Here is a 144,179-nt window from a genome sequence, read left to right as displayed (position 1 = left end):
CATAATATCCATGAACATCTGGCCAAAATACATATTTGTTAATTCTAAGCAAATGATTCAACTTAGGATGAAAATAACCTACTATTTATATATCTGAAAATGTACATTTATTTTCAGTTATTCCAAATTTAGTAATCTTTGAATTCTGATGTTAAATATTATTTTATTGAAGTCAGAACGATGACTTTGAGGGGGGAAGATGGATAGCTGTCAGTGTGTGATATTTTTCCTTAATTCTGGCTCATATAAAGCTTACTGTTTCACTCTTTTTAATGCTGTGACATTGACAGATTTAAACTAGTTTACTGGAACATGGGCACATTTTTAGATCCCTGAACCACTAGTCCATGGCCAGGATGGACTGCAATGGAATTGTAAAGGGGCCTGAATTATAAGAAGGTATGTGGTGATTGTTGAGAGCTTAGAAGCAACAGACCATCCTAGATACTTCATTGTTAGGAAAGGGGATGTGTGGGATGTTCCCCGTTCACTCTCTCAATCTCTCTCTCTCTCTGTCTTTCTCTGTGTGTTTCTAAACTAAGGCCTTTGTAGAGGACATTTTCCTCATCTTATTTTACCTATGATGCTGGGAACCCTAGGTGTGTGGGAATCTCCATGCTAACTGATTTTGCCATTTGATAGTTGAGTAAAAAGGAACTTACCTTGTATTTTATTAAAGATTTTTAAAAAATTTCTCTTTCCAATCAGAACCTCCAGGCTAATTATATGCATGAAAGAAGATTCTCCCTCTGTTGGTGGTTAAATAAACCTTCGTTTTTGTTTCTAGTAAATTATGTTTCTTCGCATCCCTTTAATTCATTCTAACCACCCACCTTTATAACATATTTTTTTCTTCTCAATAAATGACACTTCTATTTTTTTTATATATCAAGCTTCTTTAAAAAGATTTATTTCCACCTATCCTCCCATTTTTATTATCATTCTCTGTTTTATTTCAATCATTGGGTTTGTTCTTTTTTCTAGGATGGGACCTGGCTGTGATACATATTAGCAAGTTAAGTAAATGTAGTTAAAGGTGTGAAACTGAGATGAGCTCTTCCACAAGTGTCTAAAATCCTATTTTATTTATTACATTTTCTAAAGTTAGATTAAAATGTTTTCCTTTTGAAAATGTTATCAATAGACTCATCCAAGGTTGATAGTTATACAGTTATCAATTTGAGAACTCAATCGTAAGACCTTAAATGTTTAGATACATATGTTAAGATATGTTATGCTGTCTCTGGAAGGAATAAGAGAGATGTACAAATTGTATTTCTGTTCTTTTCGTAATTATGAATTTCTTAATTATGAGTTAAGATACCAAAACAATAATTTCTAAAATCTTTTCTAGCTCTAAAAGAAAAGATAGTTGGATTAATGCTTATCTTATTTTTCAGTTTCTACTGAAGATAATTTTTGTGATGAAGAATTAAATAATTATTTTTTAATGAAATGTAAGTGTAATTTTACTCTTACTTCTGTATATAATACAGATGTAATGCCTAATGCTAATTAATAATCAAAGCATGTGAGATGTGTGAAGATAAACGAAATCATTGTGCTGATCAAAATGGCAAATTTTTGAAAATAATTATTTAGGGTGTTATTTTTTTCATCACAATTACAGTCGCATGGGAGATTTGGCTGAAACTTGGCTTGAAGGACAAGAAGAATAATGGTGGTCAATATTTAATACATGAGATATTTTAATTTGCCACTGGCTACTCATGCATTTAATTGATTTTCTAACTAATGAAGAGGATGAAATCTATTTTGAAATATCTTTTGTGCTTTGGTTTACAAATAACATTTTAGTCTTGATCACTGCATATATGTTTGTAGCATGCTTTATTCTGGGTTTTTGCTTATTTGACAGCATAATATAAAAGGCGGGTTGACACATCACTAGGAATTAAGATTCTGCCAGCCATGTGCTATGTAACCTTGAGAAAGTCATTAGACTTTTCTGAGCTCCAGTTTATTTGTAAAATGAAAGAATTAGATGGCTGTAATTTCTACACTAGGCATGTAGTGGGTTTATTTCTGTTTAATGTTACCATTTGATATTTTATATTATGTATTCACTTTTGTCTCTACATGAATGTTTGTTCCATGATAACTTATTTTTATTTTTGTTTTTTTGAGTTGGGGGTCTCATTCTGTCACCTAGACTGGAATACAGTGGCACATTCAGGGCTCACCGCAGACTAGACCTTCTGGGCTCAGGTAATCCTTCCTCCTCAGTCTCCCAAGTAGCTGGAAGTCCAGGCATATACCACTAACTTGGATAATTTTGTGATGTTTTGTAGATATGGTGTTTTGCTATGTTGCTGAGGTTAGTCTTGAACTCCTGGGCTCAAGAAACCCTCCCCAAAGTGCTGGGATTACAGGAGTGAGCCACCACGTGTAGTTGTTCCATGATAACTTTTGAAGAAGATGACTTAGTAGACATCAAAGTATTCCTTAAGAATTCCAAGAAGCTGGGCTCGGTGGCTCAGCCTGTAATCCCGAGCCTTTGGGAGGCTGAGATGAGTGGATTGCCTGAGCCCGTGGGTTCGAGACCTGCCTGGGCAGGGAGACCTCATCTCTACAATAAATCAAAAATCAGCCGGGTGTGGTAGCGCATGCCTGTAATTCCGGCTACTTGGAAGGCTGAGGCGGAAAGCTCACCGGAGCCCAGCAGGTCGAGGCTGCGGTGGCCGGGAGCGGCCACTGCACTCCAGTCTGGGCGACAGAGTGAGACCCCCAACTCAAAACAACAACAAAAAAAAGAATGCCAAGAAATTCTCTAAATTCCATTGACTGAATAAGAAAATGTTTACCTGTGATAGTTGCATTCTGTATTGTGCTCTAAAAATAATAAAGCTTGTGAGAAAGCTTACAAAAGCAATAAAAATATTTGCACAAATATTCACAGAAATTTCTATCCTGCACCTTGGTCCTTCTTGGAGATGTAGGTCTTTGAATTTATTTGCTTCAAATAGAAACTTATTTGACTTAAAGTAAATATCAGTCTCAGGATGGAGCTTTTTTTGCTTCTTTCTCTCTAATTCCCTCTCTCTCTCTCCTCCCTCCCCTCTATCCTCTCCCTTTTTCCTTCTCCTCTCTCTTTTAATGGAAATATCTCCCAAGTTTCTTCATCTGCACTCACTGCAGCTTTATCAAACAGCTTAATATTGGGGAAACCTTGGTGATTTGGAAACTACAAAATATCCACTACCTCTGCATATTGCTAAAATTTTCTCTTTAACTGTATAAAGACTGTTTCTACATCCTTCAAAACACATTGCTATGCTAGGCAAAGTCACTTATGAACCAACTCCATTTGCCCACTTTTATACTAGCATCTCATCACCTATAACCTCATCACCTAAAACCTAGTTTATTTTATAGAAACACAGTTTAAATCACTCCATCTATTCTATTAGCTTCTTTATCTCAACATGCTATGCTATAATGCATTGTGGCTTCATGGTTCCTTTTGCAGACTTCGTACAAGTTTCTTAAGTCTCTCCATTTGTAAATTCAGAAAAGTTTTAGAACTTGCCTAATAAGATTCCTAAAAGAACTAAATTAGTACATATATTTATAAAATTTCATATAATAAAATATTTATCATCATCATCATTAACTTCTATAGTGGAAAAATATATTCCTAGGCAAACCAAACCCATTAAAGCGAGCTAGCTATTTTAAACACTATCATGTTGCCTATGGAAACATGATGGAAAACACTGTATCATGAATTTACACTTTGGTTACCAATATTGTTAACTTGCCTTTACCAGAAATAAAATATTTAACCCCAATTCATTTTTTTCAGTATTTGGAAGAAGTTAACTTTTGAGGGGAATGTGTTGACTCTAAACTAATATTAACATTAGTGCTTATTTATTAATGCCTGACACAAAGTTATCATTCAAAAATTATTAAAATGAGCTAAAAACTAGTTTGAAAATACAAATACTTAGAAAATATTGATCAATTCCAATTTAGAGTCAAGAATATAATCTATTTTAGGGCTTCACACCATTGTAAGGCTGTAGTCCTTACTTCAAATTAGGAGAGGAAAAAAAAAGAATATCAGTGAATTAGAGCAAATTACTAATCATTAATAGAAAAAAACTTCAAATAATTAGAACCTACTTTGTAAGAAAACACTTAGATCACTATTAAAACAAATGTAGCAGCAACATTAATTTTTTTTTAAGTCATCAATATTGTCCCCACCATAACAAAACTATTTTTATTTTGAGCTATTACATCCAGACTTTGTTGTCTCACTCATTCATAAATATAAACTTAAAATAGTTAAAATTATAGCATATGTGTAATATTGACATCTGTGTTTTTACTTGTTTAATCATTTAAATTTTTGACTTACAGGGAGCTTTATAATGTATCAGCAACATGATTGATAAAACCTCTCCTACTGTTTTGTATTTGAGTTGCTTGCACTGTTTTCTAAATAATGAAGCAAACATCTCAACCCAGTTAAAAATCATTTTCTTAAAACATATGATAAAAGCAAGTTTATTGAAAAAAAAACATTAAATTATTTATGACAGTATGTATGCGACACATTTAAAAATTATTGTATATTGCCATAATAAAATAAGTCCTAAAATAACTTTGTTGAGTTCTTGGACATTATGATTTTTAAGTAAAATGACATATGGCATGTCCTAAAATAATATCTTTTTGCTCAATGTTCTTTCTTACAACATTGATGAGAAAAAATTAGTTTTGTTATGCATCATTTTGCATAAAGTTACAATTTTCAAGAACCTATCAATAACAAATATTATCGTATGGTAAAAAGTTTACAATTCCACCAGCGTTTTGTAAATATACCAATTTCACCACAACTTTGTTAGCACTGATGTTGTTTATTTTAGAAATTAGTGGCAATAAAAAATTTCATGCAGGAAGTAAATAACAAGATGATAAGCATTGAAAGCAGAATTAATATAGCTGAAGAAATAATCTCAGAACTTGAAGACCAGAAAATGAAATTAACTAGATCTGTAAAAAACATAGAAAGAAGACTTATCAAGAGTCATCAAGAGTGCGATTATATCAAGAGGCCAACCCTATGCCTGATTGGTATCCCAGAAGAAGAAAGGGAAATGGAGAACAACTTGGAGTAAGTCTTCCAGGAGGTAATCCAAGAAAACTTTTTCCATCTCACCAGAGATGTGACCAGCCAAGCAAAAGAGATACAGAGAACCCCCACAACACATCAAATGAGAAGACCAACCCCTAGACACATAATAATTTGCCTGCACAAAGAAGGCACAAAAGAAAAAAATTCTAAAGGCAATAAGAGAGAAAGGTCAGACTACTTATTGGGGAAAACCAATCAGAATAGCAGCAGACCTACTGGCAGAAACACTACAAGCAAGAAAGGACTGGAGCCCTATATTTGTAAAGTCCTCAAAGATAAAGAATTTCAACCAAGAATTTCCTATCCAGCCAAGCTCAGCTTCATCAGTGATGGAGAATTGAAATTCTTCCCAGACATCCAATCCCTAACAGATTATGCAACTTCCAGACCAACTCTACAGGAGACATTTAAAAAGGTATTAAGCACAGAAGAAAGAAAAAAAAAGAATGATCACACACTTCCCAACAGAACAGCAGAGCACAGAATCAACAGAGAATACAGTGCAACAAGAAACTTGAAAACACACAATACATCAACTCAAAGCCAAAAGAAAACAAGCAACAAAGAAAAAATTTTATAAGAACCTCATAATAGTGATAATCACATTTCAAATAATCAGTCTGAATGTGAATGGACTAAATGCACCATCGAAAAGACACAGAATGGCAAACTGGATATGAAACCATGACCCAATTATTTGCTGAATCTGGGAGACTCATCACACTACAAGGGACACACACAGACTCAAAATTGAAGGATGGAAAACAAGTTTCCAGGCAAATGAATCACAAAAGAAGGCAGGAGTTGTGATCTTAATATCAGACAAAACAACCTTTAAGCTATCAAAAATTTAAAAAGATGCAAAAGGACACTACATAATGATAAAAGTTTCAACCCATCAACAAAAAATATCTATCCTAAACTTATGCACCTAACACAGGGACACCTGTGCATTAATAAAGCAACTACTAAGAAAGCTCAAAAAGGAGATATTGACTCTAACACTATTATAGCAGGGGACTTAAATATCCCACTAACAGCCCTAGATAGAACATCAAGGCAAAAAGTCAATAAGGAGATCCAGAACCTAAACTTGACACTCGACCAAATGGACTTAATAGCTACAGATGAGTCCATCCAACAACCACAGAATATACATTCCACATATCACCACATGGAAAGTACTCTAAGATCGATCACATTCTTGGCCTTAAATCAAGCATAAACAAATTCCATAAGGTTGAAATCTTGTCATGCACATTCTCAGACCACAGTGGAATAAAAATAAATATCGACACCAATAGCATTTCCCCAATGCCCACAAAGACATGGACACTAAACAGCATGATGCTGAACAATTACTGGGTCAACACTGAAAGCAGAAATTAAAAGATTCCTGGAAACAAATGAAAATGAAGAAACATCTTACCAAAACCTCTGGGATGCCATGAAAACAGTTCTAAGAGGGGAATTTATATCTCTATGAGCACACATCAAGAAAACAGAAAGATCACAAGATGAGAGCCTAACATCACCTAAGGGATCTGGAAGGAGACTGCCAAATCTCAACTTTTGAAGAGGAACCCAAATCACAAAAATAAAAGCCCAAATACAGAACATAGAAGACAAAAATGTCATAGAAAACATCAACAAAACAAAAAGCTGGTTCACTGAAAGAATTAATAAGATTGATGGATCCCTAGCCAGAATGGCCAAGAAAAAGAGAGAAAAAACCAAAATAAACACAATCAGAAATACAAAAGATCAAATCACACTAACCCTGAAGAAATACAAAAGATTAACAGAGATTACTATGTGCATCTATATGGAAACAAACTTGATAACCTAAATGAAGTGGAGGACTTTCTGATATCACACAACCTCCATAGGTTGAAATAAAAAGACACTGAGACACTAAATAGAGTAATAACAACCCAGGAAATTGACTCTCTCATATGAAAACTACTACTACTACTACAAGAAAAAGCACCCTGGACTGGATGGCTTTCCAGCAGAATACTACAAAATGTACAAGAAGGAGCTGATACCAATCCTGTTGAAAGTATTCTAGGCAATTGAGAAAGATGGAATTCTCCCCAAATCATTTTACGAAGCTAACATCACACTGATACCCAAACCAGGTAAAGAGCTAACAAAAAAGAGACCTAGGCCAATATCCCTTATGAATATAGATGCAAAAATCCTCAACAAGATTCTAGCAAATCAGGTCCAAAAACACATCTCAAAAATCATCCACCATGAGTAAGTGGGCCTCATTCACAGGATGCAGGGCTGGTTCAACATTTGCAAGACCATAAATGTAATTAAATACATCAACAGTTGTAAAAATAGAACCACATGATTATCTCATGAGATGCAGACAAAGCTTTTGATAAAATCCAGTATCCTTCTTGATAAAAACCGTCAAACTCCTAGGTATAGAAGAAACATACTTCAAAATAGTAAGTAGTGGCCAATAAATAGTAAATAGTGGCCATCTACGATAAACCCACAGCTAACATATTGCTAAATGGACAGAAACTGGAAACATTTCCCGTGAAAACTGGACCAAGACAAGGCTGCCCACTCTCACCCCTCTTGTTCAACAGTGTGTTGGAAGTCCTAGCTAGGGCAATTAGACAAGAGAAGGAAATCAAGGGTATCCAAATAGGAAAACAGGAATTCAAAATATCCCTCTTTGCTGATGATATGGTCCTATACCTTGAAAATCCAAGAAAATCTGTCAAAAACCTGCTTGCACTGATAAAGGGCTTTGGCAGAGTCTCAGGGTACAAAACAAACATGCAAAAGAAAGTTGCATTCCTATACACCAACAACAAGCAGGCAGAGACCCAAATTAAAAGCACAATCCCATTCACAACAGCCACAAAAAAAAAAAGAAAAAAAGAAAAAGAAAAAGAAAAAAGAAATACCTTGATATCTTCCTAACCAGATATGTGATAGACCTTTACAATGAGAACTATAAAACACTACTCAAGGAAGTCAAAGAAGACACAAACAAATGGAAAAATATTCCATGCTCATGGATAGGAAGAATCAACATTGTTAAGATTTCCATCCTACCAAAGGCAATCTACAGATTCAACACAATACCCATTCAGTTACCAACATCATTCTTCTGAGACCTGGAAATGACAATACAGAAATTCATATGGAAAAATAAATGACCACGAATAGCCAAAACAATCCTTAGCAAAAGAATCAAAGCAGGAGGTATCAAACTTCCAGACTTCAAACTTTACTACAAGGCTACAGTAATCAAAACAGTCAGGTACTGGTACAAGAACAGGCTATAGACCAGTGGAATAGGATAGAGATTTCAGAAGCAAAACCTCAATTCCTCAACCAACTCATCCTTGACAAAGCCTCCAACAACAACCACTGGGGAGAGGAGAACCTATTCAGTAAATGGTGCTGGGAAAACTGGCTGACCACATGCAGAAGATTGAAACAGGACCCCTGCCACCAAAAATTAACTCTAAATGATCAAAGACCTAAATGTAAAACCTCAAACTATAAGAATCTTAGAAAATGCAGGAGACTTTTATGGAAATTGGTACTGGCAATCAATTCCTATTCAGAACCCTAAAGGCTAACACCTTAAGAAATAAGATAGATAAGTCAGACCTCATCAAACTAGAGCTAAAGAGAGCAGGGAGACAGCTTACACAATAGGAAAAAAATATTTGCCAACTGTATATCTGACAAAGGCCTAACACCTAGGATCTACAAGGAATTCAAATGTGCTGAAAGGAAAAAAAACAAACAGCCCCATTAAAAAGTGGGGTGGCTCAGCCTGTAATCCCGTGCCTTTGGGAGGCTGAGGTGAGTGGATTGCCTGAGCCCGCGGGTTCGAGACCCGCCTGGGCAGCGAGACCTCATCTCTACAATAAATCAAAAAATCAGCCGGGCGTGGTAGTGCATGCCTGTAATTCTGGTTACTTGGAAGGCTGAGGCGGAAGGATCGCCGGAGCCCGGCAGGTCGAGGCGGCGGTGGCCGGGAGTGGCCATTGCACTCTAGTCTGGGCAACAGAGTGAGACTCCAACTCAGAAAAAAAAAAAAAGTGGGCAAAAGACATGAATAGACATTTCTTAAAGAAGATATATGGGCAGCCAACAGACATATGAAAAAGTGCTCAGTCTCACTCATCAACAGAGAAATGCAAATCAAACACATTAAGATACCAATTAATCCCAGTATGAATGGCCATCATTAATAAAACGACAACAGATGCTGGCAAGGACGTGGAGAAAAAGGAACACTTTTACACTGCTGGTGGGAAGGCAAACTAGTGCAACCTCTTTGGAAGACAGTGTGGTGGTTTCTGAAAGAACTAGAAATTGACCTTCCACATGACCCAGCAATTCCCCTATTGGGAATGTACCCAGAGGAACTCAAATCATTTTACAAAAAAAGATACCTGTGCATGTATGTTTGTTGCAGCACTATTCATAATAGCAAAAATATGGAACCAACCATGTTGCCCATCGAAGCTGGAGTGGATTAAAAAAATGTGGTACATATACACAATGGAATATTATGCAGCCATATAGAAGGACAAACATATGGACTTTGCAGCAACTTGGATGGATTTAGAGTTGATCATACTCAGTGATCTATCATGGAAACAAAGAACAGAGTACCATCTGTTCTCACTCATAAGTGGAACTTGAACAACTATCATAATACTATAAGAAAGTGATTGCAGTAGTGGGAAACTGTCAGAGGAGAGGTGCTGGGATTGGCAGTTGAGGGAAAATGCTAGGGGAGGGAGGGGCATACCTCATCAACATGGGCACTTGCATAATCAATGTTTGTACACCTAACCCTAATATATACCCCACATCATTATAATAATAATAATAAAAGGAAATTAGTGAGAGGTGAAGTAATATTTTAATACTGTTGTTTATTTACATTTGCATTATTAAATGTTGGGCATATTCCAATGGAAATTGTCCATTGCCTATTTACTAAGGATATCATCTTAGATTTTTTTAACAGATTATTGATGTGTAATAGACATATTTTCAGTGTACCATTTCAAAATTTAGACAGGCATATATACTTGTGAAACCAACACTCTAGTCAAGATGATGGATATGTCCTCTTGAATTTCCGAAAGAGTTTGTGCACAGTTTGCCAGTAAGCACCTAGGTCTGAAATTTTCTTTTTGGGATGGTTTGTAACTATAAATTCAATTTTTGAAAATAGATATTGAATTATTCAGATTTTTTTTCTCTTTGAATTAGCTTTGGTAGTTTTTGCCTCAAGAATGTATTGGAATAGAATTGTTCATAATATTCCCTCATTAGCCTTTTAGTAACTCTAGGATTTTTAGTCCTGTAACTTCTCTTATTTCTGATGCTGGTAATTTTTTTATTTATTTATTTTCCAGAGATTTATCAGTTTTAGCTATCACGTCTAAAAATAGGTTTTCCATTTAACTGATTTTGTCTATACACTTTTTTATTTTTTGTTTCTTTGATATCTGTTAAATAGTCTTGAGTTTTGGTTTGGGCACAGTTAAATTACTTGGACATGGTTCAATTAAGACTTGCTTTTAAGTTTTCTCAGGCAGAATCAGAGCAGTCTGTCCTCTGCAACTGTTTCCTCCTACTGAGGCAATACATTCTGAGCAACTATCAGGGTCTTTATTTTCTCACAGGTAGGAACACAAACTAGTCTCAGCCTTGCATTACTTCCAACAATTATACCCAATAATTCTTTCTGGTTTTTTTTTTCTTTTTTTTCCCCTGACCTCAAAAAATTTCCTCACATACGTGTTTTGATCAGTACTCATCTGAACACTCAGTTGAATATACGTGACTCTCTGAAGATCTTCAGAACTAACACCCCACCACCCCCGTCCCCAACCTCTCTTTCTCCTTTTCTCTTTCTCTCCTACTATTTAGTAAAGTGTTTTGTAAGTATGGCTGGCTGCCTTTAGCTCTCCAGACTATTTGCTCTGTTTCTTCAACTCAGGAATCTTTTGTATCTGTTTTTGTTGACTTTTCAGAAGCAGCTTTGCTTGCTTTTCATCCGTGAGTAGTGTCTTCCTTTGTCTAGTTATTTTTGTGTAATAGACATTGTATCAGAAAGATAATTTATAGAAATAGTTGGTAGCTCAGGGTGATTTGTCTTCCTTTAAAGAACATTTTTATTGCTTCTGCTAGGTATCTGAAGTCACTATTGGGCTGCATAACTTGTCACTGTGCTTTGGGTATAAAATTTTCTGGTGTGCTCAGGTGATCTGCCTGCACTCTTTGCAAGGGCAGCTCCTCCTTTTCTCTGAGTACTGCCATGTGGCTCTTTGGATCCCAACTCAAAGCAGACAGTGACATTTGGTATGATTATACTGTTCATCAGTTCTGGATGCTGGCTTTTGTCACTGAAGACTTGTGATGATGTTAAAAATGTAAAAACAAAAATCAGCTCAGCTTTTGGTGATGACCAGTTTATGCTCAGATAATGCCCCAGAGCAAAAATTTTCCAACTGTGTTGTTAAAATCACTGAATTCACATCCTTTTCAGTGCCTCGACCTTTTAATTATTTATCATTCAGCTACTTGATGATTTTCAGAAGATGATTTTTACAGTTCATACTGCTTCTTAGTTATGCTCAACAGAAGAGTTTTCCTGAAACATTTAGTTCATTGATTTCAGAAATGAGAGCCATGATATTTTTCCCTTTAAATGTCAATAAGCAGCGTGTTGTAGCTCTAATGTCATTGTTTTACATGTTAAATGTAGTGTTATCTTGGATCTTTTCAATTATTACTATATTAAATATTAAACCATACATTAAAATAACTATGACAACTAAAAATGTCTTCCAAATTTACCAAATGTCCTTTGGGGAACACAATTACTGCTAGTGAGAACCATCATCGCTAGAAAAAGGACATTTTCCTGACTTGGCAGCCAGTGCTCATTCCCATGGCTCTGCACTGTCTGCTTCGTATGGTCTACCTGAGGGAACATGCTTATTTCCACTAGCCTTCTACATCTCACTACTCATTCCTCAGATACAAGGCTACAACAAAAATGAATTTCTTGGCTGGGTATGGTGGTTCACACCTGTAATTCCAGTATTTTGGACGTTGAAGCGGGAGGATCACCTGAGCCCAGGAGTTCCAGGCACCACTGCACTACATCCTGGGTGACAGAGTGAGACTTTGTCAGGAAAGAGAGAAAGAGAAAGAAAGGAAGAAAGAAGGAAAGAAAGAAAGAGAAAGAAAGAAAGGAGGGAGGAGGGAGGGAGGGAGGGAGGGAGGGAGAAGATGGAGTGGGGAGGAAGAAGCAGCAGGGAGGGAGGGAAAAAAGGAAGGAAGGAAGGGGGAAGAAAAAAGAAACAAGGAACTCCTTTTCTTCTTTGTACTTGCTTCTTTCTACACTTAAGTCATCAATCACTTCTTTTGGCTAGGCAGCATGGCTAATGCCTGTAATTCCACCACTTCTGGAGGTCGAGGCAGGAAGACTACTTGAGCTCAGGAGTTTGAGACCAGCTTGGGCAACACAGCAAGACCTCCAGTCTCTACAAAATAAAAACAAAAAAATTAACTGGGTGTGATGGCACATGCCTGTAGTCCCAGCTACTCGGGGGACTGAGACAGGGAGAGCCCTTGTGTCCAGAGGTCAAGGCTACAGTGAGTTAGGATGGTGCCCTGCATTCCAGCCCGGGTGTCAGAGTGAGATGTCTACTCAAAAGAAAAAAAAATTCATTTCTTTCTTGTGCTGTCCAGTTTTATGCCGTGTCCTTTCTGTCATCTCTCCTCATCTTCTCAGGTGTGTTATTTCCTCCTCTGAATGTGGTCTTTCCCCAAGTATATGAGTTTTCTTTTAATATATGAGGGTATATCATGAAAAGTGGAAGGACAGAAATTACTTCTTGTTCATCTATTGTCTTCTAAACATAGAGAACGATTCCTACATTCAGTAGACACTAAGTAAATGTTAAGTGAGTAAATTGCTGTTTTATGAGAGGAGAGACTGATTGTCTTTTATAAACTACTTCTAGAAAGGAACTGCTTCTTTAGATTCTATTTTGCATTGATTATAAATTGATCATACAATAATTGAACTAAATTATACACTTCCTAAGTTACTATTTCTTTCAACTACAAATTCTTCAAGAATTATGTCCCATACATGGACTAGTTAACATTTTGCTGTCAGTCATTTGTCTGAAAATGAGCTGCTTTCTTTCTTGACTGTTGATTTTTTGCATAATTTAAGGAGCTGAGTTATTTGCACAAAATTTGATTTTTGTCTACCCATGTTGACGCATTCATTAACTTTAGAGTCTATATGAAGAGAATTCTATAACTAATTAAAATTAAACCTGAAAATAAGCATACTTAATCTTGTTCACTTTTTTAATGAATCATTGTTTTTATGTGCTATTTTATTAACTCAGCAAGAAAAGTAAGTTATAACAATATTTCCCAAAGTATGTTCTACCAGTGTCTTTAGGTAGTTCATAAAAATAAGAATGATTTATTAATGATTACAGAAGTTTTGAAAACTTTATGGTATATTTTTCTTGAGAAAGTTGTAATTCACAGTAATATATTAAAAACAGTAAGGAATCCTACTATGAACATTTATCAGTCAGTCAATCAATCAATCAATCAATCAATCATTCAGCCAATCAGTTTTTGGTTCAACCTCATTTAACCCAGTGTTTCTAAGTTGAGTTTAGTGACTGAGCATTGAGGACCTGGAGGCAGATGACCTATCTTCAAATTCCAGCTCTCCTTCTTTGTAGCTGTGTAAGCTTGGATGAATTTCCCATCTTTTAGGAAAAATAATGATATGCTAGAACTGTAGTATTGTGAGGATTAAAAGAAATAATACATACATTATTTATTTTAATACATGAATACTGCCTGGTTCACTAAAAATCTCAGTATATATACTATGATAATCACTTGTTTATGACCAGGTTTTATTCATTTATTTTGGAGTAAGAACGATTGGGATCACTGTGAGATATAAACCAAGATTTTGATGCAGGAGCCATTAGTGGGAAGTCTGCCCAGATCAATAACTTACCGACTTAGAAGAAGGGTAACTGACATGAGCAGGAAGCAGTTAAAGTCTGTATGTGACTGGATCTGAGTTGGAAACTCAGGACTGAAGAGTTGTTGTCTCCCACCATATACACCGAGAAGCACAACAATTGTGTATCTTATATGACCAGAAAGAAGAATAAAGTGTGAAGCCAAGAAAAGAAAAGGAATATAATATCCACCCACCCCACCTACACACAACACAAATACAAACACATACACATGAGTACACATATGCAAAAAAATAAAAAGAGACTCACACATGAAAAAACATGTACAGACATCCACACTCACATAAGTTGCACTCACTCCCATAGAGCACTGCTGAGATTCCTGCAGGCTTTCCTTCTCCTAGTCCAGATCTCTCAAAAGGCCTGACACGTTCTGTTCTCTAAGCTGCTTAAGAATACATCCATTAAGTTCCCTCTTTGGTTTATTTTAGCTCTTGGTGAGTTTTTTTTCCCAGAAATACCTCCATCACAAATTTACTTGCAGCAAGAGAACTTGATAAACCTCAAATTCTTCTCAAATTTCAAAAATATAGATCAATCAATAAATATGCACTTGACGTAAATTAACTGGATTAGACAAATGGTTTTTAATTTGAAAAAAATTACCCTTTATTTAGAGGCTTAGGAAACATGGTACACTTATGCATCATATTTAAAAGTCATAGCTAGGCATGGTGGCTAATGCCTGTTAATCCCAGCACCAAAGGAAGGAGGCTGAGGCAGCAGGATGGCTTGAGGTAGGAGTTCAAGACCAGCCTAGGCGACATAGCCAGACCTATTTCTACAAAAAATCAAAAATATTAGTCTGATGTGGTGGTGCATGCCAGTAGTCCCACTTACTCTAGAGGCTGAGGAGGTAGGATCACTTGAGCCCAGGAGGTAGAGACTGAGGTGAACCGTGATGGTGCCACCACACTCCAGCCTGGGTGTCAGAGTGAGACTTTGACTCCGAAAAATAAATAAATAAATGTTGGCTATCAGAGAATAGCTTTAACAACAAAACTAAAGATAGTGTCAATGGAGATTATTACCATGCTTGCTTAACCTTAATGAAATGGTGAATATTTACTTTGCTTAAAAATTTAATTAATAAACACATTAATAGTTTGGCTCATAAAATTTGATTTTAACTGACTGAAACAAATTGAATATAGGCATCTGAAGGTGAATTTTGTGAGTTAAGAAAATCACATGAATTGCATGCAAACTGGGATGACTTTGCCATCAAATTGAGGGACTGTAAAGAGAATATCCCTTCAGAAATTTCTAGTATTTATGAATCCATAGATGACCCATTGTGAAAAGATGTATAAAGTTTGCTGAATAACGCAGGTGAAATAAAATACTGTAACAAAATTAATGTCTGTTATTTTTAGATAGAATAAAGGCTTTTATCTGCATATTTTCCATTATTAAGTAACTATTGAGGATCTAGGATGCCAAAATTAAGGAATTTTAAAATTCAGACTTGTTGGAAGTTATTTTATTGTGGTTTTCTTCACTGGAAACAATTTTCTAAAATACCGGATGAGAAGTATATAAATATTTTCATTTCTAGATCTGATTGAAGATATGTTTGTTGATTGACCATTTTAGAAAGTAGATTTGGATGAAGTCAGACACAGTGGCACATGCCATTAGTCCAGCTATTCAGGAGGCTGAGGCATAAGGATCCCTTCAGCCCAGCAGTTTGAGATCAGCCTGAGTGACACAGAGAAATACAACCTCTAAAAACTAACTAACTAGCTAGGTAGCTAGCTAACTAACTAACTAAATAAACATAGATCTGGCTGACTACCTTATAAGCTGTAAAAATCATTGCAATTTAAATGTGGAAATGCAACTTTTAAAGGCTGAATTAAGAAATTAGCAGTATTTTGTATTAAGTTTCTAAACTGACTTATGCATTCACACGTACACGTCGACATACACACAGAAAAGACGTAGCTCTTTTTATTGAAAGATATGGTCAGCATGGAGAAGGTCCAGTCAGACGCAAATATTTTATGGCATTGAATCCAGGTTATATTAGAACAAAAAGTCACTGGCCTTAAAGCAGGTGTTTTTTAAAAAGTTAAAATGTTATTTGAAAGTCAAACATGGTAGCTCATGCCTACAGTTCCAGCTACTTGGGAGGCTGAGGCAGGAGGATCACCTGGGCTCAGGAGGTTGAAGCTGCAGTGAGCTATGATTGTACCCCTGTCCTCTAGTCTGCACAACAGATGAGACTCCCAACTCTAAAAAAATATTAATGAAGTGTTATTTGCTCCACTACTTGTTTGGGATGTAAGTTAGCATTACAGAAAACTAGAGTTTCCATGATAGATTTGAGAAATTCTGGGTTAAATAAATGTAAACAAACTCTATTTCGTAGGTACAGTGGATTTTACATTCAAATGATCAAGATTATTTTGATGCTGTTTACTTTTCATTACTCATGAAGTGAGAAAAACAATTATCTTCTTAATTTATTTTTCTTGCTTAATTTGAAGAAAAAGATCTTTTTAAGATTGGTATTGTGAAGTTTATTTAGTGCAGAGCATAAAAATCATATGTCCGTAGGCTCCACATCTGCTCTTGGTGCACCATCTCGCCGGTGAATGGGATTTCAGCCTCTCCCTCCTCCCTCCCTCTCTTCTTCCAGACATCTGCTCCTGCCTCCTATGCCATGTCCCGCCTCCTTGTGTTTCTTCTCCATTTCACATATCTGGATGCGTTTCTTTCTCCCTTCTGCCCAGTGATTACCACTTGCCTATCCCTGGAATCTCATTTGTTATCTGTTGCCCTATCTCGTGGAAATCACATCATGCTTTCCTTCCTAAAATAACTTTTCTTTTGGCATCTAAAACTTGGACTTCCCTCGCTAGAAACAACCCTGCTTCAGGTGGCAGAACTAATTCTAGGCATCATGTTTTTCTAGTTTTCTTTGCTTTACTGCAGAGAATCAGGTAGCATTTGAAAGACACTAGAGGCTGAAGATGATTAGCGTGGGATGGGGAGAAAGAAATAGAATCTAGAACTTTGTTCAGTAGAACTCGTTGTACAGTATATTTTGTACTGAATTCAAGCTGAATGGGTGAGTTTTTTTTTTCTCTTAACATTCACAAATATCAAGTGTAAGACAGGCTTTTAATTTTCTTAGTCATTTTATGTAATTTACTAGGGGAGCAGTTTGTTAGGCAGTCTAATGAGAGAATTAGATGGTCTCAAGTATTTTGATGAATAAGTAATGGAATCATTATTAAGACTTTTGGTTAATCCTAATTGAGAGTCTAGATTAAAAATACTGATGTAGAGCAGATGTCCTGACTTTACAGCCTGCTAAAGTTTCCTCTCCAGAGAATGTTGTATTCCAAGATGGGTATGCAATGTGAGTCTGGAGTCACTCCAGTTTTTTGGGTTCAGGCCAGACTCGGGTGTGTCATAATCCAATAGCAAGCATGGAGAAGGACTGGTCAGACACAAGTGTTTTATGGTATTGAAGCCAGGTTATATTAGAACAAAAAGTCGCTGGCCTTAAAGCAGGTGTTTTCAAAACTTGTTAGAGTGTTACTTGGAAGCCAAGCATGGTAGCTTGTGCTTATCGTTCCAGCTACTCAGGAGGCTGAGGCAGGAGGATCACCTGGGCTAAGGAGGTTGAGGCTGCAGTGAGTTATGACAATAGCCTGCACAACAGATGAGACTCCTGTCTCTGAAAAAAAAATAAATAAAGTGTTACTTGGTTCACTACTTGTTGGGGATGTAAATTAACATTACAGAAAACTAGAGTTTCCACTATAGATTTGAGAAATTCTGGGTTATTTAAAAATAAACAAACATACTCTTTTATTGAAGGACATCTCAGGGATTTTAATATATGAAGATGTGTTGTGAGTCTCCATAAAAAGGATTATTTTGTGAAGCATTTTCCAAATGTTTTTTGACCTGTGACCCAATTTCTATTCAATGAGCACCACAGAGAGTGTATTTGGCACTGGTATAATTTGGAACATAGATTTAAGGGATGCCATTTAATGCGGCATTCAAGCTGAGTGATCATTTGCTAACATGGTCATTTACCAAAATAAATTACATGTGTCAATGAATTTAATAAATGGCCAAATGTTTTCTTATTATTCTAAACCTAAGCAATTAGGCTGTGGATAATTTAAACCTTGAGTTTTAGTATGTTTATAGCTTTTAGGATTAATATTTAACATTATGGCAGAATCTGGCAAACCCAGAGGGGCACATATTCAAGAACGATCTATTGGGTCTCTTTTACTAGATTCCATGTTGTAGGTATCTTTGTCCTGCTAGCTTCTTGTAATTGGGCTTATTGTCCTCCTGACTGTGGCAACATATTGATTGTTAAAAGTTTATTTCAATTTTTTGAAGTCTTTTTTACAGTGTAAGACGGGAAATAAAAAGCAAGGGCAAAACTCCATCACTTATATGGAAAGGCATTTTCAATTTTTCTAAGCCATTTCTATGCTCAAAAAAGGATCTATACTTGAATATGACAAATTCTGTTACTGCTAACACCAGTTTTTTTCAAATATAATAATTCCCAAAGCAGAGTATGCTTTTTATGGAATTCTTTATTTCAGAGTGCCTGACCACTGAGTGCATAGATTACCAAAAATTTGTATTTTTTCTGTTTCTTGGATGCATCTGGTCATGTTCTTGGATTTGTTTCAGTAATGAAAACCACCATCTCTGTCTATCCAGAGTAGAGCAGTAATTTGAAGATCTGTTTTTAATAAAACAATACATGTCTTGAAGAAGATGGTTAATAGTGACTGGAGGAACTGAAGAAAAGATGTATTGTGAAAATGTTTGTGTTGCTTTTAAAATCATAGCTAAGTTATTGAGTGCTTGCTTTGTCAGATACTGTTGTAAATCATTTATGTGTATGAACGTGTTTAATCTTTACAATTTTACAGGAAGGTGCTATTATTCCTGCCTTTCATACAAGAAAACTGAGGGGAAGAGAGGTGAAATAACTTTTCCAAGGCTGAATAATAGGAAGTGCAAGAGCCGAGAGTTGACTGTGAGCACTCCAGCATCAAAACCCAGACACTATGAGCCATATCACATTGTTTCTCTCAGCAAAAGAGAGACATGTTCATTAAAACTCACTGGAGTTGGCCATGAGGGTGGGTAATAAGTTATGACATTAGTTTACATTTTTTAATGATTTAGAGTGTTGAAAAGATGCGTTTTGTGGCTTTACACATGCTGTACATCTGCTCATAAATTTTCAGTGACTCTGCATCATGCTGCAGTTTAAATCAAATCAGACTAACTTCTAAGCAACTCACCTCATCTACATTTATCAGTTTGGGTGTCAGGCTCTCCATATTCTGACCTTTTTATTTTTAACTCACTAATGCCTTATTCAACATTTTTCTGCTTCATGAATGTATCACTAAAATCAGCCAGATTCATTCCATGGATCCTGTTGCCAAGACTTTGTTCATATTCCCATGGGAAGGTCTATCCGCATTTCTTCTCTGCTTGTCTAACTAAATTCTTCCTTCAAGGACTATTTCACAATCCACTTCTCCCACGAAAATGCTAATCACCTTAACTGCTCTCTTGACCTTTGAACACCTCTGAAATATGCTTTACATTTGGAATATATTTTGTATTACAGTGAATATGACCCTTGAGTATAATCTTAAGGATGCTGAGAGGTCATTGGACAGAAAAATCTTCTGCCTGAGCTCTGGATCATGTGGGAGGTATTACAGATGAGGAGACATAATAGGGTGATATAAGGGAGGAACAAAGAGCTTAGAAAATTTAATAGAAGTCAAATGTTAAAGGGCAGCATATAACCTGCTACCAGATAAAGAAGTTGTCTTAAAAACACTGAGAAACCAATGAAAAATCCTATTAAGTGTGTGACTTTGGGGGATAAATTACTGGTTAATCAACTCTATAGCTGAATTTTTTTCTCCCTACCGTCTTTTCTCTGTTTTTCTCACTGGTGGCAGTTTTGAGTGTCAATTTTGGAGACTTTGAGAAGTTACTACTTTGGTTCAGGTAAGAAATGTTGACGGTCCCACTGATTAAATGGAGCAATGGAAGTAGATTAGAAGGAAAGGGATATTTTAAAGAGATATCTCATAGTCAGTTTTATACAGAGAAAAGGAAAAGAAATAATCAAGGATGGTTTCTAAGGTTTTGACTTAGGCAACATAACGTAAAATAGCGCCATTAAGTGAATGAAAGAATAGGGGGAAGCAGGTATGGAGATTCTCTCACAGTGGGCACTCCCAGTTAGTGAATCAGCAGGAATTTAGATGACCATACATAATAGGAAGATAGAGGCTTATGGCTGAAAGGATAGGTCTACAATGGGGACACTTGGGATATTAGCTTATTGGTCATTGTTGAGTCTATAGGTCTGAATAAAAGCAATCAGTAGAGTATGTAAACTAGCAGAGGATGGAGAATGCAATGTGAGACATTTTCAAAGCTAGAGTAAAAACAGAATAAAGAGGATTGGCTAGATTCTCACATTCCCCCCACACATTAGCCCAAATAATTAATGTATCTAAAGGCAGCCCTGAATCTATTAAAACAATTTAAGAGTAAGGGAACAAACTAGTATAGAACAGTGTATACATGTGTGCTGACTATCCTTTCTGATTTGGTATTTGTAATGATTGTATAATCTGGAAAATATGTTTATTTGGTTTTAAATTTTTAGTTCAGCATTCAGAGAATCTAGATTTGCACATGAGTAAAAATGAGTCTTCTCAAGTGAGTAATTTTGAGTGTAAACATTAGAAATAACCAGCACTAACTCATATACATTTAAATTGAATTCTTTTATTTTAAATATTCACATTACAGGAATTCTTTAGGTCTGAATAGAGCATCATTATTTACACATCCAAGGAATAACTCCAGTGCTAAATCAGTGAGGTAAGTACCCCTGAATATAGGAAATATGACTGAAAAAAGTGTTTCTTCTAACACATATAGGCTCAAATCCTTTATACATTTATTTCCATCTTGGAATCTTAGCACAGATTGCTGAAATCACTATCAATTGCTGAACAAAATTTCACAAAATTATAGCAATCACAACATATATTTATAAGCCCAGAACAACATCTACGAGCAGGAATCCACATTGTGATAACATTTTTAAGGGAAGAAAATTTCAAATGACACCTCCAGTTTAATTTGTGGAAAACACAAGTTCTCCAAGTAACTGAATATACAGATTTTTTTTTTTCTGGCATCTTGCCTTTCATGGCTTATTAAAATATTTGCGTAGCTGCCATAAAGTGTTATGTTAATTACAGTTGGAATCGATGAAGCGAACACTGTGGTAGCAAACTAAGAGCCCAAATCAATGTTAGCTGAATGTCACGCACATACAATATCTTAGTTTGAAGTTGCCTTGACACTGCTAGGACAGCTACTCATCTTTTGAATTAGTGCTTTACTTTCAGAATGCAGCTGCTTGACTTTCACTTGGAGCAGTAGCTGGAGTCAACTTTTCTTATAGTTATACTAACTTCACTGAAGCTGTTAAAATTGAACCGGAAGAAACCAATCTCCTGTAAATAAATAAATAAATAAATACATGTATAAATAGGATTCCCGCCATTTTAATAACATAGCAATGGAATTACCTTCAAACACCGTAAATGCGTATATTAGTGTTTTTAATTCACCAACAGCATGTTTTAGCCTTAAGATATTATGATGAATGGCTCATCTCATTGAGGGAGGGGCTGTTGGTCTACACATATTACCTGTTTGGATTTAAGCCCTTTCAAAACACAAGTATGTTTTCTGAAGAAAAAAAAAGTAAAAGAAGCTAAACTAAACAAATCCTTCACTGAATGGAGTAATTTTTGTTATTTGCAAAGACTGTTGTAAATTATTAACATGTTAAGACTCCTCTGCAGCCCAAATTAATATTTTTATACACTTTTAAAAGTTACTTAAGTTATTAAGTAAAAAAAAAGGCTAGATTCACCTTTTCCCTCTACTAATTACACTGATTGACTCTCTGTACTGCCTAGATGTTCTACATTATTGCCCAATTTAGTGCCATGTAGACCTGACCTCAAGTGTTTTCCCCGTCCCTGGCAGTAGTACTGATTTTGGCAGTGTACAAAAAGATATACCATTCTTAGCTATAGAAAAAGCTGCCAGGATATTGTGTTCACAGATTGGATCTGGTAAAGATGACTTTTTTCCACATCTTCATGCTTTGTAATATTAACTTGTTGTATAGTAAATTGTATCACTTGCCAACAAATGATTTGTTATATTTTATTGCCAACAATAAACTCCAAGAAGAAAAGTTTTGGAAAAAATTTACCACAGTATGCTGCAAAGTTAGAAAAGAAGCAAAGCAGTATTGTCTATTGGCTCATTATCACTAAGAACAAAGTTTTCACTTTACCAAATATTTAAAAAGGACTTTTGAAAGGACGTAAATCATGCACACGGATTGAGACAAAGTCTATGTGTGAGTTGGCAGTGTACATCTCCCCAAAGCTGCATGATTCACCAACTGCATGCATTTTTTTCACCTAATATAAACACAATCATAATATTATCATATAATTTCTAACACATCTTATTTCAAACATGCATTAGCTGCTAAAATAAGATTTTAAAGAAAAGCTGATGTTTGATATAAAATAATCATGTTTTTTCAAGTGTGGAAAAATACTCTACAAAAAAATAAGTAGAAAAGTGATTTCTGATCAATGTGTGATTTTTATCTATAAAAATCGAAATGACTAATTAGTGTGCTTAAAACAACCCTGTCGGGTCTGCATCTCAATAATACACACACAGAAAGTTAACAGCAGTAAACAACTATTAGCACAATGCAATTAAATCCTTACCAGAAATAACATGAAACTATAAACTGTACATTTGGCATTAGGTTTCAGGGTATTTTTTAAGAGTTTGCTTAAATATGACAATACAATAGTGCAAAATTACATTACATTAATAAAACATACAATTACTATCCAAATAGTTTATGGATTATTGACCCTTACAATTCACATATGGCTAAAATTGGCACATTTTGTTTCAGTGTGATAGTTTTGCCCTTTCTTGAGTGTGAGTCAACTTATTCAAAGTTACACTTAAACTACACAAAAATGATATTGACATATGTGTATCTATATGTACCTTCTTGAGGGAATGAGATCAACAGGAAACATGTAAAGTCCCAATTCTATTAGTAGAGCTTCACTGCAGCTTTCTTCTTCGGCAAGCCTTTAATCCAAGCTCCTAAATCAATGACCTGTTAATTTCTCTCCCCTCTTTGTCATGGCTCGTAGAACAGTGGCATGGCCACATGGAAGGGAGCAAGCATAAAAGAAGAAAAGTTCTAGAAGACTATATATGGCAGCTCGTGCTGGATACCAAATTAAATTAGAATTTCTAAACAATAAATCAAGACACACTGAGTTTCTCATGTAGTTCTAATGTACAGTCCATCACACTCCCTTTACAGATGTGAAATCTGTGGCCCAGAAATGCTAGTGAATTACACGGTAGATTGTGAAATTAGAACTTGGACTCAAATCCTCATTTTACCACTCCTTTTCTTGTTTCTTGTTGACACGTTTCTCCTTTTTACAGTTTTTTGAAGTGGAATCTAGATACAGACTTGTTAGTTCTTTACTTTTTCCATTTTAAAACCTCTCCCATACATACATACTGCTTTAGAATCAGAATAAGCCACGTTGTAGTGAAGATACAAAAATCTCAGTAATTTTGACCAGTTGCATTTCTATAAGAAAGGTTACCTCTTCCTTTGTTCATACATAATTTAATTCCTAGGGATTCTATAACAATGCTATTTTTCATATTGCCACAATGACTTCATTAACTGTGACTCCTACTAAACCCAATCTTAAAGAAAAAGAAAATACACATGAATATATATTGTTTTGAAGGCTGCCATCATGTTGATAGCTCTAAAGATTTGCATTTTTGTTTAAGTGTAAAAAGGCATCATTATTTCAACTATGTTCTTCCCTACTTCCATTTCCAATGACATGCAGCTTGTTAATCTTCCAGAGCAAGAGCTCTTATGGACTTGAATGTAGAGCAAGCTGAAAGTTCTTTTTTTTTTCCATCTAGGCAAAATCCTGGTATCAAGTATGACCCTCTTTGCTCTTTGACTAATTATTTTAAAAGAACATTCAAAATACTCAAGATAGACCATCTTTTATCTGAAACATAATCTGCTTCCAGTTTTACATAGATAATTCAATAATCTCCATTTGCTCAAGGTCTCTTGAAGAAGAAAACCAGTATATGAAAGTCCTGATCTCATTTCAGTCTCTGGAGTCATGTATTCTACTCTTGATGAGTGCATCTCCTTTAGCAGTCTCATCTTGGATGAGGAAGGCATCTTCAGGATTATCTCATCCGAGGAACTGAACCTGGCTAATGAGGCCAATCTGAGACTGGAGGTTGCACTGCTGTAACTCTGGTACATATTTCTCCCATAATGAGTAGTCCTGGGTTGTTAATTTAGTCTTTGGATACTGTTTCTGCAGAGCCTGCTTTTCTATCTCTTGCACCCTCATTAATCAAAATGTAATGCAGCCATGTGTAGAAAGTCACCACAATTACATACCTTTCTGTAGAAATGGCTCTTTAACATTTTCAGATAAAACCTACATTCGTTTTTCACAATAAAATTCCAGCAAGCTCTAATGTAACATACTTTACATACATAACTAATTCAGAAAATTATTTGGTTGCCAGAGAACTCGGAAAAATAACTTAATTCAATTTTTGAAGTTTTGTAATGTTACTGAAATAATAAAAATGTCTAATGTTCTTTGAAGGAACATAATTAAGAACTATGCAAAAATACTGTCTTAAATATCATTCATTTTCACCCATAAAAATATAAATTTTCCCTTAAGTCTAATTTTTTTGTTCTAACACAGTACAGCTTAAAAATTGTGTACATGAACAGTTGAAATTATTCATGTCAAAACTCTATTTATTATTCAATTAGCAATTAGAGTGGTCTTAATCACAGTCTGGCTAAGAATTATTTTATTTCTGCACTACTAAACAAATACATTCTTGTTTATTGAACTTATACCCTAACATTTTTAAAAGTAACTTTTAGCAGTATTTTTTTTTTTTTTCTTTTTTTTAGCCTTAGGAAAAGTAGATGAAAACTTGATTCTTTTTCCTAACAAACAATTAGCTAGTTCTGTAACTAAACTACTAGGCCAGCGAAAGTGCTGGATTAAGTCAAACTGGTATTTCTAGACCTCCTTCTTTACCAGAGAATGATCTCTGTGAATCTTCCAGCTATTCCATTCTGTGACAGAAGCTATATCAATTGGCAATAAGCTAAAGTGGCTATTAATTTGCTGATTGCTCATAATTGGGAGAGAAAATTAAGACTGTTTGGGTTCCAATTATTTTAAGAAATGGCGTATGTGTTTAGTAACGCAAACAATGCCTGTTCACCATCACTGCCAGCTCCCAACACACCTCCATTACTTATTTTTATTTCCCTTCTGCTGAAGACTTATTCCTTTAGCTTTTTATAATTTTCAATGATTCTTACAACATCTTCAATACTTAACATCTTCAGTGTTTTTGAACTGAAATTGTAAAAATAGTTCTAGATTTCTCATTTGAACACGTATCATCTAGTCACTTTAATATAATTTCATTTTTCCTCACAAAAGGATTCATGCTATCTCCACTTAAAAGCTGCAGAGTCTGAGGCTAAGAGAGGTCATGTGACTTGCATACAGCTAGTGAATGGCAGAGCTTGGATTCAATCCTAAATTTGTGACCCTTTCTACCTATCAGGCTAGGACTTTAGAACCCAAGAAAGTGATCTCTTAAACATAACAATAGATAAACAACTCAATCTTTCATGTTGCAAAACATAAACATAAAGTTAGAAACCCCAAAAGAGAATGAGAGATAGTCTTCAAGCTATATACTCTTAATTTTCCTAATAATTGCTTCAGGTCCAAAACCGTTCATGTCTTTGTACAGATTGGTGGTTTCCAGGGGTGGATCCACATTAATGTAACCTGTGGAAACTTAACAACCGTTAGCCTTCTGGGTTCTTCCTCAAACAAAAAAGCTCAGATTTCTGAAGGTGGAGCTTGGACATTCACAATTTTCAAGACTCTTTAGAAGATTCTAATGTGCATTCAGATCTGAGAACTACCTCTCTAAGCTATTCACAACTGGACAGAATAGCTAGAGACTGTAAATAACCTGACCCAGATCACAAGACTGGTTAGTGAGTTCCACACTCATGAATGAAATAATCAGGCATAGAAAATGTCTTGAACCTTACAGTGGAGGAATTCTTTACTGATGTATTTAAGAAGATTCCAAGTGAGCTATAGAAAGCTAATACTTCATATCAATTGAGTAATAGAATACTTTCCATTTAACAGGTGGGCTGCAAGTCTCAAAACTGGCAGGGCATCAGAACTATCTAGAGAGATTTTAAAAGTAAAGATTCCAGGACCTATCTTAGACCCAGAGACTCAGAAGCTGTGTTTTATTGGCAGTCTTTCCAATGATTTTTATTTACCTAATCTATGAAATCCCAAAGATATATGTGTTTGAGAACTACTGCTTTAGGATACAATGGTTCACCAACTACAGCAGAAACTGAATAATTTAGGAAATATATTAAAAGCATGCTCTTTTGGGGGAATGGGGGAGCTTATTTGGAGAGATTCGAATTGCATAGGTCAGAGCCCAGGAAGCAGCATTTTTAATAAACACCTCTGGTGATTCGAGATCAGGTGACCCAGGAACTATGCTTTGAGTAACACTGACAAAAGGCTACTGGTGTTGGAGATGTACTTTTTAAATTACAAATTTTCAAAGTAAATCAAGTACATGAACTCATTAATCATGAGTTAAAAGTAACAAAATTTTCTAAATGTTCTCATGTGAGCTTATTTAAACTATGTTATTTTATTGTCAGCTGGGGAATGACTTATGTGTTTTCATTGCCTTCCAATGTTTCCAGTATGAGTTAGCTTATTGTAATAAGAATTTGGATAGTACAGAAAAATGTAAAATATTTCAAAATAACGTCCAATCTATGGTTAGTTTTCTGCTGGCAATTAAGGTCTCAGTGAGTTGTAAGTACAAAAGACACAGGATGACAACTAAGGGGAAAGAGGAAATACAGGCTAGTTAATTGAGCACATGCTATATTCCCAACTCTGGATTAGGTTCTTCCCACATATACATTGAAATAAACAGTTTTATACTTTAAAGGTCTATACAGAGAAATGAGAAGGAAATCTGTTTGGAAAACTGACTTCAAAAAATTGTTTTGAGATGGTCATTTAAATTTCATTTGCAAATTCATGCATATGACAATTTAGATCTTAGATACAAGAGTAATAGTGCTAGAAGGAAACTTACAAATGAGGTCCAGAGAGGTTAAGTGGCTTTATCAAAATTAGTTTGTTGAACTCGTACTTCAGGGTAGCACTTGTACTTCTGGTTTAGCAGGCTATCTCTCATTTAGGTTCTGTTAACTGTTTTTATAAAATGCTTGTGAATATGGATGCATTCAATATGAATTACTGAAAGGGAGAATACTTTGGGTAGCAGTGATGCACACTCATTTGCAAAATGCTACAAGATCTCTAGATGAGAGTTGTCCAGAAAAAAAAAAATCTTAATTGACTGATGTTTGCAATACAATGGAATAAAGCTAGGGAGGACACTATATTTCTCTCCATGCATAGTTTAGTGGTAAATAACTGCTCTTCACAGTGCATGCACCTTATGTTCTCCTTAAATACTAATTTTCTTTCCTATTAGAAACAGTTGATATGTTATTGATATTTGAATAGGATGTTAACATGTTCCAAATCCTTCTTAATCTATCTTGCAATGTTAACTTCTTTGGGGCTTTAGAATGTGGTAAGACGGAAGAATTTAAAATGCCTTCCTTCAGCATTCAGGCAGAAAACTAACCAAGAAAATAGATATAAAATACCATCTCCAACTGATACCAATAAACTGGTACTGACACTACATTTTAAAAAAATGGTTTTTTGCTTGACCACTAATGACATTCATTTATTTGTTTATTCAAGTATTGGTGGAGACTCTCCTTTGTATCAGGCACTGTGCTTATTCTTTAGATTCTGAAATTTGTTACATTTAACAGCTTGGTTGTAATTTGTGAATAGGTTTTCCTAAATGAGATCAGAGCTCCGGGGAATTAAAAAATATGATCAAGCACAAAGTCATAATGTAAGGAACTAAAATCTGTTTTGGTAACATTAATTCATGCAAAAAACATTTCTGGGTGATTATCTTAAGACTCATGGAATCTATTTTGAAAAAAGACAGGCAAAAAAAATCAGTAGCATAGTTTCCTATTCTTTTAATAGTTAACCTCCAATTGGAGGTAAGAATTTAAAGACTCAGCAAGTAATTTCTAAATATTCTGACACTTTACACATCAAATGTTCTGAGCTTTCTAAGCCCTCACAAAAAAAAAAAAAAAATTTCTGCACAATCTAGGATTATCAGAACTTTTACAGTAAATATAAAATTTTTAACAGTGTATTTGTTTCCGACTAAGATAATTTTTTCAGTTTCTGCTTTATATTGCCAAATATATGATTGTCATAAAATATATGACTGTTATGTCTTTCTTTTTCAGAGTGTAATACTGCTGGATGTGGCTAAATTAGCATATATTTCTATTAGCAAGTACTACAATAATTAATATTTATATATTCTTGCTAAGTCCTAAATAATTAATATTTAAATTTTCAGATATTCAGACCATTGAAGGTAATAGTGTTTTAATATTTTGAAATAAAATATTTTAAATGGTCTGTTCTCTTTTTATATCTACAATTTAACCCCAGGCACAATTATTTGTTTTTATGCCTGTAGCAAGCCAATATTGTTGAATCAATATAACTTTCATATGAGATATCTTTACCAAGAATTGTAATCCACAGGATTTATCAAAAAAGTGGCTGAAAACCATACACTTTCTTGAGGGTTGCTTTTCACTTAAAAGTAGTGAAAGCCTATTTCCTTCTGCTAAAGCGCAACTCCTAAAATATTTAAGCCAGAAAGAATGTCAATAAGTTTGATGTTTTATTTATTGTATACCTTCAAAACTCAAAGTTATTTTACATAGAGGATACCATTTCTCATGCCCTAAATTATACCAGTAAGACATTCACATTTATAGAAATTGAGGCATAATTCTATGATAAGGTGGAATGCAATGAAAAAAATAGGATTAAGAGAGATAGGATCCTTAAATTCTAATCGTAACTACCATCACTAGCTGTGGTGTGTGTGTGTATGTGTGTGTGTGCATGCATACGCATATGTGTGAGAGAGAATATGTGCAGGTGTTTTGAATAAATAATATCTCTGGATCTACTTAACTCATAAATAGAAAAAAGAGATTGGCTTATAAACATTGCTATAATTCCTTCTAGCCCTAAAACTGCACAGACCAATAGACCCAGAACCGAAGGGTTCAGCTGAGTCATTCATTTACGCACTTCAAATTTAGAAAACTTATTCTTCTGGGACTTTGGTAATGAATTTTTAAGGTACCAGTTAGTCAGTTAGTAGTACTGCCTTGGTTTGGGGTATATTATCAACATATGATTATAGTCACAGTCCAAGAAAGCCTACATTTGTAGTCAACAATAAAGGCAACTACCCTCAGATCTTTCAGTTCTTTGAAGTCAAGAGTACCCACTACAACAAAAGTAGGCTGAAATGATACTGAATGCTTTCCTGCTTTCACATATGGTCATATGTGCTATGCATGAATAATTTCTAAACTTGTTAGCAGCACTTCTTTAGCTCCCATTACTTTTGAAAGGCAAACAAACAAACAAAAAAGCAATGTATGAACCTGACACTTTAATGATAAAATAAATGTGAGTGGAAATCTTTACTCAACTAGGAATGCTATTTCTTAATAGAAGGGGTTAGAAGAGATAATATGGAGGGAATCCACATTAGGTCAAATGAGTAGACAATGTTCACAGCTCAGAAACATAATCAAGTAGCCAAGCAATTGGGAAAATACCAAATTTACAAAAATTAAATCAGCAGTGACCCATATACACGCCATTGAGAGTAGTATGTGCAATCATAAACCTAGACTTAGGCTGGAATTGAAAGGAAGCTTGACAGATGTCTGTCCATTTAACTGTAAGCTTCTTTAAGGCAATGATAATATCTGTTCATCTTATCGCTGTGGTAGTTAGGGCACTGTCTGACACTGTGCATCTATTCAATCATGGCTAAAGAAATGAACCTAGGGATCAAACAATCCTCTATTCAGTGCAGAAATAGTCCTCTGCTCAAATCCCTCCAGTGCTCAAGTTAGTTTATTTTCTACAAGGTTGTCTGGGTTGTTGGACATACCTCCTTCTTGCTTAACTGAAATGTATCTCTCCTTCTATCTCATATAGAAAATTGTGGGTTTGAGCTCTGCTGATGTCAACATGTAATAGGACTATTAGATTAAGTCACAAATAGACCCAAATGGTTGTCATCAGAACATTGGAATTCTTTTGATGGATTTTTGGCCTGAATGAAATAAAGGTATTCAAGATTATTTTGGGGAATGCTTTCCCTGAAGAATCCTTAGTAGCCATCTTTTCTCACTAACTATCTCTGCTTATATTCAGCTCTCCCTTCTCTAGCCTTATGGAGGAGAATGCTATAGACAACTGCAAGTTCAGAGATACATTCTTAAAAAATCTATTGTAAGCCGGGCTCGGTGGCTCAGCCTGTAATCCTGCGCCTTTGGGAGGCTGAGGTGAGTGGATTGCCTGAGCCCGCGGGTTCGAGACCCGACTGGGCAGCGAGACCTTATCTCTACAATAAATCAAAAATTCAGCCAGGTGTGGTAGCGCATGCCTGTAATTCCGGCTACTTGGAAGGCTGAGGCGGAAGGATCGCCGGAGCCCAGCAGGTCGAGGCGGCGGTGGCCGGAGCGGCCACTGCGCTCCAGTCTGGGCGACAGAGTGAGATTCCAACTCAAAAAAAAATAAAAAAAAAATCTATTGTAATGATAAATTAATTTTGGTTCTGTAAAGCCCTGAAGGCCATGGTCATATGTGCTATGTATGAATAATTATTAAAATGGAATATAAAACATCATCTCCAGTTAGTACCTCTAAGCTAGAACTGCCACTGTCACTACCTTAAAACAAACAAGAATATTCACTTGACTTCCAGTGCCATTTTTAATTCATTCAATTAATATGCATTGAGATCCTACTCTATGTTAACACTGTGTGTTTTCTACAGATCTCCACTTTATTATATACAGCAACATTATATTTAACACCTTGATGATAATTTTATTTAGGTTTTCTTAAATGGTAAGGCTCAAATCAAATGAATTCTATCATTTCAATGATAGGACTCATTATTATAAGTCTTTAATGGTGATTCAAATCTTATATTTATTCATTTGTCAATATGGTAAAATAAAACTAAATATTGAGGTTTCAGAAAAAAATTAAATTGATAAATAAAAGTTGTTCATAAATGGCACCATTTATAAATATGTTTATATTTGTATATATCATTTTTCTTGCCATTTGAAGAAGTTATTTGTTTTATTATAAGAAGTGTTATTGTATCAGGAAAAGAACTGTCTTAGAGTTTCTTAAATATTATTAGGATTATTTCTGAGGTGCTGAAAAATCACAGCAAATTGGATAGTTAAAAATACTCAAATAATTTAACTTTATATCACAAGAATAGGTAGCTACATTTGCAATTCAGCTTAATGAAAATAAATGGGAAATCTAATAGCTTCCTGAAGAGAACAGTTCTGCTTCACATCTTTCTTGTTCACTACATGAGTAATTCTACCCTCACAAATGTGGTAAATAGGTTTAAAAAAATCAAACAGAGACAGTCATACACTTTGTTCAACTTCGAAGTTAAAGAGGTTAGAATTCAGTTGCAATGTTTTTCCTTTGTTACAGTATGAATACTCGGAACTAGAGATTATAATTTTTAGTGAAAATCTTTATGATGATTTTAAGATGTGAATCTTCATTTCCCAAATAGATTAAACAACTGATCAGTGTAGAAACAATAATCAAATCACAAACTTACATTACGGACAGACTACAAAAATATAAACAAGCAATGTTTATAAATGACAGTGAAGAATAAATTACTTTTCAGTGCATATAATTACGTATATACAGGATAATTTAAAACCAAATGGGACGATTGCTAATGCTGAGCTCTTAAACATTTTGATGGGAAATCTCCATCAAAATATATATGTTACCCAGGAAAGGGTAATAAAAATAAATCGTGACATAAAAGTAGAATGTTGTTCTTCTTCTTATCCTCAAAACTTGTAGGATATCTCATCAAAATATTTTACTAAGTGTGCAAATTATGAAATATTTTAATTCCAAAACCATTTCTCTAAATTACCAACAGACTTGTATTCTTGATGCCTTTTCACATGATCACAAGCCAAGCATGCATGTGATTCCCAAAATCGTGGAAGATTTACGGTGAAATCCTTCCTCCAGTTAAAGTAACTAAGATATAATGTATTATTTTTGTCGACTTCCTTCAGATACTTTGCTAGCTCACTGGGAGAGTTATAATCTTCCACATGAATGAATGAATCTGCTGGAATATAATTCTCATAGTTTTCCCTAGACGGTCCCAGAACAACAGGTACAGAGCCAGCCAGGAAAGCATTATAGAGCTTTTCAGTAATGTAATCTTTGTGGATTGAGTTTTCAAAGGAAAGATAAAATTTACAGGTAGATATGGTAGGAATCAAATTTTTATCATTGACATATTCTCCAAATGCTTGCCCATAGGTATGGATTTCAATGCTTTTGCTTAGCTTATTGTAATACTTGACCCTGGCATGTTCAGGGTTCCAGTTACTCACAACCCAGCACACCAACTTCTCTTTGCTTGGCACTTCAAACACAAAAGGGTTTGTGCTCACCGTCAAGAAGCCATAAGGCACTTGGATATCTGAGTCGCGGCGGTATGTGAGAGTCAGGTTGAACAAGTGTTCAATACCGCTCTTCTGGGGAGTGTGAGTTGGTGATTCCAGATTCATCCAAATCCATTTCTGGAAGGGTGGCCTCGCCTGCTGAGGTAAATTGGTCAGATCCCAACTGATATCTCGGTGATGGATCAGAACTGCATGAGATTTGTTGTACAGTGAACGGTCTGTTGTGAGATGGCATCCTTGAATGTTGAACATTGCTTGGCAGGATGTCAGGTCAAAAGTCTGCCCAAATGGCCACACCCACACCAGAATAGTGGTTTCATTAAAATAATCAGTTTTGGTGGAGAAGAAGTTTTTCATTTTCAGCACAGAGCTGGCTGACTCCATGGGACTGAAAATCCAGCTGTTTGTGGGCTTGATGTAAATGAGAAGACATGCCATGAAGCAGCCCAAGATGATACAGACGATCAAAAATGGGCGGAGAACTCCTTTGGATGTTGATGTCATAATTTTTTCTATGAAATAGAGGAACAAGAGGGGAAGGTAGGGACAGGGATGAGGAGAGAATCGTAAGTATAATCTGAGGTAAATAGGTGGTGCATCCTAAAATACACTTAATCACAAAATCTATTGCATTTTCCTTTTTGGTATTATCAAACCATTGAGAGAAATAGAACTTTCATTGAAACCAAGAAACTGCTTTTAAAAGGAAGTTTCCTATAAACTCTTTCCTACAAATAATGATTCAGAACTTCTAAATGTATGAGCATATCTTTAAACCAAGTAACTTTATTTCCTCAGTGCTGTCTCTTCTTTGCTTGTAGAAAACTGGTACAATGGGTAACCCCCTCAGGTCCCCTCCCACTGTGGGAGCATTTCTGTCTTCTCAATAAATCTTGATTTCAAAAAAAAAAAAAGAAAGAAAGAAAGAAAGAAAATGGTATAATATAGACTGTCATTACCAAAGCCATGACTAAAATATTTAGCACTTTGAAACTACATCAGATTTGTGAACATTTCCCTGTTGATATAATCACACATTTACAGCATATCAAGACTCTTATAACTTTATAATTCAGATGGAATTTAATAGAAAATCAAATTTTTTAAAGGAAGAAGTTATGTTTTTGTTTCTTGGTATCAGTTTATCTTCTCTGTTTACAAATGGATCATAATAGTGATCTGGTAAAAATGGCAAAAATGGTTTTATATTAAAAAATACATACACTGATGCCAATTTTGATAAATTAAAAACCCTTTGTGTTTTATCTTTAATTCACATATTTTAAAAATAATTTTCATTGCTTATTTTTAGTAATATGTTAGTTCATCCAATATCTGCCAAGATGTAATACTCAAATGCTTTATTGGTACTGCAACAACACTCTCACTTACATAGTATTGGGGCTTTTAAAAGCTTTTCTTTGTATTAAAATGATATTAGTATTATAAAAATAAAAATAAAATGGGTTCTCAAAATAAAGGGGTTATATTAAAAAAGCAATTTTGATCTTGTGACAGATTATAGCTAAAAGATGAGTCAAAATTGTTTTAAAGTGTATTCAATGTTTTTTCTCTTTGACATTCATGCCTCCTTATGAATATGAGCACAAAGTTATAATATGTAACATACTGTAAAACTGTTTCTTGATCAAATTCTTACTGATTTTTTGAAACTCATACTATTTTTCTCATCAAATTACTGTGGCCAACCAATTTCAGATTCATCAAAGTATTTTAAAACTTTGATCAAAATTAGTATTAAAACATTAGATGTTTCCTTCCAGAAAAAGGAAGAAATTGTCTTCATTTAATGACCAAAATGTATGTGAACATTTAAAAAAATCATATTCTTTTGCACTGTAATTTTTCTTAAAGCACATGACATTCTCTGAGTAGCAAAACTTGACCGAGTTCTAAGATTGTGGACACTGCATCTTACAGCACTCTTGATGCCTTTCCAAAATCAAATTATTGGAATAAAAAACTGCAGCTTACTGACAATGTTAACTTAAGTTCTGTAGTCAATAATAAAAAATATATTTAATATGCCCAGGAACTAAATTATTAATAAACTCTTGGACTACAGAGAAAATCAGGAAGAAATTATGAAGGAAATCTCAATTATTTAGAAGCAAATGATCCAAGTGTCTACATGACAAATTTTGTGGAATGTTAAAACAGTAGTTAGAGGGAAATTTATAGGTTTTCACATTTTTGAGAACATTATTATCAAATTGGCCAACTTGAGAAGCTAAACAAAGAATAATGATACTAAAGAAATAAAGAAAAAATTAAGGTAAGGAGCAGAAATTTGAGATAATTAATAATGTTACAAGCTGAAAATACTAAGAAAAATTTCAGGTAAGGATAATAAAAAATATAAATTTAATTTTAAAATAAAAATGGTGAATGCTTGCTGATATAACATAGGCAGAATTAGAAATGATTATTTTGAGTAATTTTATGCTAATAAAGTTGAAAGATGACTAGATATATGGCTCTATTTTTACACAAATAGAGAAATATCAATATTGGCACAAGAAGAAACAAATTCTGATTAATCAAATAACAGTTAAAGAAATGAAATTTATTAGTAACAATACTAAAAACAAGTCCTAGGCCTAGATAGTTTTGTAGGAACGACATCAACAATTTTGTGAATTGTTTAGTGAATGGTATTAGGGGAATATCATACCACTTAAAAAAAATCATTTTAGAAAACAGAAAAATAAGGAAAGAAGCTTAATTCATTTTATGAGGTCAATTATAATCTTGTTACCCAAACAAGGATATGAAAAGTTAAAAAAAAAGTCAGTTGTACTTATGAACACAGATGCAAAAATATCAAAATTTAGCAATATGGAGTATTTAAATATATTAGGATATGATTCAAATGTAAGTCTATGGAAGTTTAGTTTCATTTGATCCTACATTATAAATTTAACTAACTGGGCAATCACTTAATTCTTTCTAGACTAGGGTTTACAGACTGAGAAAACTTACTGGAAGAGTCTCCTTTTTCACTGGAACAACATTAAGTTTTTATATGCCTGCTTTGACCAAATATTGCACAGTTTTCTTCCTATGTGACTGATGCTTAATGGTTTTTAGAAATGCTCTAATTGAAAGTTTCCTTAAATCCTTTTTGAACTGAAATTCAATGGCAAAAACTATCTACATAAATAATGTTCAGTTGAGTATAATCAGGTTACAGCTTTGATAGCCACCATTTAATAAAGCTCACTCTCAGCCAAGCCTTGTACCAAGTGCTTTACACATATCATTTCCTTTATTCCTCCTAGAACTCCTACAAAGTAGATCCTTTCTCAGTGTTTCACAGATGAGGAAATTGAAGGCCAGAAATATAAGTAACTAGCTTCACTGTTGGGTTATGCTCGCTCTTGCTTTTTATAATCTTCTTTGAACAAGTAATACAAACATCAATAATCTCTTTGAATTCAGTACCTCAAGTTTTGTTTTCTTGATTTCCCTGGACTCTACCCTTTATATCTAAGGACTGTTTGCCTATGAGTTAAATTTAGATTAATTTATCTTAATAAGAATGATACCTGTCATTATATATGGCATTTATTAGTGCCAAACACTAATCTGAGTACTTACATTAGCTAATATATATATGTAGTATATACATGCATATGTTTAAGTATACCACACACAAGTATTAGTTCATTATATTTCGATTTTATTGATTAAAAAAAAACTGAGGCCACAAATGGTTAAGTAACTTGTCCAAAGTCACACAGCTGGTAGGTGACAATGTGGCAGAGCTTTTAAGCCTGTCATCAGGCTCTAGAGTCTGGGCACTTAATGACTACATTTTAGATCACTGATTCCCTAAGTTGCATGCAGATTATGCAATCATCTTGGTGATACCAGAAAGTCAGCTCTGTGAAGGGCTTTGTTTTCTTCACTGCTGTACCCTCAGCAACAGAATATAGTAGGTACTTAAAAAATGATATATATGTTTTGTGAATGAATGAGTAAACTGCTGAGTCTCAACTGTGTACAAGGTACCATGCTTTGGTAGTAAACAGATATACAAAAGTGAGCCAAATGTGAATGAATGAGCATGTACTTAATTTCTTTCTCTGTGCATTTAATACATACTCCTCTATGGAATAACCACCATTAAAACTGACTTACAGGCAATGCTACCACTAGGTGACCAAAATCTTAGTTTTGCCTCTCTTTGTTGTATCTCAACAAAACACCTATACCATACATTTTAGTCCTATGACTCTTCTTTTGGCCAATGAGAAAAATTGGCCAATAGCAGAAACAATATTCCTTCTACTGTGTGGTTTCCAGTTGCTGTTTCCTGGTCATTTTACATTACTTGAGGCTCTTCTTGTTAGCTCTCTGCACATCTTCTTCCTTCAATTCTTCAATGCTGTCAGGGTCTAGATAATAGGGACAATCACTCAGTAATCCCTGCTTTGTACAGAGATGTTAGAAAAGTTTTCCTCTTGGGGTCAAACAGACATCTCTTTCGATCCTTTTCACCTATTCTTCTTAACTAAAATTCAGTTGGATATGCAACATTTCTTGAACTGTTAATCAATACAACCCGTTTTTAAAATATCTGCAGCAGAGTTATTATAGCTCTCAAGAGACAGCAGTAAACTTACAGTATAAAACAAACTGTAACAGTACATAGGATAATTAAACTTTTTAAATCATTATTTTAGTAGTTTCAAGAACTATGAGAGAATGTCGTTTAATGACTTTCTATTAAAAATAACAGAATCTTTGTTAAAAGTACCACTTGATAAGATTTGGTATGCGTATGATTCAGTTTTTCATTTAGAGATTATCTCTATTCGTTCTTTAAGAATGCTCTACTGAATGTTAAAGAATGGAAGATAACTTGAAATAGAAAAAGGTTATGAGTGATTGTTAAGGTTCTTAAACCACAGATCAATGTTAAGGTACTAGGAAGACAAATGTGACACTAACCAGAACAGAAGTCTTCTGCAAGGAGTAGCGATCCTACTCTAAGTTTTGTTTTTCTTTTGTGGGGAGGGGATTATTGAATGTGTATTTTGAATGGAAAGAAACAGGAGCATTCTCTAGAATAAAATTCAACATTTGCCTAGGACTTGGAAATAGAACAGGATAGCTAGGCTTGTAACTTGCCATTTGGGGCATTACTCCTAGGCTCCGGTCACTATCTACCTCTTCAACTCACCTCCCCTATCTCACACTAGCAGGACAGTAAGGTTGGGAGGTTTGGGGTCAACACATTTCACAATCACTGTGTCGTACATTTATTCTTTATTTATTGAGATGATGCACCATCAAATCATTCCTAATATGACTGCTGATCACTGACAAAATCATGCAAAAAACAAAGACTATTTGAACAGAACTTTGAATCAACTTGGGGATGTTTAAGATGAACTTTTATCAACTCCAAAGACCAGAAATAAATCACTGTCAAGTCAAATGGTGGATTAAAGTTAGCAAAGGCCTCAGAAACAAAGTTTCTCTCCGATTTTCTCCTGGCCTCCTATCTTTCATCACCCATTCTTTCCTATGGCAAGTCATTTAAACTGTAATTCCTCTTCCCCAAGACAGTCATAGAAACAAGAACTCCTTTCTTCCAAAGCCAAAATAAAACCTAAAAATATTACTCTAACTTTCCCCCACATTTCTGTGTAAGCACTGGCCATAAGGAAATTTTCTGATGGACTGTGATTGCAGACCATAAGACCACATTCCAGAGAGGTCTCTACCTCATACCAGAAGGAAGGAATCCAAACAGACAGGCCTTGCTGGGTTTCTCCCCTCTGTTTATTACCCTTTTTACCCAACCACATTTCTATATTGCTGTCCGCCTTCCATTGAACCTAAGCATAAATCACTCTGGGGCTATAGGGTCATCTTCATTCTGAAAGTTCCTATATCATGTAACACTATGATCAAATAAATTTGTTATGCTTTTCCTTTGTTAACCTGTCTTTGTTACAGGGTGTTGGCTGTGACAAATATGATGGTAAGGAAAGAGATATCACCTTTCTATTCCTACACTGCCAATCACTCCTCCTTCTTCTAATAATAGCTCACAAATTTCCTACTGGAATATTACCTCTGCTTTTCTGTGTGCAATCTTTGGGACTACAGATAAGGTCTCTCCCCCTTTCCAATGTTGGGCAGGAGAGCCAGGTCATTCAAACTCTCTCTGGGACTTTACAACTTGATTAAAAGAGCCAAGGGTGAAAAAATGTTGGAACTGACTAGTCATACTGTGATTCTCTGAGAAGAGTTACGTAGACTCTGTTACCTGGGTCCATGGAGCTGCTATGAATGCCACCTCTTTGGGCTTGACTCTGTAGGTATTTCTTCAGTTTCAAGAGCTACTCCATAACCTTCCAGTAATTTCATTTTTGTTTACATTAGTTATGACTGGTTTCATTGTTTGAAATAAACAAACTCAACTCACAGCCAAAATAAACAGAGAACCCAACTGATATTCTCCCTCACTTCCTTTTTGTGTTCCCCTCTTCAGGATCCAAAGTATGCCATTTGAATCCTTCAAAATATATCCATAATTATCTGAATTTTCAAACAAGCAATCTCCCAGAAAACACTGTGTATAAATTCTCAAAACTGCAGAAAAATCTTTTCACTTTATGTAAGCCATTGACTCCACTCATAGTTAAGGTACTTGGTGGTGTTGTCTAACTTTCAACTATTAGTGATCTGTTTAGACAAACTCATATAATAATTTCTATAATGCCAATGCTCCTCACAGAATCATTGTGGTCTTTACTATCATAGTATTAGTACTAGATTCTGCATAACTTTTCTGAATACTATATTAAATGTACATAATTTAAATTGCCTGGCTTATTTGTTTCTTTTTTGCTATTTTGTTATTTTGTTTTTTACTATTCCCTAACATTTTTATGCTAAGAATACTCACATGCTTACAAACTTAAAAACAAAAGCTTTATACTTGGCTGTTATATACCAAATTATATTCTGCCTTGAAGTACTGTAAAACTATATATATTTATCACCTCACTTTGAAAGATTCCCTTGAAACTTCAAATTCCATTGAACCTCTCTCATGGGCATTTCTGCTCTAAGTTCCCCACAGTTCTGCCCACTAGATTCTGAGCCAGCTGCCTCCTGTCTTTGGGAGAAATGCCATTTACCTTTTGGCAAGAAGACACTGGTTAATCTCTAGAATGTTATCAAATTTGTGTTTGTTAACTTTTCTCAAAGATCCTTAGATATAACCTTTGGTATTTCCAAGAGTAAGCCTCTGTTCTATTTCCTCAAACCCTGAGGAATTTGCCAGCAAAAGATACCAATTTTGGTCACCAGTGCTTTTCCTGAATATTCCTCAGAACCCTCTCTCACATGTGCTAACAAGTCACTGATTTATTTCTGCATTGGTATCATCTTTGTACAGTCCAATGAATGTCTTTTTTTCCTTACTTTCATTTTTGTCTCAGACATTTGTTTCCACTGGCGAGAGAGTTGCCAACTGCCACTTTTCCTGCATGGCAAATTTATTTTGGGCACTTTCTACATTCTATCTCTTTGAAATTTTATTTTCAATTCGAGGGTTAGTCTCCTTTGGTTTGATCTTTCATCTGTTGTCTCTCCTCTCTACTCAATCACATGTTCTTAAACGCTGTCTTTATTCTATTTAGAAGCTCTATTTACCAGCTTCTGTTGAAACTAGAGCCAACAGAGGTGACACTGAGGCCAAGTGTAGTCTGGTTGTTCCACTGCCCACACGAAAAGCCACAGACAGGCCCAGAGGGTGCCTTCTGGCATTTTTCTAGAACACACTTTCTGGCACTCCTTGAGACCAGCAGTCCTTCATAAGTTGGCCGTAAACACCAGCACTTTCTATGATTATTGTCAGGTTTGTCTATACAGCCAGTCAATGAAAGCCAAGGGAACCTTTAAAAGAAAAAACAACCCAAACTTTCATTTATGAGCTGATATACTGTGATTAAGGAAGATGAGACTGCCTTCTTTTCAGATGGTTAGGTGGAACAATGATTCTACTTAACATTGGTCTTTCATGTCTGTATTCAAACTAGTACCAAATACTGCCAATTTTATCTCTTACGTTAGTTGGCCTCTTTCCATTTTTCTAGGTCAAAATTTATTATCTCTTGTACGGAATACTGACGTTGCTTTTTAAGTGGTTCACTAGCCCTCACTTTGGGTCCTGTATTTGTTCACAGTGCAGTAGACCAGTGTTTCCTCAAAGTGTGGTCCCTAGACCAGCAGTATCGGCAACAACATCAGCATCACTTGGAAATGCAAATTCTCCCACCCTAACCCAGACATATGGAATCAGAAACTTTGCAGTGAGGCCCAGCAATGCGTTTCAAAAGAGACTTCAGGTGGTTCTGATATACACTAACATTCCAGAATCCCAGCAATAGTGATATTTCAAACCACAGATCACATGTTACCTTCCTGGTTAAGGCCCATCGATAAATTCCAATTGCTTTTAAGGTAAAATTTATAAGCCTTAATGTGGCTTAAACAACCCTGGACAATGGGGACTCAGCCCCTGTCTCCAGCTTCAGTGCATGGCACTTTTGCATTCCCAGCATCACCACGCTTGTCCCTCCTGCGAGGGGTCACTGCACCATCCCTTGCCTCCCCCTCTATTTTGCTGATTTACTACTTTTGACTTCTCTGCCCTCAACTCCGCTGGCAGTTGCTTCTGGAAGGATTCCTGACAACCTCCCAACATTCCCCAAATACTAACTCATGTTTCATAGTACCATGAGTCACTTTTGCACAGTATTTGCCACAGTAGCAAGTTTACCTAGATTTGTGTGAGTATATGATTAATGTTGTCACCTCTGTTCAACTGTAACTAGGCTACTGTAACTAAGGTAGAAACTGGGTGTTTTTACTCAGATTTTAATCCCTAGAGCCTAACTCATACCTGGCACACTCTTGTTCTCAACATATGTTTTATGAGTGACCAAAGAGCTAACAGTTATTGAGCATTTACAATGTTCAGAGCACCAGGCTAAGACTTTTACATAAATTTTACTATTTAATCTTCAGGAAACCTATAATTATTTTTGTTCATTGAACCAATATGTATATATCCTTTCCTATGTGCCAAGCATGGTTCTAAGCACTTTACGGATACTAATTCCTTAAATTTCACAACCACCAGACAAAATGTACACTGGAATTGTATCTATTTTTACAGATGAGGAAACTAATGTTCGTCTATCTGTCTAAGATCACAAAGTAACTGATCAGTCAAGATTGACTGGTGTCTTGACTCCACAATGTGTTGCTTTATAAATAATGTTGAGAGCTGAGTGTGGTGGCTCACACATGAAGTCTCAGCTTATTAGGAAGCTGAGGCAGAAGGGCCCAGGGATTTGAGGTTGTAGTGAGCTATGATTGTGCCACTACAGTCCAGCCTGGACAACAGAGCAAGACCCTATGTCAACAACAACTATATGTATATATTTGAGATTTGAGATTCCAGCTTATAATTGCACAGACTTCTAGAACTATATGAATAAAATGTTACTTTTTAATATATTACTCAGGAGTCATTGTTCATTAGAACAAACTAGATTCACCAGCACTTCCCTCTCTGCTCTCATTCTGGAAGCTGATGGATATGGACAGGCCTCCTGATTGACAGAGAGTAAAGAAAGGTGAATCAGAGCAGCGAAGGAGTCTAGCTTTGTTTTCATTATTAGGGTGTTTATAAGACAACTCAAGTAACATCGAGGATTAATGACACATTTATTGCTGATCCAAGGCCTCTATGATGCTTGGATCCCCTGTTAGCCACATTCTCTTTCAGACGAATTCCTTATGTGCTGCTTTGTTGAGTTATCTTTGAAATTAACTAAACTCAAAGAGCCAGATTGCCTACAAACAGAGTAAATTAAAGGAAGCATTTAAATAAAAATTTCAGTTATGTCTCAGAATTTTCCACACAATATCATCAGTTAATATTTTTAAAGGATTTACAAATATTGATTTTGATTATCATTTAAAATGGAATAAATAATTTTCTCTATAAATTTTTATATTCCAACTTCCTTAGATCTCACTAGACTACTATATAAAGTCAGATACTTCTTTTTGTTTTGTTTTGTTTTTGAGACAGGGTCTTGCTTTGTCAGCCAGGCTGGATACAGTGGTGTGATCATGGCTCACAGAAGCCTTGAACTCTTGGGTTCAAGTGATCCTCCTACCTCGGGTTCCTGATTAGCTGAGACTATGGCTCATGCTGCCATGCATGGCTAATTTTTAAAATGTTTTTGTGAAGACGAGGTCTCACTATGTTGCCCGGGCTGGTCTCCAACTCTTGGGCCCAAGTGACCTTCCCACCGGAGCCTCCTACGGTGTCCCCCAGTTGTTTCTCTGAAAGAGCACAGGAGTTCCATGTGGATCCCAAGCCCTTCTAGCAGTTGCCACCCTCAACTACTCTGTTTGTCATTCCTCATTTACCTACCACTAGTTTGAGAATCCACTTGATGCAATCTTACTCCTGCTCCTACTTTTTGAATGTGTGGGCCAAGGAACCCAAATTCGGCTGCTTCCTGACCTCTAACCCTCATGTTGCCAGAGTTTCTGGGTTCACATTGCAGTTGGAAAACTGGCTATCTGGATCAACTTTGTTGCTGACTCTAGCAGTTTTGAATTCACTGAGACACTCACAACTTCTCTTCCAGACATATCCCTTAATTTCTGGTCTTCTATTTGCTAACATATAGAGGCTTTGGTTCAGTTTACAGGGGGAGGCAGGGGAGCTATGGGAAGCAAATCGACTTTTCCATGGATTTTTTGCATATCCTTTCTCTAACAGAAAATTGTTGCTCTTCCAGTTTGTGATGGTTAATTTTATGTGTTAACTTGATAGAGCTATGGAATACCTAGATAAATGGTTAAACATTCTTCTTTGATGTGTCTGTGAGGGTGTTTCTGGAAAAGATTAGCACTTAAATATGAGGAAGGAATAAGCAGATATCCCTTCCTAATGTGGGGGAACGTCAATCAATTCCTTAAGAGACTGAAGAAAGCAAAAAAGAATATGCTCTCTGCCTGACTGGTTAAGCTGGAGCATAGAACATCTGAACTCAGTGTTCTCGGTTCTCAGGCCTTTATACTTGGACTGAAATCTACAACTTTGGCTTTCTGGCTCTCAGGCCTTCGAACCACACCATCAGGTTTCCTGGGTCTCCAGCCTGCAGATGGTAGATTATGAGTATTCTCTGACTCCATAATCATGTGATCCAATATAAAAAACTCTATAAGCATACATTTCTTTTTACATATATTCTCTCTATATAATAAATCTCTTTTCTACTGGTTCTGTTTCTCTGGATAAACCTGATTAATACAAAATTATAAAATGAACGCCAACATACATATCTAAGAATGTTAAAAGATACTAAGAAGAAGGCTGCAAGAGTGAAAGAGAGAACCTCTACCTATTGAGGTAAACACTGTAGTAGATGAGGCATTGCCATGGCAACAGTTTCTGGATCAGACCAAATTTTGCAGGCTGATCATCTTTTGAACTCATGTGAAACTAATTAGCACCAGCTTTACTGGGATTAAATAAAAACACATCACTGTAGTTAATGAGGAGCTCCTGAAACTTCAAGTTCAATGTACAATAAGGGGGGAAAAAAAAACCCCAAACGAGTATGATCTAAAATAGAAAGAATAAGCCACAAAGAAGTCAACAGCCTAAAAGTTAATATGATAAAAGTGTAGCCAAAGAGATTTTAGAAAAAAAGCAAGTTTAATCAACTTGCAACTGAGTAATCTGAAAATGAACTAATTAACATACTTAAAAGATCATATTATTAGAAGAAAGTTAGAAAGGCAGCGTTTATAAGTAAAAAATCCCAGGATGAGAAACCATTCATCTTGGAGAGACAAATACCCCAGACTTTGGAGGAAAGGGCTTTTCTTGTATCAGGAAATTCACTTGGCTCCACTGGATTCTTTTTCCATAGTCTGCTGAAACATTCTCAAGGGTCATTCAATCCTCCTGCTCTGATTTCATTCCTAATAACAATTTTTTGAATAGTTTACCAAGTAGTTAAATACTCAGAAGGAAGTGCCATATTTTGTGAACATCAGAGAGAAAATGGAGGCAACTAAAGGAGAATACATCAGGAGATAATTTTCTTGTTTTCTTCCCTCCCACCACAGTGGAAAAGACATCTGTCTTCGCATCTCAGGCTGATGCCTCCTCATTAAATTCTGGAATCCAAATGTGTAAAGTGACCTCATTCCATAGATTACTGTTCATTTTTCCTACATCTTCAAGTTCTATGTTTCTACTGGGTGTTTTCTATGGGAGTTTCAATAAAATCACAGTTGTCTTTTGTTAAAGAACCTCCATTCATCCAAATACTGCTCCGTTTTCTCTTTCTCCATAAATAGCACATTATCCATATACCTGCTAAGGCTCTAACTGGAAATCACTATTTTTTTCAACTCCCTTACCCCTGCATCTAGTCAATTACCACAGGTAATCAGTGGAAATGCTGTGGTATTTATTAAATCTCACTTCCTTTCTGTATCCTATTGTCACTTCATTGTTTAGACCGAAATTACTCATTTCCTGGATTGTTGTAATGAACCAAACACTGTTATAACTGATGCTGGTCTTTTGTTTCTCCAATTCATAATAAACCCTGTGGTTTGAGTGTTATTTTTCTTTTCCTTTTTTACTTATTTCTAAAAAAATTGTAAAGGTAATATAGGGAAGGAAGGAGTTAAAGCAGCTACTCTGTGGCTCCTCTAATCAACTAGGTAATCAACTAGGGAGACACTCCTGGGGGTGTGGGGAGGAAGGTTGGAATCCTTATCTAATCTCCTTGTAAATGTAGTAACTAGATCCCCACCACAGCAGACTAAAAATGTTTGCTGGAAGGAAACTTCTTATCTATGAGATACTTCAAGAAAGATGTTCTTGATTTAGGATTGTTTACTGTAATCAAGACTAAACTGTGATGGATTTATGGGGCATGGCTTCCTAGAGAATGTCACATAAGCTATACTAAGTACAAAATAGAGATGCTTTATCATTTATTTATTTTATTTTATTTTATTTTTTGAGTTGGAGTCTCACTCTGTTGCCCAGACTGGAGTGCAGTGGCCGCTCCCGGCCATCACAGCCTTGACCTGCTGGGATCCGGTGATCCTTCCGCTTCAGCCTTCCAAGAAGCCGGAATTACAGGTATGCGCTACCACTCCCGGCTGATTTTTTTATTTATTGTAGAGATGAAGTCTCACTGCCCAGGTGGGTCTCAAACCTGCGGGCTCAGGCAATCCACTCACCTCAGCCTCCCAAAGGTGCAGGATTACAGGTTGAGCCACAGAGCTGGCTGCTTTATCATTTAAATGCTCCCCACTGTGTGAGGTGACACTGGGGACTTCTATTATTCTGAACTACAGGTTGTGTGTCCAGTGTGAAAAAGGGGACTACAAAGAGTAATAAGACGTTTCCGACCTCTCCCTGCCACTTCATTAGTTGCACCCTTAAACTAATGGTAACACTTGATATTGAACACAGTCTCTGATATGACAATTTGATCTTTTAGATCAGTGAGCATTTCTTGTCACAATTCTGGAAACACACATAAAAAATGAAAGTAGTCTAGAATGCAACTTACAGAATTGCTAATATTTTCTGCTATCCTAGTCTTTATTGTACAGATCTATATAGTTGCCCGTACTATTTATTTACCTATCTAATTTCAATTACCAACTGTGGGTTATTTTAAGAAAACAACAGCAAGAACCAATAGATAATATTTTTACTGCTTTTTAAAAACATTAAACTGCAAGCATTTACTTAAGTAAATAAGAAAAAAAATGATTTTTATTCACAATAGGCAAGATAGGGAATCAACCTAAGTGTCCATCAAAAAAAAATTTTTTTAATGTGATTACATATACACAGTGGAATACCATTTTGCCATGAACAAGAATAAAATTATGTGATCTGCAGCAACATGGATGAGCATGGAGGTCATTACTTAAGTGAGATAAAATAAACCAGGCACAGAAAGATAAATACCTCAGATTCTCATTCATCTGTAGAAGCTAAAAATGTTGATATCACAGAAGTAGTAGTAGAGTAGTGGGTACTAGAGGTAGGGAAGGAAGAGGAGAAGAGGGCTAACCAAAGGCTGGTTGACAATACAAAAGTATACATGCATTAAAATATCACACTGTACTTCATAAGCATGTATAATTATCATGTGTCTATTGAAAATAATAAAAGCAAAAAAAGATAACATTTTACTGTATGAATGTACTATTAACTGTATGAACCAATTGTTGACCATAAAGATTATTTTTGTTTTATTCCAAATATAAATATTACCACAATATGCAATGTTTACATTAATCTATAATGACAATTTTTATCTCTAGGATTGGTTTAGAGAAAAAAGAAAGCTAGATGAAAGACCATGAAGAATTTTAAGGATACATATTATTATAAAAATATGTTAATTCATATATTTTCTTAAAAAAGGAAAGAGAAACACAAACAAATGGAAAAATATTCCATGCTCATAGATAGGAAGAATCAACATTGTTAAGATGTCCATTCTACCAAAGGCAATCTACAATTGTAGTTTCAACGCAATACCCATTAAGTTACCAACATCATTCTTCTCAGACCTGGAAATGACAATACAGAAATTCATATGGAAACATAAATGACCACGAATAGACAAAACAATCCTCAGCAAGAGAAACATAGCAGGAGGTATCACACTTCCAGACTTCAAACTTTACTATAAGGCTACAGTAATCAAAACAGCCTGGTATTGGTACAAAAACAGGCGCATAGACCAATAGAACAGGATAGAGATTCCAGAAGCAAAGTCTCAATTCCTCAACCAGCTCATCTTTGACAAAGCTTCCAACAACAACCACTGGCGAGAGGAGAACCTATTCAATAAATGGTGCTGGGAAAACTGGCTGACCACATGCAGAAGATTGAAACAGGACCTCCACCTATCACCATACACAAAAATTAACTCTAAATGGATCAAAGACCTAAACGTAAAACCTCAGACTATAAGAATCTTAGAAAACGCAGGAGACACCCTTATGGAAATTGGAACTGGGAACCAATTCCTATTCAGAACTCTAAAGCCAATACCTTAAGAAATAAGATAGACAAGTGGGACCTCATCAAATTAACGAGCTTCTGCAAAGCAAAAGAAACCACCAAGAGAGCAGGGAGACACCCCACAGAATGGAAAAAAATATTTGCCAACTGTATATGTCATAAAGGCCTAACATGTAGGATCTACAAAGAACTCAAAAGCACAGAAGGGGAAAAAACAAACAATCCCTTTAAAAAGTGGGCAAAAGACATGGATAGACACTTCTCTAAAGAAGATATACGGGCAACCCACAGATACATGAAAAAGTGCTCAACCTCTCTCATCATCAGAGAAATGCAAATCAAAACCACATTGAGATACCACCTAACCCTTGTAAGAATGGCCATCGTTAATAAATCAAACAGCAACAGATGCTGGCGCGGATGTGGAATGCTGGTGGGAATGCAAACTTGTACAACCTCTTTGGAAAACAGTGTGGCAATTTCTTAAAGAACTAGAAATTGACCTTCCATATGACCCAGCAATTCCCCTATTGGGAATATACCTGGAGGAACTCAAATCATTCTACAAAAAAGATACCTGCACACGTATGTTTATTGCAGCTCTATTCACAATAGCAAAACCTTGGAACCAATCATGTTGTCCATCGAAGCTGGACTGGATTAAAAAAGTGTGGTACATATACACAATGGAATAGTATGCAGCCATAAAGAAGTACAAATATATGGACTTTGCAGATGGATGGATTTGGAGTCGATCATACTCAGTGATTTATCACAGAAACAAAGAACAGAGTTCTATATGTTCTTACTCATGAGAGAACCTTGAACAATTATAATGCTATAAGAAAGCGATTGGCAGTAATGGAAAACTGTGGGGGGGGGATTGGCAGTTGAGGGAAACTGCTAGGGGAGGGAGGGGCATACCTCATCAACAAGGATACCTGCATGATCAATGTTTCTATACCTAACCCTGAATTGTACCCCACATCTTTATAATAAAAATAAAAAAAAAAGGAAAGAGCCCTTTTAAGATCTGTGTGTTTGTTTTTACATTGGACAAGAAGTATATATGTTGTCTTTGTTTAATTCACTTTTCTTTGATTACTAGTGAAGTAAGCATATATTTATTGCTATTCATATTTATTTTTAAACGTTTGCTCATTTATTTCCCAAATTGCTCTTAGAAGGAACTGTTGTTAATTATATTTATCAATGATAACATCTCTTCAATTTCAAATTCGTTTCAAACTTTTTGGTAAATTGTGATTTGACTATGTTTTAGTGTGTTTGGTATATGAAAGTTAGTCAATTTTATGTAGGCAAACATATTTTATTTGCCTTTTGCTTCTGTTTGTATTTATACTTACAAAATAACTCATCACTAAAGATCAGCCAAATCAAGATGTTACTCTACCTTTTAAAAGTAACTGATTTTATATTAGACTTTTTAATTCTTTGAAATTATTTTTATATTTGATATACAGTGAGGAGCATCATAATATATTTTTCAAATGCCTAGCTAATTCTTCCCAACAATGTCTGACATACTCTCTCCCTTGCATGTTGTTTTATGATGTTTCATTTATCACTTTCATGCATGTGTCTAAGGTTATTTGAAGAGTGTCTAGTTCATCCCATTTATCTGTCTGTTCATGATAGTGCTATGGCATGTCTTAAATTGTCTACCTTAATTTGCCCCTCATAATTGTTTTTTTCAATAGTATATAACCTGTTTATTCTTCCAGATAATTTTTGAATTATTTTTGTAAAGTCAATTTTTGAAAATAAATTGGGTTAGTATTTTGAAAAAAATGTTTCATTGTATTTATTTAAATAATTTTTTAAATGACATGACAAAAGTAATTCTTCTCAATGAAAACATACTATGTCATTCCATCAAAACTATTAGTATCTCTGATGAAAGTTGGTGGTTTACAATCTTTGGAATAATTATATTTTTCTGAGCATTTCATATTTTCTTATCCTTATTACTGCTATGTACAGCATCTTTCCCCCTCATATTTACTGATTATTTCTGAAATATAGAAAAATCAATAACTTTACAATTTTATATTGTATCCAGTAACTTTATAGAACGACTTAATTTTAAGAATTTTGTGCTGGTTTATTGCATCTTCAAGCTCAATATGCATAGGGTTTGTAAATGAGTTTTTCTTTACAATTTTCTACAGGTAAAACTTGTTTGATTTTTGGTTTAGAGTTTCTGGAATAATATTAATAAAAATGATGGCTGACATCCTGACACATTTCATTTCTAAGGACGGTTTCACATTCAGCAACGGTATGAGATAGCTACTATTCTCCTGTTAAGGAAATTACTTCCTATTTCACCACTAAATTAAATACTGATTCTATTTTTTCATTCCATTTAATTAAATAATTTTTCACCAGCTATAATTCTATATTTTTCCTAATTAGACCTTTGATTTGTTATCATACTAATAGATTTCCTTATTCAAACCTTCTTAAGTTATGGGCATACACTATTTTTTGTACAAAGTAGTACTAATATTCATTTAGGTATTTTTTTCATACACGCCTAGAAGTATTTTTTTGTTATTCTGGCTATTTTAATTACGTTTTGGTATAAGTCCTAGGACAGCTACATATAGAACTAGATGAAATAATATAGGCATTGCTCTGTCCTAGCAAACTGTAAATGCAAAAATAAATACTATTGTTATCAATATTTATTTTATATGTCAGTTAATATTATTAAGAAGCTTTTGTAGTATGAGGATTATTTTTTCTTGAGAGTTTGAAACCAACTGGTCCTGATGGCCCTACTTCCTTTTTAATTATTTTACAACAGTCCCAATTTTTAAAAATCTAAGTACTTGATTTTTTTCTATTACATGAATTAATTTTCATCATTTGTCTTTTTCCAGAATTGTTCATGGCATCAAGGTTTTCAAATATATTACTATTTCCCTAGATATAGTACATAATTAAATAGTAACAGCAAAGCCTGATGTGGTGGCTCACGCCGGTAGTCCCAGATACTTACTTAGGAGGCCGAGGTTGGAGAATCCCTTGAATCTAAGAGTTTCAGACCAGTGTGGGGAACATAGTGATACCTCATCAGTATAAATCAGTATAATAAAATAACAACAGCAAAAGTAACAACAATAAACTCCTCTGATTTTGTTTTTGTGCCACTTCCCCTGAATCTAATTTTATTTCTCCTTAAAGAAATCAGTGACAGCATTATCCCCTATTATGAACTGAATGAGTGTCTCTGCCCTCCCACTCCCAAATTCATATGTTGAAGCACAGTGTAGTTGTATTTGAGGATGGAGCCTCTAATAAAGTAATTAAGGTTAAATAAGTTCATAAGGATATGTCTCTTGATCCAACAGGATTAGTGTTATAAGAAGAAAAACCAGCCGGGCTCGGTGGCTCGGCCTGTAATCCCACGCCTTGGGAAGCTGAGGTGAGTGGATTGCCTGAGCCCGCGGGTTTGAGACCCACCTGGGCAACTTGGCGAGACCTCATCTCCACACTAAATCAAAAAATTAGCCGGGTGTGGTAGCTCAAGCCTGTAGTTCCGGCTACTTGGAAGGCTGAGGTGGAAGGATCCTCTGAGCCCAGCAAGTCGAGGCTGCGGTGGCCGGGAGCGGCCACTGCTCTCCAGTCTGGGTGACAGAGTGAGACTCCAACTCAAAAAAAAAAAAAGAAGAAAAACCAGAGAGTACGCTAGTTTGTTTGCTCTCTCCTCTCTCCCCTCTCCCTCCCTCTGCCTCTCTCTTTTTTCTCTCCTCCCTCGTTCCGTTCCCTTCTGTCCTTTCTTCAGTCCTTCTCTCTTTCCCTCCTTGCACACAAAGAAAAGTATTTGTGAACTCAGTGACAAAGCGGCCTTCAGCAACTCAAGGAGAGAGCCCTCATCAGATACTGACCCTGCTGGCTCCTTGCTCTTGAAGTTCTAGTTACCAGAACTGAGAGAAAATAAATTTCTGTTGTTTAAGTCATTTAGTCTGTGATATTTTGTCCAAGGCAGCCCAAGCAGCTTTGATTGAAATCTTCAAACTTCCACACCCGTCATTGGGAATGTTTATCATAGTACTTTATTATATTGCTCAATATACATTTGTTATAGTATTGATATCAACAGAAAGGCATATTCCTCTTTCTGAATGAATGCACTCACCACTGTCACATGTGTATATGTTCATGTGACATTATTTTCAGATGCACTAGAAAAATTTGTTTTCTGAGACTGGAGAGCAGAAATCCTGAATGTCTTCCCTTGGTGCCTGACATACCAGTTAATTTTCTCCAGTAATGTTTGTTTACCTCTAACTTTAAAATTAATAGTCTAAATGTAGTCAATATAAAGGTAACTGAACAGCTTCGCTCACTGTGTCCACCAACAACTCAAAAATAACTTACTTCTTTACTTTTTTGCTATAATAAAATAAGTGCTAGATTGTATCTTTACAAAATATAGACAGGAAGACCATCCACTGGTTTCTGGACTATGTGGGGTACATGGCACATTGTTCTGTCCCTGAAAACACTCACTCTGGACACAGCATGCCTGGTTTCAAATCATGGATCAATATCTGGCTCTCTGTTACACTTTTAAGCAACAGTCTCAACCTCTCTATGTCTTAGCTATTTATAAAAAAAAAAAAAAAAAAAAACGGAAAAACACTTCCCTGCTAGCTTGGTGTATGTGAAATGAATTGATGCATTGTAAATTATCTGGGACAGTCACTGGCACATAGCAGATACTCAGTAAATATTACCTGTAAAACTGTTACACATACACATGTATAGGTAAAGATGTGTACCTTTTTCATTACTGAATATGATATTGCCACAGCTAGCAACAGCAATAATAAACTTTACATTTCCTCTGAGGGACAGGGCTGTGAAATATTTTACATGGTATGACCTAGTCACTTAACCATCGAGCAACAGGTCACCTCACACAGAAAGAAAGTGGCATTGTGCAGCATGAATGTGTCAGTACTTGTCATTGGCCTCAGTGCAAAAGGCAATTTGCTCCATTTTAATTTGATTTTGTCCCATCCTTTAGAGTAATTACTGGACAATTATTTTGTCATACGCTGCATGCTCAGGAGGCCAATCTGGCTCTATGAGATTAAGAAACTCATCTTCTCTGATATGCTTTGTCCCCTTTTGACCTTCAATTTCTGAAAGCATATTTTTCAGGCATTCTCTTTGTGAGTAAGTGATTCTTTACACATTGTCATTTCCTTACTCTTTATTGTTTTTGTGTATTGAAATTCCATTCTTTCTTTCAACCAGCAAGCTAACTTACTCAAAGCTTTGCATATAACAAAGTAGCTCATTAACTATTTCTTAAGTTCATGTGTTTATATGGCATAGTATCGTGAAGGAAAGCTCCCTTAAAAGAAGTATAAGCAAAAAAAAAAAGAAGTGATAAAGTAAGATAAAAATTTCGTCGCATAATAAATACCTTTAAACAATTTTATCTTAATAAGAAAGATATTCTGCCTCTGTGTTCCCACAGTTGCTGTGCATCTCCCTGACACAACACTTGCATTATAATGAGACCATAATTGATGTGCCAGTGTTCCTACCCTACTTGACCATAATCTCCATGGAGGCATGAACCAAATTTGCTTCAGCTTTCCATTCTTTATCTCTAGCACGATTTCTGGTACATGGGGCACATAAATATCTATTGAATGAGCAAATATCTTATAAATAATGAGTTAATGAAATTTCAAGCAAACATTCTAACCTTATAGTTATTTTTTTTTTTTCTTCGCCTGGAGTGAAGAAGGACAAGTCATCTATGATCACATGCAGTATGGAATGACAATACCTAAGTTCCCAATACTGGGAAATTCCCAGCTATAACAATTTCGATGCATCAAGGCAGTAGGGTTTCTGTTCCTTGCGGTATAAAAAAAGACCTAGATCCTTTAGAAATCCTAAAGTGAAGGAAGCTGTAAAAGATCTTTTTTGTTTTGTTTTGTTTTATGGTAACTGTGAAATCAAAAATTTAATGAGATCCTTAAAGGAAAATAATACGATTTTTTTCACTATGTGATTCTATGACTTGCTAATAGTAGATGCTGATGTGAAGCAAATAGAGGCACAGTTCAAAAGCAAAATTTCATGCAGCAATGAGAAGGGAGATTGATGCTTCTTCACTGAACTTATTATATTAAATGATTAACATACTGATAGGTATATCAGAACCTTAGATATTATAGTTCATATTCCTTCCGTTTAGAGTTAAATAGTAAATCAAATGAAAAACTGAGACTCATAAATAATTCTAAAAATTATGACATTATTCAAAACCTAGAACTAGCTTCTTAACTAATAATTGTGATTGACAATGGAAACATTTTCAAGTTTTATGTTGACTAAAGATAAAGAGATTCATGAGCATTTGTGTTGATGACAATAGAAAATAGTGTAGGCCGGGTTTGGTGGCTCAGCCTGTAATCCCGCACTTTGGGAGGGTGAGGTGAGTGAATTGCCTGAGCCAGCGGGTTCGAGACCTGCCTGGGCAACTTGGCGAGACCTCATCTCTACAAAAAATCAAAAAAAATTAGATGGGTGTGGTAGCGCACGCCTGTAGTTCCAGCTACTTGGAAGGTTGAGGGGGAAGGATTGCCTGAGTCCAGCAGGTTGAGGCTGCGGTGGCTGGGAGTGGCCACTGTACTCCAGTCTAGGCAACAGAGTGAGACTCCAACTCAAAAAAAAAAAGAAAAAAAAAAAGAAAATAGTCTAAAAACAATTTTTCTCTGCAAGATATCTTTGTGATCATCTAATCTTACAGCCTTATTATACAGTTTGATAGTGTTATGAAATAGATAAATAAAATTTAAAGTAGTGCTAATATCACATATTTAGTAACACAATAAAACACATATTTTAATTCTGGTCCAAGACTCTTTCCATAATACAATGGAAACACAATTGTGATATTAAGAATCCAAAATGCCGGGCTCAGTGGCTCAGCCTGTAATCCTGCGCCTTTGGGAGGCTGCGCCTTTGGGAGGCTGAGGTGAGTGCCTGAGCCCATGGGTTTGAGACCCTCCTGGGCAGCGAGACCTCATCTCTACAATAAATCAAAAAATCAGCTGGGCATGGTAGCACATGCCTGTAATTCCAGCTACTTGGAAGGCTGAGGCGGAAGGATCGCTGGAGCCCAGCAGGTCGAGGCTGCGGTGGCCGGGAGTGGCCACTGCACTCCATTGTGGATGACAGAGTGAGACTCCAACTCAAAAAAAAAAAAAAGAATACAAAATGAAAAAAAAGAGTCCAAATTCAATTCATCAGGTGAGTTAGGATTAAAACTCAAATAAATATAAATTCAAGTCTCACCTAGATATTAGTTGACCCAGTGGCTTGTTGGCCATCCTGGTATACATGTTTTTATATCTTTCTCTCCCTTCCAAGTATGGCCATTGTGTTGGGCTCTTGGACCCAGTGAAGTCTAGCAACACTGGGTGCTGAGGAGATGGCAGTATAGGGGTGGACACAGGAATTTATATGGTAATCTTTCAGTCCTTTTAAAAATGGGAGTCCTCCACACTATAAGTGATCAAAAGCTGCCTATCAAGAATTACTTCTGTCCTGGGGAAATAGATGCCTGTATAGATATTCTTGATGGCTATGATGCTAATAGCAGATTAATAATTTTAAAAATTGCTAGTATTGAGTATTTACTATGTGGCATATTTAATACTGAATACCTGAGTTTACATTGTGTAAAAAATAAGAATGATTTTAATACCTAATCAGGTTGTTTGGAGAATTAAATGAGATAATATACCAAGGCGTTTAAAATTGCCTGGCTCACAGATAGGGTTGAATGAAAGACAGCTGTTACTATCAATACCTTTTTTAATCCCAATGATGCTGGGCTCCGTGGCTCAGCCTGTAATCCCGCGCCTTTGGGAGGCTGAGGTGAGTGAATTGCCTGAGCCCGCGGGTTGGAGACCCGCCTGGGCAGCGAGACCTCATCTCTACAATAAATCAAAAAATCAGCCGGGCGTGGTCGCGCGTGCCTGTAATTCTGGCTACTTGGAAGGCTGAGGCGGAAGGATCACCGGAGCCCAGCAGGTCGAGGCTGCGGTGGCTGGGAGCGGCCACTGCACTCCAGTCTGGGCGACCGAGTGAGACTCCAACTCAAAAAAACAAAACAAAACAAACAAACAAACAAACAAAAAAATCCCAATGATTCCATGAAAAGGCTGGGAGAAGCTCATTAATCTGTTCATGTGGTCAGAATTAATATTTGGCGGCTTGGGGACTGGAACCCAAACCATGTTCCTTACCACTAATTAGTTTCCTGTGACTTTCAGGAACTGTGGTTGAATGAGAACTAAGAGTGGGGTCAGAAACTGAGGTGTGTTTCCTGCTTTGTTATATAGTAACTAGACAAGATTTAGCATGTTCTGTGAGTCTTAGTTTTGTCATTTTAAAATGAGAATAGAATTACTTACCTAGAAAGGTTGTTGTAAGGAAAATACAGCATACAACAGAGTCATAGTTAGAAAACTATTTGTATATTTTCCTTTTTGAACCTTCTGAATGCATGACCTTTATCCAAACTGGCCTGTCTCCTAATCTCAGGGGGAAAGAGAGGGTGGTAAGCAAGTTAGGATTTATTAGAGAAGAAAGAGAGAAAGGAGACTGTAATTTCAGCTTCTGATATACAGTATAAAATGCAAACTCAGATATTATTTTGAGAAGATTTTTTCCAAATGCCTTTGTTCCCTTTCTAACATATCACCATCATATCAAGGTTTGAGACCAAGAGAGGCTCTTTGGACTCTGACCTAAGTGGAGAGGGTCAGATCATTTACAGCGATATTAAAACTAGATGGAAGCAAGGAAATCTCTTACAAACCACAGGAACAGTCAGAGTAAACTTGGCCAGTACAGTCAGATACCTGAGATCTTGAAGGACTTCTCTCCAAATTGCCCTTGGTTTCCATATGGTATGGGTGGAGGTAGGTGTGGTTAGAAAGCTTGTCAGAAGGACTGCCATAATGTGATGAAGTGGCCTTGGGAGGTTGCCGAGCTAATTGCCTGGGCTACACCTGAACACCTGAACTGCAGCTACAGACAGATGCCTGTAAAGTCACAGCACCAAAGAAGCTGAGGGGAACCAAGGAAGCCAGGCAGCTCCATGCAGTGTGCTTACAGGGAAGTCCTAGATTACCAATTATTCTGACCTCAGAATTTAAGCCAGTAGGACAAGCCAGAAGCAGGGAGAGAAGAAGCATGACCCTGGGGTTGGCAATTGACAGACAGGAAGATGCCACTACTCATTCTTGTGAACATCATCTGAGAGAGAAAAACAGGTGAAAGGAGAGAATATCTGAGAGAACAAAAAATTCAAAATTTCCAAAAGGGGCTGTTGAAATCAATGGTCATCAAACAATATGCCTGGTGGCCAAAGTCAGTTATTGCCTGATTTTTATATAATATTTAACTAGAAAACAGTCAAATATCCATTTATGTATCGTCTATGACTGCTTTGGGGCTACAATAACAGAGTTCAGTCACTGCAACAGAGACAGAGTTCTCCAGAGAAACAGACTGATAGGATATACAATATGGTATGTATAGTGCTTATTTGTATATTATATATTGTATATACTTGATAAAATATATATGTATACACACACACACACACACACACACACACACACACACACACACAATACCTGCGCTGATATCCAAGGGCAGGAGACATTGGATGTCCCAGGAGAGAGAGAAAACGAATTCTCCTTTCCTCTGCCTTTTGTTCTTTCTCGTCCTTCAGCCCAAATCTTCCTAACTGAGTCCACTGATTCCAGTGTCAATTTCTGCTATAAACACTCTTATAGACATACATAGAAATGCTTTACCAACTATCTGGATATCCCTTCATCTCATCAAGTTGACATCTAAAATTAACCATTATAGACAGTCTGGCCCACAATGCCTAAAATATTTGTTCTCTGGCCCTCTATAGAAAGTTTGCAATTCCTGGTTTATAGCATCAGATAGAACTCATTTTAAAGTGTATGTGCATATATTTATTGATTTTTCTTGATATTTGATGGCTCAGGTAGAAACTAACCCTGAATTGTACCTCACGTCTTTAAAAAAAAAAGGAAACTCTACATTTTCAACTTACATGCCAGTTAAATCTACATTAAACTAGGTGCCTCATGACACTTGTGTGTGGTGTGTGTGTGTAGATATATATATATATAATGACCACAACTAGCCACAGAGTAGGTGAAATATTTGGTGGCTGGTTTATATATTTAGCATCATCCAGACCATAATTTTTCTCTACTTCTTTCAGAATGACCATATTTTTTACACACTTATTAGCAGACAACGTGGTATCAGGGATGTACTTATTTGAGACAAAAGATGAGAATGAAGCAGAAGGGAAACAAAAAATGCAATACCTGGACTTTATTCAAAAAAGACAGAGCTACATGTGCTATCTGGGAGGGAGAATCAGGTGATGGGGCCATGGGCTCAGAGAGGCACTGTTTTTTTCTCTTTAATGAATTCCAAGATTTGTCTCCTGAACTGTAGTGTCAAGGAAGTATGAGCTAATAGGGCATTCCTTTAGCTTTAAATAGTCCCTAAAAGACACTTGATACCTTGCCAAGGACATTCTCTCTGTCCAGCTCCAGGAAAGAAGTCCCATTCTATCTGATTCCTAATTGTTAAGGCAAAGTCGTGACTGTAATAACCACACAATAATTAGTCCACAGCAATGTTTAGATTCTGAACCTTTTTGGAGTCAATCACCCCTTTGGAACAGGTGAATGCTTTAGACCTTGATTATTTTTTTAATGCACATATATGGAATGGCTTGCATTGAATTTTGAGGAGTTTGTGATGTTGGCTAGGTCATTTGTTTAGGAGTTCAGAACTGGTAAGTATAGTAAAAAAAATCCTAGGGTTTGTTATTATTCACAGATCGTTTTTTAACTTTGAGTTCCTATCTTTTCTCATTTATTTCCATCTTCTTCAACCTTTCCAATCTAGTCATACTTTCTGTGTTCATTTTTGAATTTTTTTTCCTGATTCAAAATGAAAGCACAATGATGAAGAGGGAGAAAGTAAGATGATCTCCTGAGCATAGTGTGTATATCTCATTATTGTTGTAGTGGTCATCCTCTTATTTGGAAACTCCTGGGTCTATTTCTGCCAGACGAAAATTCCTGGCCATACTATTTCATCCTCTGCCTCCAAATAATGTTATACTCAACCAATGAGAGTTGATGGTTTAATTTCAATAATCTTCTCCAGTGGAGAAGTTTTTTAAAATATAATTTTCTTGTTGTAATTTTCAACAATTTGATTCTGTCTCCATTTAGATGAAAAACATCTTGTCAACCTTTTTACAGAGCTTTTTATATGCTTAAAAATGGTTATTGTTAGCTCCTTCTCCTTTCTTTAATGGTAGACTAAGCTTTTTTAAACATCTCTTTATAATAATGTGCTGCCCTTTAAATACAAAGCTGGGAAATTTAGAACATTAATTTTGAGGAGTTTTGTGGGAGAGGTAAAGAGTTTGTCCTTATTGAATCACATCTCTTTTACCTTAATCTCCAATGTGTTGGTGTGGTTTTAAAGGTGGGGTATGGAGTTGTCTGTGACTGCAAAAGCCAGTAAAGGAATTACTGGGCTATAAGATGCCATATTTTCTGTCTCAACCAGTAGAGCAAATTCCTCATTTTAGAAGTCTTACTAACTACTTCTTACATTTCTCTCAATCTTGATTCACAGAGTAAAATTTCATATATCTCTTTAGAAAAACTAAACACCAAAATTAACACAAATGATTAACTATTTTGTTATGCAAAAAGATTTCCCAAAATAAAATTTTGCTGGGCATGGTGGTTTAAGCCTGTAATCCCAGCACTTTGGGAGGCCAAGGCAAGAGGATTGCCTGAGCTCAGGGGTTTGAGACCAGACTTGGCAAGTTGGTGAGACCTCATTTCCACATTAAATCAAAAAAATAAGCTGAACATGGTAGCATGAGTTTCTAGTTCCAGCTACTTGGGATGGCTGAGGTGGAAGGATCCCCTGAGCCCAGCAGTTCTAGGCTGTGGTGGCTGTGAGTGTGCCACTGCACTCCAGCCTGGGTGACTGAGTGAAGCTCCAACTTAAAATAAATAAAATAAAATAAAATAAAATTTTAATGACAATAATATGGCTATCAAATTTATTTTAAAATGTAAAACTAAGCAATGCTATATGAAGACAGCACATCTTATGAAGTAGTATTAGATAACACAAAAGAAAATCTATATAATTTTTCTTTAAATGTTCATAATACATAGTAAATTATCATACTGTAAATATAAAAGAACAGGTGTTTTACCTTGCCAAATTCATACCTATATAAGGAAGATGTAAAAATATTTTATCTCACAAAATATTCACCAAGGTTTTTCTTTTGTTTTTGTCGAATAGACTTTAAATGAAGCAAGAACATGCATCAAGAAAATCTCTAATGAACTGGAAGATTGGAAGAACATGCTTAATTCTCAATTCCTGTCATGAAAGAGGCTAGGTCATATGGTTATATGGGATGTATTCTTCAACTGAATAAATATGATTATGAACTTCATGTTGAGTCCTGGTCAAGTTGCTACTGAAACAAGTATAGATAGACAAATTCCCCATTCTCATGTAGCTAACATAGGGCAGGATGACAGACAATACAAAAAACACAAATAAGTAAACAAGAGAGTATCAGTTAAGGCAAGTTCTTTGAAGAAAATAAAATGAGGCATAATTCTGAGAGTGACTAGTACCTACATAAATAAGATAATATAAGGATATTGAAAGACTTAAATAACAAACAGGGCCCAGCACCTCAAATATATGGAGAAAAAAACAGCAAAGACCTGAAGGAAATGGAAAGATATCTTATGACTGGACTAAATCTTGTATGCCTGTATAACTATTCATGTGTTACTCTTCACAAGAAAGGCATTTCCTGCCTCTTTCACCCAGTTCAGATTCAAACCTCCCTTTTTCTACAAGTCTGCCCCAAATCCATAAAGGCATCCATCTGACTCTAGCCCTTTAAAAAACTGTCTAAGATTTTAAAAACATTTCAATGGTCCTGGGAAACGTCACACATTTATATATTAAGTAAATGTTTGTACATGACCCTCTTATGCCCTCAGTGTATAAAGTGCTCTCTTCAAGAATGAGAATTGTGTCTTTTTACCTACTTTGCCCTCTATCATGCCAATCCTTATGGAAAAAATGGTACTGACAAAATAAAAATCTTGAGGCTGGTTGAAGATCTACCAGGACTTGCCACTTGACCTTGGATTTGTGACTTACATTTTAGATTTTCTACCTCTAAAAAGGTTTTTATAAAAAGAAAAGAAGAATGCCTCTGAAGGCAATGACTACAGCTCCTTGAAGAATAGGGACAGAAGTATGTTAAATAAGAATAAAGCAGTTGAAACTGCTCAGATTGAGCATGTATCATGAAGATCTAACCCTTGGTTTTGATGAAGAACCAACTTGTTTGCTACTTGTTGTCAGTTCTCAGCCTTAAACTTTCAATGATTGCCCAGTTTTTTGTTTGTTTGTTTGTTTTTAACAACAGGATCTTGACTCTTGGCAGCAATCTCTAAACATTGGTGGTATGATGCAGAAACCCACACTTCTAAGACTCTAATATTCAAGATGGGGGCTAAAGATACAGGGGTCAAGTAATTAAAAACTAAATGGTATTGTAGAGTTTGCCAAAAAGAGATACTAACAATCACCTGAAATTGTATTCAGACCCATATACAATCACTAACGCATTTTGGTAGGAATAAAATGAATAAAAATATGTATATGATAGTAAATGGCAATGTCTTCAAGACACATGTGAAAGGAAATCTTTCATTCTAGGTAGTTTACACAGATTATAATGGATTGAATGCTTGTGTCCCCCTCCCTTCAAATTTATATGTTGAAACCTTAAACCCTGATGTAAGATGTGACGGTATTAGGAAGTGGGGGGTTTGGGCATTGATTAAGTCATGAGAGTGACACTCTCTTGGATGGAATTAGTGCTCTTTTAAAAGGGATCCTAGAGAGCTCTTTCTACCATATGAGAATACAACCCAGAAGAGAGCCTTCACCCGAACAGGCCATGCAGGCAGTCTGTTCTCAAATTCCTAGCCTTTAGAACTGTGAGAAATAAATTTCTGTTGCTTGAGCCTTCAGTCTATGACAATCGGTTGCAGTAGCCTGAACTAAGACACTGATGTTGACTTCCGGCAAGATGGCAACAGGACAGGGTGGTCTGTGAGATTCTCTATGAAAATGAGTGTCCACGAGGACTCTCACTCTCCCCCGGTGGTCCCTGCTTTGCCGCTGCCAGCCTGCCCTTTGGCCAGCCGTGCAGGCCTGTGGGCTGGCAGAAACTGGCCTCACACACTGCCCTGCCATCACCTCAGCTGCTGCTGCTGCCAGCCATGCTGGCCCCTGGGTTGGAAGGCCTTGGTTCCATGCACTGTACTGCTGATGCAGCTGCTGCCATGGCCACTCTCTCCTGCAGTCACTCCCTCCTGGTGCCCGGGGCAGCCCTCGGCTCCTGACCCGTGGAGCTCCTCCCATTTCATCAGTGATGTGAAAATTCAAACACAAGAGATTCAGAGAACCCCTGCACGACAACAAATTAGGAGACCAATTCCCAGACACATAATAATTTGCCTAAACAAAGTAGGTATAAAAGAGAAAAATCGTAACGGCAGCAATAGAAAAAGGTCAGACTACCTACTATGGAAGACCAATTAGAATAGCAGCAGATTTATCTACAGAAACACTTCAGGCTAGGAGAGCTTAGAGCCGAATCTTCAAAGTTCTCAAAGATAAACAATTTCAACCAAGAATAACCTACCCAGCTGAGCTAAGCTTCATCAGTGAGGGAGAATTAAAATCATTCCCAGATATCCAATTTCTAAGAACTTACACTGCCTCCAGATCACCTCTATAAGAAACACTTGAAGTGTTAAACACAGAAGTAAAGGAAAAAAGAACGACAACGTTCCTCACAAGAGTACAGGGAAAAGATTGAAAACACACATGAATCAACACAAAAACCAAAAGAAAGACAAAAACAGGAAAAACAACTCTATAAGAACTTCATGACAGGGATAAACCTTCACATTTCAATAATTAGCCTGAATGTGAATGAACTAAATGCACCACTGAAAAGACATAGATTGGCAAAATGGATAAAATATCATGAGGCAACAATATATTGTCTCCAAGAGACTCATCTCACCAGAAAGGACACTCACAGACTAAAGTAAGAGGATGGGAAGTAAAATTTCAGGTGAATGGGACACAAAAGAAAGCAGGAGTTGCAATCTTAATCTCAGACAAAATGCCCTTTAAGTTATTCAAAAATTTAGAAAGACACAGAAGGTCACTACATAATGACAAATGGTTCAATTCATCAACAAGAAATAACCATCCTAAACATATATGCATCCAACATAGGAGCACCAACTTTCATAAAGCAGCTTTTAGGCAAACTTAAAAATGATATTGACTCTAACACTATCATAGCTGGGGACTTTAATATCTCACTCACAATCCTAGACAGATCATCAGGACAAAAAAGCAGCAAGGAGATCCGGAACCTCAATCTTACTCTTGACCAAATAGACTTAATTGATATCTACCGAATACTTCACCCAACAACCACAGAATATACATTCTAATCAACACTGCATGGAACACACTCTAAGATTGACTACATCCATGGCCATAAATCAAGCATAAACAAATTTCATAAGATTGAAATTTTGCTATGTACCTTCTAGGACCACAGTGGAATAAAAATAAATAACAATACCAACAAGTTTCCTCCAAAACCCACAAAGACATGGGCACTAAACAGCATGATTCTAAGCAACTCCCAGGTCAACACATAAAACAAAACAGAGATTAAAAGATACCTGGAAACAAATGAAAATGAAGAAACATCTTACCAAATTCTCTGGGATGCCATGAAAGCAGTAGTAAGAAGGGAATTCATATCTCTACAAATGCACATGAAGAAAATGGAAAGATCACAAGTTAACAGCCTAACAAGTCACCTAAGGAAGCTGGAAAAGCAAGACCACCAAAACCCTAACTTCAGCAGAAGAATCCAGATCACCTAAATAAAAGCCACAATCCAGGATATAGAAGACAAAAAGATAATACAAAAAAAAAAAATCAATGAAGCAAAAGCTGGTTCATTGAAAGGATAAACAAGATCAATGATCCCCTAGCTAGACTGACCAAGAAGAAGAGAGAAAAAGCCCAAATAAACACAATCAGAAACACAAAAAATGAAGTCACATCTGACCCTGAAGAAATACAAAAGATTATCAGAGACTACTACATACACTTGTATGGAAACAAACTTGAAAACCTAAAGGAAATGGAGGACTTTCTGACATCACACAAACTCCCTAGTTGAAATAAGAAGAAAGCAAGACCCTAAATAGATGAATAACAATCCAGGAAATTGACTATGTCATAAGAAAACTACCTACAAAAAATAAATAAATAAAGCCCCAGAGCAGATGGTTTTCCAGCAGAATTTTATAAAACATACAAGGAGGAACTGATACCAATCCTACTGAAAGTATTCCAAGTGATTGAGAAAGATGGAACTCTTCCCAAATCATTTTATGAAGCTAACATCACATTGATACCAAAGCCAGGTAAAGATCCAACAAAGAAAGAGAACTACAGGCCAATATCTTTGAGGAACGTAGATGCTAAAATTCTCTACAAGATCCTAGCAAACTAGATTCAACAACACATTTCAAAAAGCATCCACCATGACCAAGCAGGCTTCATCCCTGGAATGCAAGGTTGGTTCAACATTTGCAAGACCATAAATGTAATGAAACACATCAAAAGACATAAACACAAAAACCACATGATTATATCATTAGATGCAGAAAAGGTTTTTGATAAAATCCAACACCACTTCTTGATAAAAACTCTTGAACATCTAGACATAGATGGATCATAACTCAAAATAGTAAGAGTCATCTATGAGAAACCCACAGTCAACATACTACTAAACAGACAGAAATTGGAACCGTTCTCCCTGAAAATCGGAACAAGACAAGGATGCCTACTGTCACCCCTCCTGTTCAATATAGTTTTGGAAGTCCTAGCTAGAACAATCAGAGAAGAGAAGGTTATCAGGGGTATCCAAATAGGAAAAGAGGAAGTCAAGCTATCTCTCTTTGCAGATGACATGATTCTATACCTTGAAAACCAATGAGAATCAGTCAAAAACTACCTGGCACTGATAAAGGACTTTGGCAAAGTCTCAAGGTACAAAATAAATGTGCAAAAGAAAATCACATTTCTATACACCAAAAGTAAACAAACAGGAGCTCAAATAAAAAGCCTAATTCCATTCACCATAGCCACACACACACACACAAAAGAAAGAAAAAGAAATACCTTGGCATCTTCCTAACCAGAGATGTGAAAGACCTTTACAATGAAAACTACAAAACCCTGCTCAAAGAAATCAAAGATAACACAAGCAAGTGGAAAAATATTCCATGCTCATGGATTGGAAGAATCAACATTGCTAAGATGTTCATTCTACCTAAGGCAATCTACAGATTTAATGCAATACCCATTAAATTACCAGCAACATTCTTCTCAGACCTAGAAAGGATCACACAGGAATTCATATGGAAACATAAATGACCAAGAATAGCTAAAACAATTATCAGCAAAAAATACAAAGCAGGAGGTATCACACTCCCAGACTTTAAACTTTATTATAAAACTACAATAATCAAAAGAGCCTGGTACTGCTACAAGAATAGGTATATAGACCATTGGAATAGAATTGAGAATCCAGAAGCAAACCTCAATTTCTCATCTTCAACAAAGCCTCCACCACCCACTATTGGGGAGAGGAGAAACTATTCAATAAATGGTGCTGGGAAAACTGGCTGACCACATACTGAAGATTAAAACAGGACCCCAGCTATCCCCATACACGAAAATTTACTCTAAATGGATCAGAGACCTAAATGTAAAACCTCAAACTATAAGAACCTTAGAAAATGCAGTAGACACTCTTATAGAAGTTGGAACTGGCAACCAATTCCTGATCAAAACCCCAAGTGTCCATGCCATAAGAGATAAGATAGACAAGTGGGACCTCATTAAACTGACAAGTTTCTGCAAAGTCAAAGAACCCATCAAGAGAGCAGGGAGACAACCCACAGACTGGGAAAACATATTTGCCAACTCAATGTCTGACAAAGGTCTAACATCAAGGATCTACAAGGAACTCAAACATACTGAAAAGAGAAAAACAAACAGCCCCATTACAAAGTGGCAAAAGATATAAATAGACACTTCTCAAAAGAAGACATACAAGCAGCCAACAGATACATGAAAAAACGATCAGCTTCACGAAAAAAATGTTCAGCTTCACTAGTCATCCAAGAGATGCAAAATTAAAACTACACTGAGATACCAACTAACTCCAGTCCGAATGGCCATCATCAATAACTCAAAAAATATCAGATGTTGGAGAGAATGTGGCGAAAAGAGAACACTTCTATACTGTTGGTGGGAGTGTACACTAGTACAAGCCTCTGTGGAAAACAGTGTGGCGATTCCTAAAAGTTCTAAAAATCGACCTTTCAAATGACCCTGCAATCCCCCTACTGGGAATATACCCGGAAGAACTCAGATCACTCTATAAAAAAGATACCTGCACACCTATGTTTATCGCAGCATTGTTCACAATAGCACGAACATGCAACCAACCGTGCTGCCCATCAAAAATGGACTGGATTTTAAAAATGTGATATATATATACAATGGAATATTACACAGCCAAACAGAAGAACTAAATCATGAACTTCGCACCAAACTGGATGGAATTAGAGTTCATAATATGGAGTGATCTTTCACAGAAACAAAGATCTGAGTATCACATGTTCTCACTCATAAGTAGACCTTGAACAACTACCATAATACTATAACATAAGGATTGACAGTAGCGGGAAACTGCAGGTCGGGGGAGGTGGGATTGACAGGAGTTGAGATCTGCCTGGGAAGTGGGGGCCACACCTCATCAACAAGGATACCTGCACAATGAATATTTGAATATCTAACCCTGAATTGTATCCCACAATTAAAAAAAAAGACACTGATGTTCTCAGGAAATTCTACCATAAGAATTGTCAAAGAGTAATCAAACAAAAAGATCTTAAATATTAGGAAAATTCACTATTATGATAGGTGTTTGAGGACAGGATCAGGATGGTGTCTCAGGACATTTGCCTATCATAAGGGTTGGGATGAATGGAAAAAACCAAGAATGGAAATCCTATGAGTTGATGGAAATTTTTAAATAAGGTCGAGGGATTCAAAGTGTTGAATCCATGGGCCCCTTTTAAAGCTGCAATTTAGAATTAAGTGCTAAATGTTAAAGATATCTCTATTTTGTTTTTATCTGACTCCAGAAAAATCAGGCTGTGCATTTGAGATAAAATCACCTTAGTATGTGTACAGTAACAACAAGAACACAATGCGTGGGAGCCCAAATGGAGGTGCTGAAAAGAGTTGAGACTGCATGAGAAAGAAGAGTGTCTCAGACAACTATTGTGCCCCATTAACCATGTCTGAACCCTACCTGGAACTTCCATCCATGTCTGTCAGGTGACTGGCTCCACTCAGCCTCCACCAGCTGTAGTAGATGCAAGATGCAACCCAACAGTGCTTTTCCTTGGGCTACATGCCAAACGCTTACTCCCTTGAGTCTTCTCTAACACAATGAGTGTGGGACATTTTTGAGATCCTGCAAAGTATTCATGCATAAGTCGCCCAGAAGACCTAGCTGGGCAGCTAATATTTGAGGAGCCAGCCTTGTCCAGATGGGGGTAGGAACTGACAGACAAATGCTTTTGTCTTTTATGCTCCAGGCAAACAGCTCTGACATTTTCTCATATTGTGTCATGGGCTTGCGTCCCAGTCACCTGTTTGGTGACCACCTGGGAAATGCATCCTGGAATTTAGCTTTCGCTCCTTTCCTTTTTCATTGGCCCTGTTCTGCACTCCTGTGCCTTAGGATCATATGCCCTTAGAATTACTGGCAATCAAGTCTTTTTCTCAGGCCCTGCTTTCAGAAGTACTGAAGCTACAATAATGAGGCCTTAAGGGAAGAAAGAAGGACAAAAGCAGGAGAAATGAACTACATATTGTCCCCCAAATAGTAGATAGTTACTTCATGTATATCTTAAGTCACTGCTATGAGAAACTTGGAGAAAATGAGAGTTGTTTAGAACACTGGGATTTTCTTTGAGTTTCTCCTTAACTCAAAGCACAATCCCCAAATGTGCCATTCTCCAGAGTTTAAAATGTGTTGTCTGAACAGAGAGCTAGAAAAATATATTTCTTTCTAATCCCAGGACAGTGGCTCATTTGTCATTATTATATACTTTATTGACTTTTATTAACTTATAACAGATATCATAGAAAAACCATTATCTTCAACCTATAAGGCAATGATTCTAAGTGACAGTAATATTATTTTCTTATTTTATTCTGATTCAACATCATGTATGTGTGTATGTGTGTTTGTGACAGATATTATGCTCCAGTTTAACTAGTTTTAACTAGTTCATTGGCTATTCTTTTCAAAGAAAAGAGTTTGACTTTGATATAATGTACCTAATGATTATAACATATTAATTTTTTTTCAGTTTATGGCTAGTATAAATCCCTACTGTTAACATTAAATCTTATTTATAACTTATTTTAAACTTCTGTCAGAGTCAATCTTAGGTTTTTGCATTTATAAAATAAAGCATTTAACTCTCAAAGACCACAATTTTGAGAGTCAATTTGACCTACTGTGCACATTGTAAACCATTATAGTCAATTCTCATGAATCATAGCAACCGCATAAGATTTTGGGTGGAGATTCAATTTTCCTACATGATTTCACATCATTGACTTATGGATAAGAGAAACTTCACGTGACAAAGTGAGTTTGAGCTTCCTGTTTATGCTATCTGGGCACATATGGTTCCTTTATTTGAAATATTACATTTGTAATTTCATTAGAAAGCATATCAGAATGCAAGCATTTTTCAGTATCTCATTTAGCTGGAACTGCAAATGAGTACTATTTGTTTTCAGGGTTGGTTTTATTTCATTAAGTCAAATGACTTGTTTTATAATTACATGTGGAAATAAATAGCTTTTACAGGCTAATGAGAAAAAAAATCACTCATTCAAGTTTGTTCCAAACTTATTTGGTTGGCAGAAAATAATCTCTCACTTTTGCCTTTCTTGACATTACAAAAATTGTTGATTCAAATTTCCCCAAAAGAGTCAAAATCATAAATAATTTCAAATAAAAAATAAATTTGATAAATACACAGCATTTAAAAAGAAATGTGAGAGAAACAAAGCCATGTTTATAATGCCTACATACTTTACTTCTTCATTAAAAAAAAGCCTAGCAGAGAAATAGAGTGTCTAAACTTAAAATGATAATGTATATCTTCAATAAATAAAACTTCCCAAGAAACAAAATTTTAAGGTTTAATTGAACTTCCAAAATACAAAAACAAAACACAAGCAACAGCAAAACCACCTGTCACAGGTGGCAACAAATTTAAAAAGTATAACTTTCTATGAGTTATGATTTAGCTTTATTTAACTTACCATTTTACCTGGAATTCACTGAGTACTTACTTTGTGTCCATAACTACAAGGTCTGACAATTAAGTTCACAAATTTATCCTAGAAAAAGTGCAACATTGCTGAATATCACTACAATCACCTTCAAATTACTCCCCTTGGGAAGATATGCACCCATACCAGGGCCTAGTCCACCTGACAAAGCAATCTTGGAACTCTTTTTCTGAAATGGCCATCGGAACTGTCATTATATTACCCTTGGATGTCCTGAATGCCATCAAAATGTCTTCCTTTCAATATTTCCTTTATCTTCAGGTAAAGAAAAAAGTCATTGGGGGCCAATTAGGTAAGTAGGGAGAGTGTTCCAATAAGTTATTTGTTCACTGGCTAAAAACTCCCTCACAGACAGTGCTGTGTGAGCTGGTGCATTGTTATGATGCAAGAGCTCCTTCAGCACCATTTTGCACACACCTTTCTCATAACAAGATTTTCAGTTAAGATTTTTCAAACTGTTTCTTTATCAGTGTTGATTTGGTCTGCTATGGTTCTCACAGTCAGCTGACAATTTTGACACACACTTTGATGAATTTTTGCAACGTTTTAATCAGTTGTGATTGTTACTGGCCATCATGATCTCTCTTCATCATTGATGTTTTCTCACCCCTCAGAAAAAATGCTCAGTCCTTTCATACACTGCCATTTTATTCATAACATTATCCCTATAAACTTGGACTAATATGTCCCTGATTTCACTTTCACTCTTACAAAGTTTAACAAGAAATTTAATGTTTGTTCATTGCTCTAATTCAAGCCGACATTCTTGTGAAGGCACACAAAAACAACAATAAGGAATACCACTCAGCAAGAGATTGCCACATGTCGACATGAACACAGCTGTGAGACACTGATATACCAAGTTTATGAAACCTTACTGAGTTGTTTGTACAGTACTGCCAACATAAGCACATGATGGCAAGTTCATGAACTTCATTGTGAGACCTTCGTGTGCTGAGTCCTTTATCTGCATTATTCATTGAATTATCAAATAACCCTATCCTTCATGATCATGAAATTATTTTACGCTGTTTAAATCGGGGATGAATTTAAAATTGAAATTATCCGCACAATTACATTAGAAGTGAAAATTAAAATCAGCATATTTACTTCTTATTCATCAGGGTTTCTGTGGGCAGTATTAAATTGCCCATCGGCAGATTAATTACTGCTTGATGAGTCACTGTAGTGGACACTGGAGAGCATCACGCAGCTCCCTCCTTCAGGACCTTGGTACTCATTTGTTACCCCAGTTGCTGGGCTGTTGGCTGCTGACAGTACATGTAAAGAAGAGGAAATAAACATGTTCCCACTGCCTTCTGTTCAGATCTAGCAGCATCTATACAAGTGTACCTTGCCTTTCTGCCTGTTCCATAGACCAACACTTATTCTCAGAGTGCCGATTCCTTGATTTGTACAGTAAATTCCATTACCACTTGCCTAAGAATAGTGAGCCCCTTTCTATTATATGTATTTTTTTACGTTCTATTTCCATCACAGTACAAAGAAGTCTCCCATCCTAAAATAAGTATCAAACAAACTTCTCTTGCCTCTACTTCCCTGTCAGCTACCTATTCACTCCCCTATTTCACCTTGCAGCAAAACTCTCTGAACTAGTTATCTGTTTAATCTTTTCATTTTGCTTCTATTCCTATTAAATACATTTCACTCTGGCATTTTCTCTGCTACTTTACAAAACACTTCTCCCATTTACCAAGCTCAAAGGTAAATTCTCGTTTTCATCTTACTTTTACTTTACTTAGGAGTGGTATTTGCCACAATTGCTCCCTCCCTCCTCTTGAATAAACTTTCTGCTCTTGGGTCAGTAAACCACACTCTCTTAGCTTTACTCCTTCTTTACTGTTTATTTCTTCTCTGTACCTCTCCGGGCTACTCCCATTCTTCTTTAGCACTCAAGGCTCAAGTATCCCAGTTCTAGTAACTGGTTCTCATATCCTCTTTTTGTTCCACAAAATAGAAAAACATACTAAATGTGTATCGCCAGACCAGATCACTCCTGAACTCTAGACTCAGATATCAAGATGTCTGATTGACCTTTCATGCGGATGTTCCGTAGAAATCTCAAATTCTTTTTGACATGAATAAAAAATCATCATTCCACTACAGATACCAGAAAAAAATGTCCTCTTGCCTTCTGTCTGTCTGATTGTGGCAGCCAAAATTGAATAGATGAATGCAGGGGAAAAAAGTAGAAAGAGTTTTCAAAACTCTGGAATAACCTCGTAAACACTGAAGGACCTGTTCTACTTCAAAGAAGAATCTAACATTTTGGTTTACATGAGAAGTGTGGGGAAACATCCCCTACCACCCCTACCTGGTGGATTACACTGGTAAAGGCTTATCAAGTCTCAAATTCATTTTGAGATGAATGAAAAAAAAAAATTCCAATCTTCCACCTAAATGCTCCACCTTCACCTTCTCCAACTTACTTGTTAGCAATCTCATCCTTTTTTTTGCTTAAGCTATAATCTTGTAATATACCAGTATATGGGGACTGCACCCCTTCTCTCCCATACATATCCAATCCCAGAGGACATCATGGTGACTCTATCTGCAATTTATGCTTCTAGTCTAGCGTCCAATGATGTCAGTGACTTCCTCTCCTTCACTCTCTCCCCTCACTCCCTACTCATTTCTTCATGGCTATAGTGGCTTCCATGAAGCACATGGCCAAGGTCCTCACCCCCTTCAAGTCTTTGTTCAAATGTCACCTTCTCAGTGAGGCCCGCATCTTTCAAACGGCAACTACCCTCCTCTGCCTGGCACTCTCTAAATTCCTTCCTCTCCTCATTTCCCTTTGTACTTTAGACATTATAATTACTTATTTATTATGTTATTGCTTACTGAATGTGGCTTCTACCAAAATGTAAACTTCAAGAGGACAGGAAACCTTGTCTGTTTTTCTCAGTGTTATTTTAAGTGTCTAAGGTTATGCCTAGCACATGATAAACACTTCATAATTATTTGCTGAATAAATGAATAATCAGCGTGGTGCCTGGTACATGTAAATGCTGAATAAACTTTAGCTGTATTTGCAAATCCCATACGTCCCCCACCTTGTGATGCTGTAAATGGAGGGAAGAGATCTTAAGCTCTGACTGCTGCTTCCTTCTTTACATCCATTACTGGCTCTATTGATTTCTACACAAGTCTGCCATCAGGTTGGTCCAGATGTTTGATTTAAGAACCTTCAAGAGCTTTTTTTATTATTTTTAAAATTTGAGGATACATAGTTGTTTTGGGGGATTAAGGATCACATACAACTTCCAGCCCCAGAAATGGCCTTTAAATTATTCTTAATTACACTGTCTCTCTCAAGTTTAAAATAACCATTACATTTTCAAGAATTTTTTTGGGGGGGGGCTCAGTAATGAAAGTATTTAATCAATGAACACAAAGTTACAAAGGTAATGTATAGTCAGCCCTCTATAACCATGGGTACTGCATCAGTAGATTCAACAAGCCACAGATAAAAAATATATTTTTAAAAATTACATGTGTATCGAACATCTACAGACTTTCCCCCGTTGTCATCCTTCTCCAAACAATGCAGCATTACAGCAATTTACATAGCATTTACACTGTATTCGGTATTATAAGTAATCTAGAGATGATTTAAAGTATACAGTAAGAACCAGGCACAGTGGCTCTCTCCTGTAAGGCTAGGATTTTGGGAGGCTGAAACAAGAGGAATGCATGAGCCCAGGAGTTTGAGACCAGCCTAAGCACAGCAAGACCTCATCTCCACAAAAAACTAGCTAGGTATGGTGGTGCATACCTGCAGTCCCAGTCACTCAGGAGGCTGAGGCAGAAGGATTGCATGAGCACAGGTAGTGGCTGTGGTGAGCCATGATCATGCCACTGCACTCTAGCCTGAGTGACAGAGTGAAACACACACACACACACACACACACACACACACACACACACACACACACACACATACAGTAGGATATGCATGGGTTATATGCAAATACTATACTATTTTATATCAAGGATTTGAGCATTCATGGATTTTGGTATTAGTGGAGGTCCTCAAACTAATCCTCCAGGGAGAATGAGGGACAACTATATAGTGAAGCATGTATTTATCAGCCTGTTACTAGTGCAAATATCACATGTTAAAAAATCAATAGTACAGAAAATATTTAATTTTTTTTAACCAATGGCACTCCAGAATGAATAGTTCTTATTTCTTGATAAAAGTAAAACTGAAGATAAAAAGCAAATTGATAAACCTTCAATTTTAAATTTCAATTTAAAAAACAAGTTTTAGGCAGCCCCTTTGGGTCCACTTCAATTGTGGGAGCTGTTTTGTCCTCTCAATAAATACTGCTTTCTAAAAAAAAAAAAGTTGTTGAAGGTGAACACGTGTGGCTCTATCCATCAAGGAGCTCAGAACAGCATATCAGAATTTTTAAAACAGCTAAATGTAACAATAAAAAGAGATTTTAAACTGCGATATTATGCTAGTAAGATAATGTACAGAATATACCAACATTACTATGCTTTCCCAGTCTAATGTTACATTATCATACTTAACTGTCCTGGTAGTATAATTACTTCAAAGGTTTGAGCCATTAAAACTGTCACTTACATGACATTCTTTAAAATGAAAAGTATAGAATATCCTATTGTCTTTTTTTCTTATTATTTCTGAAGCTAGTGAATTGTGTTCTTTCTCTCTCTCTCCCTCTCTCTCTTTTTTACTTTTTATTTTTGGATTTCATGCTTTCAAAATTAATTTCTAAATGGTTCATTGGCTAAATCAGCTAAGTCATCATATATTCTTGGATAGTTTTTTTATACCCCCAAAATCACAATCCAAGACTAAAATTTTAGAAGGTAATTAAAATCTGACAAGTAAAATATACAAAATTACATAAATAACATAAAGACAGTTTTAAATCCACATGTGATAGTCACTTGCAGAAAATGCAAGTTTGGCTTTAGCAATACTATGGAAATACAAAAGTCTTTGGATCAGACTAGGTATCTTTTTGTGTCACCCAATAGTCACATCTCCAGTCAGATTTTTGACATTAGCTTTGTGGATAGATTTAATTTGAGATCATTTGTTATCTTGATTACCACAGACTATTGTGGAGCAACTCTTTAGTTATCCTTTAGTGTGAATTTTTATCTCATCACTTAGTAATTATTCAAGGTGAACCTGAGAAAAAGACTTACAACTCTATCCTGAAAAATCTTACTTTATACTGACCCATTTTGTCTTGTGAATCTATGTGCCTCAAGAGATTTCTTTAGATAATTCTTCTAGCTCGCCTTCGACTAATAGAACTTTCTCTGATGATAAGAATGTTCTATATGAATGGTATCCCATACCGTAACTACAAGGCACACACAGCTATCGAGCACTTGAAATATGACTAATGTGATGGAGAAACAAAATTTTAAATTGTATTTAGCTTTACTTAGCTTACATTTAAATTTAAATAAATTCATATGGAAATTCTGGTTTTAGGGATAGCATGTAAAGGGCTTGGAAATTTTCACTCACAAGGAAAAAACTGAGTAACTTGAAATCAATGACTTTTGTTAGAATTATAACTGAAGCCATAGTGTTCCTTACCTGGCATAAAAGCTGCTGGCGCCATAAACTAGCAGGAATAGTTAAATTGGTAACTTCATGAATTGCTGAAGCTTAGTGTTTAGTAGCATGAAAGTGAGAAACTTGTGAAAGCTGTAGTCTTAGCAGACCCCCACATTTTCTTGAGTTTTCCACAAGGATTTCAAAATAAAGAGTCAAGAACCTCTCCAGGCTCTGGCAGGAGAAGGAGAAAATAACCATTGTGAAACAGACCTAGAACAATCGTCATAACTAAGACCTTCTCTCCAAGGAAAAAGGCATTATCAGAGCCTTATGTAACCTAGAGGAAGGGCATTCCTCAATTCTATCACCTTTCAGCCTTCCTAAATGACCTAAGAAGAAATAAAAAGCTAAGAAATCCAGCATCAATTCTGAAATTAGATTTTTAAAAAAGGCTAAGAAAGACCCATGAAGATCATATCTTAGGAAATTAGCCCATTAAAGACAGATTTAATCACAAGATTAAAGAACACTTCTCTACCACTCATACCTTAATGCCAGGCCAGCAGGGATCTAGTATTATAGCAATGGTTTATGACTTAAAGAATTGCAAGATGCAGGCTCCATTTAAGGATGTGTTCTTAGGGAAGACAGTGAAGACAAAACAAGGACACTAGTTAATGTTAAAGTCTCTGGCACATACAACTCTAGCAACCATGAAATACACTTTTTTTTTTTGAGTTGGGGTCTCACTCTGTCGCCCAGACTGGAGTGCAGTGGCCGCTCCCGGCCACCGCAGCATCGACCTGCTGGGCTCCAGCGATCCTTCTGACTCAGCCTTCCAAGTAGCCAGAATTACAGGCATGCGCTACCACACCCAGCTGATCTTTTGATTTATTGTAGAGAGGAGGTCTCGCCAAGTTGCCCAGGCAGGTCTCGAACCCGCGGGCTCAGGCAATCCACTCACCGCTGCCTCCCAAAGGCACGGGATTACAGGCTGAGCCACCAAGTCCGGCTGAAATACACTTTAATTCCTAGCTAGATTAACATAAAACCACACACTAAAGGCCTATTTACTTCAGTTTCTATCAACTGATAAGCTATTTCTGGCTTTCAACAAAAAACTACAAGGAAGTATAATAGCGGCTATTAGAGACTGGGAAAGATGGGGGCTGGGGGAATAGAGAGAGTTGGTTAATGTTTACATAATACAACTAGATAGGAGGAATGTGTTCTAGTGTTCTTTAGCACTCTAGGGTGACTGTAGTTAACAATAATTTATTGTACATTTGTAAATAGTTAGCAGAGAGGATTTTAAATGTCCCCAGCACAATGAAATGATAAATGTTTGAGGTGATGGATATGTTAATCACCCTGATTTGACCATTGCATATGGTACACATGTACCAAAATATCACACTATATCCCATAAATATGTACTATTATTATATATTAATGAAAAATAATAATTAAAAAAATTACAAGGCATAGCAAAAGGCAAAAACAAAACAGAAAACCACATCACGAAGAGATAAGCCATGCATCAGAACCAGACTTAGATATGACATAGATTTTGTAATTATCAGTCAGGGAATTTAAAATGCCAATGACTAATGCACTAAAGATCTATGGAAAACATAGACAACATACAAGAACAGATGAAAAATTGAAACAGAAAAATGAAAGCTCTAAGAAATAGTCAAGATGAAATGGTAAAAAATCAAAACCACTGTAACAGAAATGAAAATTGGGCTTACCAGTAGGCTGGACAAAGGCAAGGAAAAAAATCAGCGAGTCTGAAGATACAGCAATAGAAATTTTCCAGACTGAATTACAATGAGGAAAAAGCCACAGCAGAACATTCAAGAACCAAAAAACAATCTTAAAATACATATACATAATTAGAATGCCAAAGGAAATAAGAGAAAATGAAGAGGAAATAATATGTGAACTAATGATGTTTGAGAATTTTTCTAAATCAATAATAGGAACCCAACCGCAGATCCAGGAACTTCAGAGAACATCAATTAACATAAATCCAAAAATTTAATATCTAGGCAATTTATATATTAAAACTGTAGAAAATCAGATACAGAAAGGAAAAATCTCGGAAGAAGGAAGAGGGAGTAAAAACTGACTTCAGAATGTTTACTTTAAATATAAAGACTTGATAGTTTGGAGAAATACAAACTCAGCTGTATGGAGAAATATATACCATGCTAAGTGGAATTAAAAGAGGGCAGGAACAACTATCTTAACTTAAGAAATAGCAAATTTTAGAATAATAAAAATTATCAGGGATAAGGATTAACATAGCATAATGGTAAATGGGTCAATTCTCCAAGAAGTTAAATGACAATCATAATATGCCTGTGCCTAACTGCAGAGTATCAAAATACATGAGGCAGTAACTGATAGAACTGCAGGAAGAAAATAGACAAATTCATGTTTAGTGTTGGAGACTTCAACATGCTTGTTTCAATAACTGATAGATCACGCAGGCAGAAATTGAGTAAGGATATGTTGATCTGAATAGTACCACAAATAGCCAACTGGCTAGGTGCAATGGCTCATGCCTGTAATCCTAGCCTTTTGGGAGTACGGGACAGGAGAATTGTTTGAGCCCAGGAATTTGAAACTAGTCTAGGCAACATAGCAAGACCTCATCTTTACAAAAAAAAAAAAAATTAGCCAAGCATGATAGCATCTGCCTGTAGTTCCAGCTACATGGGAGGTTGAGGCAGAAGGAACACCTGAACCCAGGAGGTCCAGGCTGTGGTGAGCCATGATTGCACCACTGCACTCCAGCCTGGACATCAGAGTGAGACCGTCTCTTAAAAAAAAAAAAAAAGTAGCCACCTGTGCCTACTGACTTCTGTACTGAACAGAACAATTTTAGTTTCTTGCTACTCAAAGTATAATCTTTGGACCAGTGGCATTGCTTTTCTTTGGATATTACTAGAAATCAAGAATCTCAGGTCACACCCCAAATTTATGGAATAAAAATTTTCCTTCTTAGCAAAACACCCAGGTGATTTGTATGCATATTAAAGTTTATAAAACATTGTACTAGATCATCAGAGAAAATCCTAAACACTCTCCAGGATTAGGCTGAGACACCTAATGCTATTTATCTTTTGATCCTGGTCATTAGCACATCCTACTACTAAATATCATTGAAGCATACCAGGAGACAGTAAACAATAACAGTGCTGGCATCCTCCAGAAGCTGAGAGAGAAACAATGAACCTTTACTTCTAAAGGCAGTCATTCTCCCAAGCTCTTAAACATACCTTCCACCAAACACCACCTATGACTGTGCCTATAGCAGTTTATGCATAGAATTTATATATATTCTTCATGCTCAAACCATAAAGTTTCACATGTGGTAGTGCCTCAAACACTTGAAGAATGTCTATTGAATAATTCCACACATCTAGAGTAGAGCCAGAGTCAGAGAAAGATTCAGCGGCTTTGGAGAGTGAAAAAATGACCATCAGTTTATGAGATTATTAACACAATCAAGAAATGTAGAAGAGTGGATGGTCAAAATAATATTTGTCATGTGATATCATTGGACGATTTGCCAAATAAAAAGCGACTGGTTATTAATAAAATGTCAGGCCCTTCAGTGAGAAGAACCAATAGAGAATGGAGTTATAAGAGATAAGGAATAGGGACAAGTAAAGTAATGATGGCATTTGGCTTTTGCTAACAGGTGCAATACAGAAAGGAACAAGCATATGCTGAAGGAAAGAGCTGAAAGGAGGCATGAGAAAACTTGAGAAGTTTTGCAGGAGAGCAAACTATCCTGACAACCCAATCAAGCATCCTCAGGGGAATTGCAGAATCTTAGACTCCAAGTTCTGCTGTACCTAAAGGACCCTGAAAATGTTTGGTGAAATAAGCAAATTAAATCCTATGATTTGACTTGCTTCAGAGAACATCAACACGTTAAGGAAGAAATGTGCTGAGGCTGCTCTCATGTCTGATTCCTAGGCTGCATGCACCATTGCAGTGTACCCCCCAGTGAGGCTGTGATTAATCAAGGATCCAGTCTAATTTCCCTCATACCGTACCTGTCCATGCAGCAGGATCCAGCTGTCTCTCCAGCAATGCCAGAGGCTCTCGACTTTTTCTCTCCCAGTTAACAGATCAAAAGGTACCTTAATCTTGGGCATACTGTCAAAATTTAGGCCAAAAATATTAATAAACAGATAATGCTGACTATATTGCAAGCCTATTCTGGTGGGTCACCATGGTTTTTGTATTCTACACAGAGACTTCCCACAGATTGTTTATATGTACCTGCTAAGAAACCATCAGCAAATCATGATAGTACAGAATTATATGAAGGCTTCTTACACAAAACTTGTTTCTGAATACAACGCCCTTGAATAGTAGTATAATGGTAAAGAATCTGGAAAATAAAATCTTAAAACATTATAGTTTGGAGATCTGTGAATCAATCATCATCATTTTAAGCAGAAGAAAGACAAACTGACTTTTAACATGCTGGTACTGCTGTCTGTCATAAAAGAAAATATTTATTGACTGAAGACATTATTTCATCATCCTGAATTTTGGCACATGTTACCTGAGGTGTAGTAAACACAAGCAAATACTTTGAAAGATAAATACATTGCTTTCTAACTGGTATTGTCAGTTGTTTGTACCCTTAATAGGGATTCTGTCTGTGGCGTGATCTCATTTTAGTTTGGCAAGGCTACTTTTTTGCTGCATCCACTGATGAGCTTGCTTGAGGAAGCAGTGCTAGTACTTTGTGATATTTCTCTGTTTAGCTGTAATCACCTCACTGCTCAGCCTGTGGACCTGGATTTCACTGAGAATATACAGTGCTATTACAAAGAGATTTAATAAGAAATACAACTCATTATGCAGACAGCATACAAAATTTTAACACATAAAAGGTACAGCCTTCAAACATTGCTTGTCCCTAGGATTCTGTTTGAAGTCAGGTGTTAAGAAAAGCCAGGAAAATCTTGTGATCTCTTAGGATGTCAAGAGAATTGTCACTTTTATAATTAAAACATGGACAAACTGGATGAAAAGATGCAGAATTTTAACAATTGGAATGTATAAAAAAAGAACCAAATGAGCATTCTAGAGCTGAGAATATACTGTCTAAAATTAAGAACTCATTTGATGTGCTGAAAAGCAGACTGTGCTTGGAGCTGTGTTTGAAGGAAGTCAAAATCCACTAGCAGAAATTTTTGGAATGGTGACCATCACTCCTTCACATCTCATGCTAAATGGCATAGTGGTGTGGGTGTGCCCTTTTAGTGATATGTGACATTCACATATTAGTAATACAGAAGTTATGGGTACTGATTCTTTTAAAATCTACACATAATTCTCTATTCAATAAAATCTGCAGTTTTTATTGAATAGGAAATGTAATTTCAGAGCATAGAGCTAAAGGTGTGTGGCTGTACTCTAGATCCCATAAATATTTGTGTAGTCTATAAGTATTCATATCCATACTCAGGCAGTCACCTCTAGCACTAAAACTATTTGCTATTCTTTTTAAAAAAGTCAAATTAAATCTATGTCTATATCTATGTCTATGTCTATGTCTATATCTATATCTATATCTACGTCTATAGCTATAACTACTTCATCATCTGTCTATATTTCTGTCTTAGTCCATTGAGGTTACTATAACAAAATGCCATAAACTGGGAGGGATAAAAATGAACATATTTATTTTCTCACAGTTCTGGAGGCTGGGAGGTCATCTTTGACCTGGTGATGGCAGGCTCTGTTCTTCATAGAGGACAACAGCTAGTGTGTCCCACCATGGTGGAAGGGACCAGCCAATGAGCTCCCTGGGACTCTTTTATAAAGGGCACTAATCCCATTCATGAGTACTCTGCCCTCATGATATAATCACCTGTCACCTCTTAATATTACCACATTGGGGATATCATTCTGACATATGAATTCTGGTAGGACACAAACATTCAGACCATGGAAAAATCTCTAGTTATAAAGCCTTCTCCTTGAGCCTGGTCTAGTGCCAATTATTGTTTCTACTCTGGTGTTACAAAACTAAATGGATACAGATTTTTCTCTGCTGAGTAATATATTCCTCTTAATTATCCTATGGAAGGAGATGAAGGTTATCTCATGACTATAATCGACCACTTCATAAACATTATGAACAGAAAAACTCAGTCTGTCAGTACATCGCTGTGTCACCCATACTTTTTCTTGTGTGCCCTCTCTTGATCATCAGCGACTCCTTATCATTATTATTCTTGCTACATAGCAAAATATAATTAATAGTAAAGAAAAATACAAACATGGTAATTTAGCTATAAAATTTTTTTTTTGAAAATGTGTTTGTGCATAGACCTGCATCTTCATGCTACCACCAAAGTCTATTTCCATAGATAAGAGCTAGTTATCTATGATGGTGAAATTATAAAAATCATCAATATCTATTAACAGCTTGTCATTTCCACATTTTTTGATTGATATAGGACATTTAGTGAATCATCAAGTTGGACAATTTTTTTTTACCACGACATGCAACAAACTAATAAATAATGCCTTGAATGTTTATAACATTTTATAGTTTCTAAAAAGCTGTCTTTTTTTAGACATTTAATTATTTTATTATTTTAATTACATTGTTCAGTTATTTCACTGTATTGACTCAAGTGGTCATTATATAAATCAGGTAAGCAAAGTCTTTGTTATTCAAATAGAAATACAGTTAGTAATGAAATTACCATTTATTCTGCAAACCTAGACAGTATAACTGTAGTATCTTTCTTCAGCACTAATAAGTAGTTGCTGAAAGGATTGGAAAGTCCAGACCATTATTCAAAGTTCCTTCACCAACCCTGCCCCAAACTCTTTATTAGGGCCACAATACCATCATTGACAGATTTTACAATTCTCAGTTTTAATTCAGTGTGCCTAAAATTATATTAGTGATGTCACCCACAACATGTTAAACTTTGAGCCATCCTTTAAGTTAAAAACACAGGGCATAGTCATATTTTTAAAAGAACAATCCAGAAAAGTCTGTATAGGCAAAAATATAAAGTCTTTTATCTTTATGTAACTAAGAAGTGTCCTGAAGTTACTTCTTTCTCTGATTTTATCAGAAGTTCGGCATAATTAATATTTTTGTCTTTTTAATAATATAAACTGAAGTGGGTGAAAAAATTATATCCATGGTATAATCAGTAAATACAAAGTAGAACAGTAAAAAGAAGCTATGAGAGTAACAAAAAGTAGATATGGTTAATTTAATCACTAATAAAGCATAGATTAGTGATGCAATTCACCAAGACTATCCATTACTTCTAAAGCTAAAATAGCAAATGTGTTTGGAATCCTGTTGACAAAAGACTCACTTTTGAAACTGTAGCGCTTGATTCATTCAGTCATTTAATAGATACTGACCTGCAACTAGGCCCTAAATTAAAGTATTGTGCTACAAAAATTAACTCTAAATGGATCAAAGACCTAAATGTAAAACCTCAAACTGTAAGAATCTTAGAAAACACAGAAGACACCCTCAGGGAAATTGGAACTGGGAACCAATTCCTACTCAGAACCCAAAAGGCCAATACCTTAAGAAATAAGATAGATAAGGGGGACCTCATCAAATTAACAAGCCTCTGCAAAACAAAAGAAACCATCAAGGGAGCAGGAGACAGCTCACAGAATGGGAAAAAAATATTTGCCAATTGTATATTTGACAAAGGCCTAACATCTAGGATCTACAAGGAACTCAAGTGTACCGAAGGGAAAAAAAACAAACAGCCCCTTTAAAAAGTGGGCAAAAGACATGAATAGACACTTCTCTAAAGAAGATACACAGGCAGCCCACAAACACATGAAAAAGTGCTCAGTGTCACTCATCATCAGAGAAATGCAAATCAAAACCACACTGAGATACCACCTAACCCCTGTAAGAATGGCCATCATTAATAAAACAAACAACAACAGATGCTGGTGAGGATGTGGAGAAAAAGGAACGCTTCTACACTGCTGGTGGGAATGTAAACTTGTACAACTTTTCTGGAAAACAGTCTGGAGATTTCTGAAAGAACTAGAAATTGACCTTCCACATGACCCAGCAATTTCCCTATTGGGAATATACCCGGAGGAACTCAAATTATTCTACAAAGAAGATACCTGCACATGTACGTTTGTTGCAGCTCCATTCACAATAGCAAAAACATGGAACCCACCATGTTGCCCATCGAACTGGACTGGATAAAGAAAATGTGGTACATATACACAATGGAATATCATGCAGTCATAAAGAAGGACAAATATAAGGATTTTACAGCAACCTGGATGGATTTGGAGTTGATCATACTCAGTGACTTATCACAGAAACAAAGAACAGAGTTCCATGTGTTCTCACTCATAAGAGGAACTTGAACAATTATAATGTTATAAGAAAGCAATTGGTAGTAATGGGAAACTGTTGGGGTGGGCGGTGGGATTGGCAGTTGAGGGAAACTGCTAGGGAAGGGAGGGGCATAACTCATCAACAGGGGTACCTGCATGATCAATGTTTGTACACTTAACACTGAATTGTACCCCACATCTTTATAATAAATTTTTTTAAAAAAAGTATCATGCTAAATGAAATGACAAAAAAATGAATGGAATTCTGTTCCTGACTCCAGTAGAAGGCAGTTTAAAGCATGAAGTTTACTTTGAAACTTCATAAGCAGACCATATATGAGTAAAAGAGAACAAGTCAAAAAGATTTAGTCAGTATAATTAGACTGGCACTGAAAGCCTGTTTTGGGAGACATTTCTACAAATTATACGTTTTTAAATCTTCTCACAGACATATAGGTCTACCAATGCATCTGATGTTGTAAAATCCATATTAATAATGTATGTTCTAATTTTTCAGGTCTTACTCCAATCTATGAGTTTTGGAAAGGCGGTCTAGAGAAATGATGCTTTTAATTACTTTTTCCCTTGGCTCAACTTAGTGATTAGTACATCATTATTCAGAATGCAAAACTGAGAAAGCAGCAGATAATCTATGAGCAGGTGTCAAATTTATTTGTTAAAATAAATTTAACAAATAGTGCTAAAGTTCGGAGGGTTAAAGCCCACATGGTTGATTCCAGAAAAAAAGAGGATGGATTTGAATTTTAGTCATTAATGGTAGAGAAAGAAGTCATGGGCAATTGTGATGGTGAACCAACAAATCTAATGTTATGGAAGCTGAAGAGATGGCTAGAGATTCTTGAAGTCTCCCCCAGAATACTTGATCATCAAAAGAACAGAGCAAGTTTCTTATCTGAGGACTGATTAATGAGTGTCTGTCCCTAGAGTTACAGAAGGAATGATTAAGGAATTAGAAACAATTTTTCCCTGCTGCAAAAGGGTTTCCACCTGAGAGAAGTTAATAACTCCCCTTTCTGGTTCATAACTTCAAATGGATTAATATTTGATATTCAATAAATTGCTCTTCAATAATAATTTGTCTTAAAGTGTTTCAGTAAGTCTCAGGAAATATATGCTACATATATATTATATATTGCTGAAAGTCTTATATATCTCATATAAAGTTTAACTTATATTGCATAGTGATTATTGCTTCAATATCACACACTTACACAGTGGGGAAAATGCTTCTCTCTAGTATGTCCATTAGGCTATGAAGATGATTAAAGGCCATTAAGCTATCACACTGTTTTAAAAATATTTATCTGAAATGAAGTCTATGAAAGTGTGCCCTTCATTTATTTAGAAAAATGACACATATATAAAGTTTAGGTTAATGGTATTATAAAAATTATAGTAACCACGAATCATATTTTCTTCAGAACAGAAGACTGCAAAAGTACTATTTAAAAGTCATCATTGTTGAGGCCATACCTAATTATGTTTTCTAATAATATTTGTTTTATTAGTGATACTTAAAGATTCAATAATACAATTAATACATACAAATGAAATTTCAGAAAAAAATAAATACCTATGGAAATCAACTTGCAAAAATGTATTTCTACCGTTTGTATCATATCGTTATGCAAAAATATCTCTATTTCTTCAGTGAGTCTGTCTCAAAAGAGAAGACAGTAGTAGATTTAATGACAAGTGATCTTTGAATTAATAGAGAAAAAAATGCAAGGCAGTGGCATTCTACATTAATGTTATTGATTCGAATTATAACTATAGGACTGAGTAGTCCTCTATAAGAAGTGAATTCATTCCTGTTTTGGAAAACTCTTACAAAAAATGATCATATAAGATTTTGAAATCATGGCCTGAATTAGCTTTATAGTCTTCGTTGGCATTTTTGAGGTTTAAATGTTTAAATGATCCTACATTGCTTTTGTTTGCATTAAAGAGTTATTAAAACCTTGGTTAACTTTTAAATGTCATTATTTGTCTAGAATAAATTCTAAACTGGAATGTTCTTTATAACTAAAGTAAACATCCCCAAATCTAGGAGTACTGTTTAGTCTGACTCAGTGAACAACCTCCAAATAGTTTTATTAGGCATTCTCTTTCAAAGGAAAAGCACAAAAATAAATTTTACCAGGATAATAGAAAGATTATGGAAAGGATCGAGCATGTTTATATTTACCTTATTTAATACTTAAAATATTCTGAGGAGTTCAAGTCCTTCCTTTGTGATGCTTTCAGCGACTTTGATAACAGACTCTAAGGTACTGTGGACAGAACTGTCACACTCATTTCACAGTTAGAGAAAATGAAAATGAAGGTATCGATCATATTATGCAGACTCAAGGAGCATGTAGAAGAAATCTTAGGGGAAACCAGGTCTTGTTTAGCCTTTTTTAGCAAGTCATGAGTTCCTGTCTTTCTCTAAGGTTAGGGCATAGTTAATACAGTTCCTGTGAGGGCAAGGATCTAGACAAAAGCTCTGCCTTTTATTTTCTTCTCTTTCCTTTAACAAAGAACTTGACTTTAATAAGGACAAGGAGAAAAACAGAACATTTCATACTAACATTTCCTATCCATTATTTTGTTTAATGGTAACATACTTGAAATTTTTGAATACAGGCAGTCATAATTTACATATTCAAGTCCCAAATTTCAGCAGACATTAAAAAGGAGTTGTTTCATTTATATAAGAACTGGATTTATGATGCGATACAATGAAAAAAGATAGTGCTTAAACAAACAAAATAAAACAAAATTCGGGAATGTCTTCAAGGACCCATGGGGAAAAGATACACTAATAAACAACCAAACAAAAATTAGAAAGATAGGTATGCTGGCCCATAGATATGATCCTCAAAGTATTTGCAGGTTGGAAGGAAAATTACTAGTTCTGGACTAGTAGAAAAATTTTAAAACTTTCTAGTAGCACTGTAGAATCCATTAGTGAAGAGAAATATATCAACTTCAACAAATATAAGAAGCATCCATTGAACACAAGCAAAATAATGATTTCCTTTTATGAAATCAGTTCTCCTTACTATAATAAAACCCAGTAATAAAAGGGTGGAAAAGACTGGTTAGTTTTATAGCTTTCAAAAGAAAGCAGTTTCATATATATATCTCCAGTTACAGGGAGAAGTCCTAGGCCATAAATAGTTAGAATGCACCTAACAAAGGTATGTAATGAAATGGAGCTATAAATTAATTTTTTCAACAATCAGATAGTTAATGGTACAAAAAGAAAATAAACAACCATTGGTATCAGTTTGTTAGCACTGCCATAACAAAACACCACAGCAGACTGGGTGGATTAAACAACAGATATGTGTTTTCCCACAGTGCTGGAGGCTAGAATTTCAAGATCAAGGTGTCAGGAGAGTTGGGTTCTTCTGTGGCCTTGACTTGCAGATGCCTAACCTCCTGCTGCCTTTTCACTTGGCCCTTCCTTTGTGTGTCCTCAATTTGATGTCTCTTCCTTTCTTATAAGGACACCAGTCATATTAGATTAGGGCCCTACATCAAAGGCCTTCTTTTAACCTAATCACTCCTTTAAAGACTTTTTCTCCAAATATGGTTACATCTGGGAGTGGGGACATTAACATATGAATTGGGGCGGGTGCAAAGACACAATTCAGCCTACAACACCCTCCTCCAAACAAAAGACAAGAAAGACCTTTTACAAATAAATCACTTTATAGTAAAGTTTGAAATCTGGTATTAGTGCAACCTCTGTGGAAAGCAGTGTGACGATTCCTAAAAGCTCTAAAAATTGACCTTCCATATGACCCTGCAATCCCCCTACTGGGAATATACCCTGAAGAACACAAATCACTCTATAAAAAAGATACCTGCACACGTATGTTTATCGCAGCGTTGTTCACAATAGCAAGAACCTGGAAACAACCATGCTGCCCATCAAAAGAGGACTGGATTAAAAAAATGTGGTACATATACATGATGGAATACTATGCAGCCATAAAAAAGAACAAAATCATGAATTTCGCTGCAACCTGGATGGAACTAGAGTCTATAATACTGAGTGACCTCTCACAGAAACAAAGATCCGAATATCACATGTTCTCACTCATATAATGGACCTTGAACATCCAATGAAATACTATAAGAAAATGACTGATTGTACTGGGAAACTATGGGGGGGAGGGGGATGGGATTAACAGTAGCAAATATCTGTCGGGGGATGGGAAAACACCTCTTATCAACAGGGTGCCTGAATGAAACGTAATTGTACACCTAACCCTTAACTGTACCCCACAAAACCATAATAAAAAATACTGATTAATAAAAAAAACAAATAAATCACTTGACACTAAGTCTTTTTATCTCCTTCTAACTCCCAATTAGTAACTTTCTAGATTTCAAATTTTAATAGCATTATAAAGACTTGCCAATAACATTTTTAAAAAGGTAGGTGTTATAGGGAAGTGAACTTCAACCGCTCAAGAATTGAGAGATCATTTGCTCTACTGATGCTTTCATGATTTAAGAAAGAGTCTCTAGAAATGAAAAAAACAACAACAAACAACCCTATTAAAATGTGGACAAAGGACATGAATAGACATTTTTCAAAAGAAGATATACAAGCAGTCAACAGATACATGAAAAAATGCTCAGCCTCACTAATCAGAGAAATGCAAATCAAAACCACAATAAGATACCACCTAACTTCGGTAAGGATGACCATCACTGATAAATTAAAAAAAACAACAACTGTTGGCCCGGGTGCAGAGAAAAGGGAACACTTCTATACTATTGGTGGGAGTGCAAGCTAGTTCAACCTCTATGGAAAGCAGTGTGGGGATTCCTGAGAGAACTAAAAATTGACCTTCCATATGATTCAGCAATCCTTCTCCTGGGAGTATAACCAGAGGAACATAAATTGTTCTACCAAAAAAACACCTACACACACATGTTTATAGCTACATTATTCACAGTAGCAAAAACATGGAACCAACCCTACCGCCCATGGAAAGTGGACTGGATAAAGAAAATGTGGTACATATACATGAAGGGGTATTACGTAGCCATAAAGAACTAAATCATGGACTTCACAGCAAATTGGATGGAGTTGGAGAACATCATACTTAGTGATTTATCACAGAAACAAATAACTGAATACTGCATGTTCTCACTTATAAGTGGGCCCTGAAAACTAGTCACGTTAGCACAGGAGAGGGAGTGGCAGTCACTGGCAGTGCCAGGTGAGGGAAGGGGATCATGTAACAACACAAAGGGTAACCGCTGCTAAACCAGGGGAAGTGAAGGCCAGTTGGAAGCTCAAACTTCACCTTCACGCAGGCTACTTGTGTAGCTAATTCTGACTTGTACCCCACATCTCTTTAATAAAATGAAATAAAATAAAAAGAAATGTTCAAGTTTTGGTAAGTACAAGGTCTGTCACTGCCTTCGCAGCATGCATTGCACCCTCTCTTACTGCATAGTGGCAAGCATTTTGGAGGACTGATACCAGCCCATGAAACTTAATTCAATGCCTAATCTAATCTTCCAATTGGCTTATACAGAAATTGTCCAGTTACACTGATTGGCTCAGAAGTACACACCTGAAGTAATTTGGCTCAAACAAAATGAAGCACAGAATTTTTGACAATTGGTAAACGAGTAACTCTCATTTTACTTAATCTAAGATGTTCTCTTTTTATCTGGACAATATGGTAGGTGGATGCTATACCTACAAAAGCAGTAACCAAAAAGTTAAGTCAAAGAATGAAACTTTTCATGGAATAAAAAAAGCTGACAGATTTGTAAAGAAATTGAGTAAGACTTTATCAAACTATATTATACTCAAAGCCCACCAACCTCTAGACTCTTAAATTGTATAAGCTGAGACATTTACTTTTCTTTTTAAGATTTTAAGGTATACATGTGCTTTACAAGGAAAAACATGACTGCTAATCACCTTATAATTTCCAACAAATGAGCACTAAGTAACTAAGTACTATTTATTTGCTTTTTTATTGCTGTTGGAATCCAAGAAAAAGTATACTTTTCAAAAATAAAACTTGAGTAGATATTGTGGCTATATAGATGACTAAAGGGAATCAGAAGAACTAAAAATTCAGCATAGATGGGGGATGACCATTTGGGAAAACAATTTCACCACTCTATGCCCTTGTATCTTTTACTTTTGCTAAATCCAACTTTGAGAAGTATGGTGAATATTACTAAAGTTATTCTATACAACACTTTGAGCTCTGCTTTAGAGTAATATAAACTACCATCATTATCATGTGGAAGCCAATGTTCTGTCAAACAGATTAACATTGGATTGAAAGCATCTATGCTACGTTCTCCCCTCACACACATTAAAACTAGTGCTAAAATGAGATTAATGCGGCAGAAACATACAGTCTGATAATCAAATCCAGGAACAAAAGATATAGTAGCTCCTCCTCCCGGAGAATTAAGAATTTAATCATTTCCTCTCCAGATTGAGATTGGCTGCTGGCCATTACTTAGCAAAAGAAATGTTTCTGAAAGGGGCAGGAAATTAAAATGCAAATTGTACAAAGAAATAAAGACATTCTATTTTTTTTTAAATGGCAGCAGTGATTCTAGCATTCATAATTGAAAACTATAAAGAAACGAGAAGTGACTCAGGACAAAGTGATAAATGAGAGACCTCAGGAGGTGGGTAAAATTTCCCATATTCTCATTTAACAAATTACTCTTATTCCCTTGCCTGAGTAAGGCCTTTGTAAAGATCTGAGATTTAACGGTCATTACCACAATGCAGAGAACTTTTTAAGGAAACTCATACGATTTTGTATTTTCTTAGCTAAAATCAGTCTAACTTCTCTGACTTTTCATGATATTTCTCAATTTTATGCTTAGGAAAATACTTGAAAAGCATGCATAATTTTTTCTCACACTGTCTACTCATAGGAAATTATGTATATTAAAAAAAAGAAGATACAGAGCACAGCCTCCTGGCCATGTGAAGCTCTGTGCCACCTAAGGACTGCAGAGAGTCCCTACAAGTGAGAAAACCCTAACCAGATGCGTCCCCTCGAATTTGGACTTCTCTGCCTTCATAACTGTACAAAATAAATTGATTTTCTTTATAAATTAAAAAAAAATGTCAGTTTTTCCAGCATCACTCAAATATAAATTGTGCAAGGCATCAGTTAATGCCTAGTGTCCTTTTGTAATTTTAAGGAACTGAGGGTAGGAAGAAATGAAGTGCGCTCTAAGTGGGCCCAGTACATATCCTGAATGAGTTGAAAGGAATCAAATCACCGATGGTCTGATTTGATGATCTTCAAATATGGTTATCATGTTTTTTTTTTTTTATACAAAGTTTGCATTCTTGAAAATTTATCCTGCCAATTACCTATGATAATTAAACACATTTTGCAAGTACCCCCGTTTTATATCTACTTATTAGACAGGAAAAAACAAGATGAGCTTGTTTTAAGGCACTTCAATCCTCTTACTGAATGAGAATTACTGGCTTCTCTATCAAACCTTAAAATTCTGAGTCCATTTAGTACCGTTCTTAACCAGATTTCTACAGTTTCCCCAGAAGGTATCCAGATGCAGTTTCCTATCTTCTGTGAGGCAAAGTTCAGCTTTCACTGAACCATGTATGTGGGAATGAAAACACTTTTTATATTATGCTCCTCAGGTATTGCTTTGAATGCAAATGCATTTTTAGTAACTTTCTTCTGAAAAGCAATAACTCTTTATTTACAAATCTATCAAGTGAATGACCAGTAATATTAAATTATTTGTACTTGGCAGAAAATATATAGACAAAGTCATATAGTAATTCATAGTCTAAAATGACTGTACATAGTAAATCAGTGTGCTGTGATCCTAAGTAGACTGATACTTAGACAAGTTCTCATGCAGGCCTTCATCTTAAATGGCAGTGCCTGGAAAGCAGAGTGCTTAAGAGGGACAGTTTATGAAGTTATCATTATTTAGAATAATTCAAGTTCCACTTCTTTGATTCATTTATTCAAAAAAGTACTAACTGAACAGCTGCTATGTACCAGGAGATGGGCCTCCAAATATGAACAAAACAAACATTGCCCTAGCCTTCCTAGGGCTTTTGGTCCAGTGGAGGGAAAGGCAGTCAAGTACTTATAATTCAATACAAGGAGTGCTGTGAAAGGGGACAGAATGCTCTAGAAGACAGGGTGAGTGCCAGATGCCTATGGGAGGGATATACACATGTATATCCGTAAATCATCATTCAAATCTGAAACTCAGAGATTAAAACTGGGCTGAATTTGCAGACTCGGGTGTCACCTGGATACAGTGTGTAATAGGCAAAACCATGACAGAGGAAGATACGACCCACTACTAGAGCCAACGACCAGTGACAGAATCCTGGGTAACACCAGACTTTTAAAAACGGGCTTCTTCCATGTGATTTCTCAAAATATAACGCTGATCTCTCACTAGGTAAAGATGGGAACAATTTCACTGGCACTAAATACATCCCTAAATATTTTTTCTATAAGCTCTAGCATCAAGCGGGCCCGCATAGGAATGTTCTCTGATCTCTCTGTGAGTGCTTCTCCTTCATCTCTCTAAAGTCTGCTTGCATTTCTTTAAGATTGCTATTGTGTTCTATCCCAAGTTATAGAACTTGAGAGATCGTTTTATGATAAGAAGCAGGCTCTGAGGAGTAAAATTAGTTTCAAAGCTCCCAGTTATGTCTTGATTATGTAACTCCTTTTATATTGGATGGTTGCTTCCTGGAGAAAGAGAAAGGGTAAAATATTCCTTAGGTCCAAAATATCCTAGTTGGAGCTCAAAGCTCATGAGATGAGTACAGTTGAATCTGTATATATCAAAACTCTGCTCATAGCTTTGTGTAACTGGTCTCTTGAGAATTTAGGGGAGTTTTGTTCTGCAAAACTTTGGTGAATGATTCTTCCCGGGAAACTAGCACATGGATGTGCTGAGGCCATCTGTAGCATTCTGAAGCAAGAAGGAAGTCAGGACTTAAGTTTCTACCTGATGAAATCTTTAAGGAAGGCTGGTCTTAAAAGTATGTCTGCATTTGGTCTGATAAGAGGCAAACACTTTCACTTCACCTTAGGCAGCAAAGACAAAAAAGACAGTATAAATTTCATCCATTCTCTTTGAAAGATTTTCTTTTTCTCTCTGTTAAAATGAGATTATCTTCCTTAGACACTGTAATATATTTTGAAAAAAAATTCTATGATACATAATTACAATGGCCTGGCACATGGAATAAGGCTCATACTGAAGTAGAAGTTACCTTAAGGATAACACACTATCAAGTTTAATCAAAGCGCTAAAGCCTCAAGCAGGGCTCTCTTCACTTTCTTTTAGAGTCTAAATTTAACATCTATTTTAGCCTTCAAAATGACTTTAGGTTAAAACATTTTTCTCACTGTTACTGAGTCTGCCAACTTTAAAAATCATATTTCGAAGATATCAATTAGCATTCTACGTGCTATCTGCAAATCTAAATTGTGGAATTACACTTTTCTGTAGCCACATTGATAAAGATAATTAGAAAGCTGACATCAGTGACATAGCTTAAATCTCAAGACAAATTAAGTAACCTGCTATTATAAAACTTCAAAACCTAAAACAAGCACAAAGCGGGCGTGTTAGAGTGTTATATTGTCCCTGCCCCCAATCCTAGGGAACTATATGTGTCTTTTATTATAAGTATCCCTATCAGGCCAGCTCCACACACTCCATGTGAAAGATAGGTTTTCACTCTTCATAGATCCTGGGTATTCTGGAAAGAGGTGGTAAACCTTCATTTAGGTGCTGCAGGTGGAACGTAGGCCCATTTTGAGTGACACAAGGGTTAGCTGCTCCTGCAACTCTGCCTTTTCTCCAATTTAAGGAAGGGCTGAGCCTGAGCGAGCAGTACCTCCTTCAATCCATCCTACGTTGCTGCCAGAATAAATCTCCTAAAGCACAGCTCTTGTTCTGTCATCTCCTTAAAACCCTCTATGCCTGCTCCAAGCCTGGTGATTAAAGTCCACATAAGGCTTCCACAGCTCTGTGCTGTCTACAGACCCAGGCCCACTGTTCTCTTTCACACACCGGACGCCTGGGTAAGATAAAGTCCTCTTTTTTGGTTGGTGCCTCACACATTCCTCACCCCTTGCTTTTATCACAGATTGTTCTCTTTCCTTGGCATGCTGGATTCATCATATCTTCCCTGCTCATGTCTACATTTTAAAATCCAGGCCTATCAGAAATGTCACTTTGTTTACAATGATTTCCCTAATTCCTGATTGCTTCAGCTGGCGTTACCCCAACCTTTTCATGAATTCTCATGTCAAATTTTCTCCAATGTGCATCATTTTCTCTTTTTTATATTGTAGTTATTCTTGGATATGTCTTACCTTGCCTAAGGGAACCAAGGCCCAGGTGAGCTGAGTTTACCTTCTGCTTTAGAAATAATTACAAAAAATTCATAGGGAGTAGAATGATGGTTACCAGAGGGTGGGGAAGGTAGTGGGGTGAGGATGGAAGGGAGGAAGATGGGATGGCTAATGGGTACAAAATATAACGAGATAGTAGGAGAAAAATTTAGTGTTTGCACAATACAGCAACTATAGTTAACAGTAATTTATCATCTATTTCAAAAGAACTATAAAGATGAATTTAGAATGTTCCTAACGCAAAGAAATGATAAATGCTTAAAGCGATGGATACCCCAAATACCTTGATTTGATCATTATACATCATATGCTTGTATGAATATATCACATGTACATAAATATGTACAGCTATTATATATCCATAATAGTTAAAAATAAAAAATTCAGGCAAAAAATTACTTGCTCTTGATGGAAATTGTGGTTGTATTTTTTTCTACCAATTTCCATTTTTCATTGTGGTTTATTCCCAGCTCTGGGGACAACTATCAATAATTGAGTCTTGCTTGATGCTCGTAACATACACCTGATCTGATGCAATGAAATTTCTGTGACATAATGAAATGAAAGTACTTTTACAGAAGGAATATACTGAGAAAATATGGTTTCAGGTATTAAAAATATTTACCCATTTTGGGTTAAAACACATGGAGGAATTAATTTTAAGTCAATATTTTCATTTTATCCCCAAAATGTTCCATTGTGGTTTCTAATAAAGACATTTTTTCTGTCTGTCTTAAACTTGGTTACATGTCATCTAAATTAATAATCATGTTCCTCATTAAAGCAGAGGCACTCTGGTGATAGAAGAATTAAATTTAATTTAACAAAACTGCATGGAGTACTGACTTTGTAACATGATGTTAGGGAATTACATAATGAAAGCAGTCTATTCTTTCAAGTAGTTCAAAATCTAACAGCCAAGATTTAAGCCACAGTCACACAAAAGCAGTTAGAGAACATTTTGCTGGTACTTGTGTGCATCTACAGACTCAAAATAAAGACAAAATATTCTGTTATGTTTTCATCTATTTATACTACTATAGGAGTAGTTATTGACACTTTTCTTATTTTAATGTCTTTTCAATCCTATTACAAAATATGCTACTTGGAATAATATAAATCTCAGGCAATACAAAATTGTTACAACTGGAGCTTCTCCAAGGTCTCTCCAGGTTTTGGAATACTGAATAGTGTCAATGAAAATATCAAGAACGCAGGAATAAAGAGCCTTCAGAAGACATTTCCACAGCTCAGACTTATTGTATCATGCAATTTTTTACTGAAAGCAAAACTATAAATTTGAAAAAGTCAGCAGTCTGAGTCTGTTGCACTACCGAGCTCACTCATTTTAATTGTGTACTTTAATGAAGATACTTTGATTATTTATATATGTCTTGATTGTTTGATTTTTGATGGTGGATGTTGACTGGCTTCTATCCTCCAAATTTCTCAGAACGAGAGCTCTTAGAATCAAATAATTTTGGAGATATGTCTTTGATTATCTATCTAGACTTGGTTTTCTATTTCTAGATTAGAATCCAAGGCCCTGATTGGTTAATTGCGCAAAGTCATTTAACCATTTACAATAACTAGAATCTAGATTTTTAGTCCTAGCTTCATTATAAGTCTACTGCACTAAGCAATTAGAAATAATTTTAGTTATCATCGACTTTGTGAGATATTTGGTGTGTTAAAAAGAGTTTGTATTGAAGGACTGGACTTCAATTAATTGCATGTGGGCTGCCCTGCTACAACTTTTTTCCCCCCAACATAAATGTTTCTTTTAAAGTCTTCTCTTCATAGTGTCTCTAAAACTAATTTTCCCTTCGTGTCTCTAAAACTAATTTTCCCTTCGGTACTCTTTATCCCATGTTCAGTGGTTCTTTTACCTTTATCTCTGATGTGGAACCATATCAAATGTATTTTTTTTCTAAAATATTAACTATATCTCAGTCACTGAGCATCTTTTATCTAGCCTGGCTGTGATATCTTCAAAGAACTCCTGCGGATTAGTTATGCAAGTCTGAATCCACCATGGCTAGCCTTCATCAAGTGATGCTTTAGCACTTTGTATAAAATGATTGTTTGACAAGCCTCCTGGGATCTTCATCATTCAATTAGCACAGGAAGGATGAAGAGTTAAGAAATCTTCACTCTGGATACTATTAGTGGCAAATGTTCACATTGCTTCTAGATATATGTAGGTTTACCTCTCTCTTTAGGTTTAAAATCTACAGTTATAAGCTTCCCAAAATTTAGTTTTTCTCAGAAAACACATCAATGGCTTCAATATTTTTATATTCCACGGTTGCTCATCTTTTTTCTTTCTCTTTAGTACAAACGTGAGGATAATAAGTACTTGTATGAGTCGAGAGAAAAGATTGTGCTACTCTGATACTGTATTAAATAAAAGGGGGAGAATTGCTTTAGCTTGTATATGAAAAGGTAATTGTGTTTGCACTGATTGTTACTCTTTGGCCTGTGAATTCTTTGCTCTCTATTTAATTCCTAGAAGAGAAGCATTTGCTTGTAAGATATTTTATACATGTATTTCATTATGAAATAATAAGGGAGTTAAAGCAAGCTTGATTAAATTACGGCTATCTAAAGACAGGGAATTTTCAGTTCCAAATTTAGTGTTGTACAATTGGGCTTGTCAATTAGCAGCAATAAAACCTTGGCTGGAACAGACCCATGAGCATATTTAGCTGGCTCCTGAATGTATCCTTTGAAATAAACTTAAAATTCATTTTACAATAAAACAAAATTTTCAGCAAGTAGTAATACTGTTTTATGGTAATGTAGAAAATAATGAGAAGGCACTTAAAAATAGGAATTTAGCAATATCCCTTTGGCTTCTTTCTATGACAAAATGGCACTCCAGAATGAATCTATTTCTTTTTAAACATAGTTCCAAAGGAGGAACAGCAAAAAATATTTACCATATGAGTGATGCATTGAAAGAGTTTTTAAAGCTGTCATCAAATTAGCCAATTCTTAGGAAGTACAGGCATTTAACCTGGACCATAAAAATATAAGCACAATCTTTTCTCTCGATCATACAAGTACTTATTATCCTCATGTTTGCAAATTTGTCATTTTTATGTTTAAATTAGAGCCACATTTAAGTTTTGTGTGTAAAAGGTAGCCGGCATCACTAATAAACACTTCCCAGTGTTGACAGCATACTAAATAATAAAGTAGATAAAAAGGTTCTTGAGTCATCTCCAACCCAGTAAAGAAAAAGAATATCACTCAGGGAATTGTACAAAGATGCATGGTCCACAGCAGCCCCTGTGGCTGAGAAGCTCATATCTAATAAAATAAGGCAGATAATTTCTCTTCTGTTCAAATCCAGCCATGCCTTCTCATTTTACTTTGATTAGAAATTAAAATCCTTACTGTGACCTCCAACCCGCAACTTCCGTTCCCCAATCAGATGTGCTCTATCACACCATTTCTTACTGTCGCCCACAAAATCAGGCACATGCCTGGCTCAGAGCTTTTGCACGTCTGCTTACAGGCTTTCTTCAGATCAGCTCCTTTCCTTCGCTCAAAAGTGACCTCAACAAGGTCTTCTTTGACCACCTAAAAACACCCCCACACTTCATATTTTTCTTTATATTTATCTTCCCTAGCATTCAGTACTATGCAACATACTACGCAGTGTACTGTCTTTTACACTGTCCATTTTCAGACAGAATGTAGGATTCTTGATGGTAGGAAATTTTGTCTCCTCCATTCTCTGCTATATCACCCGTGCCTAACACATCACCTGCCACACAGTAGGTGCTCAGTGAATGCCTGTTTAATGGACGAATAAATAAGAAAGCCCAAGACATATCTGTATCTTAAGATGACTTTCACCAAGTGGAATTCTTTCAAGGTGTTTTATTTTCTGTAAAATGGGTTTATGTGGTTAATAAAATACTTTCTTTTTCCCCTAAATACTGATGATGCAGTGTTACTTTTTCTTTAGGTTTTTTCCATTTTATTTTATTTTTTTTTGGAGTTGGAGTCTCACTCTGTCACCCAGACTGGAGTGCAGTGGCCGCTCCCGGCCACTGCAGCCTCGACCTGCTGGGCTCTGGCGATCCTTCCACCTCAGCCTTTCCAAGCAGCTGGAACTACAGGCACGCGCTACCACGCCCAGCTAATTTTTTGATTTATTGTAGAGATGAAGTCTCACCAAGTTGCCCTGGTGGGTCTGGAACCCGCGGGCTCAGTCAATCCAGTTTTTTTCATTTTAAAGAGGAACTAGGAATATAGCTATTCTTTTCTGAGAGTACTATGAAAATGCATCTTTAATTGTTATGAATAATTCCACTTAAAATATGCAATGTTTGATAATAGATCTTAAATATGAAATTAATTTCTCTTTTCTTTTCTAATCAGCCTTCTCCTGTTTGGAGTCATAATAGCTGAAATAACAGAAATCCATTGTGTTTTTAATCAAATTAGCAAGCAGATTTCCTCCTTTATTGCCCTTCCATAAAAATCTATTTAGCATAAAATAAGGATGCTGTAGCATTTCCAGGCAATATTTGATTACGTACAGATTTAAATGCTTCCAATTCTAGCCAATTATTGGACGGTGCATCTAATTATATCATCACTTCTAATTCAGCAATCTGTTTTTCCAGTTGTTTCAATCTGGCATATCACTCTTTTCTCCTATCAGCAGAAAAAAGATATAATAGCCCTGCATAACATTGATCAAGTAATTTCCTTAAATGAATAACTGGTGTTCTTTATGGACAACACTGGAAGCTGCAAACAAATACCATCTTTCGTTCAACTAATTAGAAAAAAAAATCACTAAGGAAGAAAGAGGATTTAGAAACTAACTTCCCACAAAAGCAGGAGTGAGAGATGTAATAAACATTTTCTCACTACACGTATCTGTGTACGTGTGTGTGCATGTTGAGAAAACATATCCAAGTGAGAGTACTGAAAGACAGAGGGGTAAACAGGAGACCCAGTTTTGAGATGAAGAACCCAGAGATTAAGTAGTATAGTTCACTGTTTTGTTTTTTAATAGAGATGGGGTCTTGAATTCTTGGCCTCAAGCAATCCTCCTGCCTTGGCCTCTCAAAGTGCTGGGATTATAGGGCTGCACCCAGACTCATTCAATATTTATCTGGAAAGACCCACCCTTTTGCTTGTTGAGTCAATGCTTTCTGAGATAGGTACACGACAGAGCTATCTATCTCCAAATGGCAAAAAAAAAAAACAAAGCAGATGGGTAGAATGAGCAGAAAAGGGGAATCTGCTTACATTATGTAAATGGCATTCTTTCTCTATCCTCTGTCACATAGCCCCTTCCTAGCTTCTTAGAGGGTAGTACATTCCCACTTATCTTTTTTATGGGAAAAGACACATGACTCAGCCAACTTATCTAAAGTTTCAATTCACTCACAAATTTCATATATTTATATTTTAAAATAATCTTGTTGTACCCTGGTAATACAATAGCTAGCCACATATACTGATGATATGACCTGCCTGAGGGTTGAGGAGGTTTTGACATGGAAAAAGGGTATATTGAAAGCAAGGAAAAAGAAGGAAAAAAGAAGAAGGGAGGAAAGGAGAGAATTAAAAGAGGGGGGAGAGAGAATGAAGGCATGGAAGGAAGAAAAACAGGAAGGGAATGGAAGGGAGGGAGGAAGGAAGGAACCATATGACTTATCTGATTTAAGAAATTATATCTTTGTCTTTTTTTTAAAGAACGACGATATCTTTTTATAGTAGAACATCAATTAATAAATGCAGAAAAAATAATGGAATTAGAAATGAAATCACCATTTGAAAGCTTGACTATTAATTTCTATCTTATTGGGCCTGTATCATCCTTACTTTCTAGCCATACTGAAAGGCTGAGGGTTTTACAAGCACACTAAGATGATTCCTGTTTCATGGCCTCTGCTAATCGTCTTCCCTATCTGGAATGCCACATTCTAGGAAACATTTTTTAAACTTCCAAATCTTTCCTAATCACTGTACTTGATGCCTATACCACATCGTCTCCACTGCTTCTGTCTTAATCATTGAAATGCATTTGGCAAGTATTAGTTTGCATGAGTACTTGCCTTCCTTGGACCAGAAACTGAGGCAAGGAGCTATATGTTTTTACTCTTGTTTTTCTAGTACTTAGCACAGTACATGGCATATCAAATGTACTCAATGAATGCTTATGAAATAAATGCCTGTGAAGAAATTCCCAACTTTTCCAAATGTTTTCTTCTATTATACAGAAGAAATGGCAACATAATCCAGCATTTATAAGGGCTTCTGTGCTTCTCGGCACTGCTGAGCAGTTACAGTCATTATGTTATTTCATCTTTGTAATAAAACTCACAAGGTAAATTCGCATTTTTCCAGACAGAGAACTAAGGTATAGAGAGGTTAAGCAACTTGTCTGAGGTCATGCCACCACAAAGAATACAGAGAATTTGGTCTGGAGGAGGTGCAAGAAGGGACCCCAAAACACCAATAATTTATTTATAAGAAAAAGTGTATTTATTCTTACACGTTTAAACTTCATTCATCTTCAAAGTACTCTCTGTTTGATGCAATACGCTGATCAAGAAGCTTTTTCCCACTGCTCAAAAGAGTTTTTGAATTTGTCAATTTTGACACCTTTTAGTGCTTCTGCCATTTTTTGTTTCATCTCTTTCGCATCAGCAAAACGTTTCCTTTTGAGGACGTTTTTCATCCAGGGAAACAGAAAAGTTGCTCCAGGTGAGATCCAGTGAGTAGGGAGGGCCATGCCATTTTTGGTCAAAACAGTTAAACACTTAGCGTGGTGTGGGCAGGTATGCTTGTAAATTATCCATCATGAAATGGGCAAGCACGTTGAAAGAATCTCCAAAAAAAATTTCACTGAAGCTGAACTCAGCCTCTCACGACACTAGTTGATGATACACTGATGTTGATGGGTTCCTAGAGCACTTACCTAGTGGGGGAAGTTTGTACTATTAAAATACAAGGGCCCTACCCCTCAAACAATAATTCTGGGTTTTTTGTTCTGTTTTGGTTTTGGTTTCCCCCTCATATAATAAATAACACATACTTTGGAGTTAAAACGGTCTTGGCTTCATTTCTAGCCATGACATTGATGAGTTAGTTATATACCATTTAGGGAAAGACATTTGTCTTAGTCCACTTAGGCTGCAAGTTAGGTATCATATGAGGGCCATATTCTTACGGTGTCCTCACATGCCAAAATGGGGCAAGGAAGCTCTTAGAGCCTCTTTTATGAGGGACCCAGTCACATGAATCAGGGTTCTGCTCTCCTGATCTAATTACCTGTCAGCTGATACCATCACATTGGTGACTAGGTTTTCAACAGACATAAGGGGAGTGAGGGAACAAACATTCAGACCATAGCAACTCTAAACTTCACTAAGTGTCTATTTCTCTTTTTTTGCTGAAATGCAGAGAAAACATCTGTGTTGCCAAAATCACGGGCTTTTTATGAAGATTACATGAAAATCTATGTAAAATGCTTTTTAAAATTATATGTTTCTATGATTTTAATTGTGTCATTATGATGAAATCTTGATAATCGTATATATTCTTCCCTATAGCTATGCTCTTTCTTGGAAGAAAGAAAAGCCCACATTAATTAGCACAATGTGTAATGTACAGTGTTAGAAAGTGCTAATATGTAAATACTACTCCCTACACAAAGTATGTGTATTTTAATGAGATTTTTGAAGATACAGAAACAAATTAATCATGCTTCTCACTGGCTATTTCTTTCTGTAAAAATTTATTATTAACCTGCAATATTGACCCCATAAGAGAACCAGATACAGAGAAAATGAATTACTCAGGTGGGGTGAGACACAAAAGAGAGTGAAAAAACAAACAGCCTCTGATCTAGGATCAGATTCATTTAGTTGTGCTATGTTCATTAATGACAAACCTTTGAATAGTTCTTAATCCAAATCTGCCCCGATTCTGATTGTTTTCTTCTTTTTATAGATATTTTGGTATGTGGCTTTTTGTTTACTTTTGGCAAGATGCAGTCAGCTTTGTCTCTCCAATTACTAATTTCTGTGAGAAAGTCGGATTTATTGAGAGGATAGAGAAGCTCTCACAGTGGGAGGAGACCCGAAGAGGTCGCCCCCGGTTACGACTTTCGATCAGACATTGACATTGCCCAGTCCTCAGCTGGCAGGTGCCCTTATTCATAACTGGATCATGCTTTATCTTTTTTCTGTTGTTATCCAAAAGGAAAATAATTTGAGCACTTCTCAAGATTTGAGATTAATCTTGTCTTTAGTATCACTTGTTAATCTGAGAAGCTGTACTGATGGATTTAAGAGCCTAGAAACTTGTTTTAGGACTAGAAAATTTTAATGGAATTGATTTTCTTTGCTATCTCCCCCATCCTGTTCCATCTCCAAAATTACTAGGTTTAAAAGGATTTTACAGTTTCCTTATATAAATTAATGAGCAATTTATCCCAGTGTGTAAGCTGTTGGTCTTACCCGTTATTGCAATTATAATATCCTTTCACAAATACATATGTATTGTATAAGTGTGCTTGGACTAAATAATCCCTACAGAGGACTAACTAAAATGGAGAAGGTATAAGATTAGGATTAATGAAATCTAAGTATCAGCTGGGAGATTTTAAAAAAAAGATTAGAATTGGGATATGTGTATCCAGCAGACAGGGAGAGGAAGACTATTAACTGTAGTCAAGAAAAGCAACCAACTCACAGCCAGGAAAATCTCAGAGGTGATAGCCATAATCTGGAGAGGCAGAAGCATGTCCGTGAGTCTGCTCTAGCAAAGACTGGTCTATCACTATTAAATTCCCCAGATCTCCCACAATCCCTGGATTCTCAGCTTGCAGCATAATTCTTGAGTTCTCTTCAAAAACTGGAAGTAAGTTAATTCATCATGTTTCCTATCCCCACGATCTTGGCTCACTCCACAAAATGCAAGCTTTTGTGAAAACCTATCCTGTCCTTTTCCTTTTCCTCTACACTACCTTGCTGCTCTGCTTTCCTCTTTTTGGACCTAATCCCTTGCTTCTCTGTCCTCTGGAAGCTTCTACTTTCTTGCTTTAACTTCCTGGTTCTCCCCTGAGGCTTTTCATTCTCCTATGCCTCATCTGCTTCAGAATCCTTTCTCCCCAGTACCCTTTATCGTTTACACTCTTCCCTTGGGTAACATTCCCTGTATCTGATGTTCTTGCTATCCAGGAGGATTATTTTATTTCTTTTTCTTCATTATTATCTACCTTCCTGCACTAGTAGTTTCAATTATCCCTAAATTCTTTGGCGTCTGACTCCCTACTTTTCTCTTTAACCTGATCCTGCCCTAATGAAGGACAACCATAGCATTCATACAATTCCAACATTAGGACCTCTCTGTTGCTTAAACTTGTCATCTCCAGTGACTTTCATCTGCATGCTCCTTCGATTATCATCCTCATGGCTAAACACCATAATCTGCAGCTCCATTTCTGGAATTCTGTACTCAAATATCTTACAATTTCTTACCCTGTCGTCTTTCTCATTACCTTGCTTCCATTGCACGTGTCATTTAATTTACTTGAACTTCAAAGCTTGTAATTCCTTTGTCATTCTCTTTCTATCTTTATTCCATTCTCTTACTTATTACCTCATTGAAACCCTCAACTTCATTACACCTTGACCCAAGTCAATCCAATTGTTTTTGCTTTTCTTAGACTACTGACCATTTACAGAGGAAACCATGCACCCAAGTGGTGAGGTGTCTATAAATTAATTGTTTCTAACTCAACTGGGTTTTCCACAGCCTGAAATAAAACAACTCCCTAGCCACTCTCTCATTCATTCCTCAGAATGGCACTTTCATAACCATCAGAACTTTCCTAAAGCCTTTATTTATTTATTTAAGTTGAAGTCTCACTCTGTCACCCAGGCTGGAGTGTAGTAGCAAGATTATGGCTCATGGCATTCTTCACCTCCTGGGATCAGGCGATCCTTCTGCCTCAGTGTCTTGAGCAGCTGGGACTACTTTTGTTGAGCCAAGGTCTCATTATGTTGCCTATGCTGGTCTTCAACTCCTGGGCTCAGGCACTTCTCCCACCTCAGGCTCCCAAAGTGCTGGGATTACAGATGTGAGCCATTGTGTTCAGCCTGCTAAAGTTCATATGATTTGAACTTCTTTCCATCCTTAGCAGAAGAATTTGCCTTCTACTTCAAAGAGAATTTAAAATCCAACAAATGGGAAATCTCTCCATATCCCAGATTTGAGCTTACCATGTTATCTACATGTATTTTGATGACCATTTTTCCTTTAGTCATTGTGAAGGATGAATCCCTCTGATTCTACCCCTTCAAGAATCTGAATTAACCAACCATCCCTCTGCCAATGTTTTTATAGTTGTTCCTCTTTACTGGACCTCACCTACCTTAAATGTAAAACAAAGAAAGAATAAAATGATATCCTCTACCCTCGTCTCTGGGACTCACTGTCTTGCTACTCTCTGTCCTAGCGAAATTTCTAGAAATAATTGCTTGTACAGTCTTTGCTATCTCCATTTCCTTACTTCACACCTAATCAGTCTGGCTTTTGCCTTACTGTTTTATTGAAATTGTGCTGGCATGATTACTAACAACTGATTCACTACTAAATCCAATACACGTTGTTTCATTTTTATTCTATTTGACTTATTCTGTAGCAGTGAGGGGTCACTCCCTCTTTCTTAGTGTAGTCTATACTATACAAAGTATATTAGAGAGCAAGGTCATCGAAGCTAAGCATGATGGCTAATTTCACACGTAGTATATTAGAGTTTTCAGAGGGACAGAACCAATAAGATATGTACAGATAAATAGATACATAGACACATGAGTGGAGATTCATTAGGAGGATTGGCTTACTCAATTATGGAAGCTGAGACGTCCTGCAACAGGCTGTCTTCAAGTTGGAATCTCTGGGATGCCAGTAGGATGGGTCACTCCAAGTCCAAAGGCCTCAAACCAGGGAAGCTAATGGTGTAACTCAGTCCAACACCAAAGACCTGAGAACCTGGAAAGTTGGGGGTAATGCTGTAAATCCTAAAATCCAAAGGCCGAGGAGCTGTACATGTTGTTCAAGGATAGGAGAAGAGTTTATCTCAGTTTCACCAGACAGATTAACATGTTTGTCTTTTCTCTGTTTTTGTTCTCTCTGGGTCTCTAGCAGAATGGACGATGCCCACCCTCAATGAGCGTGGATTTTCCCCACCTAAGCCACTTAGACTCACAGGCTAATCTCCTCTGGAAATATCCTCTCAGACACACCCAAAAGTGATACTTCACCAGGTTTCTATGTATTCCTTAAGCCAGTCAAGTTGATACCTAAAATTAACTACTATGCTTAGTTTCTATGACCCTGCTATCTGATGTCTTTCCACCTGTGAAGTCTAATTAGAGATGTAACATTTATTGCTGCCGCACTCTCTTATATTTCACATTCTGACTAATGTTTCTGAGTTTTTCCATTTCTATGACTTTAACTACCACTTATTTGCTAGTACATGTCTGTAGCCCAGGTCTTCACCGGAGCCCAGCAGGTCGAGGCTGCAGTGGCCGGAAGCAGCCACTGCACTCCAGTCTGGGCGACAGAGTGAGACTACAACTCAAAAAAAAAAACAAACAAATCCATGGTTCCCCAGCCGTGGTGGCTCATACCTGTAATCTCAGCTTTTTGGGAGGCCAAGGTGGGAGGACAGCTTGAGCCAGGAGTTTGATATCAGCCTGGGAAACATAACATGACTTCATCTACACCAAAAAATAAAATAAATAAAAAATGAATCAGGTGTAGTGGTGCATGCCTAAAATCCCAGCTACTCAGGGAGCTAAAGCGGAAGGTTCACTTGAGCCCAGGAAGTCGAAGCTGCAGTGAGCCATGAACCTGCCATTGCACTCCAGCTTGGGCCACAGAGCGAGACGTCAAAATAAAAAAAGAAAAAGTGGGAGTGGCAATTGAGGGAAATTGCTAAGGGTGGGAGAGGTACACCTCGTTAGCAAGAGTACCTGCATAATCAGCGTTTGTGTACCTAACCCTGAATTGTACCCCACATCTTTATAATAAAAATTTTTAAAAAGAAAAAGAATTTCATAGTTTTATATCTAAATTTACACTGAGAGTCTCTTCCTTGATGAGTTCCTTAAACTTGACATATATGAGAATAGATTCTCCATTTTATCTTGTTTCTGATCCTCCTTTTATGGGCCTGGTCTTAGTGAATGGTTCCAACATCCACTAAGTACCTAAACCATACATTTAATTCTTTTTTGAATTATAATCTCCTAACATTCACCCAATCTTCAAATCCTGTCATTCCTGAGTAATACATTTTTATCTACTTCTTTCCAGTATGATTACAACTACTTTTGCTAACTTTTTTTTGTTTTGATAACTGAGGAAGTTTCCTAAATAGGTCTTCAATTCACCCTTCACATTGCTACCAAAGTGGTTATTCTAAAAAGGAATTTGAAAATGTTTCAAACTTTTCAGCAAGGAATAAAAGATCCTTTATAATTTGGAAGCTACTTGCTTCTTCAGACTTTCTCCTACTGCTCTCAAAATATTTCTGGCAGACATCCTTTCTGCAGGATTTTCCAGAACCTTTCATATGCTAATAGAATAAACTTAGAGGAGACTATGGTAGGTAACATTTTTGAAACTTACTTGATCATGGAAAATGTCTTTTTTTAATAGAATAGTTCATAAAAATCTTTTAGCACCAGTAATATTCCAATATTTGGGAAGATGAGATAACAGCCTATATATTTTGTGTAGATTTTATAATTAAGATTAGTATTGTAAAAGTATAAAAGGGAATAATAAAAGCTGCATTTCAGAAGAAAGTTATCATTAAAGTATAGCTTCCATATTGTTATAGATAACCTGTCACAAATATGTACCTTTGAGATAGTTTCAAAAATTTCACTTATTTTAATCAAAAGAACAAAAACGATCAATATATCTCAATTTAACAAAAAATTAGATATTCTATAAAGACTTATTTTTATTATCCAGAAATTGAAGTGTTTTTAAAATTATTACCCAGTTATAAGATAAATATAGGACATTAAACACATCTTTTTCATTATTCAAATGTAACTGCATTTTTGTCAAGATTTTAAGTATATAACACAGGGCATATTTAGAGATTTGAACAATGTAACAGAAGAATATGAATATTCTCAGTAGTGAAAGCCATTCACAAGGCAGAAGTCTTATGTAATGTTAATTTCTATCTGCTGGTCAATTTTTTTTTTAAACATGGAGAGTAATTTGAGATTTGCATTTTCTGCATTGAAGGTAATCAGTAAGAGGCTGATGATTTTTTTCCAAAAGATGACCTCTGCCTCACTGATGTCTAACTCTTGTGACACTTTTTGTTTGAGATTTTTACCTGAAAACTGCAAACTAAGTTTAAGTATTCCTAAAAGAGAAACTTCTACTTTAAATAAAATAACACATGCTTCAGAAAGCACAAGCTTCCTGATTGGTCAAAATCATTTGTAGACACTTAAAAATGCCTGCCTGTCATAGTGACAAGCAATCTAAGAGGTAGACAGGAAGGAAGTGAAGGGATGCCTTAATAATAAAATCAACTCAGTCCTGGTTGCTGCTCTCCAGCTTCTGAATTGCTGACAGACTATACAATGATATCATTTCAGACTGTTAATTGTATCCTCAACCTTGCTGCTAACCATCTGTGCTAACAGTTTTTGCTCTCTTTTTTTACATGAAAAAGTACCATTTTAAATTTCACTTTCCTTGTAAAATTGAAGTGCTAAAAAAAAAGAAAAAAAACATAAAGGTGCTTCAAATTTTTTTTTCCCCTGCCACCTTCTGTGACCTTGCCTTTCAGAATCTCCGTTTTTGTTAAATCCTCCCTCATAGACAAGGCTTGAGTAGCAGTGGCCTTGGCCTGGCACCAGCAAGCCCTCAGGAAGCATTCACTGCAACAGCAGTTTGATCTGTTGTGATCTCGTTATTTAAGCATCATCATATTAAATTATATTAAGCACGCAATGCATAAGCATAGTGATACAATGCATACAGGCTAGTGAGCTTGGCTGCCTGGGTTTAACCTCGGAGTCAGTTTATTTATCTGTAAAACAGGGATAAATAATACCTACCCCCTTCCCTTCTGTACATGACTTTGTTGCTCTCTCTGCCTTCCTCTTTTTTGACCCCAACCCTCGTCTCTCTATTCCTTCCGGAACCTCCTACTTTCTTGCTTTAAGGTCCTGTTTCTGCCTTGAGGCTTTCCTTCTCCTACAGCTCACCTGCTTCCGAATCCTGTCTCCCCAATACCCTTTATCATTTATGCTGTACCTTTGAATCACATTCCGGGCATCTTTGATGCAGTTAAGAGGACAAATCAGAGGATGTACCCAAAGCACTTACAGTGCATAGGCGAGAGTCAACAGGCTGAGCAGGGCAGGTGGGCTCCAGGCTGACAGAACAGCAGTCCTTGACTAGGCATGTATCCCTTAGTTCGGGGGGTGGCGGGGGTGGGGGAACAACCCATGCTCCCATTTGATCCCAAATCGCCCATCAAGTCACCATTTGGGGGTCAGGCAGTTCTTGCCAGGCAGAGTCTCGGGGTTCTTATCCTCGGGCGCCTCCACCTCAGCCTGTGGGGTGCAGCTGGGCAACACCCACATCCATGGTGTCAAGGCGGAGACAGACCCTCCAGCGCCAGCTTCCCGCCTTTGTGGGTCAGGACGGCATGCGCAGGCGCAGATCTCCAAGGCGGCTCCAGAATGGCAGCTTGGCCCCGGGACGGTGTTGCACCCGGGGGGTGTGGCCTGGTCACTGGCCCCGCCCAAACCGGAAGCAGCTGGCGGCCCAAACCGGAACTGACGGCTGGACCGCCGGACCTGTGAAATGGGCAGCCCTCGGCCAGTTCTCCTCTGCTGCCCTAATCCTGGCCTTGGTGGCCCCCAGACCCAGAGAGACCCAAAGTTTCCACCCCAGGGGTCTCGCAGACCCATGATCTCAGATTCGAATCCCCAGACGTGTCCAACCTCCATTACCCCTTCCTGGGCATCCCTCCCCAACCTCTGTCTCGGGATCCAAAATACAAGTCCATAGATTTGAGAGGTATCCCATTAATTCTTTCTTGGGGCATCCAGAACCACGTGCCTAGATCTGTGTCCCCAGTTTTAGTGGAGGACCTCTTATCCCTGGCCCCAGGGCTCACAGACACAATCTTAGACCGGAGCCCACAGACCCAGTGGTGATATTGGAATCCCGTCACTGGGAGTAGCTAAATGGATTTCCCCACGTTGGGGTTTCCTAAACCCTGCAATCCCTCGGCCCTCCCCAACCCCCACCTTTAGGCCATGGATATTAGAGCCGTTCTCTTGACCTGCCAAGGAACCCTAAATTCAGTACTGGGGCTCCAGATCTCAGATTGGAGAGCCTAACACGCCTTACACCAATTTGGGACCCTTCATAAGGAGAAACCTCACTAGACCTGTACATCTACCCTTGATGGCTGCAGTCAATACAGGCTCCCTCAAGCCGGACGGGAATTTTTAGAGCTAGGAGGTTTCATCTGATCCTTCTTTTCTATTCCACCCATTTACGGACTACCCCCTCTCCTAGACGATCAAACGCCCACCAGGAGGCCTTAGATTCCTCCTTCTACTTGAGCTTTTTTACCCAAGAATAGACCTTCACATATCATTCTTTGCAAGCCATCATTTTTTCCTTGTCAGCATTCAGTTCTATTTTTATAATGCAACAAAGAAAAAAATAGAAGTGCATAAAAGAAAGAGTAAAAAAATAAAAACCCAGCAAAAATTGCCCTCTACCTTTGCTAAGATTATCCTGACTCACTCACTGAAAGACTTTAAATACCTCTTTCCTTCTCTACAAACTCATTTCTTCTAAAGATACAGGAAAACCCATTTCTTTATTGGAAAACCATTGCTGCTCTACTTTTTCATCAAGAGAGTTTGACTCACTCAGAACTTATGTCTATGCCTTTCGGCAACTTATCATTGAAAGAGACAATAAGAATTTGGACAAGTGTGTAGAAAATCCATCAATGGAATGAACTGAGAGAACAATCCAGCAGTTCAACAGATGAGCAGTTCTGAGCAAACAGACAAGTTTTCCTTCTTTTAGTCATCAGTGGAATGCTCTATAGATCCCTGTAGATTACAGCTTTAGGTATCATTTAGCATATACTTTTAAAATAAACTTTGGTTTCAGAATAGTTTTAGATTTACAGGAAAGTTGCAAGGAGACTACAGCGAGTTTTTGTATATTCCAGACCCAGTTTCTCCTACTGTTAACATCTTACACGACTATGATTTATTTATCAAAAACAATGAGTCAATATTGATACATTATTATTTACTAAACCCCAAATTTTATTCAGATTTTCTTCATTTTTACTTAATTTTTACTTAATCCCATCCAGAATACCACATTATATTTAGGCATGATGTTTTTTTAGACTTCTCTTTGCCATAACAGTTTCTCAGACTTCCCTTGTTTTTAATGACCTTGAGATCATTGAGGAGTACTGGTTAGCTATTTTGTAGAATATCCTTCTATTTGTATTGTTCGCTATTATTCTTCTGGTTAGACTGAAGTCATGGGATTTGGGGAGGAAGACCAAAGAGATGAAATATCATTCTCATCACATCATACCAAGAATGCAGGCTAAACATGACTTATCTCTGTTGATGTTAACCTTGAACACCTGGTTGAGGCAGTGTCTTTCAGGCTTCTCCAATGTAAAGTCCCCCTTTTCTCCCATTTCTGTACTATTTGGGAGGAGATCATTATATACAGCACACATTTAAGGACTTGAGAATTATGCTGCTCTTGAGTGTGAAGTATCCACATAAATCTTTGGTAATTATTTTCTACGATATGTTTGCCTTTTCTCCTTTGTTTATATGTCATCGATTCATATAAATGTGCATCCATAGAGTATAATTAAATACTACAATATTTATTTTGCTTATCAAATTATATGTTACACAAAATTGACCACTAGGAGCTCTTTCAGTTGGCTCCTTTTTTTTCTTTAGATAAGCCATCATGCCTTTGTTTTGTAAATAATATTGGCAAATAATATCCATCGGACTTATATTGTGTATTCTGTGTCTCAGTCCTAGAATCAGGCATTCCTCAAAGAGCCCTGGTTCTTTTTGTTGGAGAATGATATATGAATTCCTTTGCATTTTGAATGGAAAAGATATTGACTAGGTGTTGAAGAATGAAAAAAGAAAAACTCTAGGATTGATTTTTGTTAAGGAATGGGATTGGCAAAAAAATGTCCCTTGACAAATGATCTGTTTCACAACTACCATGGAAGACTTGGAACTCTCTGTATCCTCTCAAAGGAAAGCATACATGACAGGAATAATTTGGGATTTTTATATAAGAAATAAAATTTTTCCTCAAGCTTTTGAGGAAAGTAATCATGTCTCATTGTTTCCATGCCTTATAGTACCTCACAATATACCTGGAATTAATAAGTTCTTGATAAATATTTGCTGCTAGATCTCAGATGACTATGAATCTAAATTTTGACTTTATATATAGAAGACAAGAAAAGGTAAATGTCAAAGATTTATAAACTTTGTTGTAAAGTTTGAATTTTCTCATATACTGTTTTTTTAGGCTGTAGTTTGTATGCTGTAAAGATCAAGTCTGAATCATAAGTCATATGAAAAGTTCATATTCACAAGGGATATTAAAAGTTATATTAAATTTGTTATTTGTGAAATGTGTTTGAGAATAGCTTTTGGTTTGAGAGTAACATTACAATCATAGCTTTTCTCCTATTGTTTAAACTCTGCAATGCCCCTACACTCCCACATACAGAACTTTGCCACACTTAAATAATTCTCTGTGGTTCTTTGGAATAAAGTTTGCTCTCTTCTGAGTATAAAAAACAAAATTGGGATAACATTTAAGTGCTGTAAAGAAGATATTCCTGAGCATACTAGTCTTTCAGCATCTGCAGATCACTTAGGGGATATTTAGTATTCAGAAGGATTACAAATTTTAGATACATTGATATGTTTATTATAATTAAAATACTACATAAAATATAATAAACATACAATTATTTCATGACCACGAGGAATATCTAACTGCTATCTATATCTAACTCTGGGATAAATAAGTTTAATGAGTTTCATTTTTTAATAAAATTAAATCTAAATTTTCAATTCTATCTGTCAAGATTTGCAGCAAGCATTCCAAGACTCTTTAGATAGTTTTGAATACTAAGATATTTCTGGTGCTCCACGGATATCAAAAAGCATGCTCAAAGTGAAAAGATTACATGATTCAACTCACTCAACTAATAGGAAGTCAAGGTCATTGACTTTCTAATTATTCTTTGGTGATATATTACTGAGACACATTTCTAAATGATCTAAAAGAGTATATGAATGTGATTCTAAAATATGCCCAATGATATCCCATCGATATATTTCTCAGGCAATCAGGAGAAAAAGAAAATCATTAAGTACTGGGGAAAAAAGTCAACTTGTAAATGATCAGTTCTCTTACACAATTTTCTTTTGCTATTGTTAAGGAATTTTACCTGTTACCTTCACCTAAGAAAAGTTGTTTTTCTGGGAATGAGAAATTGATTCAGGCTATGCTAGATCTCAAATATATCACCAAGATATGCTGCTTGAGAAAGTCACTTGAAATCACAGAGATATAGTATTGATCTTGGAAAGAAATGTTTGTTTTTCACCTTCCCATTTCAAAAGAACCTTTCCTTTTACTTACTTTCTTTAAAAATATATGATAAGAACACAGTATATCTGCCCTTCTATCAAATTTAAGTGCACAATACAATATTGTCCACTGTCAGCACAATGTTGTACAACAGATCTCTGGAATGCATCCCTCTTTTATAACTGAAAGTGTATTCCCATTCAACAGCAAGTCCCCATTTTCCTCCTCCTCAGCCCCTTTCCTTTCGTTTTTGTTTGTTTGTTTGTTTGTTTGTTTGTTGAGTTGCAGTCTCACTCTGTCGCCCAGACTGGAGTGCAGTGGCCGCTCCCGGACACCGCAGCCTCGACCTGCTGGGCTCCGGTGATCCTTCCGCCTCAGCCTTCCAAGAAGCCGGAGCTACAGGCACACGCTACCACGCCTGGCTAATTTTTTGATTTATTGTAGAGATGAGGTCTCTCCTGCCCAGGCGGGTCTCGAACCCGCGGGCTCAGGCAATCCACTCATCTCAGCCTCCCAAAGGTGCGGGATTACAGGCTGAGCCACCGAGCCCGGCTTAGCACCTTTTCTTTCAACATCAGCAGTCCTGCACTGTGTGTGCATATCTCTGTACAGTATACTGAGTGTCCATGGTCATTATTTCCTTTTATGTTGAATCATAATCAGGATTAATCAAATCGGCCGGCAAACTGGTCTCTGGCCTAAAATAGATTGAGTATTGGCATTAAGGAGCAAACTCTGATATTCCCTTATTAACACCCTACCCTGGGGTACAATAGCTGGTGCTCATTCACTTCTAATCAGAATAGAACATTGTCTGAGGCTACAGTATTGTTCAAAATAATAATAAGCAGTTAACTAAAGAAATATCTCTACTAGCACAAATTTTTAGTGAACAACATCTCCCTCGTATATGCATACATGGGTATATGTACTGTCCCTATACTTACACTTGAATATATTATACATATCTAAGCTTATGTGTTATTAGAGAGAGAAAAAAAATAGTCATTGTCTGCCATTCACATTATGTGGCAGTCCATAAAGTCATTTGATAAAGTCATTTTGCTAATAACTTGTTTTGCTTTCTTTGCAAGCAACATATTATTCCTTAACTTTGTAATGGGTTTTTGCAGCAATAGAGTGACGTATACCTTTTTTGATACCATAAAATGCCATGAACTTGAATGTGTAATGCAGCTACTTGACAAGGTAACATAGTGGACAATGCACTTTGGTCTTACAAAGTAGAGTTTAGGTGATGATGATGATGATGATGGGTGATGATTAGAGACAGAGTCTTGCTCTGTCACCTAGGGGGGAGTGCAGTGGCCCAGTCATAGCTCACTGCAGCCTCCAACTCCTGGGCTCAAGGAGTACTCCCACCTCAGTCCTAAGTAATAGGACTGCAGACATGTGTGGCCATGCCTGACTAATTTCTTTATTCTTTTTGTGAAGAGGGATCTCACTATGTTACTGAGGCTGGTCTTGAACTTCTGACCCAAAGTGATCTTCCCACTTCAGTCTCTCAAAGCACTGGGATTACAGGCATGACCTGCTACACCTGGCCTAGATTATTCATCAAAAAATAATTTAAATTTTATATAAATAAATTAGTTAATACTCATCAACAATTTAAATGTGCATGCTACAGGAGGACGTAGTGTAGTATAATGGTTACACACATGGGTTTTGGAATCAATTGGCCTTGGTTATAATTCCTGCTTTCTGTGGACTTTTGGCAAGTTATTTAACTTTATTCTCAGTTGCTCTATTTGGTAAAATGGAGTTAATGCTGGTACCCATTTCATGGGATTATTGTAATAATTACATGAAATAATGTCTATAAAATGCTCTTAACATAATGACTGTCAAATAGATGGTATTCAATAATTAGTGACTACCTGATTGGTTTTATAGACCAAATAACACTCAAGCCAAGAACCAAATCAAGAGCTCAATTCTATATACTTTACACACACACACACACACACACACACACACACACACACACACACACGCAAACACACACACACAACCCTAGGAATACGCCTAACAAAAGAGGTAAGATATCTCTACAAGGAGAACTATAAAACACTAATGAAAGAAATTGTAAATGACACAAATGAACGGCAGAACATCCCATGCTCATGGATTGGAAGGCTCAATATCGTTAAAATGACTATACTACCTAAAGCAATCTACAAATTCAATGCAATCCCTACATAATACCAACATCATTTGTCATGGAACTAGAAAAAAAAATCATCTTAAATTTTATATGGAACCAAAAAAAAGCTCGAATAGCCAAAGCAATCCTAAGCGAAAAGAGCAAATGCAGAGGCATCATACTGCCTGACTTCTAGTTATACTATAAGGCTATAGTAACTAAACCAGCATGGTACTGGTATAAGAACAGAGAGATCAACAGAACAGAATAGAAAACTCAGAAATAAAATCACATACCTACAACCAACTGATCATCAACAAAGTCAGTAAGAATAAACAATGGGGAAAGGCCATCCTATTCAACAAATGGTGCTGGAAAAACTGCTAGCCAAATGCAGAAGGAAACTGAGTCACTACCTCTCACCATATACAGCAATTCTCTCAAGATGGATCAAAGACTTAAATGTAAGACCCGAAACTATGAAAATCCCAGAAGAAAACTTAGGAAACTGTCTTCTGGACATCATCTTAGATAAAGATTTCATGATAAAGGCCCCAAAAACAATTGCAACAAAACCAAAAATAAACTATTGGGACGTAAACTAAAAATCTTCTGCTTGGCAAAATAAATAATCAACAGAGTGAGCAGAAAACCTATGGAATGGGAAAAATATTTGCAAATTATGCTTCAGATAAAGGACTAATATTCAGAATCTGTAAGGAACTCAAAATGAAAGAAACCAACAACCCCATCAAAAAATGGGCAAAGGACATGAATAGGCATTTCTCAAAAGAAGACCCACATGCAACCAACAAACAAATAAAAATGCTCAACATTACTAATAATCAGAGAAATGCAAATTAAAAATGATGAGATATCACCTTATACAAGTTAGCATGGCTATCATTGAAAAGTCAAAGAACAACAGATGTTGGTGTGATTGTGGAGAAAAGGAAACATTATTGTTGGTAAGATTATATACACAATATCAACCTCTATGGAAAACAGTATGGAGATTTCTCAAAGAACTAAAAGTCAAATTACCATTTGAACTCACAGTTCCACTACTCAGGACCTACTCAAAGGAAAATAAATCATGATCTAAGAAAGATACCTGCACTCATATGTTCACTGCAGCACTATTCACAATAGTAAAAATCATGGAATCAATCTAAGTGCCACCAATGACTGACTGGATAAAGAAAATGGGGTATATACACATCATGGAATACTTCAAAATCATAAAAAAGAATGAAATCTTATCCTTTGCAGCAACATGGATGGTATTGGAGAACATCAGCCTAAGTGAACTAACTCAGAAACGGAAAAGAAAACACTGCATGTTTTCCTTAATATGAAGGAGCTCAATGGCCACAAAGATGAAATAATAGACACTGGGGACAACAGTAAGAGTGGAGGCAAGGAAGGGGCTTAGGGTTCAGAAATTACCTATTGGGTTCACTGTTCACTATCTGGGTTCAGTGTTCACTATCTGAAGAATGGGTCTGAGACCCAATTCCCACTACTATACAATATGTCTATGTAAAAAATGTGCACTTGTGCCACCTGATTCTAACAATTTTTAAAAAGCCAATTGCACACACAAAAGTGGTTACAGAAAAAAAAAAAAAAGATGGTTACTTTTGAGAACTGTAGGGGAGACACATCCCAGTGAAATAGTTGGAGAAGGACACAATGAGTTTTGTATGAAGATGGAAGCAATGTTTGCAATTTCCAAATATTAGATATTAGGCAAATGTTCTTGAATAAGTGATTGCTTTAAAAAATTATGGTCCAAACAAAAAAATGGAATATTATACCACTCTTAAAAACGGTACTACTGACTTTTATGTGTTGACATAGAAATCATCCTGTGTGCTTGGTATGATTTCATTTCTGAAAAAAATTTATTAGCTATATATAGGCAAAAAAAAAAACCCTTTAAAAGATATGTGCCAAAATAGTAACATTGTTTTTATCATTTGCTATTACCTGCATTTTTATAATAAATATGTATTAATTTTATAATATAAAAATATTTTATTTTAAAAATAAAATTTTCTTTCTATTTGTTCACATCTCCCATCTTTATTTTTCTCTTTTAACTTGCACCGTATTGTTTTGTTGTTATTTTCTTTATTATTTTTGTTGTTATTTTGTTGTTATTTTCTTTGACTCCTAGGTAGGGAAGCCCTACCTAGGAGTCAAAGAAAAAGTACTTGCACATTTCTGTTTGAAATCATTTTTTAAAAAATTATTCCTATTTACGCTAACTAGTAATTCCTACAGTACAACATTAAGCAAAGTGAAAGTATCCCCATCCAATAGTTAGAAAAGCCATTGGCCTTTACAAACAATTAGTCTTTGGAGATCAAAAAAGCAACAATTATTTTTTTTACTTGAGAGACTACTGATTATGCACATAATTTTAACAAAGTATAAACTATACAAACATAGAAAGCAAATAGACAAAATAAAACAATTTTAGGTTAGTTTGCAATCAGTTTGTAATCCTTTTAGTAGAGCTCTTGACTTAATAGTTAGCAATTATTGAAAATTTATTCCACGGAAGGCAGTAAGTTCAATGTATGAGTTATACATAATAATTTAATAAGGTACTTGAGGAGACAGAGGATTGTTTATCCTCATTTTTTAGATGAGGATGTAGAGCATAGTGTGATCAAATAACCTGGTCCAGGACCAGGACACCTTAACCAGTGAGTTGTGGAGCAGAGCTCTGAACCCAACATTTATTAGCTGTATTTTAAGATACGCCAGTATTATTTTTAAAAATATAACTGCTTAACTCCAGTCAGGAGGGTCATCATCAATAACTTAAAAAACAACAGATGCTGGAGACGATGTGGGGAAAAGGGAATACTTCTACACTGTTGGTAGGAGTGTAAACTAGTGCAACTTCTGTGGAAAACAGTTTAGCGATTCCTAAAAGATCTAAAAATTGACCTTACATATGACCCAGCAATCGCCCTACTGGGAATATACCCAGAGGAACTCAAATCACTCTATGAAACAGATACCTGCATGTTTAGTATAGCATTATTTACAATAGCAAAAACATGGAACCAACCTTGCTGCCCATTGAAGAGGACTGGATAAAAAATGTGGTACATATACACAATGGAATATTATGCAGCCATAAAAAAGGACAAAATTATGAACTTCGCAGCAACTTGGATGGACTTAGAGTCTATAATACTGAGTGATCTATCACAGAAACAAAACACTGTGTTTTCACTCAAAATCAGACTTAGAACAATTATTAATACTATAACAAAGGGATTGGCAGTAGTGGGAAACTTCCAGTGAAGGGGGAACACACCATCAACACATCAACACACATCAGCAAGGGTACCTACATAATGAACATTTGTATACCTAACCCTGAATTGTATCCCACATCTTTAAAATTAAAAATTAAAAAAAATATGTATATAACTCATTGACCACTCAAACGTTTGCAATGATAGCATTACTGTTTTCCTTTTCTAGGTTTTACTTCACTTATGTTGTCTCCTCCAAGGTGTGTGACGCACCACAAAAGTGGCTTCCGGGTATGAGAAAAGTTTCACAGCAGTTCTACTTCTCTAGTGCCATTGTTTTTTTGGGGGGGATGGCATTTAAAGTTTTTGAGTATGACTCACAGTAAAAAGTATATTTTATATCATTATCCAATACACAAACATATACACACTTTTCCAAAACCCCCAAGAATCTTAATTTTTTAAAGTTGTGCCCTGAACTAAACAGAGTAATATGCTTTTTGTGTATTTGTCTTGATTTTTAGACCAAGCATCTGCAAATAGGTTTTTTTTCTCAGCACAATTGTATTTTGTAAAGTTAAGAGAGTTTATAGGAACTGATACTTGCTTTTTACATTTTAGTACAAATTCATTAGACTATCTCAAAACACATTGTAAAGTATTTCCGTATATGAAAAGTGAATGTGTCTAAATCACCAAAAGCAGAACATAACAAAACACAACAAAGTTGAGTGAGTGGAAACGGTTAGTAGAAGCCACCTACCCTAACGTTGACAAGCCCCCAAACTGTCATCCATTCTCCTTTGATGCCAGTCTAGGGATGCTTTTCAGCATTTTTGTGAATGAAAATATTGAAGATATTCTCTAAGTCAAATATGTCTTCCTTTATTATCCAAACTATGGTTCTGCTGTGGAATGCACACTTACACACAATAACAGCTGTAATCTGCAGCCTAAACCAAAGCGGACATAATCTATTGGGGGCAAAAGAACTGGCATTGCTTATTTTCAAGAGCAGTTTATAAATAAATGCTTGTTTGGGTTTCTGTTTGTTTATTATTGGTGTAGAGAAATGCGATTGTCTTTTGTACATTTATTTTGTATCCTGAGACTTTGCCAAAGGCCTTTATCAATGTAAGGAGGCCTTTGACAGATTCTCTTGGGTTTTCGAGGTACACCATCATATCATCTGCATAGAGAGATAACTTGACTGCCTCTTTTCCTATTTGAATACCTCAAAAAACACAATTCCATTCACAATAGCCACAAAAAAAATGAAATACCTTGGCATCTTCCTAACCAGAGACGTGAAAGACCTTTATAATGAAAATTACAAAACACTGCTCAAAGAAATCAAAACTGACACGAACAAGTGGAAAAATATTCCATGCTCATGGATCGGAAGAATCAACATTGTGAAGATGTCCATCTTACCTAAGGCAATCTACAAATTCAATGCAATACCCATTAAATTACCAACAACATTCTTCTCAGACCTAGAAAAAACAACACAGGAATTCATATGGAAACACAAACGTCCAAGAATAGCCAGAACAATCCTCAGTAAAAAAAACAAAGCAGGTGGTATCACAATACCAGACTTCAAACTTTACTATAAAGCTACAATCATCAAAACAGCTTGGTATTGGTACAGGACAGGTATATAGATCAATGGAACAGAATTGAGATTCCAGAAGCAAAACCTCAATTCCTCAACCAACTCATCTTCGACAAAGCCCCCACCACCTACCAGTGGGGAGAAGAGAACCTATTCAGTAAATGGTGCTGGGAAAACTGGTTGACCACATGCAGAAGATTGAAACAGGACCCCTATCTATCCCCATGCACAAAGGTTAACTCCAAATGGATCAGAGACCTAAATGTAAAACCTCAAACCATAAGAACCTTAGAAAAGGAAGGAAATACTCTCATGGAAATCGGAACTGGCATCCAATTCCTGTACAAAACCCGAAACCCACAGGACTTAAGAGAGAAGATAGACAAATGGGACCTTATTAAACTGACAAGCTTCTGCAAAGCCAAAGAAACCATCAAGAGAGCAGGGAGACAGCCTACAGACTGGGAAAAAGTCTTTGCCAACTCTAGGTCTGACAAAGGCTTAACATCCTGGATCTACAAGGAACTGAAACGTACTGAAAAGAAGAAAACAAACAACCCCATTATAAAATGGGCAAAAGATATGAACAGACACTTCACAAAAGAAGACATTCGAGCAGCCAACAAACACATGAAGAAATGCTCAACCTCACTAATCATCAGGGAGATGCAAATCAAAACCACACTGAGATACCACCTAACTCCAGTCAGAATGGCAATTATCAACAACTCAAAAAATAACAGCTGCTGGAGAGGGTGTGGTGAAAAGGGAACACTTCTACACTGTTGGTGGGAGTGTAAACTAGTGCAACCTCTGTGGAAAGCAGTGTGGCGATTCCTAAAAGCTCTAAAAATTGACCTTCCATATGACCCTGCAATCCCCCTACTGGGAATATACCTGAAGAACACAAATCACTCTATAAAAAAGATACCTGCACACATATGTTTATCGCAGCATTGTTCACAATAGCAAGAACCTGGAAACAACCATGCTGCCCATCAAAAGAGGACTGGATTAAAAAAATGTGGTACATATACACGATGGAATACTATGCAGCCATAAAAAAGAACAAAATCATGAATTTGCAGCAACCTGGATGGAACTAGAGTCTATAATACTGAGTGACCTCACACAGAAACAAAGATCAGAATATCACATGTTCTCACTCATATAATGGACCTTGAACATCCAATGTAATACTATAACAAAATGACTGACGGTACTGGGAAACTATGGGGGGGAGGGGGAGAGGATTAACAGTAGCAAATATCTGTCTGGGGCTGGGAAAACACCTCTTATCAACAGGGTGTCTGAATGAAACGTAATTGTACACCTAACCCTTAACTGTACCCCACAAAACTATAATAAAAATACTGATTAATTATTAAAAAAAAAATAAAAAAAAATAAATAAATAAATGCTTGTTAGGAATGGAACAACCTATATGAAAGTTCTTTCAACCTTTGTTTTTCACTCAGTTGTCCGGAATGATGATGAGCTTTAAAAAGTGTTTCATGAAGAGGGAAAGAATTTCTATCTCAAATAAATCATAAGCATTTGTAGAAAATATATGATAAATATCATAATAAGCAAGAGAATATCAAGAGATGTAAATGTTAGGGTGAAAAAATACATTGTATCATGGAAAACATGAGGGTTTTGTAGGGAGGCAGGAGGAAATACAAATGACAAATGGCACCATTTACCTCTGCTGCATTTCATGCTAGGACTCTGGAAAATCTCTAACTTCTTTGAAACTCTTTCATATGAGAAATGAAGACTGTAACACCCTTTTTATAGTACTGTGGTAATAAGAAAAAATAATTGTAATTTACTGACATGTTTTAGGCAATTTGGTACATTTTAGATTACCTTTCCTTTCTTAATTCCTCTCTCTATATTAGAGAAATAATTTAATTGTTTGGGTACAGGCAAGAAACTGTTTTATACTAGGCGAAGATGAAAGATGACTTGTTGTGCTTTCTGTAATATCTGCAAGTAATAGGAAACCTTTTCTCAATTTTGATTTCTTTGGGAGTTTTTATGGGAGTGACTCCAGAGGAATTGGTGAATGAATGAAAGCTGGGTTTCCCTTAAACATCCTGAGGTTACTAAAAAACCACATATCTTCTCTGAAGGTCTGAAAGCAGTAGAGTAAGAATAAGCTGTCTATAAAACTTTCTTCTGAGAGACAGGGATTTGGAGCAAATAACTGAATCCCCCCTTTTGGTTAAATTATTATTAAGCTGAACAATGATTTGAAACCAAGGAGTGTGTGTGTGTGTGTGTGTGTGTGTGTGTGTGTGTGTGTGTGTGTGTGTGTGTATGAGAGAGAGAGGAGAGAGAGAGAGATTGGGAGATTGGAGAGAGAGAGAGAGAGAGAGGAGAGAGAGAGAGAGAGATTGGGAGATTGTGACAACACTACACTGGTAGTCTGCACAACTTTACTTGTTAGTGCTAGCAGTTGCTTAAAATATAGAGAGAAGGAAATTTTTAAAAGTTGAAAATGAGAAAGATCAAACTATTCCTCAAAGTGTTATTTGTACAATGCCAGATAGCTGAATTTTTTTAGAAAGCCATTCATGATATGTTCTGTTTATTTTGTTTTTCGCTTTTTCTCATACAGGTGGTTGTGATGATATTTTAGAATAAAAGATAAATAAAAACTCATGGATGACAAAATAATGTTAATAGTTCATATTTATTAAGGGCTTCATATAAGCTGGGTACTGGGTCCTTCACTTAACAAATACACACCAATTCATGTAATTTTCAAACCAACACAATGAGGTTAGTACTGTTATTGACTTAGTTTTATAATTAGGGAAAACCACCATGCTATACTGATTTCTCAGAGTCAGGGGAAAATGGTATTTTGTTTGTTTCTTTGTTTAAACACTATGATGATGTAGGAGAAAAATGTTAAATTGTGAAAAATTTCTAAAATGGTATAATTCCAGAATGGTTGTAGAGTAACAAGTAACAAGACTGCATTACTACAGTAAGAAAACCAAGATTCCAAGGGCTTTCTCTGACACTACATAAGAGATAGTTTTAGAATGAGTCAGACGGACAATGAACACCTTTTCTATTGTCACACTAAGTTGGAAAACATGCATATATTGTTCAAATTAAATTGTGTAGAAGAAAAAGTATTTAGTGTATTACTCAGAGAAAAAATATTTTTGTATTCTTTAAAAAGGAATATGTAAATGCAGGTGGGATATTCATAATGGTAGCAACAATTAAAGGGTCTAGAAGTTACACTCAGGCTCAATTGCAATAAGTCTACAGAATTTCTTTAACATCCAAGGACCACAAGATCTTCATCTCTGTTTTTTTGACAGGTATTTTCATGAAAGGATAAAAGTCTATTTAATTTTTCAAGCAATCAATGGAGATCAAGTTATTGTGTTATTGAGACATTCAAAGTAAATGGTGAGGAGAAAATATAATGAATAATGTAATTAATGAGACATTAGTATTCATTTCAGGTTTCATTTTTCTTCCATCTTCTCTAATACAAGTGCTGTAAACATATGAAGACAGGTTAAGTCTCTTATAATATTTATAAAAGTATATAACAGCAAATATTTCATGACAGAGAAAGTCAAATTTTAAATTATCTTAATTTTTTGTCAAATAAAATTATTTTTCAGATACAAAGTTCAAAAATTGGACTTCCAAAAACCCTGCTAAAATTCTTACCACTTCTCCCACCTCCCTGTGTGGTATTATTTAAGAGGTCGTTATTATTTTTTTCCAACAAATGTCTATTATACTTAAACTTTTTGATTATAGCCAAAGCTGAGCCCTACAAGTATCAAAAATATTAAAACTTTTAAAACTTTAATTTAAAAATTAAAAGCCAAATACTATATTAGACAAAAAGTTAAAAAATAATGATTGAGAACACTATTGTTAATTGATGGATAATTCACCAATAGATCTTCTCTGAAAACATTTACTTACTATACTTTGTAGTATCTATATTTGCCTGACTTATAAAAAGTAAACAAATAATATAATATATTTCATTGTTAAAATTTAAATAATTCAAGAGTGTATAGAATACATATTTAATTCTTTCACTCTTTCAACTAATTCTATTTCCCAAGAGGAAATCTCTTTTGTCTCAGTCTGGTATATATCCTCTTAAAATTTTTTCAATATCCTTATATGCATTTGTATGTATTTATATTTATACATTCATATATACTTTTTTCATATCACTGAGACTATTTTATTCTGAGACTTTCTTTTTATACTTAATAGTTTGACTTTGATACTTTAAACTGCCTTTATATACTTATCAAATTATTTTCAGTGGCTGCTTAGTATTCATTGGTAAAAATATACAATTAAATATTTCACTCTTCCCTTATTGAATGACATTTTAATTCTTTTTAAAACTTTGTCATCTAAGTTCACAATAAATATTTTTCTACAGACTTCTTGGTGGTGTGAACAAATGAATAAACTACCACAGGTAGAGTAACTGAGCTCAAATGATCTCATGTTCTTTAAATTTTTATAAGCATCACCATGAAGCTTATTAAAAAGGGTTCAGCTTACTTCCACCCAGAATCAAATTCAAACAATGTATGTTATGAACTATTTAAGATTGTACTAATAAAAAATATTCTATTATACCACAAAATTACATTTATGTTTATTAATTGGTAAGGTTGGGCATTGTTTCCTTCCCTGCTAAATGATTGTTCCTTACTTTTTTTTTGCCTCTTTTTATTGTATTGTTTGTGTTTTCATAACTAACTTATAAACACACTTTACATGTTACAAAATTAAGCCTTTTTAAAATTTTTTTTCAAATATCCTCTCCCAGGTTTTTAAATTAAAAAAATATTAATTTTGTTTATAGTGTCTGTATTGTTATACTGAAATATTTTTTGATAATTATGTGGCTGCATCTGTTACTTTTACATTTTATTCTTTTAAATTTGGCTTAAGAAGTCCTCTACAGTTATTTTAAAAATGAGTAGAAACTAGCAAGAGAAGTTATTACTGCTCAGATCAATAATAGTTTGAAACTATTCATAATTATAGTTCCTTACGAATTATTATTTAGGTTAGTAAGCCTTGACCCTTAGATTGAAATTTTCTGCTTAATTATTTAATTATCAATTTATATTTCTCATTCATTGCCTGGCCATACTCTAATTCCTACAGAAAAGTTAAAGAATGCTGAGATGATATTGTCTCTACCTTCATAGAACTTATTTATGTGAAACAAGAATATTTATAATATTAAATGACATAAATTAAACTGCAGTTTGAATTTACAAACATATGTATATAAAGACCACACTCAATCTTCTAATGAGAAGCGGAGACCCTTAGTTATTTGCTATGAAATGTGCTAGAGTCTAACAACTCATTGCAAGTAATTGAAAATTTGCAATGCCTCCTAGATGTACAGAATTACATAAGGGTGGTATAAATATTTTTCTGCTTTGCTGAGTGAGCACTTTTAAGATCACAGAACTTTAGGGAAGCAAGGAATCACATCTGATATAGTTTGGATGTTTGTTCCCTCTAAATCTCATGGTGAAATGCTAGCCCTAACATTGGAGGTGAGGCCTGGTGGGAGGTGTTTGGATCATGGGGTGGATTTTTCATGAATGGCTTTGATGCCCTCCCTGCACTGATGAGTAAGTTCTCCCTCTACGAATTCCTGACAGCGGTTTGTTTAAAAGAGCCTGGCACTTACCTCCCCTTCACTTGCCGCCTCTCACCATGTGACACCTGGCTCCCTTTGCCTTCACAGTAAGAGAAAGCTTCCTGAGGCCTCACTAGCAGCTGAGCAGATGCCAGTGCCCTGCTTCCTGTACAGTCTGCAGAATTGTGAGCCAAATAAACCTTTTTTCTTTCCAGAGACTTTTACCCAATCTCAGGTATCCCTTTATAGCAACCCAGAATGGACTAATAAAATACCCAAAGGCCGAGGAGTAGTTTTAATCTCCACAGGGATGGGGGACAGCAGGGCTAAGAGAAGCTTAAGCAGCATTGAGAAGGGGAGAAAGTCACATCAACTCTGAGGATAGCACAGAGTGACAAAGTGGGAGGGAAAACAGGAACCGAGGTCAACCTTCATTTGCTGAAAAGCTTAAATACTGTGTAGGTGTATTTTTTTAATTCCTTGCAGCACAGCAGAGAACCTGACAGTAAAATTAGTAAGATTAAAAGAAGTGTGAATTAATGATGTAGCAAACAAAGCAGCTCAAGTAGATGAAAGTAGGATCTGACTCTTCGATGCCTTCAGAAGAGTTAATTGATTTTAACAAGGAGCTGGGTAGTCATGGAACAAGGATCAAGTAGTGGCTAAGGATCATTTTTAGTGAAAGGAAACCCAAGGCAGCTGTGACCATTAGCACTTGCACAGGGCCCTGGGGTTTTGGGTGGATGGATGTTCAGGTCAATTCTAGCCCTGCCCTCTCCTAATTATGAATTCTCAGCCCAACTACTTCTTTCTGAGCTGTAGTTCCCTCACCTAAATATTAGGAATAAAATTAACTCCTTAGTAGGTAATTGAAAAAACAGCTCATATAGATTACATGACAGCACAGTGCCCTGTGAAAGGACAGACTGAGAGTGGGAAGCCATTTTTCATCTTGTTCTGAAACCCTGACACAATGATGAGAAAGTAGAGGCTATGCTTTTGGAGATTGCACACTTTAGGTATAATTAACTTTACCGACTTTGTCTTTTCAGTAACAGACTTCCAGGTGTCAGAGGTATCTCATAGTGGCAATCAAGCTTGTCTAGAGTAAAGGGAATTTATAAAGCTTAAGACATCATGCATGGGGCAAGGACTGTAAAAGTCATGAAACTTGTAATTGCAAAAGTTATGACTGTGCTGAGGGGGAGCAGGGGGGGATTTGATTTTCCAGTAAATTGGGCGCTATCTACAGGGAAGCCAAGGATCCCCCAAAGCTACCCACTGGGAATGCCTAGGAGATAAGGGGAGGTACACCCTCCATGAGGTCTAAGGAATGTCATTTGGGAAGGTGCAGGAGAATTAGAATCCTTGTCACGCCCTTTTCTAGGGGCTATGATAATGTGGGCGGACATTAATGGGTCTCTGGGTCACAGGTTCTCCAAGACATCCACAAGTGGTCCATAAGGAAGTCATAGCAGTCACAGCAGTCACGTGCAACATCTCAAAGAAAAGGATTTAAGCCAGGACTCTGGGGGGCTACGAGGCCACACTCACCTAGAGTGTAGGCCCACTCCCTGTCTGTGGGGGGTGAACTTTTCTTAAATAAATCTTATCTTTTTTCACCTCTGTGTGTTGCAGTTCTTTGCAATCTACTCAGATCTCTGGGTGACCAGCACTCACCTCCTGCTTGCCAGCCCCGGCAATGCTGCGCGCCTCCCTGCGCCTCTCCACCCTCACCCTGTCTGTCCGTACCCTAACACCCTGTGTATAGACAATAGCAGATTTTTTAAATGCTAAAAGTTATTACAATACTTATTAAGTAGTTTGTAATGATCACATTTCGATTTGCTGTTCTCACAATGAGGTTAAGATAGAGAAGAAATTAATACAATCCCTAAATGAATAAAATGAGATAATATGACCTGCCCAATAATGTGACAGAGACGTTGACTTTTTGACATTAGACCTCATGGGTCTTTTGGTTATGCAGCTCTGAAGAAAAGTCAGTGTGGTAAGAGATATTAAGAAATAAACACAAATAAAAATTATCATTTAAATTGTTCTTCCTGGGTAGAAAGAGTATGCCGTGTATTTTCTATACATGATTTCACTACATCATCATTACCATACTGTGTACTAGAATACCTATTTTACAGGTAAAGGAGATGAGACTCCTAGAACTTAAATCACTCTTGGAAAGTTATATCAACTAGTAAAGGCAGAAATAAGAGTCGCAGTTATTCTGTCTGATCCTAGAATGCAAGTTCTTTTCATGAGGTCAGGCTGGAATGAGTTATTTGTTGACGGATCTGGAATGGATGGTAGAAGAATCAGACAGAATGGGAGAGAGAGAAAGACATCATTTGCAGCAAGTTGACCTGGACCTATCTTAGTAACACATTTCACAAAAAGAAAAAAAAAAAATCTCTTTGGAAGATTTAACCAAAGAAGAGAGGAGAGTTATTTTTTGCACGGTAAAAGAACAGGGGGGTGGAAGTAGAATGAGAGAAGCCAATATTTCAGAATGTCATTTAAAAAAAGAAGAGGAGGTGTTCAAAATTGTTGGCTTTGAAGGAAAACACAATTCAGGAGGATGAGAGCCAGAAAAAGATTTTGAAACTGGCAGGGTCAATCCTCTGGAAGGAGATGAGAAGCCATTCTAGAAGAGAATATAAGCAAGTAAGAGCACATTTTATATTAAAGAGAGAGAGATGGTGATGCAAAAAAAACAAAAAATAAAGGTCATCAGATATTCTATAAAAGTGTGAATTTAGCCGGGCTCGGTGGCTCAGCCTGTAATCCCGCGCCTTTGGGAGGCTGAGGTGAGTGGATTGCCTGACCCCACGGGTTCGAGACCCGCCTGGGCAGCGAGACCTCATCTCTACAATAAATCAAAAAATCAGCCGGGCGTGTAATTCCAGCTACTCGGAAGGCTGAGGCAGAAGGATTTCCGGAGCCCAGCAGGCCGAGGCTGTGGTGGCCGGGAGCGGCCACTGCACTCTAGTCTGGGCGACAGAGTGAGACTCCAACTCCAAAAAAAAAAAAAAAGTGTGAATTTAGAGAAAAGCAGTCGTATGAACTAAAAAGTTTAATTAAAATATAAAAAGTCTAATTAAAATGACATTTATAATACAAAAATATAAATTTTTATGGTATTTTAAAATAGGAAATAAGTTTTCTTTGACAACTGAAAGGAGGTAACTATAGAAACCTAGAATAAACTTAGTTTAGTGTATTCTTTTTGCCTCAGCATAGCCATTTTTTGCTTAGACTTTACCCCTGACACTCTTTGAATCTAGCACAGGTTAGACATAGATAAGATACATTTCCAATAGGCAAGTTTTAGGAGGTGTTCAGACATTTTAAAATTACTGCAGGCTAAGTGGCATTCTACCCCACCCCCTTGACAAATCTCCATCAGATGCAAGATAAGGACAGCCCAACAGCCCAACTTTTCAATTCATAGTTTAGCATAATAATTTTCCAGGAAACTTTCAAGTTTCTCCTGGAAGGTCAAAGATCATCCCTTGGCTGGCTGAAGCCAAAGAAATGTTAATAAGACTACCTTTTTGCTAAAGAGTCTGTAGATTGAAAACGTCTTGCAGGAAAAATACTTTCCTTTGTTCCTTCCATCTAGCCTACCACCATGGCAGCAATCACATGACTAACCCACCCATCTGCCTGCTGTCCATCACCTGATGTCAGTATCTGTGCTTACCTGCCTCTTCATGTTGATGTGGAACAGGCCACCACCCAACCAATCACCTTAACGACCTTCCCCCATCAAGGGGAAGGATCAAAATGACTAAACCATAAGCAGCCATTTGCCATTGCCTTGCTAAACTATGGTGTGGCCATGTGCTCTTCGAGCTATGGCCTGGCCATGTTTTCTTAAACTTTGGCCCCCTCCCCTCCCTTGGGAAGGTGAATCCCTTCTTTCTCTCTCTCTCTCTCCCAATTTACTTTCTAAATAAATTATATTTTAAAACCTAACTTCTGTGTGATTCTTTGTATCTTTCACGTGTCATTGGATCACACACCAGACATCCATACCCCCAATGGACTTGACCTAACATTCTGGAAGCTCCACTGGGAGTGTGATCCTAACAACAACTTTATTAACTTTCATCCTGGTTCTACTCATTTTTTCAACGGATATTAACTCTCCACATTTATTTGATTGTTGGATACTGATCTAGTATTTCTCAAGCAGAAGACTGTGTTAAAAACAAACTTCTGGTTATGTCTTAGTCTTCTTTTTGAAGAGCCCTTGACATTCTCCATCATTTCGCTCATGAATTTTTTTTTCCCCTCCTGAGGTTGTTTTCAAATATAGCTTGAGAATAAAGTGTCCCCACACACTCCTAGGAAATAACTGATTTCTGTAGCTGTGGTAGCATGTAGTCACCAGAAGTGGTTCTAAAACTGCTTAATTAATGACAGTTTTAAAAACCATCAGAACTGATTTTACACAAATTTGAAGAATTAATGGCACTGCAGCTCAGTGAACACGCATTTGCAAGTCAATCAATTAGTAACAATCCTAACTTCCGAAAGTCAGTTGATCAGAAAAAGACTCGCTCCAAAGAACACACTTTTGGAAGTTAATTAATCAATGACATTTTCACCTGAGAAACCATGTTTCTACAAATGACATCAACACACTTTTTCCTCTGAAAGTTCACCAATCTCTGAATTCCACCTTTTCTCCAAACCCTTCAGTTCTTCTCTGAGTGCCTTAGCCTGATCAGTATAGTTTGCCCTTTTAAAAATAAGTGTTGTGGTTTTCTTGTTTAAGATACTAAGTCCAGTTTTTATTCTTTTGGCAGTTGAATACTCTGGAGGTTAACGATTTGTGCAACAGTCTTGAAAAGAATATATATTGAAAGGTACCTATAGAAATGTAGAAGAAACTTAGCTTATTCTTTAGTCTTTTTGCCTCAGTGTAACCATTAGAAAGCATTCAGACATTCTACTGCAGGACAAACAACAGCCTATCCCACCCCCCTTAGGCAAATCTCCTTCATATACAAGATCAAGACAGCCCAAATGACCACCTCCTGCTCTGGTCAAGGAATTTGTGAATTGCAAATGTCTGACAAGTCTCTTGCAGGAATCACTCCCCCCCACGGCTAACCTACATGACACAAAGAATCCCCATTCATGGCAGCAATCATGTGACTAACCCACCCAGCTGCCTGCTGTCCATCACCTGACATTATCAGTACCTGCTCTTGCCTGCTCCTTGACTGGAAGCAGACCACCACTCAATCACCTTAATGATCCTCCCCCATCTAGGGAAATGGTTAAAAGGACTCAACCACAAGCAACCAGGGACCATTGCCTTGCTAGAGTCTGGTGTGGCCATGTGCTCTTTGAGGCATGGCTGTCACCATGCTTCCTGGTTTTGGTCCCCCTCCCCCACCTTGGGGAGGTGAATCTTCTCTCTTCCTTCTCTTTCTCTCTTTAATTTACTTTTAAATAAACTTGTCTTTCTTAATCTTTTTGTGTGTTGCAATTCTTTGCTATTTACTTGGATCTCTGGTTCCCAGTGCGCACCTCCATCTTGCCAGCCCTGGTGGTGCTGTGTGCCTCCCTGCACCTCTCCACCCTCACCAGGTCTGTCGGTACCCTAACATATATATAGTCATATCCTTTGCCTCAATAATTTAGCTTCTAGAAATTTGTCACTCTGCACAGTTTTTTGTTATGCATTTTTGTAGTTAGTCCTCACAAACAACTCCACAATATAAACCCAATTTTTATTTCCGTTTTTCATTTGATGAGAGCAAAATAGCTGACAAAAACATTTGATAAATATTTTAAATGAAATGATACTTGTATGTATAAGAAAATTCAGGGACACTCAAATATCTACAATAAGAAAAGGGTTAAGCAAACAGTCTTATGAAGACACCTACAAAATAATGAATCATCCCATATTTTAGGGAACTTCCAATATCCCAATTTCTGAGAATTCCAGGGGTCGCAGAAACTCCTGGTAATTTAGGGTTCTAAAGTCCTACCCTGGAGATTTCTAGCTTCTATTCATATCTTATTGCTGTAAATGTTCCCTTTCCTCTGATTGCTTTGACCCACATGTGGAACTCTCTCTTCAATTTCTCCTGTGACTCGTACAAGGCATATGTAAAGGTAGCAGGTACCTCTGAAGTTTTAGATGGAGAAGTGTGATATCACAGCAAAGTACATAAGTTAATATTGAACATAGACCGCCCCTTTCCTAAAACTCTTTTGGCTACCCAGTGCATCTTTTTTCTGCTCCTCCTTGAAAATGAGCTGGTAAGTTCCCCTCACTTTATCACTTCAAGGCAGCTTTCCATCTTTGGCACAGGCTCTGAGCATAATGAGGATTTGATCTTGAGCTCTCATAAAGCTGCGGGACAGCTCCTAGGACTCACCCTTTTTAGCAACACAGAGATTTATTTTGAGGCAGATTATAATATTTCAAACACAAGGATGGATTAATCACTGTATTCATTTTGGGGGATTTAAATGATATCAGTGTAAAGTCACAAATTCTAAATTAGCATCGCATTGTGTTTAGAGTACAAAAATGATATGAATTGAAAAGGAGTGCTGTGACACAAAAAGTGAAAGGAAAGATTAATTTTTTTTTTTTTTTGAGTTGGAGTCTCACTCTGTCCCCCAGACTGGAGTGCAGTGGCCGCTCCCGGCCACCGCAGCCTCACCTGCTGGGCTCTGGCGATCCTTCCGCCTCAGCCTTCCGAGTAGCCGGAATTACAGGCATGCGCTACCATACCCGGCTGATTTTTTGATTTATTGTAGAGATGAGGTCTCGCTGCCCAGGCGGGTCTCGAACCCGCGGGCTCAGGCAATCCACTCACCTCAGCCTCCCAAAGGCAGGGGATTACAGGCTGAGCCACCGAGCCCGGCAAGATTAATTTTTTAATTGAAAGAGAAAATAAAAAAAGCTAAAATAAAGATAGTTGAAAATAGTTAAAATTAAAATTCTAAAACCTATAGGATGATCATTGATTTTACAAGGATAACTAGAACACCCACAGGGGTAATATGCATGGTTTTGAATAAAAGTTTAGAGAATTTTTATCTGCCTCTACTTATTCTAAGTTCTTGCTGACATAAATGTTCACTCCACAGTGATTTTCCTAGTGGGGCTGGTTCACTGTGAAGTGTTTCCTTGTCTCTTTGTAGTATAGCTATAGGGAAATCATAGTCTCTAAAAACAAAAATTTAAGACCAATTTGACAATAAGAAATTTAGATTTTTCTTGACATCTTTGTTGACTAATTCTTTCCCCAGAGCACATAATTTGAAGCATAGAGCTACTTATATGTGCTTATTTAAAATGAGAATATATCATTAAAAGGAAATAAAAGAATATAAAGTAACCATTATTAAAAGTAGTTTTCTATGGGCATAGATTTGGACCCTACTATCACGGCAGAAGTAAAGTGACATAATTTTTTGGTAATCAAAATAAAGCTGTTTTTCTGGGTACAGGGAGTAAAAGTATTGTATCCTCAATTTTCTCCAAAATTATCCAAGTTCCAAAGGAGTCTGTATCATCAGCTATGTTTTCCAGTACCTTTAAAAATGTTATCCATGTCTGGATAAATCAGTGTCGATGATATGGAAGACAATGGGAGGTTTAATGCAAGAACACATTATTTTTTCATCTGTCAGTCTTCCTCCAACCACCCATGCATTCATCTATACTCCATCTACCTCTCCTTGGGGAAGGGAAAGATTTGAGACACCAAGAATCATTTTCTGCTGCATATAGAATGGTCATCATAAACACTGGTACATTTGCCCCTCACACTTGCAGTCCCTTCCAGGACACCCTAATTGCTCTTAAAATTAACTGGAAAATGTACTCAGTGGTATTTTGTTTAGAAATTCAGGACCACAAATATTTTTAAGCATCTATTATTTACCAGGCAGAACAGTAGGAAGGCCTAGCACAACAGAGAGAGGTCTTATAAAAAGGAACCCTTCTGAAAAGGGTTTTGTTTTGTTTTGTTTGTTTCTCTTAAACAGAAACAAAACAAATAAAATAAGCTTTTACTATGGTAGAAGGGATTTAAATCAGAAAAAAATAACATAATGAGAGTTCATTCAAATACGATAGAAAGATTGATTTGGTGATATGCTTTTCAAAACAGATTTATGCATTGTAACAGATAACAACTAAGATTTAAATATAGGACGGATCGCACTGATTTTGCTTTTACCTCCTGCACCTACTATACTATTATTTAAAGGTCTAGAATTTTTTTGTACTGGTGTATCTTATTTTATTGTTTATAATCCTTTAATACTCAAGAGGTTTTCAAATAGACTAATAAGGCATTTTCAAATGGCCTAATAAAATAAGTTCCCCCAAAAGTTGGCATTGTGTTTGTAAAGCAATTGGGAGAAAGCGTGATTTCTCTGCAAAATCAGTGCAATCTGTCCTATATTTAAATCTTATTTGTTATCTGTTACAATGCACAAATCTGTTTTGATAAGTGAGAGTATATAAATTTTCTCTATATGGAAACTGTGTGGATTATAAGATTACTTTTATGTAGAGAAATTGTAGCAGATGGGCATAGTGATGCAGATACTAAAGTAAAAAAAAAAAAACAAAATCACATATCCAAGGGTAGAGATGCTTCCCTTCATAAAATGAATCTATTTCTTTTGAAATACTATGTATAAATCTAACAAAATTGCGCCAGGGATGATTGTTATCAAAGAGAATACAGATGAATGCTTTTGTGAGACAAATAATCATATCATAATAAAAAAATTACTTCTTATTTTATGTACAGCCGTGCATGGCATAATGACAGAGATAAGTTCTGAGAAATGTGATGCTAGGCGATTTGATCATTGTTCGTACATCAAGGTGCACTTGCACAAACCTAGAAGGGGATATGCTTTTCAGAGCATGTTTATGTATCATTGTAACAGATACAAAATGAGAATTAAATGTAGGATGGATTCTGTATTTGCCTCATGTATCTACTATATTATAATCCAAAGTGATATACACCCAGGCTATATGGTAAAGCCTATTGCTCCCAGGCTAAAAATCTGTGCATGTTACTATAGGAATACTGCAGGAATTTGTAACACATTGGTTTTTCTATATGTAAACTAGAAAAGGTACAGTAAAAATGCAGTATAATAAAATGGTATACCTTTATAGGGCACTTACCATGAATGGAGTTTGAAGGACTGGAAACTGATGTAGGTGAGTGATGAGGGAGTGGTGAGTGAACGTGAAGGCAAAGAACATTACTGTACACTACTGTAGACTTTATCACACTGTACATTTAGGCTACACTAAACTTACAAAAACAGTTTTTCTTTCTTCAATAATAGCTTAACCTTAGCTTACTGTAACTTTTTTTACTTCACGAACTTTCAAAACAATTTTAAACTTTGTGACTGTTTTGTAATAACACTAAGCTTAAAACACAAGCGCATTGAAGAGCTGTACAAAAGTATTTTCTTTTTTACTATTCTTTTCCTATAAGTGTTATTTTCTACTTTTAAAAAGTATTTTTTAAATATTTCACCTTTTAAACTTGCTTGCTAAAAACGAAGAGACAAGCCCACAAGTTAGCCTAGGCCTACACGGGGTCAGGATCATCAATGTCACTGTCTTCCACCTCCACGTCTTGTCCCATTGGAAGGTCTTTAAGGTCAATGACATGCAGAAAAATGCCATCTCCTATGAAAATACCTCCTGAGGATGTTTAAGAGTTAACTTATTTTTAATAAAGAGTACATGCTATAATAACAATAAAATGTGTATTACAGTAAATATATAAACCAGTAACATAGTCATTTATTATTATTAAGTATAATATACTGTACTAACTGTATAGAATGCACAGTACTTTTATACAACTGGCAGCACAGTAGATTTGTTTATACCAGCTTAACCAGAAACATATGAGTAATGCATTGTGCTACAATGTTCTAATTGCTAAGACATGATAGAAATTTTTAGCTCTATTATAATCTTATGGGTCCACTGTTGAATATGTGGTCCTTCATTGGCCAAAATGTTATGTGGTACATGACTGTACTTTGTGGCTTTTGGGTTCTCATATAGAATTTCCTTAAAGTGAAGGTATACTTGTGTCTAATATAACACAAATAAATTGGCAATAATGACTTCCAATCTAGTAGCCAATTGGGACTTTGGAGTTGAAAAGAAAACATTTCAGGTAAGAATTCTTACTTTGTGAATAATACTTTTTAGATGATGAAAAATTGTTAGGATTTCATTTAAATTAAGAAAAATAGCTTGATTATCTAGGGAAGTTAAAAGCATCAATGTAACATGATATTTCCATATAGTGTGGATTTCATGACATGGCATAAAAGTCAAGGGATTAAGAATTAGGTAAGATGTGTTATATGTAGATACTCCACTCTTCATTAGCTGTTGACTTTAGACAAGTCACTTATACCCTCTGACTTTACATGCTCATTGCAATATTTAAATATTTGATGTATATACAGAAGCCTCTAAACTCTGGGCATGAAACTAAAATTTGAGCATAAGATATGTTCATTGCTACTGCGGTGTCACTGCTTCTAGAACTTGTCAGCGGACAGAACTAGTGAAGTTTATATATGTATACCCAAGTATGTGCACATGTTAACATTTCTTTATCTGTATGTATATTAAAATAAAAATGAGTTCATATATCTACATCTCCAAGTGAGCACTATGAGGTTAATTTTAGCAGTCTTTCCTTGCTCATTTGTAATTTCTTTCTCTGGCAGTGAGAAACCTGTCTCCCAATATCAATGATTTATTTACTTATGCATTTCAACCTATATACATGCAATGTAATTTTATAGTTTCTAGCTTGAACTTTTATGAGAAAAAAAAAAACCTAGAGTACAATGTCTATGTATAGCTCTTTTCATAGTTAGCCTTATCCTTTGCAGGTTTTCTCCTTTTATAATTCAGTTTTCCAAAATTACTTAAGTTAGATCCTTTCCTTGCATTGTCTTCAGTAATGTTATATCTTACATTTGTAATCTGTTTAGACTCATTTGTCACAATCTTTACTCCATCTGGGGATACCCCATTTTGTTTGTTTCTTATTTTTTATTTGCATGCTATATAGCTCACCCTCTGTGTTGCACGGTTCTGTGGGTGTTGACAAATGGAATGAGTTGTGGTAATTTGTGCAGCACCACAGACAGTTCCATTGCCCTTAAAATTTCCTCATGCAATCACTTCGTAGTAAATCTTCCGCATCTCTATCCTGGAAAACACTGATCTGTTTCCCATCTCCATGTTTTGCTTTTTTCAGAATTTCAGATACATGGAGTAATACAATATTCAGTCATTTGGGTTTGCTTTCTTTTACTTAGCAAAATGTGCTTAATATTCACCCACGATATGCATGAATCAATAGTTTTTTACATACACACACACACATACACACACACATATTTGAGTAATATTTCATTGCATAGATATGCCACAGTTTTATCATTCATTTACCAGCAATATTTCCTTTTATAGATATGCCACAGTTTTTTCATGCATTTACCAGTGGAAGATAATAGCTTGGTATTTCTAATTTTTGTCAATAAAAGATAAAATTGCTATAAGTATTCAAATATAGATTTTTGTACAAAAATATATTTTCAGTTTATTTGGGTAAAATACCTAGCAGAATTGTAGCACTGAATCAACAGTCCCCTGGAACACTTTCCAGCATGGTGGTAACCAGCCATGTTTGGCCACTGAGCACTTGAAATGTGGTTAATGTGATAGGGAGATGACTATTAATTTTAGTTAGTTTAAATTTAATAACTGACACTTGATTTAGTTATTGGAAAACTTTTAAATGTGTGTTGGACAACTTGGGTTTATGAATCTACTTTTCCAATTGTAAATTTTATAAAAACTTAGTATCTGAATTGAGATAAGCTATAAGCACACACTGGATTTCAATGACTTAGTATGAAAAAAGATATGCAAACTGTTTAATGTTTTTTGCACTAATCACATGTCAAAATAATTATACTTGGAATATGCAAGGTTAAATAAAATACATTATTAAAATACATTTCACCGCTTCTTTTAACTTAAAAAAAAATGTGGCCACAAGAAAAATTTAAATAACATATGTGGGCTCACATTATATTATTATTAGCTAACACTGCTGTAGAACCTTATACTATGAGGTTATATTATATATTAAAGTATATTTTGTATCAAAATGCACTCAGTATTCTGAAATGGACATCAACAATCTATCTACTACCACCTCCAGTTCTTGAAAAATAATCAGGCACACCTCATTCTACTACCTTCTGTGGAGAAAGGGCTCACTAAGTTCCAAATCATTGGTGACAGCTCTATATCCTCAGATAGGAACTTCAGCAAGAAAAGAGCTGGAAGAATGGAGAGTAAGGCTTCAGGTGAGATTCTAGGTCTGGCAGTATTAAGTGTTGTTAAGGAACAGCATCTCCTGATCCCCTAAACATGACATGGATTGTAGGGACACTTCTGATTGTTGAAGCTCCAGTTCATAGCTTACTTTCTTTTGAGGAAAAGCGACTTCTTTCTTTCTCCCACTATGAATTATTTATACTAGGCATTACTACTTACTAAGTGAATACAGTTATACTAAGTGATTAGAGTTATACTAAACATAAATACATATTGCTTATATTGTTTATATTTATTAATTCAAATGCAAAGTATAGTATCTCATGCTTTTACGTCTTCTTTTATTTTTCAGTAATGTGAAATGAACAGTGAAAAGTTCACATCTGTGCAAAGAACACTTTTCTTCCCCCCTTTTATTTAACTTATGAAAGAAATTACATATATGAATATAGTCTAATGATTTAACGGTATACATATCACCTAGCCAAAATTAAATTAAAACTCATTTTCAAAAGATAAATAATAGAGAAAAATTTTTAAAAAGACATTTCAAGAAATTTAATGCCTTAGCATAATATTTTACATGTCCAATATTTATTTTTTCTAGAAAACTAAAGAAGAGTATAGAAAATTTAAGACTATTAAGCACAATATTTATTAAAAACATAATTAAATACCATTAGTATATTTTCCTACTATGATAAATAATTATTTTAAGTTTTATCTTTGCTATAGTGTTAAAGCTAAGTTTATGGAAAATCTCTTCATATAAGATAACTTTCTAAAACTATCCTATACCTTAGATGAGTTTTATTTTATAATTTCCTGAAGCAACCTAAGTCATCTATGAGTTCTAATTAAATACATCTCTCCCACACTCAAACCAGGTTGAGAAAGTAAATATGTACTTACAATATAGAGAACATATCATGGGAAGCACGTAGACAAGCTGTTAAACTACTCCACTGTATTATCAAATCCTTGAGTAATTACATTCTAAACCTGACGAAGAAGAAAGAAATAAAGAAATATGTTGTTAAATGTACTGGATGTACTGTATACATAGCTAAATAATATCACAAAAATCTAAAAGAAATCACACATTATAAAAATAAGTCTTTTGATATGTATTATTGTGTCCTTTATATCAATTTATGATTTCTTTTAATTTTTAGAAAGAAGTTATTGAATTTCTTAAGTCATTAGGATACACAACAATATTATTAGAATGAATAAATGCCATAACTGAATGTCTAAGAAAGTGAATATAAGATATCATGATAACTAAATATATTTAAGGTCTCTGTTTTCTGCATTTTCCAGTTAGAATAAATGAGCAAAACCACAAACACAAGTATTGCATATAAAGTATGGAATGTACTGGTTATAATTCCTCGCATAAAATATCAAAACACTGACTAAGGTAATACAAATAGAGAAGGGACATTTACATCTATATAAACTGGTTTCAGAGTCTCTGTGAATAAATTTTTTTATTACTATTTTTATGTCTCATCATTGAATGCCATTCTTGCTTTCATTATATCTGTTTTTTGCCACCCAACAACTGATTTGATGCATCCAAAATGACATTGGCTGGGAAGTCAGGAAAATCAAACACTGAGAATTCTTTCTAGAATAAGAGCAGATGAAGGTCAGCCAGTGACCTGAGTTCTTTTATCTATTCAGCAACTCAGATTTGTGTGTATGTGTGTGTGTGTGTGTGTGTGTGTGTGTGTGTATGTACTACCCAAATCATGATTATGAATTATCAACTCAGCATGTTGAATAAATGACCCTCAAGCAATGGAGCTGTTCTTGCATTGTGATTATTTTTGTTGGTAATGTTTTATTTGAATATAGTTATTATTATCTTTATCTTCCTTTTCCAATTACATGTAGGGAGAAAATAATCATCTTGTATTTCCTTCATTTGTGTCTAAGCCAGTCAAATAAAAATAATAATATTCTTCTCTTTTGCTTTTTTACATGTCTTTCCTCCTACAGTGTTCGACGCAACTTCCTTTCACGAGGCAGAGGTGGGGAAAAGACACTTGGTTTCTGTCATTTAAAGCATTATTTTGATGTATGGTATAAAGTTAGTCAGTCTTTAGAAAATCCTTCAGTTCTTTCTTACCATATCAAGAGCAGGTTTGGTGGATTAGTCTATTACTTGGATGTTTTGCCAAGGCCCAGAGCCTTAGTCATTTAAAGATGAAACATTAAGATGAGTCACTAACTGTTTTTACTTTCATCTTCATGTTTGTTGGCAAACATATGACTAACATGGAATTTTACACAAAGGAGTTTCAAATCATGTACATAAAGCAATAGGGAGAAAGCCCTCATCCTCCGTTGCTTTGAGAAATGTCCCAAGAGGTGGAGAGAGAGCACAGTGGAAGAGTGCTGCCACAGTGTTTGTTCTCTTTCCACATCTTCCATGGCCACGTCTCTAGGGGGAGTAGCCTCAGGAATTCCTAATTAAGTTGAGGGGATGCTCAGAGTCTTTGCTTCCAATTTTGGGAAGAGATTACTATATGGAGTAATCCCATGCCAACATGCAGTCACCCAGTCGTGGCCAAGAGGGTCCCACAGCCAGTTTGCCATCTCACTTTCCTTGGCTATCATGCACCATGGATCACGAGTAGAGGGGGGAAATAGACCTTCTGAGAACATGGCTCAGCCACAGAGGTCTGTGAAATCCTCAGTTTTAGCTAGGTGTCAGGAGAGGGAAGTAGCAGAGACTCTAAGGGAACTTCTCACCAAGGTCTGAATTAGCTTGGCTATTAGGCAGAGACAGAGTTGAAAAAGGCCTGACTGTGAGAGGTGTCAGCAGTCCAGTGGACCTGGATCGGCTCACTGAAGAAAGGCAGTCAGAAAAGGCAGACTTCATGCAGCAGATCATCTCTGAGCTGCAGATAAGGATTCAGCCTTATGTTTAAGAACTAGGATTACATTCAGAGTAGACACTAAGAGCAAAGGTCTAGATCAATCAATGCATGTTCAAGAAGATCAATCATCTAGGATCAATCAATGCATGTTCAAGAAGAAAGACATCCTGGGACACCTGTAGTTATAGTGACCCAGGGCACCGTGGTGGGGAGGTGGGGGAGAGTAAGCAGGACCAGGTCATGATGGGCCTCAAAGGCCACTGGAAGGAGTTCAGATTTTATTTATAGTGTAATGAATGCAGCAACATTTTGACTGGGAGGTCTAGCATGATCTGAATAAAATTTGACAGACTCACTTCAAGTGGCTAGTTCAAAAGCTTTTGCGATCTTGAGTTGAGAGACTGGTGGTGAAGTTTGATGGAATGAGGTGTTTAGATTTGGGATATATATGAACCAAGTATAAAATTCAATTTATCAATTTCATCATTTCACAAACACAAATGCATTTTCTGAGCCATCATTATACAACTATAGGGTAGATTATTATTTTTTTCTGGAGAGAAGGATTCATTTAAATAATAAAAATTAGATATTTATGCAGATTTCAGTAAAATTCACCAAGGGGAAAATATGAAGACATATTAGTTTTATATAACTGTTTTCAGTTTCTGTTGAACCAGTCAATTAAAGATAGAGCAAATATTCAAGTAAAGCACTATATGATGTAAATAAAAACAACAAAGAAATAACCAAATAGAGCATTACTTATAAAGATAAAAAAAACTTTAGAGGATTCTGAATCATATTGTTAGAAACAGCTCAGATATATTCAAAACTGAATTCCATTAATAGGAGCATGGTTCCTAATTCAATTCACCCGATGTGATTAAACGACATTGAATTTTGAACAAATAATGACAATTACTTTATGCTGTTTATAGTAATAAATGAGATTTACTGCCAGGAGAGGTCATGGAGTCAATTCCTTTGGCTGTACTTTAAATAGAATTTTATAACTTCAGAATTACTACACTGGATCTTTAAGCCTTCTCTAATTCAATATACATTTTTATAAATGCCTTCTATATAACAGAGAGCTGCTAGATGCTATAGTTATAAGGGTTTCTAACACACACCTCCTACCCTTAAAAGTTTCACTGTCTAGAGGAGGGAGAAAGAGAAATGAAGAACTGTGTAGAATATGTCTGCCTGGGATACATGGGTAGCAGTGTACCATTGTACTTGGTGGAAGCTTAGTGGAAATAGACTGCGCAATGCAAAGGCTGAATGGTGACCAGACAGTGCAGCATGAACAAAGATGAGCAGGACAGAGATAAAATCATCTGAGACTAAAATGCAATCTAGCTTCAGCGGAACAGAGCAGTAGGGAGTGTACTGGAAGAACTACAAGAGGCAGGGGAGGTAAGGAGAGGCCCAGTCCTTTGGAGGATCATGCTAAAAACGTGAACCTCATGAACATGAATAATAACGCCTAGTGTCAAAAGAGTACTCACTATACACAGGCAGTTTTAAGCGTTTTATACATATATGTTCTCATTCAGTCCTATCAACAAGCTTTTGAGGTATCATTATTCCAGTTTTAGAGATGAGGAATATGAAACACAGAGAAGTTAAGCAACTTGTCCAAGGTCATCCAGCTTGCAAGTGGTGCAGCTGGACTGGAACCCAGACACATTGATTTCAGAGCCCATTCTTGGTGCCACACATCTGCCTCAGACCATCAACGTGCGACGATTTGACCTTAAAGGATTTCTTTTGCATAATGTACATGACAAAGAATCTTTTTTTCTTTCATGGTACAAAAATGTTGGATGGCTCTTTATATTAGGTAGAAATAGAATCCTGAATCTAAAACCACAAAGCCAGGTGAGAAGGAAAAAGGGAGAGAAATAATGAATGTTTCTCCAGCATTTTACTGTGGGACAAATTCTGGACTAGACGGTTTGAAGATCATCTCGTCCATATTTCTGTAGCACCCGAAACAAACAAACAAAAAGTGTAGCTATGGAAGAGGCATAAGATTCGTGCTTGTTTCTACAGTTCTTGTTGATTTTCCTTATCTGGAATCTTTTGTGGTTTGGGCTTTTGTCTTCCTTCTGTTACTTAGCTGACTTGGACAATCTGTCTTGACTCTATGGTTAAGGTGAGCAGGCTTCTTCCTTGTGAATTGAGGGAGAACCAGATTGGGGCTTCTCAGGAAAGCCAGCCCAGAATGATGCAAACTTCTCTACCCTCTGAGTTGCTGCGGGGGACAGGAAATTAGACAAACATCAATGTTTTGAGAACTTAAAATACACTCGGGTTTGGAATACAGGTGAGTAATTGTGCCAATAGATGTTTGAGATTGATTTGTCCCAATTTGTACACTTATTTTATCAATAGAAATATTTTCAGCACACACTTTTTGAGGAAAGGAGAGCTGCTTTGTTCTCTTTTTTTCTTTTTTCTTTTTCTTTTTTATAGAGATGAGGTGTCACTATGTTTCCTAGGCTAATCTTGAACTCATGAACTCAAGCAACCCTCTCACCTTAGTCTCACTGGCAGAAACTTTCAGGAAAACTCTCTACCCGGGAGCTTTAAGCAGGACTGGAAACCTCATTGTATACTCTTCTCGGAGCATCCATTTTACTCAAAGAATTGAGAAAATGAAATGTATTTTAAAATAGAGATAGAGTATATCATAAATAAAATGCAGAAG

The 144,179-nt window shown here is 36.1% G+C and overlaps 1 protein-coding gene across 2 annotated transcripts; it reads right to left on the bottom strand.

Moving 5' to 3' along the window:
• Positions 1-31,359: 31,359 nt before the first annotated feature.
• FUT9 (fucosyltransferase 9) lies at positions 31,360-139,576 on the bottom strand. Of its 2 annotated transcripts, XM_021705978.1 has the most exons (3): positions 139,482-139,561; positions 105,551-105,698; positions 32,426-33,819 (listed from the first exon to the last, which is right to left on the bottom strand). In XM_021705978.1, the coding sequence occupies exon 3, from the start codon at positions 33,809-33,811 to the stop codon at positions 32,732-32,734; it is 1,080 nt and encodes a 359-aa protein (XP_021561653.1). In that variant the 5' UTR covers positions 33,812-33,819; positions 105,551-105,698; positions 139,482-139,561; the 3' UTR covers positions 32,426-32,731. The 2 variants fall into 2 exon arrangements, with proteins under 2 accessions (XP_008070326.1, XP_021561653.1); XM_008072135.1 differs by lacking the exon at positions 105,551-105,698 and having other exon boundaries at positions 31,360-33,819; positions 139,482-139,576.
• Positions 139,577-144,179: the final 4,603 nt, after the last annotated feature.

This window comes from Carlito syrichta, unplaced genomic scaffold, assembly GCF_000164805.1.
Source record: "Carlito syrichta isolate Samal-C Ts95f unplaced genomic scaffold, Tarsius_syrichta-2.0.1 Scaffold314865, whole genome shotgun sequence".
NCBI lineage: Eukaryota > Metazoa > Chordata > Mammalia > Primates > Tarsiidae > Carlito > Carlito syrichta.
This window is presented reverse-complemented; position numbering and strand designations above follow the sequence as displayed.

Excerpts from the sequence above, each read along its gene's own strand:
- FUT9 (XM_008072135.1), bottom strand. The coding sequence starts at position 33,811 with ATGACATCAACATCCAAAGGAGTTCTCCGCCCATTTTTGATCGTCTGT.